The following is a 127523-nucleotide window of genomic DNA, read 5'->3' on the forward strand; positions in this document are numbered from 1 at the left end:
GGATACAAGGATGTTGCACATCGGGAATCAGATCCTACCGTCAATAGATCAGCAAACAAGTGCTGGCGAGGGTGTGGAGAAATGGGAGGCCTCGTGCACTGCTGGTGGGAATGCAGACTGGGGCGGCCGCTGTGGAAAACAGTGTGGAGGTTCCTCAGAAAATTAAAAATGGAACTGCCTTTTGACCCAGCAACCCCACTTCTGGGAGTATATCCTAAGAATCCTGAGACACCAATCAGACAGAATATATGCAGCCTTATGTTCATAGTAGCGTTATTCACAGCAGCCAAGACCTGAAAATAGCCCGAGTGAGCATCAGTGGGTGAGTGGACAAAAAAACCATGTATACAATGGAATACTATGCAGCTGTGAAAAAGAAGGAGCGCTCACCCTTTGTGACAGCGTAGATGAACCTGGAGAGTATTATATTAAGCAAAAGACAAATGCCATATGACCTCACTTACATGTGGAATCTAATGAACAAAATAAACTGATGCTGCATGGGACAGACTGACAGCTGCCAGAGGGGAAGGGGGACTGGGTGAAAGAAGGTGAAGAGAGTAGACAAAGAACATAGATGCATAGCCCATGGACCCGGACAGCAGTGGGGTGCAGGTCAGAGGGAGGGGGTGGGGGCCGGGAGGAGGTGGGCAAGGGGGGTAAAATGGGGGCATCTGTAATAATGTCAACAGTAAAAAAAATAAAAATAGCATTCAGGGGGGGAAAAAAATCCCCTTTTCTCCTCCCCCCCTTCTCTCCCTCTATCCCTCTTTCTTCCCCCCCACCCCCTCTTCCCCCTGCTGCCTCTCTGTCCCTCCCTTGCCCCCCTTTCTGCGTATCTCCCTCATCCCCCTCTCACCTGCCTGCTGGCTTCCCTGTCTCCCGCCCCAGGGGGAAACACGGGCCGACTGCTCCCCAGTCACGCTGCCTCCATGCTGGCATCTGGAGGGAGATCGCCCTGCCTCTGCCTCTGGGCGTCTCTCTCCCAACTCCCGAGGAAGGAGCCGGCAGGCCTGGCCATGGCCGTGCCCGCCTGGTGCTCACCAGCTGTGCCAGAGCGTGGGATCCCCCCCATCCTTCCCCAGGAGCTGGGGGAGCTGAGACCAATGGCCCCAGCTGGGGACCAGGGCTGGTCGGCCTGCGGGCAAGGAGGCAGCCACACCGGGGGCTCCATCAGGAACGTGGGAGATGATCAGGGGGTGGGGGTGGGAGTTTAAAAAGAGAGGGGACACTATAATGTCACCAAAGAGGAGAGAAAAATGGGTGAGGCAGAAAGAAAAAGTCGTGATAAAAACAGAGCTGCACATCTCTAGTGGGCCGGTAAACCCGGTGGGAGTCCGCAAATCCCATCCCCTCACCGTGTGAGTCACTGGACGTGTCCCTTCTCATCTCTGAGCCTCGGTTTCTCCACCTGAGACTAGATGGTTTCTGAGGGCCCTTGCACATGTAAGAATTGAGATGTCTGTCACTAAGAAATTGATTCATTCATCCAATATTTCTGAGCCCCTGGTACAGAACAGGGTTCTGCTGCTGGGGACCCAACAATGAACAAAACAGATGAAGTCCTCTGTCCTCCAGACTGTCACCCTCTGTAAAAGCTGCCAGCTCAACGCTGCTGAGGAGAGACAAATGCACCGCTATGTCTTCAGATGATATTTTTATTGGTGGCAGGAGGAAAGGCAGGACTCTCTGTTCATCAGATTCTCGCCCTGATGGGAGTACCCGAAGAAATGGAACGATCAAGACGACCATAGAAAGAAGGGGCTTAACCCAAACTTTCCGTTAAAGCCCGAGAAGGGGCAGAAATGGGGGAAGAGGCTGAGCAGGGCGCAGCCCCCTCCCTAAGGCCAGGCGCCCGGAGGTGGTCAGGATGTCCCCTCACTCGCGGGCCACGCGGTCAAGGGGAATTCAAGGCCGAGTCTCGGGTACGAAACTTGGCGAGCCCAGGGAGGAAGAGGGGACACCCAGCGTCCAGGTGTCAGTGGCGGCGAGGGGACCCAAACCTGGACTGCAGCGTTGTCGTCACCATGGAGAGGCCAGGCTCCCGCACCTTCCATGGAGGATCGATCACTTGGGGGAGGTGGGGAGCCAGGGAACGTCCAAGTGGCCCCCCCACCCCGGCTCTGTGCACCCTCGCCTGCTGCCAGGACTCCATGGGAGAGACGGCCCTGCAGGAAACTAAGAGCAAGGCCGGCTCTGCTCTGCGCGGTTTGGCTCATCCTCACGGCCGCCGCTTGCTGAGCACTAGACGGCCAGGTGAAAGGGTCCTGAGCTTTGGATCCAAGCCGAGTGTGTCAGTTCTGAGCTCACAGCCATGTGACCCAGGCTAGCTGCCTTTCCACCCCCATCCCCAGTTGGTGGTCCTCTGCCAGGTGGCACGAACACTGCCCACCATGAAGTGGGGGAGAGGCACTGTAAAGGGGGTGCCTGTTAGAACCCGGGGCTCACACCAGGCCTCTGCAAAGCCCGCGCTGTTGAAGGTTGAACTGTTGGCTAAGTGCACCTGACTGAGGTTGCCTAGCCGTTTCTCGTGGATGAGCAGGTGGTTGCCATGGCCTCAACCTCTGGATGCACACCAAGTCCCTAGACGCCACTTCTGGCTGAGCCCCTCTCCCAGCCTGAAACTGAGGGTGTCCTCACCTCCCAAGAGGAGCCCGTGCCCCAGGAGACAGGAAAATGCTGACTTTAGTCCCCATTTGCAGCATCTGGGTCTGAATTCAAATCCTGCCCCCGCCCATGCCCATCGCCTCTCTCAGCTTTCCTTTCCTCCCTCCAGCCTGGAGGAGACCTGATATCTGGTCAGCAGGGTCTTGGCAGAAATCAGAGCCCACTCGAAGCGGTGGCTGTGGAGAGCTGAATGAGGTGCAGGGGTGACTGGGGTCCAGCAAGGAATGGGGAGCACTCAGGGACTGGCTGGGTGGGAACCACTGCCATGCCCAGGCCTAAAGGAGGCACTGCTGCTCCGGGGAACAGTGAGAGACGGGGAGGGCTGCCTGACACCAGCACGGCCACAGTCACAGGGCCCAGCCACTGCAGAACCTCAGCCCAGCCTTCGCCTCCTCCACACAGACCTCCTGTGGGTGCCTCCTGTTGCCAAACCCAACTGGAGCCGGAGGGCCGGGGAGCTGAGATACATCACGTGTGGTGCCTCTCAGGGGACAGAGCTGGCCAGAGCACAGATCAGGGGACAAAGGCTGTGGTTGGCTCTGTAATGGCCCCCAAAGGTGCCACATCCCAATCTCCAGAACCTGGAAGTAGGTTACTTCATGGCAGAAGAGCCTTTGCGCATGTGATTAAGTGAAGGGCCTGAGATGGGGTGTGATCCTGGATCATCCAGTGGCTCAATGTAATCACAGGGAGGCAGGAGGGTCACAGATGCTCAGGGGGGGTATAAAGACACCGGGAGAGACTAGAAGACGCCGTACTGCTGGCTTTGAACATGGAGAAGTGGCCACAAGCCAAGGACTGCTGGTGGCCTCTAGAAGCTGGAAAGGGAAATGAAACCGATTCTCCCCTAGAGCCTCCAGAAAGGACTCAGCCCTGCTGACACATGTGAGGACTGCTGACCCCTAGAGTTGTAAGGCAATAAATCTGTGCTGTTTTAGGCCATTAGGTTTGCGTAATTTGCTAAGCAGCAACAGGAAACGAAGACACCTGCACAGTTCCCAAGGGGATCCCCCTGGCCACCCTCTATGATCTTGAGGACCATGTAAACTCCGGCTAGACAGAGGGCAGAGGGTGGCTCACACCTGAGAGCAAACGCCTTGATTACCTAGTGACAGTTCTCAAAGGCTAAGGACATGCTCTGAGTTGCTCCCTAATACCCTAATTGAAGTTTCATGTTTTGCCTCCTTTCCTATTTTTGGAATACATTATGCCCACGTATGGACTGTCTGAGGAGGGAGACATCACAATGTAGGATAAAAGCCCAGCCCAGAAGTCTGGAAACCTGGATACTAACCCTGGGTCTACCCCAGCTTTCAAGTAGGACCTAGGAAGTTGCTAACCTTGTACAGGTGAGTCCTCCCACCTGTACAAGAGGATGGGGCTGAGGCCCTAGTCTACAGGCATTCTGAGTCCGTGGCTCTAACCACCTCCTTTCCTGCCGCCCACCAGGCTAACCCTGTAGGAGCAGGGTTGTCAGGGCTCATGGAGAGCTTCTACATCTGGAGCCCAAAGCTTTTGCGGGGAGGTCCTGCTGACCCCAGCTCCTCGCCCAGGGACCACAGTCTTCTTATTCTCTGCTGCCCCCTGCTGGGCACTCAAAAAACACACACAAAGATTTCCAGCTAGATCTGTTGGAAGTGATTGAAAGGGACCCTCGGGAGACACCCCTGGCAACCTCCTGCATCCACCTGCCCAGACCTGGCCACCCAGAGACCACGAGGAAGCCAATGCAGGGACCAGAGGCCTGGATGGGAGGCTGTCTGCTGTGGGGCCCTGGGTCAGTTCTCTCCACTCCTGCATCACCTCCCCTGTACCAGTAACACCACGGCTAAGAGGCAGCATAGGCTTGAAGGCATATCAGAGGCACAGTTTTCCTCATATCCGCCCTAAAGAAAGACTGGCAATTAGAAATGCTGGGCCAGGTGAGGCTGGGGGAAATCTGAGTGAGGTCATGAACTAAAATGTGTTCTTACATGCCAATGGTGTCTAAGAAGGAATTCCTGGGGCTTTTTCAACAGAAATGGCCTTGATGACTGCTCCTGTTTGGGACAGGGAAGGGCATCTCCAGTTGTTTCAACACCTCGAGTAATAATGCCAACACACTCCACAGGCGTCCTGGCCCCTGCCCCTCTTTTGACTTGGGCTTACAAATGTCCCGGGGCACCAGGAGCAGAGACTTGTCCACAGGGTGAGTTGGACAGGACCAAGTAGGGCCCTGGGACACAGTCAGGTATCAGTCCTGCTAGGGGAACCACAGATGAAGTGAGATCCTTGCTGTCCCCAGAAAAGGGGTGGCCAGTGGAAATACTGCATACAGGAAATGGACAGGACATTAGAGGCTGGGAAGTCGGCAGGCCATAGTTCCTGGTCCCCAAATAATGCCCCTTGCCAGGCTCTTTATCTCCAACCGAGCCACGGCTGAGCCTCTGGTGGCTCAGACACCATCCACACCTCTCCCCCAGGGCAGTTAGGAACAAGGGAAGGTCCTCTGCTGCCCCCTGCTGGCCACTCAAAAGCCAAGGTCCCGGGACACTCCTCTCTTCCTGATTCTGCAGGTCACACACATAGTGTCCCCTTCCTTTGACGCCTCTAAACTCCCTTGGGTTCTCTCTCTCAATATACCCGGATGGCCCATTAGACACAGAGCCTGAATCAACCAAAGATTAACCTTCTTTCCTCCGTGGTGGGAGGGCTTAAACCTCAAATCTCTTAGCTCTGCAAAAGCTAGGAAGAAGAGGAAAATTAAAACGCTCCCCCATTAAAATACCTGCTGCTGTTTCTGATGCCAGGAGCAGCCTCGGTCTGTGGCCCGAGGGTCTTGAATTTGGAACCACAGAAAAATAAATGCGATCACAGCATCACCGGGCCCCGCAGGGAACCACCTCACGTGGCTGTTTCCTGTAAACACCGTTTATTGATTTTCAGATGTTAGAGTCAACATCTGGGCAGAGCACAGAAGGTTGAGGCCTGGTCACAGGCAGAGCACAGCTGTTCACAGCCCCAAGGGAGGAAAAGCAAAGGTACGTCAGACTCTTAGGAGGAGCAGGTGGGAAATGGGGGGAGGGAGAGGCTCCCAGGGGCTGCCACCCTCCATCTACACAGAAGAGAGTCAATGGGATTCCATAGAGAGTTCTGGAAGAAGTGGACACAATTATAAAAAGAACCAAGCAAAGAACCAAAACTATAACTATCCAAAATCAGGAGAAGGGAAGGAAGGGGTGAGAAACATCAAAGCATTAAATTCATTTTTCAGTGACATGGGGTAAAATGACATGTGCATAAATTGTGATTTAAACATATTATTTGGAGATAGAGAAAACTACCAAAAGAGTAAAAAATAGGGTCAAACCCCTGGCTCTGGGCTTAAAAATAAGAAACGCAGGACAGGAAACTTCACTTTTATTCATAATCCATTTGGGGGTTTCATTTTTACCTTGGGTACGTATTATTTTGATTTTAAAAATTAATTGAAAACAATAAAAAGTGACACCAAAACCCTGGCCAGCTGAACCAAGAACGGCCAGGCCACCTGCTGGCCGTGGCGGGTGCCCTGGAGGGGCGGGGGCAGGACAGGCCTAGCCCAGCATGTGCCGGCAGCGCAGCCGCTCCTCCTCCCGCGTCTCCGCCAGGCGGCTCTCCAGCAGCCGCAGCTCCCGCTGCACCGCTCTCCGCATGGCCGGCTCCAGCTCCAGCACCTTCTCCAGGTCTGCCTTGGCCTCCGCCTCATTCCACACCTCGGCATGGGCCCGGGCCCGCACGTAGTAGGCCTTCACGGTGCCTGCGGGGAGGGTAGAGCTGGACTGGCCTCCCAGGCCCAGAGGCAGCCCCGCCTGCTGGTCCTTACTGGCTCACAAAACCCTTCACCTTGACCATGACCCTTACCTTCTCTGCACCCCCCGAGCCTGTAAAATGGGGAAGATGATCTTTATAGCAGATGTGACCCCCCACTCCCTGTGCAGACCCTCCCAAGGCCTCGTGACTAATTTTATATCATAACTTTCTATTCTTTTTCTTACAGAGGCTCCCCAGTTGTGTACACGTCAGGCCCCATCCCTGCATCTAGCCTGTAAGGCTATTACCGATAAATGACAGGACAAATGCAGAGAATTTAGTTCCTGGCGCTCAGTGAGTGTCTGATGTTCCTGCGGGTTGGAACACCATCTTCACATACAACATGAGACACCGACATGTCTGTGCATCGCAGACACCGGTGTTTACTTAACAGCGTTCTCTATATGGATGGCCCCTTTTCTAAAAAGCCTGTTTACCTCTCCGCACAAGCACGGGGTTGGGAGCGACCTATATATTTGTCCTAATGCGCATTCAAATAAAATGTCTCTGCAGCAAGCGCTGCTCATCCATCCCCTGCGGACCGGGTGCAGGCCTGGGGAGCTGCTGGGCGGCGGCAGGTCAGGCATCTGAAGGGTGCACGGAGGTCCCTGCCGGTGACTGCAGCCTGGGCGGGCCCTGACCCCGCCAGCACCCGCCCGCCACCCACCTGGGTGGTGCCGGAGGATGTCACTGGTGTGCTCCAGCACCTCGTAGTACTCCTCCCTCTTCAGCAGGCACTGGCAGTAATTGAGGGTAAGGGTGTTGAGTATCTTCTCCAGCTTCAGCCACGGTGCCTCCCAGGGCTTCTCCTGCCCGCGGAGAAAGGGCTGCTGTGAGCTCAGGCTGCTGGGTGACACCCTTTCCCCCACGGCCCTGGCCCGGGCAGGGCTCCCCCGCCCCCCATGGCTGGCAGGCAGCCTCCCACCTTGGTCTGCAGGTTTCTCAGGCAGACGATGGCTTCCTGGTACTTGGCGGAGGCCTCCTCGTAGCGGCCCAGCTTGAAGAGCCGGTTTCCTTCCCCGTGTAGGATGGGCACCGCCTGCATCTTCTCCGCGTTGCTCAGGCTCCAGGTCTCCCTCTGGTACTCGCTCGGGGCCTCCACCTGGCCCAAGAGCTGCAGGTCAGCGAGGTGGGGCCCCAGTGCCTGCACCCGGGCAGGTAGGGACCCCAGCACGCTCCCTGAAGCCGGCTCTGCATTTTCCACAGGGAGGCCCCCCGGCGAAGTCATGCTTGCTGATCAAACACATACAAACAGGGGGAAGAAGTGACAGGCCCAGGGCCCGCCCTAAATCGGCGCTTTCCTGCAAATCAGGGAGAGGCACCTGTTGGTCAACGCACTTCACTGCCAATGTTCAGAAAGTTGCCATATTGTTCAAGGCACTAGAACAACACTCAGTATTGCCATCAGCTGGAAACTGTCGTCATAGAGGAACAACTATACTTCATAATGAGTGCCTTAGACTCGATGCCCTGTGCAGTGCACACACCGCGACTGCTCAGACGGGCCTGTGGGGAGCAGTTCCCTCATTCGCACTCACCCCTGTATCCTTGGGCCGAGCCTCAGCCCTGGTCCTAAGCCCTCGAGCCAAGTCCTGCCCCCGGCTTGACTCCCTCCCACCACCCATAGACATGGGCTGCCAGGCGCTGGGGTGGGGGTACAGCTGGCCCCACCCTGCCTCTCCCAATGCGGCAAAATCTGGTCTGAACCCACAAGCCACAGGGACTGGGATGCAGGCAGAATTCTAAATTTTGAAGACAAACATGGAAGTAAAGGACCCATAGAAGTAAAACATCCCCAAAATGAAAACAGATGACATTTTTAAAAAATTGGTCCCAATGAGCTTTTCCCTTAGAAAAGGCAAAGTACCTTTTTTGGAAAGGGGGAAGGTGTTCAATTTCCAGTTCTCCTGTGGTTTATGAACCCTTTCTGAGTGATGGCCAGTGAGCAGTGGGGTCAGGCTCCCATGGTGCCCACTGACCCCTGTCGCTCTCTGATGCTGGGACAGCCCTTCCCCCCACCTCCCACCCCCAGGCCCCACCTGCAGCAGCTCGATTATGAAGATCAGGGGCTGCGGCTCCTTCTGCAGCTCGTCCAGGTCCTCGTAGCCCAGCGTGTGGTAGGCGAACATGTTGGCCAGCCCACACGTGTGCACGTGCCACTCGGTGGGGTCCTTGCCCTGGGCCATCTGCCGCAAGCTCCGGGACAGGATGGGGTAGACCCCCGTGTGCTGTGGGAAAGACAGGCGGCTGGCATTGGGGCCCTCCGCTCAGAGCTAGCTGGGCCTCACAGAGCCCCCACTTTGAGCCCCCCAGCAGTACCCTGCTGCCCCTCTATACCTGCCCTGTGGCTATGGCCACCTATTGCCCCCAAGACCCCCCCACTAATAGCTGGGGGGAACTGTGCAGGCAAAGCACTGTACACCTGTTAGCTCCTCCAGTCTTTAAGGTAACCCAACAAGGGAGGCACCACTATTAACCACCTTTTACAGATGAAGAAACTAGAGCCCAGAAAGATTAAGCAACTTGCTTAAGGTCACACAGCTGGGAAATGACAGAGCAGTGATTCAAGCCCAGCTCCAGAGGCCATGCTGTGGCCACGATGCCCCGCTGCCTCTGGCTGGCCCCTATGGTCAACTCTAATGAGTTCCCCTCCCAAGGACACCCTGAGTCCATCAAGCCTGTGACTCACTCACAGGGAGGGAAGTGAGGAGAGCAGTGGGAGGAGCTGGGCTCTGGGGTCCAAGAGGGTTGGGTCAGCTTCCTGGCAGTGCTCTGATTAGCAGTGAGCCCAGGTCACCCCAGCCCAGAGCTCCAGTCCCCCCAGGTTGCACCTGCCCAGTAGTAGGGCGGTTGTAGGAATAAATTAGATGGTGCAGATACAGGTCCGGCTCACCACAGGCTCAGCCAGCTGGGGGAGCTGGGATTGCCACCTGGGAGGTAGAGGAAGCCTGGGAAAACCAGGCCTGTGCCATGCTGGACCTCAGCTGCCCCATCTGTGAGCTGGAAAGCTCCACATGGTCTCTGAGAGCCCTTCTCCCTGACACGGCCCATCTCAGGCTCCCATGTGGCAACCCCAGTAAAGGCATACCGTTGGGAATTTAAGGGGCAGAAAAGGTTCAACTCGGCCTCCGAGGCACCAGCATGAGGATGAAGGTCACCCCCTCCCTGCCCCCACCAGCAGGGATCAGCCCTGAATGCCCTCGGCTTTCCTGTGAGAGAGGTGGCCAGATGGCGGTTAAGCCTGTTGGGATTAGGGCTGGACTGTGGGAGGGAGAGGCCCCAGGATCAGCTTGCTGCAGGGAGGAGGCCTCTCAGCCTGGACACAGCAGCCCCAGTTTGTAGGATCCTACTGCCAGCAAGTCACCTGTGAGCTGTGGACCCCAAGGTCAGATGGCATTTCGGCCATGACCTCAAAGGCCTTGTCCCACTGGACACCTGCTGCCCAAGCACTGCCAGGGCCCGGTCAGCATACTGGGCTATGGGATGCCACCAAAAGAGTGGCATCAAATCTCAGGAAAGAAGATAAAGGTCAGAGAGGGGGCAGAGTTCCAGAATCCCACCCCCACAGGGCAGCACCACAGAGGGAGGAAGGAGGGTGGAGACCCCAACTCTGTGCCACTCTGCAGGCCAGCGGGGCAGCCAGAGTCACAAGAGACTCTGTGGAGCTAGACTCCAGGCCTGGGACTCACTCAGCCCACGGGACTGTGACAGGCAGAGAGCACCAGGACCACTGCCCCTCCCTGGGGCTCAGGGACAAAGCCTGGCTCTGTCTGAGGGGCTATATTTGCACTGAGGCCGCACACTGACATGCTATAGGCCTTATTCAGCTCCCAAACTGAATGTTTCATCCCTCATATTGTGAGGGTTTTTGCTATTTCATTGCCAACATTTAAGCATTGAGAGAGTTTACATGCTAATGAAGGCGTCTGGCTTGTTTCAAAAACTCAGAACATCCGGCTCCACTAGGCCTGCCCCTTTCACACAGTACGGGTCCAGTGGGAGCTGGGGGGTTAAGACGGCACCAGGAAAAATTCCCTCATAGAGACCAGCATCCTCCCTAAGGGGTGGGAGCCAGGGGGGAACAGTGAGGGAAGCTCCCTGAGCCCCTCTGGATGAGGGGAGGGGAGGGAGGGAGGCCCCTGCTCCTGCAAAGACCTAAACTTCAAGGTGATCCAGGGAGGACTGTCCAAGAAAAGGGTTCTGCAGGGAGTGATGACCAGGAACTGCTGTGGAAAAACCAGGCCTCTTAAGTCCTTTGTCAAACAGACATCCTTGCCCCACTGACTGCTTAGTCTTTCCAAAACTAGATTTTGAAGTGAAGAGATGCCCCATAAAAGAGAGAGGCCAACTAAATGAAACCTGCCATGCCTTTTCACACTCCCCGGCCTGGGTGCTGCCTCTCATCCCACTTTTAAACCTGGTGAACTCCTATTCATCCTTCAAGACCCAACTCCATGTAATCTTCTTGAGGAAGTCCCCCTAAGGCCCCAGAGCAGTTAGTTGCCCCTCTCCTGCAGCCCTAAAGCACTCTGCCCTTGCTGAATTATGCCTTGGCACTCGCTGCCCTGCACTGTATTTGCTCAGGTGTCTGCTCCTCCTTCAGAATTCAAGTTCCTTGAAGGCCAGGGACTTTGCCTGTTTTATTCCTAACACCCAGAACAGCACAAATCCAGTGCTCAGTGACTATTTTCTAGATAGATAGATGATAGATAGATAGATAGATAGATAGATAGATAGATAGATAGATAGACAGACAGACAGACAGACAGATAGATAGATAGATAGATAGATAGATAGATAGATAGATAGATAGATGATAGATAGATAGATAGATAGATAGATAGATAGATGATAGTTAGATAGATAGATAGATGATAGATGATAGATAGATAGATAGATAGATAGATAGATAGATAGATAGATAGATAGATGATAGATAGATAGATAGATAGATAGATAGATGATAGATAGATGATAGATAGATAGATAGATAGATGATAGATAGATAGATAGATAGATAGATAGATAGATAGATAGATAGATAGATAGATAGATAGATAGATAGATAGATAGATGATAGATGATAGATAGATAGATAGATCATACATACATACATACATAGATGATGGGTGGATGCTTAGTGATGAAAGACTAGATTATGAATAATAATGGTTGAAAGAAGGGACGGATGAATTGATACCTGGGTGGATGGATAGAAGGGTGGATAAAAGGTGGGTGTGCAAATAGGTATATGACTCAGGAAGAGGTGTGTGTCTGTCCGCCGTGTGTGCACAGTCATGGCAGCTGTGGGCTCAGAAGAGCTGGGGGAGGGGGTGCTACTATAAAAACCAAGTCAATGTGGTCTTAAAGTTCCCAGCCTGTGAGATGGGCAGTGCATTCATATGACTATCAATGTGGCCAAAAAAACACAGACACCACAGGAATTATAGAGTCACACCTACATTGCAGGAATGACAGCAGCTTGCGGTTTTGCAAACAACAAATCAATCAACCAATCACGGACCTCCTGGCAGCCTTCTGTGCCTCAGCTGCCCTGTATTAGTAAATATGCACAGGAGAGGGGGCCCTGTGGTGGCCACGCCTCTAACATCTGGCCGAGATCACAGGCACATAAATGTTGAAAAAGCGCAGGAGCTCCTCGTTGTCAGCAAAGTCAAGACGCAGCATTTAAAACTGAAACCACAAAGAAGCCAATTTTCTGAAGACTCGGCTTGTTAAAAATAAAAGATCTTTTTAAAAATTTAAAACATCAGAATGAAGACTAACAGGGGCTAGTGGTACGAGGGGAAAATATTAAACTAATATCTGAAGAAATGATCCCCTAGTTGCAGAGGACGGCACTGCGGCCTGACTCTATTAGGCGCTGTCAGGACAAAGGCACAGATAAGGAGTGAAGGGACCAGCGACCCCACCCTGATTCTGTCCCTTACTGTTCCACCCAGAGCAAGTTACTTTCCTTCTCTGAGCCTTAAGTTTCCTCATCAGTGAAATGGGGGAGTTAGTCTCTAAAAATGTTCTAGTTCAGTATAATCGCTCCTACTTTTCAATTGCCCCATTCGATGATTAGCCCTGGTATACATCGTATCTTGTAATCCCTACAACAGCCCCTTAACATAGGAATTTCTTTATTTATAAATGAATAATGAGATTTCCAGAAGGGAGAAAGGACTTCCCCAGAGTCACACAACTAATAAAGACAGAGCAGAGTTCAAATTCGGCTCTGTCTCTCTCAAATTGCTTTTTTGTTTTTGTAATCCTTGTCTGAGGATTGCTTTTTAGAGAGTGGAAGGGTGGGGAGAGAGAGAGAGGAACATCGATGTGAGAGAGACACATCGATTGGTGGCCTCCCGCATGGGCCCCGACAGGGCCGGGGCATCAAGCCTGCAACGGTGGTGCAGGCCCTTGACCAGAACTGAACCCGAGACCCTTCAGTCTGAGGGCCAATGCTCCAACCACTGAGCCAAACTGGCTAGGGCCTAAACTGATTGTTTGCAAGGTCAGTGATCCTGGTGAAATAATGAGTCTGGGCATCCACCATGCTAAATCCAGGAGGTGACAGTCAAAGGGGAGCTTTGTAATGGCTGGATCAAGCTGTCAGCAGCTGAACCCATCAATCAGTCCTACCATCACAAGAAGACAGACAGCAGACACGGAGTACCTCCCAGTGCGAAGCACACAGCACTATTTCTAGAAAATACGTGCCAGTAGAAGACCATCTTAGACAATTATTCCATGGCAAAGCAACCAACAAAATCAGAATATGAGAACTACAGGTAGAGTGACCCTGTTCCTCCAACAAATCCATGTAAAGGGGGAAAAGAGGGAAGAGTATCCATAGATTAAAAGAGACCTCAGAGCACTGGCTGGGTGGCTCAGTTGGCTGAGTGTCATCCCATGCACTAAAAGGTCGCGAGTTCAATTCCCGATCAGGGCACAAGTCCGGGTTGTGGGCTCAGTCCTCAGTAGAGGACACGCAGGAAGCAGCCTATAGATGTTTCTTTCACATCGATGTTTCTCTCTCTCTCCTTCTCCCTTCCTCTCTCTCTAAAATCAATAAAAACATATTTTTAAAAAGAGACTTGAGAGACATATCAACAAAGCTCTATGCATGGACTTTGTCTGGATCCTGATATGAACAAATCAACCGTAAAGAGCAAATGAGGCCCCAACTGGAGAATTCTGAACAGTGACTGGAGAGTAGTTGGCATTAAGGAATTATTGGGGGTTTTAGAAGATGTAATAAGAATATTGAGGCTATGTTTTTATAACCTTCTTTTTAGAGATATAAGCGCAGTATTTAAAGATGAAATGATGCGCTTTAACCATATGGGATGAGGAAGGGAAATGGGTGGGGGGAGATGAAGCGAGACTGGCCGCGGGGTGATGGCAGCTGGCACTGGATGATGGGTTCTTGGGAGTTCAGTATCCTTTTGCCAACTTTTCTATATGTTTGAAAGTTTCCATAAGAAATGTGTGTTTAAAGATCAGTGAGTTTTGCCATTTCTATCTGAGCCACAGAGCAAGGAGACTAACTTGTGTGGGTGAGTGACAAGAGTGCCATAAATGTGAAACCAATTTTGCAATGTTGATAAAAGTGGGGAGGAGGGCAGAAAAGTGACCAAGGGCCAAAAGTGTCCAGGATCTAATAACCCTGTAAAAGTGAGGACTGTGGGGTGGGCAGACTCAGCCTGGGGGGCATGGCCCTGCTCCCCCATCCCACCAGCCAGCCGCTATACTGACTGTCACTTCAGGGCCTTGTTCTTTGGAATGAAGCCATCTCCGTCTTTACAGTGGCAGGGAGTGAGTTTTGTTCTATCCCCACTTTCCTGAAACCCAGCAGCCTGCAGGGTGGGTGGCTGGGCCTTGCAGAAATCAACACAGGGAGTGGGCCAGCACGGCCTACTTACGATGGTGTCGCACCAGAACTCGGCCACCTCGCTGACCCGCATGGACGTCAGCAGGATTTCCCAGACCTCCAGCTTGAACATGTTCCCGATGACAATGTGCATGGGCTGGCCCACCCGCTTGCTGTCATCAATCACCGTCCGCTCCTCATCGCATTTCACGGTGCGGAAATGAAAGGTCACCTGGTGCCCGAGAGAGTGGACCCTGGTCTAGACACCTCCCAAGGCCCAGCAGGAGGCACCCCACCATCACCGGCTCTCAGGGCTGTCCTCAAGGGCCGGCTCACCCAACCCCAATCAGATGCCTCAGACCCCACCGCACCCCCGCCCTGCCTGCACTCCCTCCTAAACGACCCGTCCCACACTTGACAGCTCTGTGGGTCTCGATGTCCCTCCTTAAATAAGCCCTAGGTCTGAGGCCACAGACCCAGCCACTCCTTCACCTAGAGAAGCCCACCAGAGATTTGTGGCCAAACACCATGACCCCTGAGGGCCCTTCTTTCTCCCTCAATATTTGGGGCTCCAGAAAATTCCCAAAGCCCTTCCCCCATCCCATCCTGCAATATAATTTGCAAAGTATCAAAAATGCCCCGTGACTAGACACCAATTCACAGTTTCCCAGATGCCTTGGGGTTGATAACTCCAGGAAGGGCCTGGCCGGCCAGTTTTTGGCAAAGCTGAAACCCTTCTGCAGGGCCGTGTGGCCCAGTGGGAGCGCAGAGGCTGCCGTGGGGGCCCCCATCTGGTCTGGGGGGCTGAGGCCACTCACTCGTGATCCGGTGATGAAGTCTGGGAGCTCCCCAGCGCCCCCGTGCAGAATGGTTTTCTTGATCCCTTCCACATTCAGGAGCAGAGCAGCGTCCATGGCTCTGAGTGGAGGGAGCTGGGTGGAGGGAGCTGTCCAGTCCAGGAGGAGATAATCTTGGGGGGGGGGGAGGGGAGGCACCCAGGCTGAGGATTTGCCCTGCAGGGCGGGGTGTGAATTAGAGAAGTGAGGCTCAGTAGTGCCCCAAGCTGGCCCAAGGCTGCTCATCAGGGCCACTCCCAGCAACCTAGCTTTCTGCCCCATCACCCACCCATGGCTTCTCCAGGACTCGAGGCCCCTGCCTGACATTATTGCATCAGCTTTGCTTCTGCCCACCTCAGGGAGAGAGGCCTCAGGCCACCGCAGGAGAAAAGGAGGGAAGGCCAACCCGGAGCCCCTCTGTCCTGCCTGGCCCCCGGGGCTGGCCCTGGTCTCAGACTCTCAGTCTGGGAAAGGAGTCAGGGGTCCAGAAGAGAAAGGGACTCTTAGTCCCTTTGAACCCCAGGCCGGGGCTCTGTGGCCCTTGTGGTCCCTGCCTTCCCTCTCCTATTTCCTCTATCCACCCACAGGAGGGTGTGACATTGTGGAGGGAAGGAAGATGGGCAGGTTTCTAGCTCCGGAGAACACTAAAACGGGATATGAGAAGGGGGCACCTTGGAGAAAGCTGAGGAGCCCTCCCCAGCCCCAGTCCAGTCTCCCCTACAAGGCCTGGCTGGGGGCAGTGGGGCTCTCCCATCCTCTTTGGAGGGTCACTGCTCCAGACCCTGGAACCCAGGCAGAGCTTTTTCAGAGCATCCGGGATGCCCTTTCTGGTCTAAAGTGAAAAATCCTGTGAAGGCTTGGTGTTTGGCGCCACCCCGTGGCAAGTTCACATTGGTGTGCCTGGGCTTTCCAAGGTCCCAAGGGCGGTGAGGATTCTGAGCAGCACAAAACCTCTCTCTTCGGGACCTCTGACTCCTTTCCTAGAGAGGGGACACAGGACCCTGACTCCTTTCCTACAGAGGGGACACAGGACCCTGACTCCTTTCCTACAGAGGGGACACAGGACCCTGACTCCTTTCCTACAGAGGGGACACAGGACCCTGACTCCTTTCCTACAGAGGGGACACAGGACCCTGACTCCTTTCCTACAGAGGGGACACAGGACCCTGACTCCTTTCCTACAGAGGGGACACAGGACCCTGACTCCTTTCCTACAGAGGGGACACAGGACCCTGACTCCTTTCCTACAGAGGGGACACAGGACCCTGACTCCTTTCCTACAGAGGGGACACAGGACCCTGCCTCGGGGAGAGATGAGAATGCTGGAGGAGCCAGACAGGGCTGCGCTTAAAGGGCTGATCCCGCCTCTTATTTCCTGACCTTGCGGCCTTAGGCATCTCCTATCCTTAATTCCATTTTCCCAACTGAAAAGGGAAAATCAGTCTTTCCTGCCTTCCTCTCCTGGAAGCTGAGAGGCCTCCCTTGAGCAGTGAATGGGACCCCAAAACCCAGCACCCCTGAGAGTCTTCCATGAGGAGCGGTTGGCATAGAGGGGGGTCAGCCTGGGCCAACTGGTCCAGAAACCCAAACTGGGGCAGCAAGTCAGGCCCCTCCAGGACCCCTCCCTGAGTGCTCAGAGCCCCCCCTTCCTGAGGGCCCAGCTCCGGTCATGTCTGGGGGCAGGGAATCAGGGTGGTCCTCCTCTTCTGTCCCATCCTTTCTCCAACCACACAGCAACCTAACCTGTCTGTGTGCACAGGAGGTCAGACTAATATTTAGATGAAAAAGTACAAAGAAAAAATAAAATTGATTACCATAAAGCCCAGGGCTGGAGGAGGGAGAGCGGGGGACACACAGCAGAGGCAGGGCTGCTCTGGGGTCCAGGCCATGTTTCGTTTCTTCACCTGGATGACAGTCACATGGGTGTTTGCTTTATCAGAATTCATCATACAAAGCTTCACGTTTTTAGCATTTTTCTGCCCATGATATAATTCAGAGTGGAGGAAAAAGATCCAGTCCTGTCCCACTGTTTCAATTGCTTCCCTCTGTAGAAGGGTCGAAGGGCACACACCAGGGTTGCAGAGTTGCCCAAAGGAGGTGGAACTGATAGATCGGCCCCTGGGTGGCAGGGGTGGGAGGTGGGGGGCATGAGGGGAAGGGGGTGTTGAAGGTGTCGCCAGTGCTTTCCGTTCCACTGCTGAGACAAATGAAGTACTCAGGCCTCGGCCTCCAGACAGGCCCCCAAACTAGCCCCCCAGTGGACTTCATTAAAATGCAACTCCAGTGACCCTGCTCCCCTCTTCAAATTCAGCAGGGGCCCCCCACTGCCCTCAGGATAAATTCTAAGCTCCTTTCCCGCCAAGGGGCCCTGCAGCTCCTGGCTCCTGCCCTCAGACTCCTGCCCTCTGGGCCTCGCTCAGCCTTCCCTGGTCCTGGGACCTGGCCGTGCTCTGGCCGCCGGCATGGGCTCATCCCCTCGCTTTGTCCCCCTAACCCCATAGCCACAGTACCGTATGCAGGTGTGCCCCCCCCGCCCCCCCTTTACCTCCCCTCACCCATGAGGCAGCAGGAAAGAGCTTTTCATTCAGAAGAAACTGTTTCTCCCTCCTTTGCTCGTTGCCATGGAAACTGCTCTTCCTTCACTTCGCCTGCCAGTTGGGGCTGTGAGGGAAGGGGGTGAAAAACCCCAGGCAGGGAGGGTGTCCGCTTACTCCTTCCTGGTGTCCGAGGCGACCGTGTGACAATCCAGGTGTTAGAGTCAGATGCTCAGGGTCTAAGTTTCCGCTCTGACTCGTCCCATCCTGAGCAAGATACATCACCCATCTGAATCTCAGCTTTGTCATCTGTAATGGGAATAAAGGCAGTAACTACATCAGAGAGCTGCCACGAGGATTAAGAAAGAATAAAGAAACGCACTTGGCACACTCACATGCCAAGGTAAGGGCTGGACAGAGCTAAGCTGTTGTATGGATGACCATGAAGTGCCAGGCGTTGTGACAGGTGCTGACAGACAATTGTGGCAGTCACTCCAATCTGAGAGACTGGTTCCCAAGTGTTTCACTCCCACTAGTCTTTCCCACACTTTCAGCTTAGTTTTCCTAAAAATAACAATTCTTGCTCCCCTCCGCTCATATTTTATTGGTAAAAGGCATGAATTAAATTCCTTAATTACAATAAGAAATACTAGTGGCACAAACAGGCTTGGGAACAAACACTTCTGATGCTGGGGAAACAGCTCGTCTAGGGAAACAAGAGGAGCAGGCCAACTAGAGCGGTGAGTCACTGTAAAATCAATGTAATGAGCTGTCACCAGCATTTTAAAAAATAAAATAAATAAAATATCCAAGGACATCTCACATAGTCAAGTATTGTTTCAGGAAACGTGCTTCAGTTGTATGTGTGTGCTGGATACTGGTCCCGTTAACATGATATTCCCTGTGCAAGGAGACCCCCCTTGCACAAACACACACTCAAAGCACACACTCACAAAGCACATACTCAAACACACACTCTAGCCCACACTCACACACTCAAGCACACACATCCTTTGCTTGGTTAACTCATTCTCTAGGTCTCAGCTTTAAATGACATAATTTTTGTGTCATAATTTTCTTTGATTAATTGGTTATCGATAGCTTGCTTCATGAATGTCTGTCTCCCCCACACACTAGATTTGAGCTCCATTTGGGGTAAAGATGCATCCGTTTCATTGACTTCGTGGCCCTTTTCTTTTCTAATATTTTTATTGATTTTTACAGAGAGAGGAAGGGAGAGGGAAAGAGGGAGAAACATTGATATGATAGAGGAACATCGATCGGCTGTCTCCTGCATGCCACCTACTGGGGATCTAGCCCACAACCGGGGCATGTGCTCTGACCTGGAATCCAACTGGCTCCGTTTAGTGCCAGCCCACTGAGCCCCACCTGCCAGGGCAGTGGCCCATTTTTAGCACAGTATTTAATCTTTCAGACACCAGTAGGTGTTTGGAAAGACCGGAGCGAGGAGACATGAGGAAGGGGAAGGGGGGCTGGGAGAGGCGGGGGTGATATTTGTTGGGGCTTTGGTTTAAGCTGCCTGCGGTGCCCCGGAGGAGCTGGGTGTCCAGGACGTGGTTAAATACCCTGCCTGGGAGAGGTGCGGGCTGAGAAGAGGCAGTGTGGTGTGGTGGGGAGGCCCCGGGACCCTGGCCCCAGGCTAGCAGAGTGTGTATCCTTGGCCCTCTACCTACTAGCTGGAAGCTGCAAGGAGGGTCAGATGGGTTCATTATATAAAGTGCTCCGAACACAGGTACTTGGTGCGTAGTGAGTTACTTGCCCCTTATGTGTTTATGGTTCTCACCATCCCACGGTGGGGGGGGGAATAGGGGGTGTAGCTGAGGCCAGAGAAGTGGGTGTGATCAGCCAGAGATGCAGAGGAGGCTAAGGGCAGAGCTTCACGGGGCCCATGGGCGAGGAGTGGGGGAGACCAGGTGATAACTAAGAAAACTGAGGGGTGGGGTAGCCAGCGCGGCGTTGAGGTCCGGTAAAGGGGGGGAGGGGGGCTTTCTGAACGGTATAGTTTAGCTCATTTTAGCATCTTTTGGATGCTAAGGGAAGGGAGGGAAGGGGTCAGTGAGCTGGGGTGAAGGCAGTGCTTAACTGGAGGAGGGAGGGGAGGTATCTCGCACCTGTCCCCCCTTTCAGGACGGGTTTTGAGGGGCAGAATGTGGGGAACGCCGAAGCGCGGTGCTGTCTCAGGAAGGCAGAGGGTCCACAGGGAAGTTTGAAACAAAACCTCCACGGGAACTCAGGCCCCGAGTTCTTGGTGACAAATCCACTGGGACCTCCAGGCAGAATGGGCGGGGTCCCCCGCCCCGCGCCGCCCCGTAAGACCAGCCCTCTTCAGTCCGTGGAGGGACCCGGGTGGCCCGGGGCTAGGCTCCGGGAGGTGGCGCGGGGGCCCGCGGGCGTCCACGGGCGGGTTCCCGCGGCGTTGCGGGCGGGACCCGCAGATACAAAGGGTCAGGCGGCGTCAGGCGGAGCCCAGCCCCGCGGGGGTCCAGAGGGATGAATGGGGGACGACCCGGCCAATCGGAGAGCAGGATTCGCGGCCGCGAGAGCAGAGAGCCAATAAGATCCGCGGTGCGACAGCGAGGCGGAGACGGAGCCAATCAGCTGTGAGGACAGGGCCAGGGGGCGGACCCGCGCGGAGTTTCAAATCGGCTGGGGTGGGCGAGGCGCATCTCTGCTGGGCTTCTGGTCGAGGTGGGCGCTGTGGGTGAGTGCAGGCCGGGGCGTAGGGGGCTTCTGTTCGGAAGAGACCTGGGGAGAGGGGGCGAGGGGGCGACTAGTTAGGGCAGGCACGCAGGTGGGGCGTCCGGGTATCGCGGGGGGCTCTGGCCAGCCGGCCACGGTCTCGGTGGGAGCGCGCTGGGTCCGGGCGAGTTGTGCAGGAGGCGCTGGTCGCGCGGGGCCCTTTGCCCACGAGGCCGCTCCGACTCCTCCCCCCTCCCCGCCTGAGGCTGGGATGGAAAGACAGCTGCTTTAGACACTTAGGGCAAGGGACCGACCGCAGGAAATGCTGACCAGCCTGCTTCAGCCTCTGCCTTCTTCTGGGCCTCGCTGGCCCCACGCCCTACTTTCAGGGAGCATACTCCTCCCGGCACTCACAGTTGCCAAGTGCACCCCTTCCCAGGCCCCCCCCCCCCCCCATGGACCACCATCCCATCTCTTCCCTTGTACCCAGGGTCTCTGTGGAGCCTGGGAATGGGATGTAGGATCAGGTCTAATTAGCATATTAGAACTTGTTCTTTACCGACTGACTTGCCTTTTGACATCCTTCGCAGGGTCTGGTGGACAGAATAGACTCTTGGCCTGGCAGATGGCCTCTCGGTGGCCTGGCGTGAGCGCCTCCATGCGCAGGAGATCTCTCCAGGACCAGGAGCAGCTGGAGGAGAGCGAGGTGCTGCAGCCTGCAATTGGCCAACTGGAGGCCTCCAGCGGAGCCCTGGGCTCCCTCTGCAGACAGTTCCAAAGGAGGCTGCCCCTGAGAGCAGTCAGCCTCAACCTAGGGGCAGGCCCTTCCTGGAAACGCCTAGAAACCCCAGAGCCAGGGCAGCAGGGCCTCCAGGCTGCAGCTCGCTCAGCTAAGACCGCCTTGGGCGCCATGTCCCAGGTAATGCCAACCATGTCCTGGTCAGCTGCTGCCCTAAGGAGCCCCCAAGAATATAGACTCCACGAAGACAAGGGCTTTGATTTGTTCATTGCTGTGTCCCCAGCACCACCCAAACAGTTCCTGGCACATAGTAGGTGCTCAACAAATAGTTGAGTGAGTGAATGGAAAGTGTCATGGAGGAAACATCCTCACAATACAAGATGATAGAGCTGTGTTGTGATGGAAACCACAAGGTAGTAGCTAATGATGGGAGGACACCAAAAACAAGCTTAGTCAGTGAAGGCTTCCCGGAGGAGGTGATTCCATGGAATTCACCCACAAAAGAGGAAGAAAGGAGCGTATAAGACAGGTGAAACGGTATGAGTCCAGATCCTGAGCAAAAGCTGAAGAGAGCCTGCAGGAGCTTAGTCTGGGTATCGCCAGAGAGCAAGGTAGGGTAGTGAGAAGGGGGTCCAGTATGCTAAAGGTGATTAGACACTCCCCAGAGAGACTGGTAGTCTCAGGAGCCAGTGGGAAGAATTTACAATGGGGTGGGAATCAGATCTAATTAGCATATTAGACCTTGATCTTTAGCTACTTGGTGGAAAAGGGGGTAGAAGCAGATTCTCCCACGAGGGGGATCTGAGGGTCTGGCCTTGCAAACGAGTGAACAATTTCAAGAGCTGCTCAGAAGGTAGATTTGAGAGGGTTTGGTGTCAGATGAGATGTATGGGCAGGAAGATGTCACTTATGTTGGGTGTGAGGTGCCCATGGGCCTTCCAAGTAGATGTGTCTTCAGACCTGCAGTTGGAGATGTATGGAGGTGTCACCTAGGAAGGACAGAGGCCATGAGAGTGAATAGACCTCCAGGGAGAGAACTGAGGGTAGGAGGGGGTGCTCCTCGGTATCTGATTGGGAATCTGAAGATATGGGAGAAGGAAGATGTTTCTGGACCCTTTGTAGAGAGGCCTCTGAGCCAAATGTTAGTCCTTGTATAGAAGAACCCTGGTTGCTTTGTCCCCGGGGATCAGAAGTGAACCGAGATAGCCTGCCCAAGGGCACAGCACTCACCAAATGTAACTCGGGTCTCGCTCTAACGACCCTGGACTCTGGTTTGCCGAGGCAAAGGCAGCCTAGCTGAGGAAGAGCTTCCACAGCCGTCCCCCAGCGGTATGGAAAGCCCAAGAGTTAGGGCTTGGCCCTGTGGGCAATGAGCAGCCTTAGAAGGGTATTGAGCAGCTGAGTGTCATGATCAGGAGTCGCCTTGAGAAGGATTTCTGTGCGTCGGTCTGGAGTATGGAACAGAGTGACACCAGAAGCAGGAGGACACATTATGTTGCAGTATCCTGGGGGGCAGGCTTTGCTCTTGAGTCCCTGGATCAGTCTGTGTCTGAAGGAGAGTTTGGACTAAGGCGAATGGAGGCTCTATGCACCAGAGTGGTTCTGCTGCTGACCACTGCACTCATACCCTGGGGGCCCCGAGCTGGGTCCCTGCAGTGGACCCATGTCACATGGCATCAACCATATCCCTCACCCTTGAGACTGAAAGCTGTCTGTGTGTGTAGGGCAGCTGATAGGTGGAGGGGTCGGAGGTATGGCTTAGAGACCAGGGTGGCCCACCCTTGACTGCTCTGTGCTCACATTTCCATGTACCTGTCAGAGAATCCAGGAGTCCTGCCAAAGTGGCACCAAGTGGCTGGTGGAAACCCAGGTGAAAGCCAGGAGGAGGAAGAGAGAGACCCAGAAGGGCAGTAGCCCCCCAGCTCGCAGCCTGAGCCAGAGGAGCACCCGGCTGTCTGGAACCACCCCTACCCGCTCAACTCTGGGCCCCTGGGAGAGAGAGCGTCACCGCCTCTCAACCCAAAAGGGCCCACATGCCCACCCACTGCGGAGGTCCAGGAGGGAGGCTGCCTTCCGGAGCCCCTACTCCTCTACAGAGCCCCTTTGCTCCCCCAGGTAAGTGGAAGAATGCCTTATCCCCAAAACACTAACGGGCCCCAGGGGCTCCCTAGAGCCAGGGGCACCCTGAGCTGAGTCACATCCATGTTCTGGCCCAGCTCTGCGCCACACTAGCCAGGGATCTGGGGAAGTCTTTCAGCACCTTAGTTTCCTCATCTATAAAAAGAAGAGGTGAGCTTAGCTCTGCTTGTGTCACAGTCTCCCAAGCCTCCTAATGAGCCTAAAAGCCCGTTTTGAAGCCATCTGGAGGCTGAGGCTCAGTGGGGAACAGCAAGGCTTACCTTTTTGCAGGATCACCTGCCCTTGACCTTATGAGCCTTGATCCATCTGTTCTCTGCCAGCTGCTCAAAGTTGCTCTGATGTCAATTCCTAGAATGAGGGTCTGGGAGGATGACCAGCCCCCACCGACCCCAGGCTGCATTGCTGGGTTGGGAGGGGCTCTGGCCACAGGTTTCCAACTAGTCACTGGTGCCTGTGGCTTTTCTTTCTGCTCAGTGAATCTGACAGCGACCTAGAGCCTGTAGGGGCAGGAATCCAGCATCTCCAGAAGCTGTCCCGAGAGCTGGATGAGGCCATTGTGGCTGAAGAGAGGTAAGCTGGTGTCCCATGTTTCAAATCAAAGTGGCTGGGAGGGTCCCCTTTTTAGGCAGGCCTCTGTTTCTGGCTCCAGCCCACTGTATGACCCTGGCGAGCCCCCCCCCCCCCCCCCTTCTCTGAGCCTCAGTCTCTTCGTCTGCAGCATGAGAAGGATGAAAGACTAGATTGGGGCAGTGGTTAAGGGTGCACCCTGGATATATGTGGCCCTCTGGGTCTTGGGCCCCCACACTTGTCCATCACCTGGAACTTCACCAGGCTCCTGAAAGACCTGCCCTGCCTCTAACACTCCCCATGGCTCCCTTATGCCCTGCCCACCCCCCATAGAATTGGGAAATGCTGCATAGCTGCTTGGAGTTCCTGGTCTGTCTGCTCAGGACCCCATCCTGAGAGCAGGGCCTGGGTCTGGAGCTGCCCTAAGGTGGGGCCATTTGTACATGGTCGTGATGAGCTCACAGGTGGGGCCCTGCCAGCTTTGACTATGTGCCGAGTGTGCCAAGTTCCCACCTTGTTACCATGTCTGGTCCTGCCTAGTCCAAACTGGGAGGGGCCCTCAGAGCCTGCAGCACCCGATGGCATCTCTCTCCTGCTTTCCCATTTCTAGTGGTGACATGACCGTTTCTCTCCTTCGCGACTGAGGACAGTGCCCTTCGGGTAAAGCCCTCCTCCCAAGCATCCTGCTCAGCATCTTCTCCCTCCTCCTCTCCTCCTCCCCCATGAGCACAGGTGCATCTTTGGAGACATGTTAAAGAACTAAGTCTTCTGGAACAACCCATAACTGATGCCCCCCAGAGTAGGAAGCGTGCAGTCTTCCTACCAGCTCAAAGCAGAGCTGCTGACCTTACTTACCCCATCGCCTTCTAGCCTCGCATTCTGGGGGGAGGCTCTGGTGTCCTCACTCCCCTGTCAAGAGCACAGCAAGAGGCACAATGGGAGCTCCGTCTTGCAGGAATTGAATCATATCTGATGCCCACACCCCCACACCTAGGATCCATGCCTCCCCTTGAGTTTCTGGAGGAAGCCCCCAGGCGTTGGCACTGCCCCTGAGCTACTGCTAAGAAAGACCTGACTAACATAGGCCCAGATGAGGGCTGCTCGGGGGCATCGGCTCTCCTGCTCTGCTGCAACCACATCTGAGCCCAGCAGAGACCACCTGCCACAGCCCAAGAGTGACTGGGAAAGACCTGGGAGAGGGAAGGGGATTGTTCATCCTACTCCCCTTTTGGGCTTTGAAACACACCTCACACTTGAGCCTTGTGGTTGCCTCTTTTGCATCGTGAAGTGCAGGCTCCAGGAGGTATCTGAGAGCACTGAGCTGTGCACCCAGGAACAGGGGCTGCAAGGAGTCACCTGTGTCACCAGTGCCCAGGCTATTGGGAACCAGCTCCCATGCCTGCTCCAAAGAAAGGGATGGGAGAGGTTTCCAGGCTATGAGACCCAGGGCCCATGGGTACCTATTTCTATTCTCAGCTCCAGACGCTGTGGGTGGCAGGGAGGTGTAGTATTGCTCAGTAGCAATTTCTTCCCTTTGTAAATTATTTAAGAAATCTGCTTTGTCATTTTATTAGAAAGAAATCAGGGTGTAACTTCCTTTGATAACGTTGCTTTTCCATAATAAAGATTCTTTCCGTATTTGACATCGCTTCTCTGTCACTGCCACCCCTGTGCGACTCTGGTCTATGTTCTGGTACCAGGCTTTGTCCCCTCACTCACCCCCACTCCAAGCCAGCCCACCTCCGGCGCAGGGAGCACAGGAGTAACGGGAAAGGTTTCTGGGCTTCACTCAGAGCAAAGCACATTTTAAAGGCAAGTAAGGTTTTTATTTAAGTGACAACGTTGGAGAGTTAAAAACCAGCTCACATCAAAATCAAGACCAGTTGTAAAAATCTTTGAACTCCATAATACTGTTTTTGTCTTGTTAGAAATCTGATATTTTACATTTTCTTTTCTAACGGATTTTGTACAAGGCAGCCATGAGGGATAGAAACCTTTTCACCACAGAACCACCCACCACGGATAATACTGAGAGTTACACACTTAGGAACAGTCAGACCAGGGACAAGACCAGACAGGCTGCCACCACCAAGTAAACAAATAGAAAGGACGCTGGGGTCCGAGCGTGGGGGTCCCCATGAGCCAGCCGCCCTCCTGTCCTGCCCCTCTTTGGTGTCACCTGCCCCTTGTCCCCACCAGAGTGGAGTCCAACTGATATTTATCCCAACCACCCTCTTGGTTTCTCAGCAAAAAGAGCAGGACCCAGACCAGGCTCCGCTGCCTGGACTTAACCCTAAGTATAATTTTTAAGAAAGTTCCTCCAAGCCCAGGGGGAGCAGGAGGGAGGTGACTTCCTGTGTCGGAGCCAAAGAGGTTAGGTTTCCAGAGCACTTGGCACCCAAACCCCCAGGTTCAGTGGGAAAGTTGGTTGTTTAAGGCGGGGTCAGCTATGAGGCTCCTTTGCAGCCCGGCGCCCCTCCCCGGCGGGCAGCGCCTGGGCTGGGTGGGGGTGTCCAAGCAGAACCCTGGCCAGCTGCACGCTGCCACGGGCCCAGCTCTCATTGGGAAATTGGTGCCACGCTTTGTCTGCAGGACACTTCTGGGCGGGTATGGGGTCCAGAGTGGTAAAAGGAGTTAAAAAGCCATGAGACACAGCCTCCCCTCTTTCAGAGAGCCCACCCCCCCCCAGTAATCTCTGAATACTGGGGTTCAGGCATGTTTGTTTTCTCTGGCCAGTGTCCAGGCAGGAGAGCCATTCATCCAATGCATGAAAAGCCTCCTATTTTTATTTTTTAATATTTTGCGGAGCCTAAAGAAGGAGTCGTGCTCTTTAGGAAAAAACCATGATGTCAGACAAGCAGGCCCTGGCTGTGGGGTACACCCTGAACCCCCAACAGGGCAAATGGAGAGGAAGGCAGCAGGCAGGCCCTCCAGCGGGACGGCCACCGAACTGGGAGAAACAAACATGCCACGTCAGAAACAGGGAGCTTTGGTCAGGCAGGAAGATCTGTTTTCCGGCTCCCGAGGGTCAGGCACACCGGAAGCTGGAAGGATTTTCTAGAAAACAGCCGAATGGGTCACAACTACTCTGGGGGAGGCAGCAGCCCCCTCCAGAGAACAACACGACTTGGTTCTTTGTTTTTCTCCAACATTAACTGGACGAACAAAATTGAACAAACCACTAGCGGAGAAAGTGCATATTGGTTACAGTTGCTGAGAAATCAGAACTGAAACCTACATTGTCTGAGTCTGGTCACTACACAGAATCACACAGACACAGTCACACTCACTAAAGCCCCGTGAGTGCGTGTTCACAAGCTCACTGTACACCTTCAGCATCAGCTTCGGAGCCCCAATCCAGAGCTCCAGGAAGAAGAGGGGTGGCTCCCCTGCTAGGTTCCACATCCCAGCTCAGACCCCCACAGTCACAGAATCCTGCTCACATGAGAGTAATACATCAGTGGCTTCTGCAAAAAGGAGATGGAGTTTCAGAGAATCAGAGTCAGCCTGCCCAAGTTTAATTTAGGGTATATTTTGGAAAGGAAGGGAAGGACTGGGGTTGAGGTGGCTAAGCCACATGAGCTGGTGCTTTATGGGGGAGCCGAGAAAAATGCCATGTGAAGGAGGAATGTGAACTGCCAGGAGGCAGGACCAAAGAGGAAGCCCGGGTGATCGTCCCTCCCCAACAGACTTGCTGGCAGCTCCTGCTGCTGAAATGCAGGTGGGGGACTGAAAGTGAAGCAGAGAGCTGGCAGGTAGGTGAGGCAGGTGTGGCGGAGATCGGGCAGACTGGAGAAGACACGTTTCTCGTAGAGAGCAGGGTTAGGGGCTGGAAGCAGGACCCCTCCAGCCCCAGCAGGGTGCCCCATTTGCCAGTGGTGCCAGCTGCCCACCCCCCAGCAGCGGCTGTCGGGGAGTACACCGGACACATGGGAACTGCAAGAGGTAGACATTGAGCAGAAGCGACACTGGGCTGACACAGATGTCTGGGCCCCAAGGCCGCCTGGCCCATGACACGGAGCCCTGGCTGAGCAGCATGAGGACCTGGACAGGCTTTAAGGGGCCCCAGAAGAGCTAAGCCCTACCAATCTCAGGGGATGACCCAAGAGGAAGTTATGGGCACCAGACCAAGCTGAGTGGCAAAGGGAAGGACAGAGAATACAACAGTTTGAGCCAAAACTACATGAACTCCCAGAATTCCAGGCTCTCAGCTCTATGCCTTCCAGGAGCCAAAAGGGAGCAATGAGTCTGGGTAGTGCTGGGGAGGAGCCAGATCAGTGCCCTCTGGGAAGATGTCTGTTCCTGGGACACCAGGTTTGGGCATCAGGGTTTGGGCATTGTTGCAAAACAAATCTCTCCATGGAGGACGGACCCCTTCCCCCCCACCCCAGGGCCTTCCTTTGAAGTGATGGAGCAATAGCTGCTCCCTCCCAGCCCACCCAGAGCCCCGCTCTCAGGTTGTGGCCACAGTGTAGATCACTGAGCCCTCCGAGGAGCTCTTGGGCCTGAAAAGCCTCACGGAACAGAAGTGCAGGACAGCCTAGGAGTCAAAACTCGCATCCCTCTAATCTCAGCTGGGGAGATCCCTCAATTACGTAAGGAAGGCAGGGCCCAGAGAGGGCAAGCAGCTGGCTCCAGGGCTCACAGCTAGCCCAGCTAGGCCGGAGCCCAAGGCCGCAGCCTCACAGGGGAGGGCACCAGGCAGGACTCCGGAAAGAGGAACAACTGTCCTCAAGGGCCACAGGAGAGTGGTAAAGATACTGAGGACAAGAAGGCGGGACATGAACAGCTGCAGCAGAACAGGCTGTCAGCACCAGACCCCTCCCCCCAGGGCCAGGGGACAGACACCTGAACAAAGGATGAGCCCAGGGGGCATCCTCTCACTCCCAGAAAGTGGCCACTTTGCCATAGGAGAGCCAGGCCCAAGAGGGTAACTCAGAAAGTCACAGGGAGGGCAGGCGGGCACAATGCCACTCCCTCGCCTCTCCACCAGACAGACGCGAAGCCGTTCCTGCCAGTGGCTGTGGATCCCTGGTCTGGGGGCTTCTCCCTTTGGGCCTGCCTGTCGTTACCCCGGAAGCCTAGAGAACTCAGAAAGATGGTCGACTTGGTCAAACACTCCAGCTGGGGGGCAGGCCTGCACCCCGGATTACACAGACATCAACCCTGACTTGGGCTTGAAGCCGCAGGCACGGGGGAGGCCGCAGTGGCTGCACTGAGACCCGGGAGGGGGGAGTCTCATGCCCTTGCAGCCTAGGGAGCCCCCCCAAGGACGGGTAGGGTTCCTCTCCTCCCCCCTTCTGTGGTCGGACGCTGCTAGACAGACACGGGAGGGAAAAAGCAGGAAAAGGCCTCTGTTGGGGAGAAGGCAGCCCCTCCGGTCCCCGCGGGCAGCCTGTAAGGCCCCCCTGCTCGGCGCACAGCCCGGCCCTCAGGGCACCGACTCGAACTTGGGGGGCCCGCGCGCCCAGCTGAGCGCCGGCAGGGGGCGCTCGTGGTCCTTGTCGGACTCGGGCTGGCTCTGCGCGCGCTCGGGCTTGGGGTTGGCGGGCGGGTCGGGCTGCTGCACCGACATGGTCCTGCGCAGGTGGTTGCGCTTCCGAAGGAAGTCCGGCTGCGCGTGGAGGCCGAAGCTGCCCTTGCGCAGGATCATCCGCGAGTTGTTCTTCTTGGGGCGCGAGCGGTGGCTGGCCTCCAGCGCGGCCAGGTGCGCGGCGTAGCCCTCGCTCAGGAACTGCGGGGGGGGCGGAGTCAGGGCGGCGGGGCGGGGCCGGCCCCTGGGCCTGCCTCCCACCCCACCCCACCCCCACTATCACCTTCTCTGCAACACCCCACCATGGGCCTCCAGCTCCTCCGTGGAAAACTGGAAGCTCACTGTCATTCAAGGCTCCGGGCCCTTTTTTGGACAGCTGAGCACGTCTATCTGTACCTGTAGGTCATTCCGGAATTCTCTGGATTCTTGATGGGGGTGAAACTCCCATCCTGGTCACTTTCACCAAAATCCCAAACTATATGTCTCTCCCATAGTCCACCTTCTGCCCCGTGGAACTTGGTCGTTTTCTGGCCCCTGCAACTGCCCTTCTTGCGAATCCTTCCCACTGTGTTCTCAGCTCGCCGCTGGAAGTGCGGCCTGCTCACAGCAGCAGCGCCCGGGCCCTAGGCAGGCAGGACCTCAGGCCCCACACGCCTACAGAATCAGAACCCGCCTTAGAACAAGATCCCCACAGGAGCCACCAGCGCATTTAGAGTTTGAGATCAGTGCTGCTCTAGGGGTCCCCACTCCGCAGCCCCTCCAACTTCTGACCCTCCACCTGCTGGTCACTCTCAGGGTTCACACTCAACATGCCCCAAAAGATTGTCGCCTTCCCTTCCATCTGCTCCCTCAACCTGCCTCTCACCAAGCCAGAAACGAGGTGTCATCCTCGCCTTTCCCTTTCCTTCATCCCACACATCTGATCCATTCATTACCAAATCCAGCCCATCCTGCCTAAAAAGGCCTCTCAGACCCTCCGCCTTCTCTCCTCCCTCCCACTGCCCTGCCACTTCCTCCCACCCACCTCCCACCTGGAGCCCGAGGGACTTCTCTAAATCATAAACACTCCAAAGACAGAGTCCCAGCCCGCCAAGGCGCACAGGCCCTGGCACTGCCACGGCAGCCCCCTCGCCAGCTCCGCCCCACGTCACGCTCAGCCAGGCTGTCGCTGGCAGTTCCCAGAATATACATGTTCTCTGTCACCTCCTGACCTTTGCTTTTGCTGCTGCCTCCGTCACAAATGCTCCTCCAGGCTCCTAGAATTGTCCCTTCTAGGACAATTCCTCATACTCCTGAAAACCAACCTTGCCCTGAGTCCAGCTTAGCTACTCCTTTCGGGGCCCCACCATTCTCTGTGCTCCCTCATCTTTTATTATGGCTCTTGCCCCACTGTACTGGTATTGTCTGGAAATTTTTCCATCTCCCTGCTAGACTGGATGACATGACGTCCGATTCCACTGGGGACTCTCCCCTGCTCCCGACACAGGGTGTTTTGAGGCAGGTGCCTGGTAGTATTTGTTGAATGAATGAATGAATGAATGAATGAATGAATGAATGAATGAGCAGACGAAGGAAAGAACAATTAAAGGAATAACCACCTCCTCCCCCTCACTCTTTCCCTCGCCCCCTCCCCAGCCCCCAGCCCCAGCCCAGCCTCCACCCACCTGGCACTGGGTTTGGTATTTCTTGGTGGGCCTGCCCACGATGAAGATCTGGGAAGGTGGCAGGCCCAGCACGCTGTAGACGGAGATGTCCTTTGTGGAGCCGTAGGCAGCGCTGATTTTGATGAAGCACTGAAACACAGAGCAGCTCATGGGGGGAGAGAGGCCCAGCCAAGCCTCCCCCCAAGGATTCCTAGACAACCCTCCCCCACCAGGAAACTCCTGCTGGGGACCCTTTATCTGCACACTGTTGGAAGCCAAGTCATGGGCCTACCCTGCAGTGGCCTTCCCTCTCTGCCCCCCACCCTGCACCCCAGGCCCAATACAGGGTTCTGCCTGGTGAAGTGAGGACCACACCATGAGCTGCGCAGCACCAGGTTGTGTATCAATGGGGCAAAGCGCTCCTTTGTGGACAAGGACACTGAGGGCCAGGTTGACATATCAAAGGGCCGGGACTGGAGTCAGTCCTGCATGGCCTCTGTCCCTGTGCCATCCCCACCACACCGGACTGTGGCCACTGCCTTGTCTGGCTGGTCTGATGTCCTACCCAGGAGCCTCATCCCAGTTCAGAAAACAGCCCAGCTCCTCCTCATTCCAGCATCACCTCCAGATCCTCGCCTGCCCCCCGGGGATGAAACCCCACCTCTTTTCAGGCACTCACTGTCTCACTGCTCCTCACTTTGAGCCCCCCCACCAGTGTCATCTTCTTCTCTCCCACTCACCCTCCCCCCAAGTTCACCAGAGACTTTTGGTCCCAGGTCACAGCTTTTCTTCCTCCTAAGTCCGACTGTCACTGGGATGAACCCCTGTCCTCGTGGATGACCCACCCACCACCTGCGCCTCTTGGGTGAGAGCCGGGACTGGTCCTCTTTACGGTCATGGCCATCACCTCCAAGACTGAGCCCGGAATTGCCCCCTCTGGACTCTGACCTCTCGCTTTCCCACGGGACCCCGCTCCTCCCGCCTCTGCCGCCTCCAGCCTCTCTGGCCTTGTCCACCTGCATTCTCCACACAGCTCTCCTGCCTCACCCTCCCCACCTGCCCGGGCTCCCCGTGGCCTCCCCGTGGCCTCCCCGTGGCCTCGCTGGGCCTGCTCCACATCTGCCGTTTCTGTGTGCTCGCTGCTGAGAGCTTCCAGAGAGACACACAACCACCCAGCTCTAGCCCCACAGAGTCTTTCTGGTCCCCCACCCTAGAAAACACTTGCGATTTTTACTTCCCTCCCTGAGCTGCTACCCAGTCCTGGATGTTGAACCAAAGAGGGGCCCTCCTCAGCCCACTGGCCCTCTCCCCCTTCATTGGTTTATCCCCCAATCTGCCTTTAGCCCAGTGAAGGAGCAGCCTCTTTGCCCCGCCCTGTCCCACCTCCTGATGGGCCCCAGCTCACTCCTGTGACTTCAGTCCAGAGAGTCTATTCCCACCCACACCATGACCCTTCTGAGCCGAGACCCCCCTTCTCTGCTCTCACCCCACTGCTCCTGCCCCTCGGCCCCTCTGAGGCGTCCCTTCTACACCGAGGTCATCGGTGTCCAGTCTTCATCATGAGGACCTTTCTCACCAAACGCACCTCTTCCCAAGGAGAGTGTCCTTCCTGAAAACTCCTCCTCCCCGATCCCAGGAAGCTTCTCTCTCCTGGCCTCCTCCCCATCTGGCTGCCTCTGGTTCCTCGGCTGGCTCCCCTTCCTGCTCTTGGGGGCTCAGTACGACTCCTTCTCACCCCCTCCCTTGGCTTCATTGACCTGCTTCTGCTGGGACTGACACAGCTCGTGTCCAGTGGCCATACCAGCCTCCATGTGTCCACAAATGAGCTCATCTTCCTCCAGCCTGGTCCCCTTTCATTTCATTCATTCCCTCACTCACCCCACTAACACTTACTGGGTGCCTATCCTGTCATCATTGTCTCCGATGCTGGAGATATATTGGTGACAAACGGACACGAGCTCTGCCTCCGTGGAGACTACGGTCAGGTCAGATTAGCAGCCCCTGGGTTTCTCCTGGTTACTCAAGACGGATATCTGAGAGCTTCTTGCTCCCTCCATGAAACCATCACTGAGCCCTGACGATTCTACCTCCTGATCTGCCCATGCCTTTCACTCCGTCCCATGGCTACCACCTAGACTCTGATCTCCCTGTCCCTTGCTTGGGCAGCTTCCTAACTGTCCTCCCCACCTCTTGCTTCTCCCACTAATCTGTTCTCCACACAGCTGCCAGAGGGATCTTTCTATAGCCCAAATTAGACACTGCCACTTTAAGCATTTCCATAGCTCCCCATTGCCCTCAGCAGAGTTCATGGTCTGGGCCTGGTTTCTGAGGTTTTCAAGACCTACCAACCTGAAGCCCCTGATGACCTCTGGTGCCTCAGCTCCCAACTGGCCTCGGTCTGCCACTGCATCCCATCCTGCAGCTCTGAGAACATCCCAGGCTCTTCCTACCACAGTGCCTTTGCACATGCTGTTTCTTTGGCCACCTGACGACCTCATACTCATGCTTCAATACTCAGCTCAAAAGTTCCCACCTCCTAGAAGCCTTCCCTGCCCTCCCCAAGCAACACAAGGTCCTTTCTCTGTTTGCCAATAGGGCCTTTTCTACTTACATACCAGTAAATGGGGGATTTGCAGGCTCTCAGTCCTCTAGATCAGGGATTGGGAGACTTTTTATATGAAAGACCAGATAGTAAATATTTCAATCCCAGCACTCTATTGCAGCTTCTCAACTGTTCCATTATATCTCGAAGCAGCCATCAACAACACAGCTCATGAGCTTGGCTACGTTGGAATAAAACTTTATTTATGGACACTGAAATCTGAGCTTCATATATCTTTCACATGTCAGGAAATATTACTCTCCACTTGATGTCCCCCTCAACCATTTAAAAGTATAAGCTCATAGGTCAAATAAAATAGGCTGCTGGTGAGATTTAGCCCCTGAGTCACAGTTTGTCAACCACTGGTCTAGATCAGTGGGTCTCAAAATTTTGTAAGCAGCAGGATCCCATGGAGGGTTTGTTAAAACACAGATTGCTGGGCCCCTCTCCAGAGTTTTTGATCCAGTAGATCTGAGGGAAGGATAGAGAATCTGCATTTCTAATAAGCTCCCAGGATTCTGTGCCTTGGATCCTGGGAACAGAATGTGAGAACCAAACCGCAGCTCTGGGTCAAAGCTCCGAAGAGTACAGCCCACATTCTGTTTGTCTCTGGGTGGCCCCAAGGCTGAGGACAGGTAAGAAGCACAGTAGACCCTTAAGTGTCTGTTGAATGAACAACCAAGTGCAGACACCAGAGTGCAGGCTTTAGGGTGAGGAGATGAAAAGGGTGAAAGCCTGACTCTGAGATCTTGGGCAAGTCTGTGAGCCTCACCTTTCTCAGCTGTCACTGAGGATAACAACACCCACCTGGAAAGGCTATAAAAGGAACCACCGAGATCCACGCTTGTGTGCTTTGCAAACTGGCCATCCACATGCACAACAGGAGGTGGTGGGGTACATGGATGAGGGCCCACTGGGGTCGAGGGAGTATGGAGGAGGGCCCTGGAGGTCTCACCCCCTCCCAGGCCACAGCCCAGCCCGGGGCTGGCAGCTCACCTCTTGCACGAGGTTGCGGAGGAAGATGGCCTTCTGTCGCAGCGGGTCGTGCACCAGCCCGTCGGAGAAAAAGATCATGCCCTGCGGGAAGTTGTGCTGGGACAGCCAGGAAACCACGCGCTGCTTCTGCATGTCCGGCCGCCCGGTGATGTAGAGGATCATGTAGCCCAGGTCCTGCCAGTGCCTGGTGAGAGGGCATTCGTCGCAGCGTCCAGCCCACACCCAGCCGGTGCTGCCCAGCGGCCTGCCCCACCTGCTGCCTCCCTGAGAAACCAGGATTGGCTGCTCCGAGGAGTGCTCAGGAAAACCAGGGGGACCCCAAACCCACACTCCCAGTTGAGCCCCCCATGAGTCCTGAACGTCTCTCTTGAATGGTCCAAAGGCACCGCATGGTCACAGCCAACCGATCCCCCCACTTCTGCCCCCGCTGCTCATGTCCCCTTCTCTGGTGCTGGCAATGTAATTCAAGTTTCTGGAGCCAGAGACAAGCACGTTTGATTCCTCCCCTTCCTCTCCTTCCTCCTCCAATCAGTGAGCCAGCCGTTCATGCCACCAGGCAGGGTCTTTACTGCACGTTCTCCCTTCAGTCCACGTCTCATCCTTAGCTCAGGCCTCATGCCTTGCCGGGGCCACTAAGGAGCCTCCTAGCAGGCCTCTTTGCCTCCACTCCCCCCACTTCAATCTAACCTGGGCTGTGCAACCTTAGGCAGGTTACTTAACCCCCAGGGTTTCAGTTTCCACTTCTGCAAAATGGGGATAATATTAGCAACTACTGTGCAGGTCATCCTAAGGGTGAAATGAATTAATCCCAAACGTTCTGGGCCTGCTGTGCTCTACACAATTGCAGTACTATTATCCCCTGTACTGTTACCACGGTGATGTTTGTAAATCACAAATCTAACCTGATTACTTCTTTGCCTAAAGCCATTCCTGGTTCCCCCGTGCCCTGAGGTCACAGCCCTCTCTCACTAGTGTCCCTCCATGCTGTGCCCTTGAGCCTGGCCTCCCCCCAGTCACACGGAGCTGCTTGGCTGCCCTGGACCAGCCTGGCGCTCTCCTACTGCACGCCCCTCCTCTAGAGGGCCTCATGGCTCCATTTCCTTACATGCCCATCCTCCCATCTTTCCAGGCCCCCTCCTCCAGAAAGGCCTCCCTGCTTCCCAAGCTGAATCAGCATCTCTTCTCTGTGCTCTCACAGCACAGTGGGTAGTGTCCCTGCTGCCTTCACAAGGCATCCTGGCTGTAAGAAGTCAGATTAGTGCAGACTTGTCTGGGAGCTTCTGTGGCACTAGCCACCCACTGGCTACTATAGATGGGGGTTTCCAGGCCTAGAAGATGATCTAAGAAATTTGAAGAGGTTTTATAACAATGCACAGGCCCCAGTGTCACCCCCAGGGAGTCTGGTTAGTCCTGAGGTGGGGTCCAGTGGCCTGTGATGACAAAAAGCAGCTTCTGATGAGCAGCAAGGTTTGCAGAACACAACAGTGGCCCAGGAGCCCGGGGGAAGGAGGTGAGAGCACCGGAAGGACCCTCAGAGAGGAGGGACCAACCACAGCCTCCCCTTCCCAGCTGTGGGATGCTGAGTTCGGTGGGGGACAGGGGGGCAGTGGAGAAGATGTTGTTATGGGAATAAATGGCCCAGCCTTATACAGGAGAGGTTGACCCCTGAGATGACATTGAGGCTGTCCTTGACCTGTTCCCGCAGGGCCAGTGGGCATCGTGAGGTCAGCAGTCTCCTAGGAGTCCCTGAGCCAGGCCAGTATTCTTTCCCCAAAGTGATCGCTGCTCCTGGGGTGAGACAGGAAAGTCCCTACCCCAACACTAAGAGCTCCCAGGACCCAGGGTCTGTTCCACTCTTAGGGTTCTGACCACTTGGAGTCCTGGATCAGTTTCTCATGCCCCTGACTTGTTTTCCCCACAGGACTGTGAGATTCCTCCTACTAGGACCTCTCTTTGCATCGGTGCCCGCAACAGAGCCTGACTTAAGAAAGGGTAGATGGAGGCAGGGGTGGAGGGAGCCAAGGAGGGCTGGAAGAACTGAAGTGGAGCCTCTTTTGCTTTTCTATTGGCAAAACCCTCTGCCTGTGTCTCAGCAAAACAATAGCCCTGGGGGGCTGTGTTTCCAGCCACCCTCCTGCCCCTTCCTAATCTGGTCTCTAAATTCCAAGTACCCTAACCTGTCCCACCTGTTCCCCACACATGCTCTGCTCTTCTCTGTCCCTGTCACCTTGCAACCTCCTTCTTGGCCTAAATCAATCAATATTTGTACAATGGCATGGTTTGAAAATATATATACATACATCCTTCAGCGGCTATCGCAAATACTGCCTCTCTCAGGAAGCCTACTATGCTTTCTCCAACCCGCTAGAATAGCTCCCATCTCTCAACTAGCACTGTATGTTAGCTAGGTTAGAAAGATGGCCCCTCAGTGAGCCATAGGTCCCTTTATGTGGCCCTGTCCCCCTGAATCTGGACTGATCCTGCGAGTAGCTTATAACCAATAGAAAGCAGTGGAAAGGACACTGTGACTCCCAAGGCTGGGTCAGAAGAAGGCTCGCAGCTTCCACCTGGGTGTCTAGGAACCAGGGGAAGCTGAGCACCTTGTACAAGGTCTGAATAGCCTGAGACCTCCCAGGCTAGCCACGGGGAGCAGCCACATGGGGAAATAGAGCCACCCAGATGAGGAACAACATATGCATTCAGGAGCCAGCCCTCGTGAACATCCAGCCCCGGGGAGCCTTCAGATGACCCCCAGCCCAGACCACCTTCTGACCAAAATCGCTAGAGAGACCCACATGAGAACCTTTCGAAAGAACGCAGTCAATCCGCAGAACCATGAGACAATAATAAATTATGATTTTAAGCAGCTATGTTTGGAGCCATTTGTGACACAGCAAGAGATCATCAGAACACCGGAATTCATCCTGATTGGGGTGGGAATGTGAGAGGCCGGGCCTGATTCCCTGCCAAGAATGCTCAGACAGTGTTAGGATAAGCGGAGGAGGGAGGGCAGGCAGGCAGGGGGAGAGAGGGCCTGGGGTCTAGAAAGTGGCAGGGAGAGTTCAAGGACGCTGGGTGAATTAATACTGGAGGTGAAGCCAGCGCTCCCGGCTCCTGGCCCAGAGGCCAGCGGCATTCCTAGAGGAAACCGGGAAAAACACCCACCTCCCCCAGGCCTGCTGGCTCCTGCGCGGGGAGGACATGTCCCTTGCACAGGGGTGGCACTCACCGAACAACGTCCACTGCCCCCGGCCGGACCTTGGGGTCACTTCCCATGATGGACACGCTGGCCGCAAAGGACCCGTCGATGCTGAATACCACGCACTCCATGCCGCGGGGCAGCACCGTGAGGTAGCTCATCGCACAGGTCTGGTCGCCTCTGAAAAGTGCCACCTGTGGTCAGCTATGTGCTCAAGGTCAGGGGTTGTTAGCCTGAGGCCAGAGGTCAGAGCCACTGGATCAGAGCTCAGTCTGGGGCCAGGGTCAAAGAGAATCTGATGGTGACCTTGTCCATTTTTCTCTCTCCCCACAGACAGGGCTGAGGCCCGAAAGAGAGCACCGAGGGCCCCATCTTCTGGATAGACTTGGCTGGAAGGGTCGTGACAACGGGTGCACCACCGTGAGAGTGCTTCCTGGGTCTCACCTGACGACCATCTTCACGGGGTAGACGCCGACACCCAGGCGCCGGGGCCGCGGCACGCTGTACGTGATCCGGCCACTGCTGTTGGTGATCTCCGTGTCCAGGTGCACCCAGCGGCCTGAGGACGGTTCTGCCATCACCAGGATGTCCACCTGCAGGCAGCAAGGGGGCCAGGGAATTCACTGAAGGCTGGGGGGCTGCAGGCTTGGCTCAGGGGCTCGGCCAGGAGCGCTCTGCCAAGACAGCAGGCTCCGGAGCTTGGGCTCCTGCCTGACGCTTCCTGGCTCCTACCACCCTCTCCCTCCACTGCAGCCACATTAGCCTCTCAGATGCACCCAGTTCAGCCCTGGCTCCTGGCTCACCCTCCCTGACCTCCCCGGCAGGTGAGTGTCTGCCAGCTCAGCGCCCCCAGAGCCCTCACCCCACGTGCCATGAGGTACCACGAGGCCCTTGGTGCTCGTGTGGTCAGTCAAAGCAGGGATGGCCCAGCCTCCTTACCTTCTCTCCCGTCAGAGCCACCATATCCAGGGGCCCGTACATGAACCGTCCCACCAGGACCTGGGGGCCGTCCTCGGCAGCAATGACGTCATTGGCCCGGTGGTTAGCGGTGACATTCTGGAAGGACAGAAAACAGCTCAGCCTCTGCAAGTGGGGCTGGGCCTTGCGTTTTCATTGCATTGTCCTTAGGATTCGCTGGAGGGACTTGGACCTGCCACATCCTGCCTCCCCATCAACCCCCATTAGAGCTTCCGAGACGCGTTCCCATGGAACCCACAAGAAAACCAGCCCCTTAGACCCTAATGCCACCTCCCAGGAGCCCCAGGGTCCCTGGAGATGAGCATTCTCAGCTCTCGATTCTCCCCATGCCCCGAGGAACCGCCAGTCCTCGCAGCTGGTCATCCTCCTAGTCCCTAAGCTGGGAACTGCGGGGCAGCTTCTCCGCTTCCTTCCACATCTCTGCTCACAGTCGACAGCCACTTACCACCGTCCTTTCTTAATGGAAGATTTCAAACGTACAGGAGTAGAGAGAATCGGGCAACAAAGTCTCGTGTGCCTGACCCCAGCTCCTCCGCTTACCCCCTCGCAGCCACTCCGCTGTCCTTCCCTTGCTGAATCCCCACCCGACCCCACCCAGATGACTTTGGAGCCATCCCCGACATTGCATCATTTTATCTGTAATCATCCCAACATCCCCACCTTTCTGCCCTCCAGTTTCAATTCATTCCGCAGCTCATTTCCTTGGCCCAACCACCCCACCAACCCCCACCCCCCACTCTAGGCTTGGCTTCAACACCCAAGTCACTCGGTCTGGTGGCCCTTCCCTTACATGCCTGCCCATGTGGCATCTCTCCCCACACCCATGTTACCTCTCGCCTGGGCTCTGCTAATAGCTTCTTAATGAAGCTCCTTATTCAAGAATAATCCCCTGGCAGATCCATCAGCTTTATAAAGCACAAGTCTGTTAACACCATTGCCCTCTGGATGAAGTCCAAATCCTGAGCTCAGCGTTGAAGCCTGGCCTGGGCAAGCTTTTCAGTCTTCTTTCCTGCTGCTCCCCTTCCAGACCCCTACGGCCCTTCCAGGTGGGCTCTGCAGTGGTCTCCAGGCTTTTGCTCACACTGGGCCTCCCACTCTACATGCTATCACTGGCCCTCTGCCCCCATATTCCAGCCCACCCACTATGACCCGACTCAACTTTGTCCTGTCCCAGAAACACTGCTTCGACCTCCCAAATATGGTCTCTACCTCTTCTCAATTCCCATGGAATTTTAATTCAATTCAACAAACATTTGCAGTCACCTTGTCTGCACAGGTCCCTTAGGTGGGATTTGTGGACACAAAGAGGAAGCTAACCCTGGCCTGGGAACACTCTGTCAGTGCAGAACACAGGAGGGAGAAGAGTTGATTCATGGAAACAAACATATGGAAAGATGCTCGACCTCACTAGTCATCAGGGAAACGCAAGTCATACCCACTAGGATGACTAGAGGCAAAGAGACAGATAATAACAAGTGTTGGCGAGGATGTGGAGATGCCGGAACCCTCATACACTGCTGAGGGGAATGTAAAATGATGTCACTGCTTCAGACAAGTTTGGCAGTTCCTCAAATCATTAAACTAGAGTTACCGTTTGACCCAGCAATTCCACTTCCTAGGAAAAATGAAAACATCTGTTCACATAAAAACCTGCACACAAATATTTAGAGCAGCATTATTCATAGTAGACAAGAGGGAGAAACAACCCAAATGTCCAAAAACTGATAAATGGATAAACAAAAATGTGGTATATCCATATAATGAAATATTATTCAGCCATAAAAAGGAATGAAGTACTGGTACATGTTATAACATGGATGAACTTTGGAAACATTATGCTAGGTGAAAGAAACCAGACACAAAAGACAACATATTGTATTGTTCCGTTTGTGGGAAATGTCCAGAACAGGCAAATCTATAGAGACAGAAAGTAGACTACTGATCGCTTAGGGCGGGGAGATGGGAGTAGGGGGATGATAGCTAAAGGGTAAGGGGCTTCTTTTTGAGCTAATGAAAATATTCTAAAATTGACTGTAGGTGTAAGGTTGCATTCATCTGTAAACACTAAAATCTATTGAATTTTAAGTGGGCAAATTGTATGATACCTGAGTTATATCTCAATAAATATGTCTAAAAAGTCAATTCATGGAGCACTGATCACCTTCTACCTTTCAGGACAGTTTGTGGAGTCTATGTCTGATCGTCCCACCAGACTGGAAGTGCCCCCATAGCAGTGGCTGTTTCTGTAAATGCCTATTCTCCACTCACTCCCTAAAAGAGGGCACTGATGATTGTTTACTGAGTAAACAAATGAATGTTGTATACACACCAAACTCCTATTTATACTTCAATACCCTATAGAGGTGACTCTTCATGGAAGCCATGCATGGCCTGCCCTGCAATTCTTTTTTCTATCTTCCTCCTAATCTTTGTCTCCGTCTGTCACAGCAAATATCTCTCCAGACCATATTTGGTGAGTCAGACTGTGAGCCCCGTGACCATGGGCAGGAATCTTTCCAATTCACATCCGCACCTACAGAGGCCTGGCATAGAGCAGTCACTCCATAATTGGCATCTCACCAGCCCCAGTGACCAGGACCCTTATTCTTGGGGCTCCTGTGGAGTCAGGCCACCTGGAACTGGCTCTCCCACCTCACATTTACCCCACCCCCCACTGCAGCACTATGAACCTCATCTAAGCATGAAGTCCTGCATGTGTGAGTGCTCAGCCCTGAAGGGCAAATCAAAGGCCTTACCTGCCATGTGGATGCCCCAGCCCCCAGGGCAGCCCCACCTCCCTGAGGCCACATCCCAACCAGTGTGTCACTCTAACAAGCACATACCCGCAGCTTGACCTGGGTCCTCTTACGAAGCCACTTCTCCCGGGGGTTAGCGGGGCTCAGGGCAGCAGGATCCAAGCCAGTGCTCTCCTTGACGGTCACACTCTCATAGCGCATCACCTGATAGACACCAAGCAGGGCTCCAGGTCAGGCCATTGCAAGGCCTCCCCTCCTTCCCAGGTGTCAGGCAGAGGGCCCACCCCCAGGCCCCCTGCCCTCCCAGCTTGGAACCCTCCGGAGGCTGGAGACCCAGGACCCAAATGCTCTCAGGCCTGGGAGCAGTCTCTACCCTCCACACACAAACTTAACAGCTCCCTGCATCTGCACCCACTCTCTGCCTTCCCTCCTGTTTCGTAGGTGGCCCTCACCTAAGGCCGCTGAAGCCCTGATCCCAGGCCCTCCTGCCTACTCAAGGTCATTGCTCCTGCCCACTCCCTCTCAGTGCTAAGAAACTGGTTAGTCCCTCCCTGCTGAACCATCAATCTCTTTTTCACATAAATATACTGTAACTATGATCACTTTTAAAAAAGGAAAAAACACACTCCCTAGGACCCCTGTGTCTCTCCAGTGTCCATCACACGTCTCTGCTCTCCCTTACCCTATGCTCTGTCTCCCCTCCCTGCCCGCCTCTTCCCTCTGCCCAATCCAATCAGGCCTCTGTCCCATGGCTCCGTGGAAGCCATTCTCACCAAAGCCACCAGTGGTGACTTCCATTCTGCCCGACTCAAAGGTCCGCTCTCACCCATCCGCCCTCAGCTCTCCTCTGACCTCAGGGGTTGTCTCCTTCCGGGCCTCCTCTCTCCCCCATGGAGCTGCAGGACTCAGCCTGGAACTTCTCCATCTATGGAAATTCCCTCAGTTCTGTGGTGGTGTGATTTATTGTAAGAAATATATATTTGTTTTTTATCCCCATTTATGGCCTGGAACTCCTAAAACCTTTGTAATTTCCAAAATCATGAGAGAGCAACAAAGGTGTCTTTTGTTAGTGAGGTGACTTTGGGGGCTGGTTGCCAGGAAAATGAACCTTGTGAATAGAAGGTTTGAACTTTCAGTCCCAACTCCTAACCTCCAAAGGGGGGAGAGGGGCTGGAGGCTGGATCGATGGCCAGTGGCCAATGATTTAATCACTGCTGCCTATTAATAAAGCCTCCATAACAACCTCCAAATAGGTTCGCAGAGCTGCCGGCTTGGTAAGCACTCGGAGATTTGGGAAGAGCATTGCCCCTGGTGAGGGCAGGGAAGCTCCCACCACTTCCCCACACCTTGCCCTATGCGTCCCTTCCATCTGGCTGTTCCTGAGTTACATCCTTTTAACAAAATAAACCAGTAATCTAGTAAGGAAAATGTGTCTCTGAGTCCTGTGAGCCCCTCTGGCAAATTACAGTCATCAAACCGAAGGAGAGGTCACTGGAACCTTGATCAGTCCCTCAGAAGCCAAGGTGACACCCAGGACTTGTGATTGGCATCTGAGGGGGTTGAGGGTCAGACGTGTGGGACTGAACCACTACCCTGAGGGAGCTGAGCTATTTCCAGGTAAGCAGTGTCGGAGGTGAGTTGTGTAAGACACTGGCTGGTGTTGGAGATCTGCTTGGTGTGGGAAGAAACCATGGACTGGAATTGGTGTCAGAACCAAAGCATGTAGCCATCACTGGCTTTAAATGCCATCCAAGCTCTGATCGCCCACATTATTTTTAAAATATATTTTTATTGATTTCAGAGAGACAGGAAGGGAGAGGGAGAGAAGGACAGAAACATCAATGATGAGGGAGTCATTGATCAGCTGCCTCCTGCATGCCCCCTGCTGAGGATCGAGTCTGAAACCCAGGCATGTGCCCTGACCAGGAATCAAACCTCGGTCTCCTGGACCATAGGTCAATGCTCAACCACTGAGCCACACCGGCTGAGCTGATCATCCACATTTTATCTAACATCTCCCTAAACTCCAGACTTTCCACTCACCTTCCCTCTCAACATCTAGCAGGCATCTCACCCTCCCAGGCCCAGATCCAAGACTCAGTCCCCACCCCACCCCCAGTCCTGCTCTTCCCAACCCTAAGGGATGGCACTACTGGAAGTGTTCAGGTGGAGCAAGAGCTGTTGGCCTGCCCTCTCCCTCACAGCTCAGACGCCAGCAAGTCCTGTCACCACAGCTCAAACCTTCAGCACAACTCAAACTCTCAGCACATTTCAAACCCTCACCGCAACTCAGACCCTCACCACAACTCAGACCCTCAGCACATCTCAATTCCTCACCACAACTCAAATCCTCACCGCAACTCAGACCCTCACCACAACTCAGACCCTCAGCACATCTCAATCCCTCACCGCAACTCAATTGCTCCCCACAACTCAGACCCTCAGCACAACTCAAACCCTCACAACTCAGACCCTCAGCCCAGCTCAAACCCTCAGCACCTCTACTACCAGCACCTTAGCCCAAGCCGCCCTCTTGAATCCGGGCTCCTATGCTCACCTCATGAAGGGCCTCATGCTTTCTCACCCCCAAACAGCAGCAGGCCTTTCTTCTAAAAACACAAGTCAGTGGATATCTGTCCCTTGCTCAGAACTCTGCAATAGCCTCTGATTGGACCCCGCATAACATCAAACTCCTGACCTTGGCCACGGAGTCTACAGGTGACCTAACCCCCTCCCCCCACACACACACAAGGCTTTCCCTCAGTCACTGGCCTCTGCTCCGCCTGCCTGTCTACAGGTGAGGACAATGAGACCACAGGGAGCAGACATCTATAACTCCAGTCTCCAAGTTGAAACTGGGGTACATTTTCCTATGTAGTTTCTATTTGATTTTCTAGAAAGCACCCGACCATTAGCCAGAAGCCAGCTCTCTTTATGAAGCCCACTGTCTGGCTATGTCACCCCCCCACTTGGCTGGGTGCTCCAATGACTTCCCGATGGCCGACGTGGCCTGCAGGGTACACCTCTTCTCCAGACACAGAAGGATGGGACCCTCCAGAGGGCCCTGCAGGCGGAGCCCAGACAAGGGGCGCAGTACCTGTCTCAGGATGAAGGCCACCACGTCCGTGGACTCCCAGTAGCTGGCGTGGAAGAGGTGGGGCAGTGCCACAGTGGGGAAGGCTGTGAGGACCTCCGGGCAGTACAGGGCATAGTCGATGCGCTTGGCACCCCACCACTTGGCCGTGACTGTGGGGTCAAGACGGAGGTGAGGACAGAGTAGACCACCTGGGGCCTTGACCCAAGGGGCAGTGTGACACCCTGTTGCACAGACACAGTGGTGGGCGTCCCACTGGGGGCACAAGTTTGAGGCCAGCACCCAGATCAAAACTAGCTCTGGGACTTACGCTGCTTCCCTTCCCACCTCTCGCCCTCCCATCCTCTAGGACACGTGCTGCAGACTGGTCCCTAGGAATGGGGACCCATGGAGGCGTCCACAGCCCCACCCCAGGGCTGCTGGTCAGCAGGGTTCCCAGTGGAAACTGAACGTTGGATCAGGGCTCTGGCTGTGGTCAGAGCTCAGTCTATGCCTGGAGAGGTCACAGCTCAGTGCACAGACAGGGGTCAAAGTTCTCTCTGAGGTCACAGTTCAGTCTGGGTTTCCATTACCCCTCCCCTGCCCTCAGCAGCTCTGGCAGTGGACCAGCAGCCACCCAGGGGAAGGTCTCGCTCCCCTGAACCCAAGGAGGGCCCCAGAAGACCCTCACTCACTGCAGGAGATGCCAACGGGGGCCAGGCTGTCCGAGGACTCTGAGCTCTCGCTGTTCGAGCTGCCCTGGCTCACCCTCCGCCCCAGGGACTGGGACCTCCGGGCCTGGGTGGGCGAGGCGGGGGCGTCCACAAGAGGCGGGCTTCCCTGGGAGCTGCCCTCCAGGAAGAGGGCGCTGTGGGTGTGCAGGGCATCAGCTGGAGGGAGAATTTCACAGTCAGGGCCGAGCAGCATGTTTCCAATGGAGCCACCCGTGCTGTGCCAGCCATGCTGGGTGGGAGTCTGGGTGCTCAGAGCTCACCCACCCCGGCCCTGCTCTCTCGCCTGCCCGACGGGCAACCTGCATCTCTCGGCCTCCTGAACCTGGTTTTGACTCCTTTCCCACAGTGCATTGCTGGGTCTCAAGTCCTCTAAGCTGTGGGTTACGCAGCACAGGTCAGGGTCCCAACCATCACCTCTCCCTTAATAGAACCGCCGAGGAGGCCTCTGGGGAGTGCCCTCCAAGCACCAGCTGAGGTCACAGGTGACCCATAACCATGTGCTCTTGTATCCAGCTTCTCTCCTGAGCTACAAGGGACTGTGGCTGAGCCCAGAAGTAAATGGGGACCGCAGCCTGGGAGCTAGGGTGCTCCCTGGGGACCGCAGCCTGGGAGCTAGGGTGCTCCCTGGTGGTGGGGGTATGTCCTGACCAAAGAGGGAGGGGGGAGGGAGGTTTTAGAGCCTCTTTTGTCTGTGGAAGATTCTGACAAAGCAGAGCTTTGGAAATTGAGTTTTCATTGAAACAAGGTGGGGTTAGTTTTAAATCCTGAATGAGCCACATCCATAGCACTCCCCCCTCAGTCTGCCCCACACCTCTGAACAGGCTCTGGGGTATGGAGCCAAGGCTCACATCTCTAAGCCCCGACTGTCCACTACAGGCCTCCCCTTGACCTCACTCCAGTTTATGCCCAGCTCACCCCACTTGAGCCCTGGAGGCCACTGGCCCTCCCCCAAACCCACCTGCCCTTGCTTCCACTGTTCTTTCCTCCAACCCCATCCTCCAGCTCTTCTCCACCTGTCCAAATGCCTTGGTCAGAAGCCGCCTCTTTGTGAAGCCTACCAGGGTGAGATACTCCCTGCTCTGAGCCTCAGAGTCCAGGCTGGGCACTGGGCAACAGCCCTCAGCTGGGCCCCGGGACTTTCCATCAGGTCTGACAGCTCGAGTCTTATGCTGGCCCCAGACTCAGGAGCTTAGACAGGCGCTTATCAGGGAGCAGAGCTTGGGTCTCTGAGCCCCCAGATGCCTCCAACAGAGCAGGTGCTCGCCCAAGTGGGCTGTTTGGGAAGCAAGTGAGTCCACTGTTTGCCTGTTTTATTCCCCAAGAGCATACAGCCCCTGCTCAGTTGGGTCTAGTCGCTCCATCAGCTGACAGCCTGGAGAGGCTGGACTTGAGATGGCGACCCTGGAGTGCCACCTGGCTGGGACAGCTTCTGGCTCAGCACGCTCTCTCACACTCCCCAAGAGCCTACCGAGGAGGAGGGACTGTCCGTCGCCCAGTGGGAATCTCTGGTAGCGGGGCACGCTGACGGGTGGCACCAGGTGGAACTTGGGCTCCAGCAGCGGCTCAAGCCGTGAGGCAGAGGGGTCTGCGCAGTGGAAGAAGCTGTAGACCTGGCTGCAGGCAGGACGCACCTGGAACCCTGGGAGAATACACAGGGAAGCCCCTTGCTAGCACCTGCTCACTTGGCCTTAGAAGGCTTCTAAGTGCAGCTTGAGTGCAGCTTTGAGTAACCTGCTCCTCTGCTCAAGGAATGCCACAGCTCCCTGCCACCAGCAGGATCACAGCCATTACGCTCAGTTTGGCATTCAAGGTCTTGCCAGTCTGCCCTACCTGGGAGCCCTGCTATGGGCGCCCAGCAGGGCAGCCACGGTGGCCATGGGAAACTCCCAGTCAGTCCTGCTGGGTGCCTTTCTCTGAGCCTTGGCTCAAGCCGCCCCTTCCTAGCAGGCCCTTTCCCCACTATCTCCACTGGTCAAAGTCCTTTAAATTCTTCCAGTTTTCACTTAGTTGCTATCTGACCTGTGAAGCCAATCCAGGGTCTTTCAGCCAAGATCAGCTGCCCCTTCCTCTGGCCCCCACTCAATTCCTTGGCCTGGGGTAGAGTTCTTGGTTTGCCAGGGCCAGCAGTACATGTCTCCCACAGACCAGCAGGTGTTTCCACCGAGGCTCCTCCTCCTCAGTGCGTCTCCCTGTCTCTCTATGTCAGGGTGCAGGACTGTCCACATCCAGGGAGGCCTAGGGTTCCTTAGTGACATCAGGGCAGCAGTGGGACTCTGTCTCCTCTCCCCGCTTCATGCAGAGCCCCTCCCTGCTTCTCTGTCCTGTATTGTAGGTCATCAGTGAGAGTTGGGACAAAAGAAGTTTTAGAAGCCCTGGTCTGTCCATCTCCAAGGTGTCTCCAGCCTCCTGCATCTTCAGAATCATGGCTTAACCACCTGCTGGTGCAAATCATCTCGGAGTGCATTTTAGAGGAATGAGGGGGGAGGGCATTCAAGGCTGTGTGTACTGGATGAGCAAAGGCACTGAGAGGGGCCTGGCTATAAGTAGGGATCACTAAGATGGACCTGGCTGCAGTGGGTCTGCCTAGGCTCTGGGGAAGGAAGGAGTGGGTGCAACAGGGCAAATATTTATGGTTTCTCTTCCCATGGAGCATGACAACTGAACAACAGGGCCACGAATCGGCCAGGGGCATGTGACATGGAAAGTCCACCAGAGGCTACCTCACCTTTGCTCCATCTAAGGAAACTACCCCATTCTTCCTCCTCTCCCCTCCCCCCTTCTTCTCTTCTCTGTCCACCTTCCCCAACTCTATGACCTTCCCCGCCCCTGCCCCCACCCCCCACTCTCCCCAATTTGAGGACCTGACACAGTGGGCTAGTGACACAAAGGCCTCTCAGCCCCCAGACCGTGCGACACTCACCGTCCAGCCCAGGCAGCACCGTCCTCCGCATGGCCAGGACCAGGCCGAGGGGCGAGCCAAAGAGAAAGAAGTCAGACACGTCGAAGTCCAACCGGCCCAGGCTGACCTCCGGGAGCTGGGATGCCCCTGCCACAGGGAGCTCCGCCTCATCCTTCATCATGTTCGAGTGGATGCTGCCGGGGGGTGGGGGGGAAGAGAAATGAGGTTAGGGTTAGAGTGAAGCACTCACTTAGCAGGACAGTTGAAGTCTGGGTGTGGAGAGCCCAGCCCTCCATCTCTGGGGCAGGGCCCAGAACCAGAGTCCACTCATTGGATGCCATCAACACAAGTTGGCAACCATCTCAGCACTGGCCACTGAGGCCTGGCCACCACTTAGCTAAGGCAGGGGTCATCAGCCAACTTTTTCCGTAAAGGGCCAGATGGTAAGTATTTTAGACTTTGAGGACCATATGGTCTCCATCACATCTACTTCACTCCGCCGTGTAGCGTGCAAGCAGCCGTAGGTGGCACCTAAACAAATGCATGTGGCCAGTGAAACCTGATGCACTAAAACCAGCCAAGACCCTGAGAACACCTAAGCCTCCTACGCACTGGCAGGCCTGCCCCATCGTGCTGGTTTTGTGATGGCCACAAGGCGAGTTCCTGCACCATCTACTAGGGAAGCCCAGCTGGCCAATATACAGACCAGCTGGCTGATGTCAGTCCTGCCAGGACTAGGGCTTTCGCTGTAACTCATGTTCTAGGCAACCTGCAGACACAGATGCACACAGCTTGGTCTTCCCTCCCCTCCAGCCTGCAGATGAAGCAGAGCTTAGAGAGAAAATGACAAGACACAGAACTCAATCATTTGCATCCCGGGCACTCACTTCCCCCAGAGAGTTCAAGTTGATGTTTAGCCACAGGCCTTGAGCAGGCTGCCCAGGATGGGCAGGAAAACCGGGGCCCTCCCTGGCCTTCCCGCTGGCATTTGAGTACAGCTTTGAGTTTAAGACAATCTGGTGGGGTTATATGATTGATGAATCAATTAACTGAATGCAGATTCAACCAACATACTCCAGTCAGAGAAGAAAGGGGATTTTAGGGATCACGATTGAAGCAGCGTGTGAGCGAGGGTCCTGCATGCCACACGCCTCTGCTTCTCGTGGCATGAGCATCTCCCTGTGAGAACGATGACGCTGGTGTTTAACAATACATATTTCATGTACAGCATGGTCCCTAACCACACGCCAACTACTTAATTGCCAAAGAAACAGCCATCTGTCCCTGCACCAGAGGGAAAGCTGCCTGTGTTGGACCAGCTACTGAAAGCCTTCGGCTTCTTGTCACTCTCCAGATTTGGGGCTTTCTTAAAGGATTTTTCAAGGATGAACTAGAAATGTGGAGATTTTACTTTGCAACCCAGACTTGAAAAATAATCGCTTTTCTAAAGAATCATCTGTCAGAGGGGCTTTAAATAGCCAGGGATTTAACTATGCAGAGCCTTTGACCTAATAATTCCTCCTCTAGGAATCCATGCGAATAAAATAACCCTAATATGTACATAGATGTTTATGCACAAAGGTCGTCACCAGGGCGCTATTTATAATTTTGAAGAACTGGAAAAAGCCAAAGTGTCCAATGACTGTGATTAAGGAAATGTGTCCATTTACTCAATAAAATATTATTAAGAATATCTATCAAATATTTTTAATTATATGGGGGAAAAGATCACAGTATAAGGGGTGGTGTGTTTGTGTTTTTTTAAGTAAAACTCAATGCAAAGCATGTACAAAAATATGCTGAAAGAAAATCACCCCAAAGCGTTAGCAGCGGTTCCCTCTGGGTGGTGAGATGGTCTATTTTCCAAATGCTGAACTGACCTCCTGCTACTTCTCACTTGTATAAGAAACAAGGGAGGAGAGACGGAGGAAGGAATGGAGCAGAAAGGGAGGAAGGAAGAGGCACTCCCCCAGGTTTGGGTCTGTGCTCTGTACCCACTTGTATCCTGAATAAACGTGCAGATAATTCGGTTAGCCAGTGTTGAGGAACATGACTCTTCTAGAAGGTTAGAGGGTGCACAGTTCTGTGGAGAGCCCTGCACAGCCTACATGGAAAAGTGTGTTGTGTGCTGGGGATTGGGAAGCCAGAGTGCTGAGTCCAGCTCTTCAGTCACTGGCTGTGTGATCCCAGGAAAGTTCTGAAATAGGAAGAACACACACCTGAAGTCGCTCACAAAACACACTTACAATGATCTTTTCTTTCACCAGATTCTTAAAACCATCAGAAATGTAGGCTGGGCAGCATTTACCAATTTGCAGAAGATGAAACTGAGGCTCAGGCATGTGAGACTGGTTGTCCCCTCTCTCTGAAAGTTGGAGTGGAGCAGAGGCGGAGTGCAGGGTCCAGGGTCTCAGCCCAGGGTCCATGGGGAGTGGCCTTGGTCTCAGCGCTTGTCCCTGGGCCCCCATGGAAAGACCTAGGTCATATGACTGGTCCTAAGCCACCCATCTGATTCTAAGTCAAGGTGCTCTCTGCCCTGGACGCTTTGCCGGAAGGAAGGCAGGGCACAGGGAGCGGTCACCTTGATAGGAAGGCGTGATGCTGGGTGATGGCCTCGCAGTCATAGGTAGAGGAATCGCTCTGTTTCCGTGGCAACGGCCTCTTGGGCTCCTCATCTTCCAACGCGCTAGAGATGTCAATGCTGCTTTTGCTGAGCCGCTTGCTGCTGGCCAGACTGCACTCCTCCTCTGCCACTGGGGTGTCCTTTGGGACCAAGAGAGGACAGGAGGGTGCTGCAGTCACTGGAGACTCTGGGGCCCTGCCTCCTCCCCCAGGCACAAGGAACCCTTTTCTCCTAGACTTGAGAGGCAGTACGTCTTCCAAAAGGATCACGAAAGCCACCATGCAGTAGTGGTGGGACTTTAGTCACAGGGCTGTCTCCCGCATCCAAAGGGATTAGCAATTTAAGGTGACTTTGGGCAGCTACCTAGGGACCCAACCCTAAATTAGCCCACTCTGGGCCTCAGTTTCCTTGCCTATGGTAGTAATCTCTTGCTACTTTTGTAAGACTGGGATACAATACATACTTTATAACCTAGGTTTCATGGTACACACGTCAAGGGTAACACTACTGCCCTCAGAGAGGCCCCTGCTCCCCAGGACAGACCCCTCCACCATTCCCACCCTCTGGCCCGCACCTGTGTGCTGCTGGTGCTCCCCTTCCGGCTGCTGCTGCCAGGGCTGTCACCCGAGGGCCCCGCACTGTAGCAGATGGCGTCGAAGGCCAGGAGGCCCCCCACACAGTCCCCGATGAGACACACCTGCAGAAGGCACAGCTGAGACTACAGGCCTGGCCACTGCTGACCCCTTACCCCCACACCCATCCAGAGTGCAGGTCACCTGGATAACAAGGAACCTGTCCCAGGGAAGCCTGGAGAAGGGTGCTCATTCTGGTCCAAAGGTCAGCCTGAGGACAGGACCAGGTTAGGGTCAGGGGTCAGAGGCCAGGGTCAGCCTAAGGACAGGGGTCAAATTTAGGCCAGGTAGGCCTGAGAACAGGAGCCAGGCTGGAGTCAGGAGTCAAATTTAGGCAGGGTGAGCCTGAGGATAGGAATCTGGCTGGGGTCAGGGATCAGACTTGGACCAGGGATCACCACGGGCTCACAATCAGAACTCAGATGTTGACCTCATTCTGTAAAATGAGGTCAAGCCCAAAGATCTCAAAAGGCTCCTTGGACTTCAGAAACTATGGCTCCTGAACAGCCTGGTCTGGATCCTTTGGGCAGATTCAAGCTCTTTTCCAGGTGGGCCAAGGCAGGGAAGTGGGCACAGGCTGTCCTACCTGCCCACTGAAACCAATGCCATCAGGGGACTTGAGGAACTCTGCGTAGACCTGGTTGGCTTGCTCGATGACGGTGGCCACCGCATCCTGGTACTGTGGGGAGGAGATGGCCAACAGGGGCAGCACGGCCAGAGGGACGTGGTCCTGGCTGTTGCTGAGACAGCCCTCATCGTGGCTGTAGGGATTCAGGCTGCAGACAGGGGACCAAGGTAAGCCCAGTGGGGAACCAGGCACGGGGGAGGGTTTGAGGCTTTAGACTGGGCAGAAGAGAGCATGTGCTAGCCAGGAACTGGGCCCGCCACTCCCGGCTCTTCAAGAGAAAGTGCAGGCAATGGGGCAGGAGTGTGGGTGAGTGAGCCGAGCCTGTGCTGACCCCCCCATCAGCCCATGATGTGGGCCCCAGAGTCTCTTGTAACAGCAGCTCTCTCCTGCCCTATTCTGCATGGCACCGAAGAACACCCCAATCGTGGAAGAAGCCACTGGTGTCGGTCAGGGTGGGGACATATCATCACAGCAGACTTCCTAGAGAAGGCAAGGTTTGAGCTAGGCTTTAGGGAAAGTAGAAAGGAGGAGAGAAGGTACGCCAGGCATGCCGCAGCTTGGGGTGGGCACATAGCTGTATGCTCAGTAGTGTGTCCATCATTCTGGGACAAGGATCCTTCATAGGATTTGCAGGCAGATCTATGACCCGGGAAGGGAGAGGAGAGCCTGCCCTATCGCATCCCCACTGCCAGTGGGTTGTCTGACCGCTGCATGGGCCCCCTCTCACTTCCCTGCCTCCCCACTGGGTGGCTCAGACCCGTCTGGGCCCAGCTGCTAGCTGCCTGACCCTTTCCCCACCCTATCCCACCTGTACAGCCTCTGTCCCCTGGGGCACCAGCCCAGGTGACCTGGAGGGACCACAGGGGGAGAGGTTGCCCAGCCACTACCCAGAGCCTGCCCTTTCCTCATAGCCTAAGTTCAGGCTGATTGAGGTTGAAACTGGGAGCAGGTTACAGGGCTCAGAGACCCTGAGCAGGTGACAGAGACCTCATGGTATGCAAGGCGGGCCTAACAATCATTCCTCATCTCCAAAGAACACAAATTAGAGGAAACAGGCCTCAATTGCAGTCGGAGAGATTTTAATTAGCTAGAAAGAGCTCCCTCCCAGCAGTGATTAGGGCTGATGGATGGCCTGGCAAGGCGCTGCCTGGGGGAGAGGTATGCTCCCTCTCACTGTCCCCTCAAGTGGCCAGGCCATCCATCTTCCCAGTGATCAGGCCTGGGCTGGGTGACCCAGCTCTGGGGGTTAGATGTCCTGGGGGTGAGGGGGTTGGGGGGATCCTGAGATTGATTATGAATGAGCCCAATTAACTCCAACTGTTGGAGTGTGAAGGGAATGAAGCCGTGTCAGCTCAGCTCTTCAAATCCAGGCAGCAGAGCAGACACAGAACAGATGACTGATGAAAAAGCAGATTCCAGGGCCCTCTCTGCCAGATTCAGGCACCCTGGGGGTGAGGCCTGCCGCCTCGCGGTTTAACAAGAATCTCACGGCATTTGGGCCCTCGGCCAGGTTGGGGAACTATTGACCTAATCTCCTTCCTTCCCTCCAACTCTGATTGAGATCGGCCCTGCCCATGTCCTGGAGCACAGATAAATCAGACAGGTCTCTGCCCCCTACACAGAAGCCAACTTTCCTTTCTCTCATAAACCAGAAAATCGAAGCCCTGCACACATGCTCTCCCAACAGCAGGACGCTGGGCACTGGCCTCCTGCCCCTCCCAGCACTGCTGAGCCTGTTCCAGGCCACACATGATTGAGGGGCTGGGAGGCCCTGTCCACCCTCCCCAAGCCCTAGAGGGGTAAAGGGCTCCTCTCTGTGAAACCTCAGGTTCTGGTACAGTTGACGTGACAGGGGGCGAGGGGCAAGATAGAGGTGTCCCTGCCCACCGTTCCTCCCTAACTGCAGAAAGCTCCCGGCTTCCTGTCACCACAATTTGCGGGATGCTTTATTAGAAGGGTGCTCGGCAGGTGCTCAGGTCTTCTGTGCCCATGTTATCTGCGAGTAGCCAGGGCTCTGACCTGGTTCCCGGCTATTTCAACAGGGCAGGGACCTGGGAAACAGAGCCCTCTGGTCCTGGTGGGACCCCTGGTCTCCCTGTTAATCCCCCACGGGGACCCAGGCCTGGTGAGCATGCTGCCTCATCCCTGCCACCCCGGCCCTGTCCACTGATGGAGAGAGCGCGTTCTCTGCGGGAGGACTATGATGTAAGTCACGGGGCATCCCCACCATGCGCTTTCTGCGCCCCACACTACACTAGCTGCTTCGCACGTGCCAGCACACAGAATCCTCAAAAATCTCTGGAAAGTGGTTATTCTCCTGAGCCTCCCCATTTTATAGGTGAGGAAGCAGACAGTGAGAAGCTAAATAACTTCCCCCAGGCCACACAGCCGGAACTCAAATCCAGGCTGACCAAAGAGCCCACACATTTAACCATGTTATACTACTCTCAGCGCACGCCAAAGTCACCTCCTCCGGGAAGCCTCCCTGGCCCTCTTCCTGAGGGTCCTCACTGCCCTGTGCTACCTCCATTGAAGTTCACATCCCTACTGGGCTCTAATTATGTGGCCTGGGAGTGAGGCTGCCTGGGTTTGACTCCTGGCCCCTTTTGCTGGGTAACTCTGGGGAAAACTACATTGCTTAACCTCTCTGCCTCAGCTTCCTTACCTGGGCCATCAGCCCAGGGCCTGTTGAGCACAGGAAGGGGACCTGAGCTGCCACGGGGGCCCGGCACCACCTGGTCCCAGGCAGAGAAGGACAGTGCTAATTGTTTTGAACTCCGCTAACCACTTACCCCTAGTGATGCTCGTGGTTGGTCAAGACCTGACATCTCAGAGAGGCCTGGGCAGGTAGCTCCCCGCCCAGCTGGTATCCACATGGCAGGGGCAGCCCCTTTGCTTAGTCCCCCCCCCCCCCATCAGAGCCAGCTAGCCCCAACAAGCAGAAAGGGACTCACTTGGAGACCAGTGAGAAAGCCTCAGAGCAGATGGCAGGACAGGGGACAAACTTGATGAGGATGTGGCCCAGGGCTGCAGGGAAGTGGGCGCGTGTGACCTTCTCCAGCACGGAGCTGAAGGTGTGGATGTCGGCTGCCTTACAGGATGGGTCCCCTGAGCCTGTGTCCAGGACGTTCCCCCCGTGCAGCACCAGCAGGAGGACTTGGGTCTTGCAGGAGCGCTGTGAGCAGACTTCCTGAAAGGGACAGCAGTGGCAACAGAGAAACAGGCAGCAGGGAGATAGGGTGGAGGGGGGGTAACACAGTGAATCACACACACGCACACCAGCTGTAGCCAGGGAAGCAGGCACTGTGCCCAGCCTGTCTCAGCTCCAAGTCGGGGACCTCTCCAGCCCCCCATATGATGGGACCTCCTGTGCATTCAGAGTGAGGGGCACGGGTTGCCAGGAGGGCAAGCCCCTCAATGTCAGGGTAGAAAGAGTCCCAAGAGGCCCTTCTTGTCCATATGGGAGCCAGAAGCCCAGAGAAGGATAGGATGCTGCCCAGGGTCACACAGCAAGTCAGATGAGGAGCTGGATGGAAACTAGGGCAGCCTGTCTGCGCAGGGCTCTTCCTAAAATCCTGACTGCAGAGGTGGGCCCAGACCGCTCAGACACTCAGCGTACCTCATTGTCTTCGTGGATCTCAATGCTTCCCTGGGCTGGGAACTTCTGTCTTCTCAAGGAAACCCGGTACAGTTCTCCTGTGGCAGGAACAGAGGGGAGCTCAGCTGGCATGAGGCATGGGCCTATGGCCAGCGGAATGATAGGGTCAGAGCTAGGGAGTCACCCTGGCCAGCCCCTTGCCTCTGAACTCAATACAACACAAAACCCTCTCCTCCTAAACAAAGGAAGAGAGGCCATCGGGACGCTGTCCCCGTGGCCAGCAGAGTCACCTTGGAAAGGAACTACCCTGCTTTCCTTCACTAATAACAACAGCAACAGTATAAGGGTTGTTGATGGCTTCAACTTCCAGTAATTGAGAGAAATTTGGGCCAGGCATCCTTCTGAAAACAACCGCAGTTGCTGGATTTTAAAAATAATACAAAAAACATAACACAACTAAATATGTTTGAAGCTATCAGAGAGCTAGCAAGGCCTTAAGTTATGGGAACCCCACGCAGGGGAAGGTGGACCCTCAGAGAGGCAAGGCCAGCATCTGGAGCCACACTCATCACCACTCTTCACCCTTAGCTTTGGGGTGAAGCCAGCCGGCTGCCAGAAATGCTCTCCTTGCTTCTCTCAGCTGCCTGGGCTCAACGCCTCCACCTTCAGGAAGTGCTTCTTGGCATCCAACCCTCCCCGAGCTCTCCTTCCTCCAACACAGACAGTACACTCATAGACCAAATCTGGCCTACTGCCGGGTTTTGTAAATAAAGTTTTATTGGAACGCAGCCATGCCTATTCATTTACGTATTATCTGTGGCTGCTTATGTGGCACAGAGACTTTACAACCCACAAAACCTAAAATATTTACTGTCTGGCCCTTTAAAGAAAAGTTTATTGACCCTTGATCTAATCCCTGAATATCACTGCTTTGGACTTGAATGCACAGAGACCTCAAAGACATCCAACGGCCCCCTCACTGCCTACCCAATGGTGCTGCCACCACGAGACAGTGAGGAATCCTTCCTTCCATCCAGCTGACCTCGACTCTTCTATCTCCCCATGAGACGGATATTATTTCCTCTGTGTGACTGAGCCTCACAGCTAGACTGGGAACCACTTGTTTGCCTTCAATGACAGGGAACTCATCTCTTAAAGCAGCCATGTCAAGGCAAGGATGGCCCTTTCCTCCTTCTCACGTAGCCCACACCCCCTGCCACCAGCCTGCTGCACCCTCCTAGGAAGCACATTTGGAAAGGGTCCTTCTCAGGGGCTCTGCAGACCACCCTGTAGTAGGTGGGCAGGTGTGGGTGGGAGCCCTGGCCAACGTGTGTCTGTGTCAACATCTCCTTGGCCACTACTGGCCCCAGGAGAGGGCGCATCTGCAAGGAATTCCAAATGAGATGCTTTTCTCAGCAGGGAGGTACATTTCTGAAATAGTCTGTCCTCACAGACACAACCCTGGTCTAAGGGTAACTGCTTTATGAGCTCGGAGCTGCTGCCCACACAGACAGAAAATCATTTCCTAAATGATGGAGGGCTTCGGCTTGGAGGAGAAAGGAAAAACTTGTTCTGAGGCCTGGCTCTGCCCAGCACTTCCTAATGCCTCATTTCTAACATCCTATAGACTTGCCCTGGACCTGGCGAAGAGAGACCTGAGTCCTGCCCTCGGGAAAGGATTAAAATGAATGACAATAGAAGATGGCTCCGTTTCAGTGAGTACATATGTCCCAGGCATTATGTATTGTACAGGTATCATCTCATCTAGTCCCCACAAGTAATCTCTGAGTTTTGGTCCTCTTGTTATTACTCCATTTTACAGATGAGAAAACTGAGGCTTAAACAACCTAAGTCACTCACCCGTGGCCACACAATTGAGAAGACTAAGTGAGCTGGCACGTGAACCTAGCTAAGAGTGCCCCTCACTCAACCGAAGACGATGTTTGACAAAGTGCTCCCCCATCCATCTGACCTCCACAGCTTCCTGGGGAAGTGGACATTCTGCAGAAGAAACAGGAGCACAGATTGATGTGACACCCCGAAGACTGAAACCCAGATCTGCCACGGGGACCAGATCGCCAGCAGGAAAGAGAGTGTCCAGGAGGGAAGCCGAGTGCGGCTTTGCGTGTGCAGCCTCATGTGCTGCTGTAGGGCACGTGGACCGGGAGAAACCAGGAGCCGGCAGGGCAGGGCCGGGTTCGTCAGTGTGGAGCCTGGGAGGCCCCTGACTTCTGGGGCTGGGAGGGACCCAGTCAAAACTGTGGACTTTGGAGCCGGAACGCCTGAGTTCAAATCTTGGCTCTTACCACTGTGAGCTGCACCTCAGTTTTCTCACCTGGAATATGGGAATAATAGTAGCCACCTCCTAGAATGATGGTGAGGCTATAAATAAGCTCACATATAGAAAGGGCTTAGAATGGGACCTGGAACGTAGTAAATACTATGTGTTAGTTGTTGTTATTATTATTATTATTAATGCCATCCAGGGTGCATTGGGGGACACAAGACCACAGATGATAAGATGGGGCCAGCCACGGCCAGTGTGGCTCAGTTGGTTGAGCGCTGTCCCATGCACCAAGAGGTCACTGGTTCAATGCCCGGTCAGGGCACATGCCTGGGTTGTGGGCTCCATCACCAGCAGGGGGTGTACAGGGGGCAGCCGATCAACATTTCTCTCATCGATGTTTCTCTCTCTCTCTCTCACCCTGCCCTCTCCCTTTCTCTCTCTCTAAAAGCAATAAGAACACATTTAATAAATAAAAAATAGGGCCAGAGGCTGATGGGGACATTGCCGCCTCCACACTCTCCTGCCCTGTCCCCAAGTCCTCCCTGAGCCCTGGCAGGCTCCCAGGCCTCGCTGGGCTGGGTGCCTACTTGTACCGGGGAGCCTGCGAGCAGTGTGATTACAGGACTAAGCACTGTGATTGCCACAAATTGCCATAGCGAGGCTATAAATAAGTTGAAGGAAGACACGAGGGTCCTGCCATTTCCCGGGTACCGTGCCCTCTGTTAGGTGGGGGCTGCATCCTGCACCCTCATTGATTACACAGACGGAGGAGCACCCACAGCCTTAACCTGCCTGTGGGCAGCTCCACGCGATGTTCTGGGCATCAAATCAGCGGACAAGTGCTGTATCCTGGCTGCAAATACTGCTGAGGCAGTTCCTGGCTCAGTGGGGATGGAGGACCAGCAGGGTTGTCCTTGGCACCCCTTACCCCTTCCCTAGAAGAGGGAAGAGTCTGGCCTCGTGCTGTTTGGGGTGGACCCTTGCTTCCTTTCAATAAACAAAAGCCAGAGGCGCTTTGCTCTGGGACAGGGAAGAGGGGAGACCTAGCCCGCCAGATCCAGATTCTGGTCCCCAGAGAGTTGACTAGCAGGACCAGAGTTGCCCCACTGAAAGGTAGTCTCCTGTCTTAGCAGAAGCCTCTGCATACAAGCAGCAAGGCAGCCTAGAGGCCCCCAGCCTGCACTTTGCCCACAAGGGCTCTGCTCTTCCAAGAACCAGACATTCCCACCGCAACAATTGAGGCCACTGGCTCTGACTCACCCACAAGACATAACGCTTTCACTCCTCCATGCCCTTGCTCCATCCCAGCCCTCTGCCTGCTAAGCCCTTCGTCCCTTTGCAGATCGGCAAATTCTCACTTGTCCTTCGCAACCATGCTCAGCTGTTACCACCTCTGAAAAGCCCTCTCAGATCTACTTCAGCAGACAGGGGTACCCCAGAGCATGCTGAGCTGGGCCTGGCTTATTGCTGTGAGGTTACCTATTTCCCCATCAGACTGTGGGTCCCTGAGAACAGGCTGTATCAGTTGTCACGGTTAGTGTGGTATTTTTATGAAAACTCGTTGCAACTGGAGATCCAGGGTGCACACAGCCTGTGAGACAGCTCTAGGCTGCCAGTCCCTGGGGGGAGATCGAGTTCAGGGCAACACCATCCACTGGGAAGCACATTTTTTAACAGTCCCCAAGGAAACCGTATCGGAGAACCTCTGGGAATTCTAGAACAGCCCGGCCTGGGCTTTGTGGCTCTGCATCTGGAGGCTTCCCTAGAGTCTCTGGTGACAGCTCCTGGCAGGGGCCCTGGGTGGTGGGGAGCCGCACGCTGGCGGCCCACTTCCTGCTCATTCCTTTCTGCACGACCCTGTTCAGGCTGGTCCCTGCCGTGCCCAGACACGGGATGGGGGGAGCCCACAGCTGTTTTTGTGACAACGCTTTGTGACAAGCTTGAGGTAGGCCAGCTACCACAGCGCCTGCTGCCAGCACCCCTGCCAGTCTTGGCACAAGGACTGGTGGCCCACCCAGCTCACTATGGCTCCTCCTGCCAGCTAAGGAGTGGAGGTTATTTTTGCTTAATCACCGCCTTAGAAAGACACAAATCGTTATCATCCCTTCCAATTACCCATGTGCCACACTGCTCTTGAGACAAAAGCCAAGGTCGCCACCCACACACTCAGCACCCTGAGCAGAGTCACCAGGCTTGGCTAAGGAGTCCAACTGTCTCCATTCTCTCTCGCCACCTGCAGCTGAGACCCAGGAGGGGTGGATGCGTGGGTGCCCCTGGCTAACACTGGCCACTCAATTTTACCCTCCATCCTACCAGCCCCTGCAGAGGCCCCATGTCCATTAGTCACCCCTGGGGTCAACTGAGCACAGCTGGGCCCAGCTTGAGGCCATGGGGCATGTCCTGAGAATTATTGACAAAAATATCAAGTCCTCTCTGAGCACGTGGAAGCACAGGCACTGGCATAAACACACATCTTGTATTTGAGCCCAATGGCTTTGCTATCTTGCTCTGATGTGGATGCAAGAGATATGCCTGGGAAGATCTGGGAAGAGCTAGAGCCTCACTCAGCAGCAAGCAGGGGGCTCAGAGCCCTCAGGTAAACCCACACACACACTGGAGGACACGGGCCACAGAAAGAGTGGTGTGGTAGGAAATGAATGCCCTAGTCAGAGGGTGGCCTTGGACGCCCTCTCCACACCACCGCAGAATGAGGGGTTGGCCTACGTTCCCTCTTACGAGTCAGGTAGTCAGAGATTCTCTGATTCCAAGCATGAGGAGCGCCCCTCGTGAGTTCAAGCCTCCACGCCCAACAGAATTCACCCCTAAGGCCCTGACAAGACCTGCAGGTGTGATTGGCATGTGCTCTGAGGGACTATGGAGAAAGGAAGAGGAACTGCAGGTGGCAAAGGTCACTTGGATTTCAAAACGATTGATTCCAGCTAGGTAGTTTGGTGTCAATGCCCAGGCAGGTCCTGGTGCAAATTAGTAAACACGTGTTTGGGGAGCTCTTAGCAAAGGAAGGAGCGAGCTCTGACAGGTTTGCTTGCGATGCTCCTTGCCAACCTTTCATTGCCTGCTGAGTAGGGTCACTGGCCTGGGAACTTGAAGGAGCACCAGGGGCTTAGAGCATCTGGGGAGGCAGGGACACCAGGAGAAGGCCAAACTACGAAGGGAACCCTCAGCTCCTGGGACAGTGCAGGGGTGCGGGTTAATGAATGGCCAGCACTGGAAGCCTTGAGCCAGGCTTCACGCTCGGCACGCTCGGGCCCGCAGCAGGATAGGAATGGCACAGCATCAAGCTGGGGGGTGGGAGGAGAGAACGGGCCCACGAGGGATAGTTTTTAAACTTTTAAAAACAAGAAATCTTTAATCCCGTGAAATTTTCTTTAGGAGCCCAATCTGCAAAACAGATGAAAGTGGACAGGCTCTGGCTGAAGCAGGCAGGGGGCCCAGAGCCTCACTTTCCCACTCCACCCACTGCTGCCCCTAAGCTGCCCCTGGGGGCTCCAGAGCACAACTAAAAAGCCATCACCCCTTCACCAGCCAACTCCAGGCCACCCTCCTCCACAGGGCCCAGCATCCCACCTTGTGACGAACAACAAACTAAGTGGAGAGGTGGGTGGGTGGGCTGGGCCTGTGTATCTGAAGGAAACCCACCAAGTGTTCCTAAGTGGTTTTCTCTAAATGACAGGACAATGGGTGATATTTTTATACTTTCTACTTTTCTCTATTTTCCAATTTTTCTCCAGTGACCATATTTTTTTGCAGTTTAAATTATTCATGAATGTATCCGTTGAATAGACAATACAAGCACATGTCGTATTGATGATAAGAATGTTTTAAAGAAGCCACAACCCTACCTCACTAAGTGCAAACACTACGAACAAAAGAAAGCAGCAAAATGCCCTGCCCTCTGGGAGCTGACCCGTGATGAGGGAACGTAAAAAGGAAAAGCAATGCTTGTGCAAAGAACGAAAACTTTAAACACACTGAGCGAAGTACGATCTTGCGCCTGGGTTAAGAAAACACAGCTCACAACTCGAACCCTGGCTGGTGTGGCTCAGCTTGTTGGTCACCGTCCCTTGCGCTGAACGGTTGCTAGTTCAATTCCTGGTCAGGGCCTGGGTTGCAGGCTCCATCCCCGGTAGGGTGCGTGCAGGAGGCAGTCGATCAATGTTGCCCTCTCACATCTCTCTCTCCCCGCCCTTCCTCTCTCTCTAAAAATCAATAGTAATCTTTAAAAAAAAAATAATCAACATCACCTGTCAATCCCTATTCTATTGATTATTGCCCAAATTTGTGTGAGCTGAAAATACCAAGATGCATCAGGTACAGCAGTGACTTCAAGGGTCTCCCAAGTCTCCTGGTCACACGATCAAGGTCAAGTCCTGGGTCCTGTGACCACGCCCACCACTTGACCAAAGGCTGCAGCCTGAGCTGGGTAATAGGACCACCAGAGGTGCCCCTGAGCCTCTGGGGCTGCCTGCACTAGAGACTTTAGTTGACAATAAGGAGGGACATCCCTGCTCTGCCTGCACCTCAGGCCACTTTAAGGGCACGTCTGGAGACCAGTAACTGGGCAGGAAAGGGTGGAAGGGGGCACAGCCTGGACAAGTGCGGGTTCTAGGGGGCATGGTGGCTGCCTGCAAATCCCTGCAGAGACTTGCTTGGGTCCCAGGAGCAGAGGGCAGAGCCAGAGTGAATGGAGGTGCGATGGTTTCTGGGGAGTTCCAAGTTTCAACACAGCCTAGGAATGTTTACGACAGTTCAGGCATGACCCACGCTGGCTTGGAGAAAGCAGGGGCTTCTCCTTCACCAGGTTATACAAGCAAGTTATGTAAGCGGCCACTTAGCAGGGTGCTAGGGCCGGAGTTTCCAACCAGGCTGGGGGATCTAGAAGCTGAGGCCCCTCCTCCGACTCCTTAACCCTTTCAGGGTCAGAATCCAATCAGGTCAGCCTGGATTCACCTGGCTAATGAGGCCCAAACCCCAGTGGGCCAACTAGCCCCCACAGAGACACCAGCCCAGACTACGGCCTGACCCTGGCCAGGGTTTGAGCCCTAGATCCTGGCTCTTGAAAACCTGTTGGCCATCCCAGGTGAGCATGAGGACAGCTCTAGGGAGCACCTCCTGTTGGAGCCCAGTTCAGATCAGGAATGTCACTATCTTGAATCAGGCCCAGTGAAGGTTCCAGATATTCAACCACAGGAAACCCCCAGCCTCCCTACACCGTGACACTAGAAGGGCTTGGCACCCCCATCCTGGGGGCTCCCCTGTATTAATAAATGCAGCCCTCCTAAGATCTGTCCTAAGTTCTCATCGCCATCCAGTGTCTCCGGCAATCTTCCCATTCATCCTGAGAGGTCAAGGGGCACTCCCCATTTTACAGATGAGAAAACTGAGGCTCAGAGAGGTTAGGTGATTTATCTCCATAGGTATGTGAAGGTCACTAGGCCAGGGCTCCTTCATTCCCCTGCAGCCTTGCCCCTCAAAGATGAGGTATAAGAAAGGGGTGTTCTCATCACTCTTTCAAATGCCTCCACACCACAGCCTGCCCCTCAGAGTGGACCCTGGTGGGAAGAACACAGGGGAGAGAGTCTGCTCTCAGGAGTAAGAACCTGCTTGGACCCTTTGCCTACCCCCTAGGGGACCCTGCCAAGCCCACCCTGGCTCTGCTTGGAAACTGGCAAAAAAACAAAGAAATATGACAATCCATTCCAACCCGCACATTCCCTCGCACCCTGGTAATCCCCTCAAAGTGATTGTGGGTTCCAGAGAAAGGACTGGGACTGGCCCTTAAACATACACAAAGGTTTGTGTTAGAGTTCAACCTTAGAACTCTAACCTTGACTAGAGGGCTGCTCATTGACATTACTCTAAAATGCCTTCTTTTTACCCCTCAGACTAACTATTATCAACCCCATGCAGCCCTCTGTGTGGGAAAGCAACCCCTCCTCATTCATGGCTGGTGAAAGTGGGAACCAGTCCAACCTCTGTGGAGGACAATTGGATGGTGTCATTCAAAATACCAAATGCCCTTGACCCAGCAAGTCCAAGTCTAGGTGCATAATGACATATGTACAATGCTGACCATTGCCAACTATTTGGAGTACAGACAAAAGACAGAAAGCAAACCTGAGAGCCCGCCAAGAGGCGGCTAGTTAAACAGATCGTGCCACAGTGAAACACGGCACACCACTGCAAAGCCATGTGCCTCTAGGTGTACTGAGATAGGCCCTGGCCCAGGTCGCTCAGCTGGCTGGGCACCCTCCCGTGCACCGAGAGGTCACCCGTTCGATTCCCGTCAGGGCACATGCCTGGGTTGTGGGCTAGATCCCCACCCAGCAGGGGGCGTGCAGGAGGCAGACAGTTGATGTTTCTTTCCCTCTCCTTCCTCTCTCTCTCTAGAAATCAATAAAAACACATTTTTTAAAAAATATATCTTTATTGATTTAGAGAGAGGAAAGGAGAAGGAGAGAGAGAGATAGAAACATCAATGATGAGAGAGTCATTGATTGGCTGCAGCCCACAACCCGGGCATGTGCCCTGACTGGGAATCGAACCCCGCCCGATCTCCTGGATCCTAGGTCGATGCTCAACTGCTGAGCCACGCCCGGCTGGGCCACATTTTTAATAAATAAATAAATGTATTGAGATAGTAAGATAGTCCCACTACCTTATTATCTGAGGAAAGCAAGGTGCAGGAGTGGGGTATATAAAAAAATATGGATAAATGAATATTTATGGAGATGCTCATGTATGCAGAGACTATTTCTGGAATGGTCTATAAGAAACTTGCTTCCGGGAAGAGGGACTGGGTGAGCTGCAGGCCGGGAGGAGGCGGCACACTCGTCACCTTTTGTGCCTTTAGAATTTTATACCATGGCTGTGTTACCTACTCAAAAGACAGATTAAAAATCAGAATTCTTTCAGTGTGCGCCATAGCAGGGTGATTTTTTCCCTGAGCTGTTAATTTGCGTTTTCTCCCGGCTCTGGCTTCGTTGCCTCTGGGGAGGTTTGTAGCAGAGCTTCCTGGGTTGTGTTTCCAAAGCACCTTCATTTCCCAGAAGAAAAGGATTTGAGGAAACAATTCTCTTAGGCTGAAAATCCCCACCCCACCCCCAGGCTGAGGAGACGACAGAGACTAACGCAGGGTGCCCTCCCTACTTGGGGTGCCCTCGCCACTCCAGGAGGATGGACGGCAGCTTCAGGGGGCCTGGCCCTCTGCCCCAGGCGCTGCAGGCCAGGACAGAAGGGACCAGCAGGCTGGGCCCCGAGCCTCGGCGCACTGGCGCACACGCGTGCATGAGCTCACACGCGTGCATGAGCTCACACTCACCGGCACCCACCAGGGTGCTGGGGAAGGCACCTGGGGGCTCTGAGAAGCCACTGGAATCACAGAGGGGAAGTTTCACCAGCACGGCGGGTGGGGATGCAGAGTGAAAATTATAAAATAGTGGACAGAAAAATGAAAGAAAAGCTTGGTTTTTCACGTGTAAATGCAGTATGGTCTCCATTTGCCCCTGCCCCCCACCCCGAGATCCACCCTCCACCCTCCCAGCCCACGAGGGTCTGAGGTGGAGGCCCCCTTGCTTCGGGCAGGGATTGGCCAGGGGAAGGCACCCAGAGGAGATCTGGGGAAAGGGAGGCTCCCTCCCCACCAGGTCACCAGAGGCCCGTTCCTCTATTGAAGGCCACAGCTCCTGTGGTGTGACAGGGACTCTTTTGCTCTATTTTGTTCCCAGAGACTATCAAGATGCTGGCATATAAAAGATACTCAGTAAACACGTGTCAAACAAATGAATAATTGAACAAATAATGTGTCTCCATTTTGCACCTGTGTGTCAGAAGCTGTACGTGTCCCCCGCAGAGCACGCAGACACCACACGAGTAGACTCACATAGACACGTATCTTTGTGTAAATGAGTGCGCCAATGCATTACATACACGCAGTGCACACACAAATGCACGGACACACTCATACACACTCGAATGGACCACGCCGGCATAGACATACGCACACACACGCAAGAAAAGTGCTCCCAAGGCGGATGTCTGCCATCCTGAGCTCATTAAAGCCGGCTAAATATAGCCCGTCTGCAGCTGTGCTCAGCAAGCTGCCCACACGGGCCAGAAAAAGACGCCAGTTACCAGGCAGAGGACTGGGGTGCCCAGCTGTGGGCAAGGGGCTCCCTGCGCCACGCCTGCGGGGCAGCCGTGGAGGCCGCAGGGCTGAGGGCTGAGGGCCGAGGCCTGAGGGCTGAGGGAGGGGAAGCGCCTTAGTGGCTCGGTGTTCAGAGCTCTGGTCTCTGACCCCAGGCAGTGGGACACAGGCCCAACCACATCCCCACGATGGGGTAGATGATGCTAAGAGCTCCCATCTTCTCTCTGTGTCCCTTTGTGGCAACCACACAGGTTTGCCTGACAGTTAATTTGGTCAAGGAGCCAAGCTCGGTCCAGGACCGGGAGCTGGAGTCACGACACAGCCTGGGACAAATCAGGGCTCTATCGGTGGCTAGGGTAGCTCCACGGTGGGGAAGATCAAGGGTCAGTCTGAAACCACTGAGACTCAGTCTGGACTATTGTCAGGTCTTGGTCTGGGGACAAGAGGGAGGTCAGAGTCCCACTGAGCACCCACTCTAATGAGCAGGCTTGGCCATGGGCAATGCCCCACACACACCTGGGGCAGCCGCCTGTCTCTGATGCCAGGCGCTGGCCCTGGGAAAGCCATTTTACAACCACGAGAATGGGTCACAGTTGTCAGGTCACGTGCTCCACGCTGGCTAGATCCAACCAGAGGGCCCAAGAGTCAGTCCTTCTGTCCTGGAATCTCTCCCATCAGGTGGGGATGAGATAGGAGGGGCCCCTCCAATTCACACCTTCCTGTGCACATCCTGGACCCTGAGGTATTTGGGAGTGGAGCTGGCTCTTGAGGGGGCATCTGTGTGACACAGGGGACAATGGGGCACCTCCCCAGGTACCTGGGGTCACCAGGGAAAGGAGAAATTGCAGGAAAATGGGAGCTTGAACCAGACACGGGAACAAGCTCTGGAGATGGAGGCGTGAGGAGACCGGGCTTGAGCACCTTCCTCAAGGAGGCTGTTGTTTTCTCACCATGACGCGCTTGTAATGACTGTAGCCCGTCCCAGCTCCCCGGTCATTGTGGAGACCAGAGAGACCCGCCTGGACAGTGCCCTGCACACTGCAAAGCCCTGGGACGGGAAGGGGGAGAGCGAGGCCGCCACGTGTCTCCTGGGAGAGCCACCTTCTCTGGAGACGGACCTGGTGGGCAGAGGAAAGACTTCCTGCGCCACTGAGCCAGGGGCTCCACCCTCAGCCTCTTCCGAGACTAAGGCAGGAACCAGCGGGGCGGGGAGGGGGGGGGTAGCCCAGTTTCCGGCCCAGGCAGCGGTGAGTAGAGCAGAGAGGGCAGAGGCCGGCAGTGCTGGGCCCCCAGGAATAGCTCTGGGACCCTAAGTCCTTCCTACAATCTGCTGCAAAGGGGGCTGGTTGGGTCCCCTCCACAGGGATGGATGGGATGCTCGAGCTTCCCAATTGGCTTATGAGAAAACCATGCTTAGCGTCTCCACGTGCCTTCTAGAGGCCAGTGCGGACAGGAGGGCGGAGAGCTGGTGGGAGAGTGAGCGGGCAGGTCAAGCAGAGGTGAGGCTCGTCCTTTACTGGAGACGAGTCACAGGAGGGCAGCAGGGACCATGAGGACAGGTCCGCCTCCTGGCACTCTGGAGGGAGGACTGGAGTAGGGGAGACTGGAAGCGGGGAAGCCAGCATGGTAGGATGGACCGGCCTGAGAGAGAAGGTGGTGCTCTAGAGGAAGGACAGGGACAGGGAGGGGTGGAGGCCTCTGTTGGAGGTAGAAAGGACACTCTCGGGGGTCTGATCTGGCTCTGGAAGGTGGCACAGATGGAGAAGCCTAGTAGGACCCCACGTTTTTAGCTTGAATTTGTGAAAAACGGTACCATTTCGTCTGGATGGCGGAGCAGGAGTGGGGTTCGAGGAGCAGGTGATGCGTTCCTGAGTGCCCACACCCAGTGCCGCGGCGGCCGTGCTGGAAGCGCTCTGTAAACATTTGCTGGGCTTGGGGCAGCACGGACAGGGCTGAGCAGAAGGACATGCAGACCAAGGAAGCCGGGGGACAAAAAGGCAGCAACAGAACACCCAGCGGCTGAGGGACTGCAAGTACAGGCGGGATGGGAGGCAGGATGGGAGACGGGCCCCAGGCAGGAGCTGAGGCTGCGCAGCGAGTCAGTGGGGGACCCAGGCTCCTTCCCTGCACTCACAATTCCTGTGGCCAGCTCAGGGGGGCTCCCTGGGGACTCAGACTCATGAGGACACAAACACCGCTGACAGTGACAACCAAGACAGCCACAGGACCAGCAGAGTGTCGAAAAGACTGAGCTCTGTGAGGTGATGAGATTCATCCCCACACCTGTGCCAGGTATTCAGTTGCCAAGGCTCATCTGAAAGCCAATAATAAGTGAGAACCACTAAATGCTTCTGTCACCGCCGTAATTAGCTAGCTAATATTAATAATAGGGAGAAGGCGAAAGGGAAGCCACAGATTACAAGCATGGCCATCTGGGCAGTTTTACCAGGAAGCTGCCAGCTTCGCACTCCCCAGGGAACCACTGGTCCATTCCCTGCAGATCACTGGGGGAAGGGATCAAACAAAGGGGGAAATGGGCATATGTGTAGTGAAGCTGGGGTGATGTAGGGAACGCGCTAGCCTGCCAGTCTAACCCAGGAACAAAGACCATTGGCCAGGAGGGTGGACCCCAATGCAAGCCTGAGAAAATTTGGGGATACATAATCCCCAGACAAAGGAATTCTCCCTCTCTTGCTCTCTTGTTCTGCTCTGCTCCTGCTTCCTTGAACTCTTGCTCAGTGACCCTCACTCACCCATGAGCTTGCCCACCATGTGGCCTTAGCACCCGCATGGCCCATGAACCCCACACGCAATGGTCTGCAGCTGGGAGCACAAGCCAAGCTAGCCAGATGCTGGACTGGACTGTGCTTTAAAAGGGAGCGGAAACTCTGGGCAGTTGCCTTGCTGAAGACAGGGCTGGACTTTTTCCATGGTGAGACGGAGGGAGATGGGACCTTGGAAGGGGTACCCCCTTAATGTAACATCATCAATAAAGATTTCCACAATACCTATCCTCCTGTGGGGGTCTCAGGAAATTCTTTACCCCGCGGTACCCACGAGCTCCACTTCCACCGGTAACAGTTAGAGACATAAAAGGCACCCCACTGATGACACTTTCTCTGTGAGAGGTGCCAATGTTGGCACCCACATATATTATCTCTATCCCCTCAGCCAATCTAGGAAGTAGCCATTATGGTCATCTTTCCACAACTGAGTAAACTGAGGCTCAGAGACATTAGATAACTTGTCCAAAGTGGCACAACAAATAAATGAAGGAACTGGGTGGGCCTCAACTCCAAGCTCATTACCTTTAAAGCTCAGATGCTATAGGGTTTAATCCTGTCCTAGGATTTTCTCACTCCTGGTCCAGGGCAATTTGTACCACCTCCCACTTGTTTTTAGTGAGGTTTTGAAAACCAAGTGGAAATTACGATAATATACATGAATGTGACTGTAAATGGGAAATCACATTATAAACACCAGGCATTGCTGTTATTCTGTCTTTATTAGAGGTCACAAAGATTTTTATTTTGCCAATTTTGGATTAAAAATAAACAAATCACCATCAATTACCACTGTCATTTCACAAAAGAGAAACTATCTGAATACATCAATTTGTAGGCAGGGTGTACTTGTGGAACAAAATGTGGAAAAACATACAGTGTTGTGTTTTCACTGTCGAAATGGGTTTACACTGGGAGTCACTGACCTCAGTGACCATTTCAGCTCTGAATTCTTCCACGTGCCTTATTCTTCACTAAATAATACCCTTAAGTAACGTAATTCTGACTATAATCTATGATCATGGTGGGAAAAAGCCAGTTTGTCTACTTAGACACACATTTTTTCAGCCAGCTCTAGAGGACACCAAACAGCTGGTCAACTCAGTTGTGTCTGTGGCAAAAAGAGTGTGGTTTGGCACCGTGGGGACAGGTGGCTGTGCTTTCCGCTTTGAGGCTGCAGCGTGGTTTCTTCGCCTAGAGGCCCAGGGGGAATGATCTGGGCTCTTTGTCTCTCTCCCTATATTAATCATGTTTTTCTTTTATGTTGTTTTGACATCTTGGGCGCACCTGCCCCACCCAGGGCATGCCAATCCCTGGACACAATAAACATGGCGTTCACCTTTCACATGCCAACCAACCAATCCATCTCCATCTAACACACACCAAGCCCATATTTCCCCTGCCCTAAATCACCCCAGGGCCAGATATCAGACAACTAGAGACCACCCCTGGAGGCCAGAGCCTCTGACATTATTGGAACTAGCCAGTCCACAGCGGTTTCCCCTGCCCTGCCTTCCTTTCCCTCCGAAAACACAAAGAAGGTTCTGGGCCAGGCTTTCCCACACTCCTTCTGCCTCCCGATCAAACCTTGTGCTCCCCCTGTGGCCCTGCATGGCATGGCATGCCGTGTCCCCTCCACTTGGGAACTATAAATAATACATTTTTTCAATGGCATTGATCTCTCCAATTTGTCACTGAGTCACCTCTATAAATTAAAATCCCAAGGCACGTTTTAACTTTTGCTGAGCTCAGTCCCTTACATCCTATGAAAACAGTGACTCCTCTCTGTACTCCCCTCCCCAACAGTCCACCAGGGGCCTGCGCCTTGGGGATGCCCCTGACAGAGACACTGATGCCCCCCAGCCGCTGAGGGGCTCTGTCTGGCATCACCACTGGATGTTAGACACAGAGAAAGCTTCTCAGGAGGCCTGTGCACCTACTCAGAGCTGGAGCCAGGCCGTGGGGAGCTGGCATTGCAGGTGCCCCCTCCTGCATCTGAGGGACAGAGAGCTTGGAATGAGGCCTCAAGGAAGGCTTGTGCCTGCAGGGGGTGGGCAGAGTGGGTGTATCCCCCAAGGAAAAGCAGAGTTTGCCACCCTGAAATATGCCTTTGGGATATTATTTTAAGCTGGTTATTTTGAAGAAACAAAAGACTCACAAAGAGTGTTCTACCTCCCCCTTACTTGCCTAAAGGAATTTAGGTAGAAAAACCTGCCCGAAAGAAGAGAGCTATCACCTCAGCATAATGTGAACTAAGTGTAACAGACAGGGAGGAACCTGCAAAGTCCCCTCTGTCCCCCTGGCTGGGTGGCCCAGCAAGAATAAGTTCACCAGGGTTTGTTCTTCCTCACCTCCCTGCCAACTGCCTGCCTTCCCTTTGAGGTCCAGGCTTCTGCCTCCCTCTCCTTAGTCCAAAATAGCATATAAGCCTCAACTGCCCAATGTGTCCTGAGGTCCCATATTCTTAGGGAACCCCTGTGAGTACCTATGCAATAAAGGTGGTCATTTTTTCCTGTTAATCTGTTTCACGTCAGTTTCGTTAGTCCAGCTGGGAGAACTTAGAAGGGTAGAAGGGAATTATTTTTCCTCCCCCACACCCCCAAAGCTGCAACCACAGATCAAAATAGCAGGAGAGAGAAGTAAGGGAAGTTCTGAGCCTGCATTCCCCTCCCAAACACACACACAGTCTCCTCTCCCTGCCCCCAGCCTCATGTGAAACTCAGTACTGCCCAGAGCAAAGACATCTGGCAAAGACATTTGCTCACCAAGTTCACCCCAAACCTCCAGGAACTATGTCCTGAGGTTACTGTGTCAGCAAATTGACATCATTATCAAGTCTTTCCTGGGTTGAATCCTGTGCTGGTCACCCTGAGAAAACACAGGCAGAAGGAAACCTGGAGAAGTGTGTATGCTGTGAGGGATGACAAAGGCTGGGGAGGGCCCTGGGCTCTGCAGGCATGGCCTCCGAGTGATGGGATGTAAGGCTCAGAGCCTGGCTCAACCCTTGCATGAGGGGCCTCTGACCTCACTCACCACATCACCGTCTGTGGTTCCAGTAGTTGTGTTACCCAAAGGAGACTGTATCAAAGGCTCAGGAAGCCTTGCTCTCCATTCCTGTCCCCCCCTCTCTCTTTACCCACATGCAAAAAACAACACATGAGGCTCCCCATGGTCCCATCTGCTCTGCTGGGCTCAACCTCCCAGCCACTAGCCTTAGGATGTCACTCTGGCTCTGATGTCCAGCAGTCCCGTGTGTGGGAACTCAGGAACCAAGGGCCCTGCTCATGGGGCAGAGAGCGGCCCCAGGCCCTCCGATCCTTCCTGGAGGCACAGAGGTGAAGATCCTACCACCCCCTGGGCTCTGAGTGGACCAGAAGCCCCAAGCCCATGGAGGTTAGGCCCATCCAAGGGGAAGGAGAGACCCCTGGGCAGCAGGGCGGGTTGAACTCACTCTGTTTCTCCTGGAGGACACTGGATGTGCACGGCGTGCTCCCTTCTCCTGCAGAAGAAGGAAACGTGAGCGGAACCTCCCATCACTGCTGGCCGGACCCTGGGAGGCTGCTTATGGCTGCCTCTATCCCTCCATTCAATGTCCCCCCTCCCCAAGCTGGGGGCTGGGCAGGTGTCTCTCCCACCCCCTCATGCCCTGCCACCCTTAGCTCAAGGTTCTTCACGAAAGACAAAGCACACACTGTGACACCATTGCCCGGGGTGGGGACTGGCGCCTTCCTCCTCGCCTCCTCTGGCACCCCCTCTCTGCCCACTTTCACAAAGCAGCTGCTTACCTGGTGCTAACCCTACACACTTACTCTCCCCTCCAAAGTGCCCCGTTGAACACCACAGCCCTGCAGACAACTGCCAGGCCTCTGTCTCTCGTCCAGCCCTCTCCTATAGCCTTTTTTTAAAATTTATCTTTATTGTTAAAAATATTACAGGTGTCCCCTCTTTTCCCCATTGACTCCTTCCACCCCGCACCCACTTCTTGCCCCAGGCCTTCACCACACTATTGTCTGTGTCCCTGGGTTACTCCCATGACTTTTTTATCCAGTGCTGTTACCCCCTGGACGTGAGCTCTGGATGTTTCTAGGCAGCGCACACTCACCATGCCCACAGCAAGGGTCCTGGAGCTGCCCCTCTGCCCAAGTCCCCACCTCAATGAAGGCACCACTTCCCCCAGCCGGGGGGTTGGCCTCAACCCTTTCCCTCTTCTGTCCCCACATTCAATCAGTCACCAAGTGCTGTGGGGTCTGCCTCCTAATCTCCTCAACCCTCCTCCCTCTTCACAAAATAGAGACCCCACAATGGGAGGTATTTCTGGGTTGTTCAGGGCATGTCCTCAGGCCTAGAGCAGTGCTTCTCAATATTTGTTGAATGAATAAATGAATGAAACATGCCCCCCCCCAATACACGGAAGCATACTATCCCAACACAGAACTCCATCCTGTCTCCTTGTGCAATCAGGACAGCTTCCTCCTTTTAATGAGAAGCTGTTTTTCTATAATTATGAAGTAATACAAGCTCCTTATTGAAAATTTGGAAAACACTAACAAACATGAATAAGAAAAAGATTCCTTATAATCCCATCACTAACAGAAAACCACTGATCCCATTTTATGTCATTCCTTTCCGTTTTTTCCCATCGTATCAGCTCTCTGCGGACAGGAACTATGTCATTTATGTCTGTATTTCCAGTAAACAGATCAATGGCTGGCTCATGGAAGGCACTGTATATGATTTTTTTAAAAGCACAAAATACACACTCTGTACTTCAAGTTGAAGCATAAATAGTTCACCAATAGAGTTACAAAACCTTTGAAACACCATTCCAATGGCTATATAATCTGCTACTGAGACTATATATCGTGGTGGACTTTAAAATTACCCCATTGGTGGAAAGTTTCTAAATTGCACGGTGTAATTACTGCTGCAATGAACATATTTGTGGTTGGAGCTTTTTCCGCATTTTCTATGATTTCCTTAAAATACACCCACCGAAGGAGAATTCTGGGTCAAAGGATGGAAACCTTAAGGCTCCTGATGTCACTGCCTTATTTCTTTCCAGGGAGGTGTACCTTCTGATTTGTACACCCACCTGCAGCAGAAGTTATGTGCTGTTATCAACAGACACTTGCCTCCCTGGCATTTGCATTGGTCTGTTGAATTTCTCTGCCTCTGGCTTCACCAGATCTATCTTTCTACAGCTAGCACTCCAGTGGCATCCTATCAACAAATCTTGAGCCTGGCAAGCAAGCCTCTCCATAAAGTGGCCCCTGCCCATGTCCCCAGGCTCCCTCCACCCCCTCAATCCCACCCCACCCCCGCTCGCCCTTCACCAGCCAAATAAATCACTGTTCCTGGATCTGCACTCACAGCACAGCTAACACACCTTGACCTGTTCTCCCTCCCACTTTCCTCTTTCAAACTCACTGTGACCTGCAGGCTGAGCTGAGAACCAACCCTGGGGCCATCTCCTCCAGGAGGTTTCAAGTCCTCCTCAGAAACCTCACTTTTCAGGAACTCTGTCCTCACAGGTCAGCTCTGGTTCCCTGTACCCACAGTGAGGCTGGAGCTTGAGAAGTGGAGGCCCCAGACCCCAGCTCACCAGATCCCACCCACTGGGAGCTCAGTGAGTCAGCTGCTCTGTCTGAGCACCACAAGGCTCTGCAGCCAGAAGGAGCCCCTTGGCACCAGGAGTCCTAGCCCTACCTCTGCTGCATTGTGTTTGGGGCCTTGAATATTCATGTCTGTCCAGTGGAAAGTTGCACTCTGCCATGCTGACAGGTCCCCCAGCTCTGCCTTTTCTGCTTCCTAGGGCGCGATGTCCTGGGCCTGGGGGATGGCACAGAAGTGACTGGACTGGGGTCTGGCGTACGGAAAAGCAATGTAGAGGCCGTACCTCCAGCTTGAAAACTCGAGCTTTCAGACCTGGAGTCCGGCTCCTGTAGCCTGATAAGATGGTCTCTTCTGAACTTGACTATGAGTTCCCCTAAAACATGTATCTGCAGCTTCTCTAAGGACCCCAGTTCTCTAAAGGAGGAGTCAGGAGGGAGCCGTTGAGATGTTAGTGTGCAGGATTCACATGGGTATGTGCTCTATAGGAGGAAAAATTTTACAAAAGAAGGTAAGAACCAGCCCAGGAGCATGGGCTCAGTCATGTAAGCAGGAAAGCCTGTCCCTGGGCAAGCAGGGACCGTATGGCTTGCCCACTGCTCCCCGCTGTTCCATCACTGTCATTCTATCCCTGTGAGTAACGTGCCCACTTCACAGATAAGGAAGCTGAGGTTCAGAAGGATGAAGTCACTTACCCAATGTTTAAATCTAGTCCTTTTGACACCCAACTCTGCTGAGGGCTCTCTCCATGACCTCACCTCTGCCCCTATTTGGTGGGGTTGGGGGAGCTTTCTAGAGCAAGGGCTTCCTGGGACGGCTTGGGCAGCTTGGGAGTCATCAAGGCAGAGGCTGCTACAAGTCAGAGTTCTGAGGAGTGGGGAGCAGGGGCCGTGAAAAGGGGCATGTGTGCACAGGGTACTGGTGAGGACTGTCTTGAAGCCTTGACTGACCCATATCTCCTCAGGGTCACACAGAGAGGTCTGGGAACTAGGGGCAGGGCCTGGTCACCTGCCCCAGGCCCAGCCCGCTAATCCTGCCAGTCCCAAACTCCCAAAGCCCTGAGCATCTGAGCTACATCATCTCCTCCAATGGTTTCCTGAGCGATTTTCTGTTTCTTCTTCCCAGCTCCCTTCTGACAAGCCGAGCTACCCAAGAGCAAGAGGAGCAAAATGTGTAGCTAAGATCAGAAGTGCTTTCACCAAACACCTGTAACAGGAGCATCCTCCTGCCTCCAAGGGGAGGGTTGGGTGGCTGCTGGGGGAGCAGTGCCGACAGACAGGCCTGGGGATCCCCCTTCTGATACTCCAGAAAGTGCTGGCAGCCCGCATGGAGCAGGGATGGGAGTAGCTGAATCCCAACCAGGCTCTGGCCCAGCCCAGTAACTCAGTTCCTGGAATAGGGCTGACAAGGGAAGACCCACACGCTCCCTCCCCGCTCAGAGTTCCCCAAACACTGAGCCTCTTCTGAGTTACAAGGTCAAGGTCCACTCTCCTACCTCTCACCCCACCCATCACAACCCCTCACACTCAATCCCTGTGCCCCTCCTATGACCTTCCACACTGGCTTCCAGAATGATCTTTCTAAACAATGGCTTGCCACTCCCCTGCCTATTGTTCTGTGGAGTCCAGGGGTGCTCCTGAGAAGGACCATCTCAGCCTGACATTCAAGGCCTCATCTCCAGCTCTCCCACTCTACCTCTTCTCCCTAATCTCCCCACCCCTTTCACCACCCCCCAGCCCAACACCTTGTACCCCAACTTCCATCAAGATGAACTCTGCATGGTTCATCAAACTCCTTGCCTTCTCATACCTTCCTGCACATCTCTGCATCCGCTGTTCCCTCTGCCTCTTGTACCCTCGTGGGTCTGTGCAGAGCCCCAAAGGGCTCCCCTAACTCCTCACATCTCAGCTCAAGGCCCAAATCCTCTCCGACCCCTCCATCCTTTGTTTCCAATCTTATTAGAACCACTTGCTTACTGGACTGTAACTGCCCCACCCCTGAGTCTGGGAGTCAGTCAGTTGTGAGCTTATTTCTGAGTCATCGATGTGCCCTCAACATTGGCCAGCACAGGGTCTGACACAGAGTAAAGGGCAGTGTGTGTGCAACAAATGCATAAGTGGGGAGAGAATGCTCCGTGAGCCCCTCACCACTTCAGGCTCAGAAAGAGAGGCAAAGCACCACCACCCCCGAAAGACAAGATTGCAAGCAGACCGGTCAGCGCTGCACGGGGTAGCCCCCCTAAACTGGGCTGGGCACGAAGGAGCTGGTCTGGGAGAGGCTCCAGTACCAGGGAGGCTCCCTGAGGAGGTGCGTGGGATTGCAAGAGCTAGAGATGAAATCAGAAGAAAAGCAGGGTGAAGGCAGGGAATGGAATAGCTCGAGTGAGCTCGAGGGCTAGCAAGCACCCCTGAGCATTTGGCTGGAACACAGGGCGAATGGAAGAGGAGGAGAGGTGTGGCCCCAGAAGTCATGAAGACCAGAGTCAGAACACTGGATTTAGCAACGATCAGACAGACCCTTAGTAATATTCCTCATGGTAGCAGCTCCAGGGCTGTTTGATGCTTGTAGTGATGGAGAACTTACTATCCCTAGACAATTATAGTTATTAGAAGAAAGAGCCACTGTGATGGCCTTCCATGCCTGGCTGGGGGATTTATACCTCATTCTGTAGGCAATAAAGACCTAGTTGCCAACTCCATCACAGAATGACATTACCGGATTTATATTTTAGAAGTATCCCAGTAGGGTTGGATAAAAATGGTAAACTGGCAAATGATCCAGCCTTTCTTTCCTGCCCCAAATCCCTAGAAAATGACAGTACAGATTTCCTATGAATTAATCTTTAGTGACATTGTAAAATAAAAAAAGATGTCTTTAGCAGGCCAAAAATAGTAAGGCATCCCCAAAAGGCAGAAGGCAGAGAGATATGATAGAGAGAGATAGGACTGGCTACATAATTTGCAGGGTCCATAAAAAATATGTGGGGCCCTTGTTAAAAATCATTAAAAATTTTAAGATGGCAACAGCAGAGCATAAACACAAGTGTGAGACCCTGTGAAGTATGGATCCTTGTGTGACTGCCAAGGTTAAATGCCCATAAAGCCAGCTCAAGAGAGAGGAAGCCATAGCCTCAGTCCTACAAAGGAAGGTCTGTGGCCAGAAGTGTGGACAGCTCGGGAGGAACAGCAGGCTCAGAGGTTGAAAATGTAGGAGCAAAGGAAGCTTTTGCAACTGTCTGGACTTCCACGGTAGAGGAACCAGGTGCTTCGGTCCTTCCCTCAATCCTTGCTTGTGCCAGGCAGAAGTATTTGTCCCCAGGGATGAGAAGGGATGAATGTTTGAGGGACAGGATGCCCTGGAAGGCTGAACATACCCAAGAGGGATAAACCAGAAGCAAGTAGCTCACCTCACCAGCAGCGTTTTCTACCCTCCCCAACAATTGGATGACAGGAGGGTGAAGTAGACAGATCTCACATCACTCAGAGACAGACTAAGAGGGCACAGCAAATGCTAAGTGGAGCACATATCCAAACACTGCTGAGTAGGAAAGGAAAACCAACAACATGGAAGGAAAATACAAACTCAACGACTGAAAGAAGGGAGTGTGGGGAAACGGACCTCTGGATTCTTTGAATCAACGCAGTGTCATAATAACAAATGGTTGTCAAATTTTAGCAAGCACCAGAACCACTAAAGCACTGGCTGAAACACAGATTTGGGGCCCTACTAACGGAGTCTCTAATTCAGTGATGCTGGGATGAGACCCCAAAATTTACATTTGTTACCCATTTCTATGTGATGCTAACGCTGTTGGCCCAGGGACCACTCTTTGAGAACCACATATCTAGATACAAGGGCATAAACTAGAGTCAGGGGTGAATGGTAGGAAAAAATAGCTCTCTGAAGTCAGAGGAAGTGTTCAGGGACACCTAGACAGTGACTGCTTCCTTCCTCTCAGTGAGAATGTGGCTTGATGACACTGTTTTAAAAACAAGTAGAGCCCTGATTGTAAATAGTCCCATAAGCAACAGCTCATAGACTGTTAGTATCAATTATTCTGGAAGAGGTGTGTAAACCCTGAGCATAAAAGATTAGTGACATGGCAAAGACCAAGTGGAATTTATCCCAGGAATGCAAGGTTGTTCAACATGTCAAAATCAATCAATGCAATACATCATATTAAAAGAAGAACGAACAGAAACCACAAGATCATCTCAACCCACAGATGCAGAAAAAAGCATTTGGCAAAATCAAACACCCTTTCATGATAAAAGCACCCAACAGCCCTAGCCACTTTGGCTCAGTGGTTAGAGCATCGGCCCACAGACTGAAGAGTTCTGGGTTCGATTCTGGCTGAGGGCACATACCTTGTTGCAGGCTCAATCCCCGGCCCTAGGTCGAGGCATGTGTGGGAGGCAACCAATCGATGTGCCTCCCTCACATTGATGTGCCTCCCACCCCCCTTCACTCTCTCTGAAAAGCAACGGAAAAAATATCCTCAGGTGAGGATTAAAAAAAAAAATTTTAAGCACCCAACAAACTAAAAACAACCAGAGGACAACTACAAATACCCACAGCTAACAGAGTATTTAATGGCTAAAGACTGAAAACATTCCCCCTAAAATCAGGAATAAGACAAGATGTTGGATCTCCCCATTTCTATTCAATATTACACCAAAGGCTCTAGCCAGGAAAACTAGGTAAATAAAGGAAATAAAAGGCACCCAGATTGGAAGGGGAGAAGTAAAACTACTCTATTTGGAGGTGACATGATCTTATATATAGAAAATCCTAAGGAATCCCCACTAAAAAAAAAAAAACTAATAAATGAGTTTAGCAAGGTTTCAGGATACAAAATCAATATACAAAAATCAATTGTATTTTTATACACTTGTGAAATTAAAAAAAAAAAAAAATCCATAAGAAAATAATTCGAACCACAATAGCATCAAGAAGAAATAACATATTTGGGAACAAATTTAACAAAACAAGTAGAAGACTTATACATTGAAAACTATAAAACATCACTGAACGAAATTAAAGAAGACCTAAGTAAATGGAAAGACATTCCATGTTCATGGATTGTAAGACAAATAATGTTAAGATGGCAATACTCCCCACACTGATCTGCAGATTCAGCACAATCCCTGTAAAAATCCCAGGTGGCTTTTTTGCAGAAGCTGGCAGCAAGCTGATTCTAAAATTCATATGGAAATGGAAGGAATGCAAAATAGCCACAACAAACTTGCAGAAGAAGAACAAAACTGGTGGGCTCCCACTCCCTGACTTCAAACTTACTACAAGGGTAGCCAATTCAAGACTCTGTTAGTAGCGACAGGAGGATAGACACATATATCAGTAGAATAGAACTGAGAGTCCAGTTATAAACCCATATGTTTCTGATCAGTTGATTTTTGACAAGGCTGCCAAGACAATTCAATGGATGAAAGAATCGTCTTTTCAATAAATGGTGCTAGTTCAGCTGGTTACCCACATGCAAAAGAATGATTGTTTTAAAAAAACAAAAAACCCTTTGTAGAAGAGCTGACCAGAAGAATGGAAACAGCTGAAGACGAGAACATTGACGAGCAGTTAGGTTATAATGGAGGAACAGTTCCAGGACCCAGCAGGGACCGAGACGTAAAAATAGAAAGGGCACGTTGAGACATGGTGCCAGAGTCCAAGGGAAGTTTCAGAACAAGGAGACAAAAAGAAACACTTGAAGACTAAAAAGAAAACTTCGCAGTAATGAGCACAGCGAGTGCAGGCGTGACAACCTACAGAACCTCACCCCCAAGCCTTGCTTGAGACGCCAGAAAAAGAATAAATATTTTGAAACGTAAAGCTTCAAGAAGAGAAAAAAATCCATTTACCCACAAATGTACCTCAGACGTCTCGCCAACAACACTAAAAGCAAGAAGGCCGTGGAATATCTTTAAAGACAGTTGGGAACCTGATGACGAGGGCAAATTTGCATTCAGATGAGAAGGCAAAATTTAGACCTGTTTAGAAATGCAAGGACTTGGGAGCTTTCTATCCCAAGTCCTGTCTGAAGGAACCACTGGGGCGATATTCTAGTGAAGAGACTATAAATCCAAGAGGAGGTCGCGGAATTTTAGGAGCGGCGGCGAGAACTATGCACCAAAGAGGGTGAATGTTACGGGAAGTAAATCACACCTCGATGTGCTTAACTGTAGAAGGAGCAGGAGGCGGAGGGGAGGAGATGACAGGGTTACAATCGGGACCAAACAGGACAGCCTGCTGTCATTCCTGCTACTCAGCCTCTGCCCCGAGATCCTGTGCGACGTAATTTAGTAAGAAGGATACACAAGCAGTGTAACTATTGGCAAGGGTACAACAGTTAAGATCTGCGAATGATGTGATGCTCAGAAGGCTCAAGAGAGTCAACGGACACACTATGAGCCCCAATAAGAAAACTCGGACAAGTGGCACTCATTTAAGAGGCAAATATTTCAACTAGATAGCAGACGAATAATTTATATCTAGAATAAATGTAAAGAACTACTAAAAAACAGTAAAAAAGACAAATAATCCAATAGGAGATGAGCCCAAAAAAAGCATGTTTAAGAAATACAGAAAAAAGAAAATAGGTTTGGCCAACACATTGATGAAAAGATGATGGATCAAGTCAGGACAAAACATAACAACAAAAATCTTCACCCATCAATCAGGTAAAAGTTTTAGGTTGATGAGATCAAGCCGGGTAACGCTGTAGAGAAATGGTAACCGAATCCACTGCTGGTGTGAATATAAATTCGCACTCTTTTTGGAAAACGTTTGGCAGGTCTGTTACAACTGTCAATGTTTATACTTTCTACCCACGTAGCTTTTTTTTAATAATGAAAACTTTCAATGTCTATCACTACAGAACTGCTAAATAAATTATGGTCCATCTACCGTGGAGGAAACTACAGCACAGGTAAAAAGAATGCATTGAATCTATATGCATGCATTTGAAAGGCTCTCCAAGATGTACTATTAAATGAAAAATAAAAGTTAAGTGGCAGCAATAACGCATAACACGATCTGTCTCTATAGAGATACCCTCCGCATTGATAAACTCTGCAATAAGGTCTGCGATGGAAAGGAGATAAGGGAGACTTGGGTTTTCTTTGTGTTTGTTTGTTTACAATGAGAATGTATTCAAGATAAATACCACATGATTCCATTTATATAAGGTCCCTAGGGCAGTAAAATTCATAGAGACAGATTGTGGAATGGCAGGAACTAGGGGTTGGAGGAGAGTAGGGGATGGAGAATTCCTGTTTAATGGGTACAGGGTTTCAGTTTGGAAAGATGAAAAAGTTCTAGAGATGGATGATTTATAGCTGCACAATATGAATATACTTAATGCCACTAAACTAACTGTACATTGAAAAATGTTAAAATGATAAGTTTAATATTATGTATATTTTACCAAATTTTTAAAATGTTAAATAAAATAACCATACATGCAATCGTAAAAAATAAGTGAACTGAACTGATGCTGAAGGATTCCCTTCATTTAAAAACATATATACTGAGCAATATATTACCAAAAAAAAATGGAAATATATCACCAAGCTCAAAATAAAGGATGGATCATTCACAAGTGCCAGGAACAACAAGGGAGCTACCCTCTAGAGGAAGGCAGAAGCAGCCTGGAGCAGGCCTGTGGAAGTCTCCGATGGACAGAGGCTCCAGGACTAGAGGCTGAAAACCGAACTGCTACCTCCACAGACTTGGCCTCGGGCTGTGGGAGCTGGTAAGATGCTACAGTGGAGCCCCCTGCACAGCAGGGATTGTTGAAGGGCTGCTCCGTCCATAAAGGTTCTTAAAAAGACACACCTCTCCTTTGGGGAAGCAGGAAACCACTCACACACAGGGAAAAAGAAAAAAATCACATGTGAATAATCAAAACCCTAAGCTTCTGCCACATATGGGTGTGGGGTCTACATGCGCAGCCCTCATCCAGAATGGAAACACGAAATTAAACTGAGCATGTAAAATGTCCAAGATGAATGAAGCACTTGGGCCCAGCAGACATACAAAACCCGTCTCTCATAAGAACATTTTCACAGCCTAGGGCACACAAGATTCCCACAGAAAAGGATTGACCAAGAGGAGTTCACAAAAACCCAAGGCACACGGTTCGCATGCACTCACGTGCGCACCCATGCACAAACACCCAGAATCAGATCCCTCCAACACCGGAGGAAACAGCGCAGCCCGAATGTGCCCAAGCAATGCAGGCTTTAAATGGCTAAGGGGACAAAAGATGGGCTACGGCATAGTGAAGGTTTAGGAGGGAGAAGCCTGGCTCCATCTGGAACTTGTAGAGCATGAAAAGTCTTCAGGACACCCAGGAAGGGAAATCCTGAAAATCTAAGTGCAGAGCCCAGGAGAGAGGCCTTGGCCAGAGATGGACTTGGAGCTCATCACCGAAGGTAGCTGTGATGGGCCGGAGCATGAGCCTTGAAAGGGGGTCGAGCCCCACGTTTCAGGGAAGGAAGCTTGAAGGAGGCAGGAATAGAGATCTATTTATACCACCAATTTTAACTTTAGCCCTTTCCATACAGTGTTTTTCAGGCTTTCCTCTCCCAAAGAAGACCCCCGAGCCTCTCCTAAGGCCCCCTACTCAGTCTGTCTTGTTGCACAGACTTCCTCTCTGCTGTGAGCTCCTAAAAGAGTGACAGTGCCAGTCTGCTCCCGTTTATTTCCCCACTTGTAGCACTGGGCTGAGCCTCTGCTGTGGCTCCATCAATGACTGTTGAAATGAATGAAATTAATGTGTGTGTTCTGCCGTGTCGTGGGAATTCTCATTATGAAACTCCTGGGGAAGGAGACTCAGAGGGAGCTGGAAACAAGGCTGGTTCCCTCTTCCTCTCCCCCTCTTCTCTCTCTCCCTCCTGCTCCCCACTCTGTACCGGGAGGAAACAGCATCGACTCTCGACTCAGGAAAGCACTGCCCCTCGTTCAACCTCTCTTGAGTGCTACGGAGCATCTGTCAGAATTGTACTCAGGCACCATCTTCCACGCTTCTCCCCCTCTCCCAGCAATCTAATGACCTGTTATTCAATGAAGTTTGCAAGTATTCGCTTATTTGATCCTCACAGATTTTGTACTAGCCCCACTCTGCAGATGAAGAAACTGAGGCTCAGAGAGGCGATGTGAGTTTCCCTGGCAACAAAGCCACAGGATGGCAGGGCCAAGATTCAGACCCAGGCCTCTTAGTTTTCAAAGCTGCCGTTTCAGCCCTTCCCACACCTCTCCCTCTGCTGCCTTCCCCCCTGCCCTCCCAGTCACACTGCCTCTTGCTCACCCACTCCTTAGCTCTCTCTGTGTCTGAGTCATACAGCTTTTGGCAGATAAGTGAGGGGTGGTGATGGGAAATGGGTGACCAGATGGGTGGTGAATACAAGTCTGGGTTTGTCTTTTCGTGGCTATCAAGTATTGTCTTGGGGAAGCAACTGGAACCCACAGCCCCTTTGGGGTCCCTTCCATGGTTCCTGAGGTGAATGAAAGAGCAGACAAGGGTCCATCTGCAAATGTGTGCCTCTGAAGACTGGGAAATTGACCCTGGACTGGCCTTGATGACCAGACTCAGAGCCTGCTTTCCTACGAATGTGACAGTAGCCTGGGGGGAGGGGTTTCCTTTAAGACTCTGAGTTTCATGGACCCGAATTTGCTGGGGCCCAGGACTGTGCCTGGCCTCAGTCCAATTTGAGAAATGAAGCCCTGATCTGGGAATCAAGAGACTAGAGATCTGAGCATGATGCTGCCACCAACTTGGAGGACCTGGGGCAATACAGAGCTTCTCTGAGCCTTGGGTTTCTTTATTTGTCAAATGGAACAGTCATCCCAGGCCTGTTCATTTCTTAGGATGGGCACTTTGGCATGGAGAGGGCTCAAAACCAAGGAGGCAGGAGGGAGGTGAGGAAAGGAGCAGAGGCTACAGGCAAGACAGCCACCACCGAGATAGCCAGCATCGAGATGTGTCTTTCTCTTGGGCTGGGCCAGGACCATCTCACTGAACAGCTCCTGATAGGATGGCCGTACCCAGTCAAGCAGCTCTGGCCCAGACCACAACTGAGGAATTACAGGGCCAGGAGAGGAAGAAAAGAGGAGAGATGGGGAAATTGGAAGAATGATATATGGGGTGGGGAGAAGGGATAGAAAAAACAGGATAACAAACACAGAGGTTAGCACCCTAGATCTGGGATAGGTGCCAGCCCCAGCTCTGTTCTTCACTCCCGTTGCACCTTAAACATGTACAGCTCCTCTCTGAGCCTCAGCTTCCCTCAGATTCTATGACTTCCTCAGCTGCATTCTCCACTTGCCTTTTGAAGCCTGGCTCCATAGCTTCACTGTCAGGAATTCTTCCTTGAGCCCCCCTCTTCTGCCTCCCTCTAAACTTCCTGCCTCTCCCCTCTGAGCCCAACCACCCTCAGCTTAAGCCTGACCCCCTTATGTCTTGACTTACACTGTGAGACACATCACAAGTCAGAGGCCTCAGTTGAATCACCATTGGCCCCTCCTGTAAGCACTTTATACACAGTAGATGCTTAACAAACATTCTGTTAGTGATGCAATGTGGTCAAATGCACAGATGGATGGATGCCTAAAAGGATATGCCTGCTTTGTCTGCTGATTAATCTCCTGGTCAAAACTCCTTTCCATAAAAAGCCTTCTGGATTAATTCCCAGCCACATACTCCTTCAACAACTCAGCCAGAAAGTTACAACTCCCACTCCTGCCCCTCTCCCCTGTTCCCTCTCAAAGGCTCCCCCAGTTGCTACCCTACTTTAACAAACAGATTCCAACACCACAGGCCTGACAGTCCAAGGAGCTTGGACCCTTCCCCCTGTCCTTAGTTACCCATGCTCCTGGGGACAAAGGACGCTCTGTTGAAGTACTCTGGAACTTTTCTGCCACAGAAAACCCCACAGAAGTCCCCATGAGGGTTCCTGTAGGTCACGGAATTTAGGGGTCACAGGTTCATGGAGGGGAGGTACCCAGACAGATAGATGACTCTTCATAGATGATCCACGTCCTAGCCTCAAATTGTGAGCATTTCAACCTGCCCTGCGATGCACGTCTGTACACATCCTGGTCAAGAGAGAAGCAGACTCTCACCTTGATGCTCCTCCAGTTTGCCCATGGTCTCCATCTGCTCCACTAGGTCATTTGAATTCCACTGGCTCATCCCAATGAGGATGGAGTTCTTCCCTTCAGCCACCTCCTCTGTGGAAGGAGCAGAGATGGGCATGAGCAGGGAGGGCTGGGTATAGGTAGCCCTAACAGGAGCTGTGTCTAAGGGAGCGCTTATTTATTCCTTTGGGTTGGAGTGTCCATAGTTATGACAGGTATGAGACATTCAGGAATTTTTCATTGCGAGGAAGTCATGAGAGAGGCTGAAAACCCATAGAAGGCTCCGTTTCTAGTCCTAAGTGATATTTCTTTTTTTAATATATCTTTATTGATTTCAGAGAGAGGAAGGGAGAGGGAGAGATAGGAACATCAATGATGAGAGAGTCATTGATCGGTTGCCTCCTGCACGCTCCCTACTGGAAATCGAGCCCGCAACCTGGGCATATGACCTAACAGGAAATCGAACCGAGATCTCCTGGATCATAGGTCAATGCTCAGCCGCTGAGCCTCCACCAGCAGGGCAAGTGATATTTCTTGAAAGGAAGTGCGTTTGGGGGGACAGCAACCACCTTGCCGCTGCTAGCAGTTTTTCTCTGGGTAAGTTACTTGCCTTCTAAGGAAATGTCTCACTCACAGAGATGTTGTGAGGACTGAAAAAGATCATGGGTGCAAAGGTATTGGTGCATAGAGGGTGGTCGTAAATGAGAGAGGTCATGGTTATTTCTTCCCACGAGAAGTGAATCGCCATCAATATTTGCATGGCCCAGGATTTGAGTGGGGCAGGGGCAGCTCTAGAGCAACTGGAAGAGCAGGAGACTCTGGCTCCAAGCAAGCCTTGAGCTGTGTGGAACCCTTAGCCCACACTGCAACCTTACGAATTTATTAATGCCTCCATTCCCCATCCCTAATCCTCCCCCCAACCCTGTCTGTGTCCTTGCTCTTTCCCAGTCTGAGCTTAGTGATTACTCTGAGAGAAATCGACGGGGCCACATTCCCTACCCACACTGAACACAAGCCCCTGGGTCCCGCACATCGGGTGCAGTCCCTCATCCCAGAAAGGGGCATTTCCTCAAGAACGAATCCACAGGAGTGTCACCCCCTCTCTCTTGGAAGGGCTTTGTGTCCTTCCTCATAGAACAGACATTAAAGGGTGGTGGGGAGAATCCTCAAGCTCATGATAACCAAAAATTGAGGGATGAGACCCATTTCACTGCCCAAGAACTTTACAGAGCAGGTGCAACCAATATGGTGGATCCGAAGCTTGGGGAGCTGTCCAAAGTTCTGAATTCCTCTAGCCCTCAGTATCCAGGACCCATTCCTAGCTGGGGTCTGGATGATGATGATGATGATGATGATGATGATGATTCCTGCCTTATTTTATTTATTGATTTGATTTACTTAATAACACACCAATCCTTAGTATAGACTGGGGTTATTATGAGTGCTTTAAAAATATTAATTCACTTAATTCTCATAAAATGCTAAAAAGTTAGTTATTATCTCCATTTTAGGTATGAATTAGCTCATTAATTTGCCCAATGTCACTGTCTAAAGCCAGGTCTGAAACTCAGATATGCTATCTCAAGAGTCCTTAAATCTGTCCTCCAGATGGCCTGCCCTGGGCCTCTTGCATGGGCTGCCCTACACTCCAGCCAGGCACCACTCGCACCCAGACCATTTACGCAGTGGGGTGCATTCCATCCGGGCACAGTGCACATCTCTCAGCAGCACTGTGTTCTGGGTAGAGTCCTGACTGGGTTTCAGTCCAGAGTCTGCGACATGTGAGCCTGTACTTTGCACACATCCCTCAGCTATTCCTGTTTTGCTCTGTGTGCTTTTTAATCTCTTAAATGGGAATAACAACTCTGGCTCTACAACTGTGTCTAGCAAGCTGCCACGAGGGCAATGACATGCTACATCTGCAAAGGCTACAAGGGCCAACATGCTGTGAACAGTCATCAGGTAGCGTTGCTCTAGGGGAAGCAGGATCACGAAGGGGGTCTGAGCTCAGCTCAGTGTTATGTTGACTCTTTTCAATCCTGCTAGACACCGGACCTTTGACAGTAACTTGTGCTTTCTGAGCCTCAGTTTCCTCATCTATAAAATGATGTCATAGTCATGGTTGCATCATAGGATTGCTGTGAGGCTTAAATGAAGGGAAAGTGTGTACAAGCGTGACTGGCACACGGTAAGAGCCCAGCGGTGGATAGCAGCACATGAAGATGCTGGCCCATCCTCTCGGCCACCAGAGCATGTGGAATGTGCCCCGACACCCCCCACTTGCGCTGCAGTCTGCCCCTACGACCCTGCCCAGCACCAGAGTGGGGGAACCAGGGTCAGCTGGACCCACTTTGAGTGCCTGTGTCCCCTGGCTCCGTCCACCCAGGCTCCGAGGTGGGCACATGCCTACTTCCGCACCATGCTGGGCCTCTTTCCTCTTTTCCTAATTCTGTACGAGACCCTCCTCCATTTTTCCCTTTTGGTCCTTCGTCCATCTTTCTAGCAAATGTACCTTCCTCTCCATCTACTCCTGTGCTCCTCTATGCTGGATGTCTGGCCCGTCCCACTCCGATCTGACCTCACAGACCCCTTTCCACGGGTCTCTGTCCCTCTTGGCCTTTGCATTTCTCTGTGTCTCGGGCTCTTGGAGCTCTCAGCCATGTCTGCCCCACTCTGAGCGGGGCTCCATCGAGCTCCCGTACTCTATCCCAGCACCCGTCTCTCTCCTCTCTCTGGGTGGATGTCTCTTTCTTGATCTCTCTCACCCCCTTTCTTTCTCTGGGTTCTGCCCCTCAGGATCTCTCCCCCCATGCAGGTCTTTCATGCTTTCTCCGGTCTTCTCTCTCTCCTTCTGGGTCACTGTCTCCCTTTCAGCTCTCTCTGGTTCTCTGTTGGGGGGGATATCCCTCTCTCTTTAATCCTTTCTGGGTCTCTCTTGCTCTCTCTCCCTGTTTCTCAGCTTTCCCTGATTTTCTTGTGCTCCCCGCCTCTCCACCACATCCCTGCCTCTCCAGCTGCTCCCCGCCTCCCACCTCTCTGCCCCCTGCTCTCAACGCTTAGCCTTCAGGTTCTCACCATGTTCCCTGAGAGGCAATGAGAAAGCGCGCGTGCACACACGCACACACACGCACACGCACACACACACACAGGATTGCTCCTTTCAGAGTCATTCAGGCAAACCAGAGCTTTAGGTCTCTGCTCTGCTGCCTTCACTGCGGTACGTGCCTCCCATCAGGGCTGCAGAGGCCACAAAGGGCTTCTTTGGATAAATGTCCTGGTTATTGATTTTGCTTTTCGACTTCTGGTGACTGTTCCCTGCACACAGAGTCTCATCCCCAGGGACTGCTGATGTGGGCACAGATTTTGCATCTATGTCACCCCAATTGAGCTCAGCTGAAGTGTGAGGCTGAATCCCACCCAGAGGCACCACAACCCTGGCCTTGACCCCAGACCGACTCAACCTCTGACTGAAGCCTGGATACACCCTTTTAAGCACAACCTTTGGTGCCATAGGAAAGCCTTTCTTCCTGCCCGGGCCTCTGTTTCTGCCTCTGTTTCCACTGGATCCATGGCCTTCAGAGCAGGGAATCTCCTTGTCCCGTAGCAGGAAGACTTTGGAGCCGAGGGTGTGGTCACCTTCTGCAGCTGGCCAGCCCAATACCAAACATCCCCCTTTGCATCAGGCCCTTGACATCAGTTTTTCCAAGGACCTGGATGTGCACTGCTCTGGGCCTCAGGGAGACAAGATTGCTACCCCTCCCTGGTTCTCTTTAACACTGGCCCATCCCCTCCACGGCCATCACTACTATTCTTTCTTCATTGCAGTTGAAGGAACCCAAATTCTGCCACCGTGAAGCTGCTTTTTGCAATATTGATTTAAGCTGTTAAACAAAGCTCAGAAAGAACCTTTGACCCTCTCTCATTTCCTGCCCAAGAGATTCAGACAGACAAACCTGCTTCAGGAAGGAGAATTTAGGATGTCACCTTGGCCTAACTTGAATTGAGCGTAGTAAATTGGAGGGCTTCAGGCAGGGGTTTGTTAGCTAAATACCCCTGTCCCATTGTCTCTGGGTCTCTTAGCAAGGATTCACCTGCCATGTGCTGTCCACTCTCCCTCCACTACCTGCAAATGGCCCATTCTCACTTCTGGAATCTAACACCCTGTCTCCCATTTCTCCTTTGTCCAAAAATGTCTTATATGTCCAACGCTGCCTCACTGTCTTTGGAATTTTCATGGACTGATCATGTCTATGTGAATTCCCCATGCGCATGTATTAAACTTTGATTTTCTTCTGTTAATTTGGTTGTAAACCCAGCCTGGAAGAACTTAGAAGGTAGAAGGAAAAGAAATAATGTTTTTTGGCCCCCACACATTTGGGGGGTCCCCACTCAGCCCACTTCCAAAAACCTCTGGGGCTGACTCCGTGGCATCTGCTTCTACTCTCCCTCCCCAAACGAGAGGACAGGCCAGGAGCAGTAACACACTGTGGTTTGCTTCTGTGCACGCCCCTATGCCCAGCTTCCCATGGTGACATCCTCTTACACTGCCCGCAAGACAAGCAACCCTGTCCCAGGTTCTGTGGGAGGGACCTGGGGCCCAGAGACTCAAGACTTGCCTGAGGTCACACAGTGACCAGTCAGTGGCCTGACCCCAAAGAAAACCTGGGTCCTCTGACCCCCGATGACCCGCACGGCTCTCCCCTCTCTCCCCTGCCTTTGGGGCCCCAGAAGCCGTGTTATCACAGTAAAAGCCCAGACAGGAGGAGGAGACCTGAGGCGTGGCCCTCACTCTCCCTGAGGCCCGCCCCTGCCCTAGCGCCTCTGTCTGTGAAATGGGATGATTTATCCTGTGCTGCCTCCTCTCCTGGCCGCTGTGAGAAACCAGGGAGTCAGAGCAAGAAGCAAAGTCCCTGTAAGACAGAGAACAGCTCCTGGGCCCCAGCCCCCGGCAGGGTGAGGGGAGGGAGGGCCAGAGGTGCTGAGCACAGAGAGAGCAAGAGAACAAAGAACACACAAGACAGGACAACAAAAGATGTCTGCTTCCCTCTCTACCAAGGGAGGAAGCCCCATGCTTTGCTCTTGGTCAAGCTCCCCAGGGCCAGATATGCCCGGAAAACAAACCCCGGCTTCTCCCAGTCCCCTCCTCACCCCTATTCTCACCCCCAGCCCTGCGAACATGTCCCCTCAGCAACTGTCAGGGCCTGGCCTGCTTGTGCCCATTCCCTGTGGGGAGAGGGGTTATTTAGATGCTAGTGGGGAAAATCAACAGAAAACAAATATTTCCCATGAAAGCCAGGGACTGGTCCTGGGCACTGTTGCCAACAACAGGGCCTTATAAGGTCAGTAAGGAGTCTCCTGGGATGTCTAGAGCTGAAAGGAGCCACCAAGGTGAAGTCCAGCAGCCTCATTTGACAGCTTCTTGGGGGCTGGTCTTAGCCAGGAATTCAGGTCTCCTGCCTGCTAGCTCATGGCATTTCCCACTAATACCTTCTTCAACCAGAGGAGTTCATGGTAAGGAGGAGCCTTTGTTTGTACCCAGATGCTCGGTGACTTTCAAGATTCTTCTAATTAGACTATCTATTGCATCTAAGTAGAAGGTTAAAGTTAAGGGTGCACCTGATATTTCTAAATAAGACATACACTTTGCTGTAGAAATGGGCTATAAGCAACTCAGGTTGTCATACCCAATACACTCATCTGATGCCACAGTCGTCATTTTAGCCTCAACCTGTGCCCTTGTGGGGACGGTGACTCCAAAGGATATTTTCCTTTGAGAAGGGTATGGAGTGCAGCTAGAACACAGTAGGTCCACTCGTAACCCCTCTACGCTGTTTCCCTGTGATCTAACTGAGTAATTTCTGGTCAGCGAGTCCAGGTTTTAAATAATTTGTCAGTGTTCAGTTTCCACACAACTATTTCATCCACTAAGAATTTAAAAACAGAAATAAAATCCATGAGCAAAAACCCAAAACAACACTTAAAACAGGGGAAAGCTTAAAAAAGTAAATACGGATCCCAGCACGAACAGCTGAGCAGAGAATGTGGAATGTTAATAAATTTCAGTTTAGTTCTGTAATGTCAAGAATTTAAGAATTTAAAAATGGATTGGTTTAAAAATGCTTCATATTTGGAAAAGCTGGGAACTGCTATCTTTAAAAAAGGACATTTTCATTTTCTCTCTGGAACTCAGCATTTCTTGGCCAGGAACCATGTGACATCTGGGCTGCCCCTCCTTGGCCTACTGAGCTCTTCTTACCCACAGTTTCTGGCCAGACCCCTTGTCACCCAGTATCTGCGTCACCCACGGTGAGAGCACGTTACTCGGGGCTCAGGCAGGTTTCCAAGGTACGGGTCCATCCTGCACCCATGATCATGAACTCTGAGTCCTTCAGGACAGGGGCACCCAGGGCCACCCCTGAGCCTGGGCAAGAAAGCATATCCTGAGGCTACTGGGTCTGGTCTACTCTCCCGCCTCCTACTGAGGCAGTGGGCCAAGGACACTAAGTGGGCAGCCCCTCGCTCCCTCTTGGCACACCCGCCTTCCTGCTCATTCCTCTGGTAAAAGCTTCGAACTGGCTGTTCCCACCGTCTGAACACTGTTCCCCCAGATACTCACATTTCTTGTTATTCACCTCTCAGCTCAAGGCCACCTCTGGGGGCTTCCTACAGTCCCGGAGTCGAGCTATCACATGCCCTTATGTTATCCTGGAGGGAGCTCCTCCATTGTTTTAAACAGTGTTCCTGAGGTATGACCAACATTCAATTAAGTGTACACATGTAAAATCTTCAATCTGAAGGAGCGCCTCTCCATTATTTATTAGATGGGATGCTGCCCAATTCATGAATTGTTCAGTAAAGCCAATTAGATCTTCACATTTAAAAAATAAAAATAGAATGTACAATATGACAAGTTTCGGCATATGTACACACCAGTGAAACCATCACCCCAATCGAGACAGTGACTATGTATCCATTGCCCTCAGAAGTTTCCCCTGTCCCTTAAAATTAGCCCTCCTTCCTGCCCCCAGGTGACCACTGAGCTGCTCCTGTCACTACAGATTCATTTGCATTTTCTAGAGTTTTATGTAAATGTAATATGTGCTTCTTCTCCAACTGACTTCTTTTACTCAACTTGCTTGTTTTGAGATTTACCCAGAGGGTATGTGTAGCAGTGGTTCAGTCCTTCTTATTGCTGAGTAGTGTCCCATTGCATGGATGTACCACAGGCTGTTCATTCACCCACTGATGTACATCTGAGTTGTTTTCAGTTTGGGGCTATAATAACTAAAGCTGCTATCAACATTCATGGACATGTCCTAGGTGAACAGATGTGTTCATTCCTCTTGGGTGAATTACCTAGGAGTGGAAGGGCAGGCTCATTAGATAGTCAACTTTGATTGACTTTTAGAAGCTGCAGTCCACTTTCTAAAATGGTTGTGCCATTGTCCATTCCCATCAGCAGAGTTTGAAAGTTCTAGTTCCTCCATATCCTGATCAGCTGTTTTAATGAGCTGTTCTGATAGGTGTGTAGTGGTATCTCATTGTGGTTTTAATTGCATTTAATGACTAATGATGTTGAGCATATTTTAATTTTTTTGTCATTCATGGATTTTCTTTGGTGAGGGGTCTGTTCCTTTATGTTATTTTATTTTTGGTAATTGTCAATATAATTTACATGCTTGTATATTGTCTCACCACCCACCACCCAGGCTCCGTGGTGGCTGGGATAGGATCTACTTGCTCCTGTATCCCCAACACCTGGACTACTGCCTGGTGCTTGATGGGCAGAGAAACCCAGTAACTGACACTTAAAAGAGTGAATGAATGAGTCTGAATTCTAACCCCTGTTCTCTCTGACTCTGTGTGACTCTGAGAAAGTTTCCCAATTCTCTGGCCTGTTTCCCAGCCTATAATGGGATGGAGCATTGAACTCAAGAGCCTGAGGAGCCCCCAGCTCTGACATGGTCTGGATTTGAGGTACATCCCCTCACTCTGCCCTCCAACTGTGGTGGACCAGGCCATGGCTCCCCAGGTATCCTTTCAATGTATGGACAGGAGACAGGGTGGCAGCTCTTCTGGGTCTGGAGCCTGGACTCCATCGCCCACCCTGCAGCATCCAGTCAGGGACATCAGCCACCCCTGAGGCCTCAGGCCTGCTGCCTTGGCCTAAGGAGCTGGCATGCTGCCCAGGGGTTGTTATAGATGCAGACATCTCCACACTCCTGCCTGACTAACCCCAGTCCCTCCTATGCCTACATATGCAACCAGAGCCCCCAGAGCCTAAGAATCTCCCCTCTGCTACTAGGCCATGAGCCTTGGGGCTGTCTCATCCCACCAGGTAAACCGGGGCTGAGCCAATGGGCTGGAGCTTAAGGAGGAAAGAAGGGAAAAAGCCCATATTTCAGTAATAAGTCAAATAAAAAGGCCTGACCTGGCCATTCAACTCCTGGGTTCCAGCGCCTTCATCCCCACCCTGATGTGTGATCTTGGAGGTCCCTTCCACTGTCTGGTCTCAGTTTCCCCATCAGTGCACTGAGGAGGACACAGTGTCCCAGGGACCTGTTTCATGCTGACACCTGCCAGGGTAGCTCCACCACGGCTGGAGTCGGAACCACAGAGGCAGCAAGATGCAGGGCCCTGCTCAGGTGGGGACAGAGACCACCCTCCAGGTCAGGGTCAGGGCTCAGCCTGGCTGGAAAAAAGGAGGCCAGGAAGGTGGCGCTTCCAGGAATGCCCAGAAAGCTGGACACCCACAGCCTGGTCCGGATGCTGAGAGAGCAGGTTGGGCGGGGCCTGGACCAGCTCCTGGGAGCAGAGTCGGAGGATGGCTTCACCTCTTACTGCCTTGAGCCAAGGAAACATGCAAAGGCCTCATCCAGGGAGGCCACTGGAACAGACAGGAAGGAGGTCAGGAGCTGGCAACTCTGACCTAAAGAGGATTCCTGCAGCCTATGGAGCAGCTCCTGTGGCCCAGGGCTACGGATGCTTTGGAAACGGTGAGGTGGGAGGAGGGAGCAGACACAAGGCTGGTAGGGAGCGCCCAGAGGTGGAAGTCCTGGAAAGAGACAGGAGAGTCTGGAATCCTGGGACAGTGACAGGAAGAAAAGATGGGGGTGGGGAGAGGGTAAGAGATGAGATGAAGGGAAGGAAGAGATGGGATGGTGGGGCCTCCAATGAGAGAGGAGTGAGAGATGAGGCCAGTTTCGGAACCACAGGCTGAGTGGTGAGATCATGGGAGGGAGAGAGAGCTGAAGGAGGCAGCGGTCAGCGGGGAGGAGAGCAGACGTGTCCACAGCTGCCTGCAGGGAAAGCAGGTGAGCAGGGCCCCGAGGGATAGAGATGGAGCTGACCCGCCGCCCACACGCCTCCCGCAGCAAGCTCCATTGTCATCTGGGAATGCAGAGCCCCGAAGAGCTGCAAAATATTTTAAGTAAATGTGCTCGAAGCATCAAAATATTGAAGCCATTGTTGTCACTCTGTGGCTTAGTTGCTATGGAGGAACTCGGCCCTGGCAGCCATTCCAATGGGAAACAGGAAATGAGCCCCAAATGGGCTGGATTGGGGTTGGCATCAGGGAGGGGTTCCCTGCCCAGAGCCCAGAATGAGAGAGGCTGGAGCCAGACAGCATCCGACCACCCAGCTGTGCTTCCCGAAAATCACCTAAAAGGGTATTCTTCATGTCCGGAGGCACAGAGCTAATAGGGAAACTGAGGCCCAGAGAATGTAAAAGACTTGCCCAAGATCACAAACAAGTCAGTGGCACAGATAAGCCCATGTCCACCCACCCCCACCCCAGGTGTGCTGCTCTGGGTCCAGATGTCTCCCCAGCACAGTCTTTTCTCTTTTAAGACCCCATTTTGCCAGGCATTTCGAAGTTGGCTCTGTCTTAGAAGGAAGTTAGCCCCCCAAATATGGTGACTTCCCAGAGTGGGACCAACCCAGCCAAGTGAGAACTGGGGACCCTCCTGGGTCAGAGAGGAGGCCCTGTTCTTTCCGCCGGCTCCGGCACAGAGCAAGTGAGCACAGCTGGGAGGGTCCTCCCTCCTGAGCTCCAGACAGGCCCTGCCTCCCGCTGGTCCTCACGCCTGCCCTGCACGTTGTCGCCTCTGAGCCTTTGCTCAGGCCGATGGCCCTGCCTGAAGCGCCCGCCCCACTCGGTGCCCTCTTAGCCAGCGTTTACAAGGCCTCATGTTCACCCAGCCCCTTGCTGTCCTGTGAGCTGGCCGCACAGTCAGCTCCTGGCCACAGAGCTGGTGTCCCCACCATCGTCTCTCATCTGAGTGGCTGCAACAGTCTTTCTCACCGGTCCCTACCTCCATCGCAGTTCCCCTCCCATCCACGGGCTAATCTCACAAGTCACTCACTGGACCACAGGCAGCCTCCTTTCTCCCCTCCCCCCTTGCTCCCTGCCTCCCTGCCACGCGGCCCCCTTCAGCTCCTGGAAGCCCCCATCTGTCCTGCTTCAGGGTCATCACACCTACCATTCCCTGTCCAGGAGGCCCTTGGTCCAGCTCCTCACCTAGCCCCCTCCTCCCCTCAGCTCTGCAGAGAGGATGTGAATGACCTCCAGGCCCTCGCTAACTTAGGTGCCCAGCGTCACTCTTTGCATTAACAGCTGCTCCCTCTTACTCAGTGGCATTTCCCCTTGTGTAAGTGTTTAGTGTTTGTCCCTCCCACTAGACTGTAAGCTTGGTGAGGGCGGTGACCACCCCTATCAGTTTACTGCAGTATCATGAGCACCTCGCACAGCTCCTGCAATCCACGAGGGACTCAGCAAGCACCTCAAAGAGCGAGTGAGTGAATGCTGAGCCCCAGGCCCCGGGAAGCCCTGGCTGGGAAAGTATGAAGGGTGGGACTGCAGGGTCTGAGTGGGGAGAGATGCTAACCCCCAACAGAGATTCCTTCTTGGGGCTTCCAGAAAGATCAGCCAGCCAATGATGGGAGGATGGGGTTCACTCACCTCTCGCATCAAAGAATTCATCATCCGAGCTCTCCACTGAGTCACTGAGGACATTTTGAAAGTGCCAGGGGGCACCGCCGCCCGGGGTAGGGCCACCTGTAAAAGGGAACACACCTGTTAACCAAGCCAGAGACCGTGTCCCAGCATGAAGGAGGTAAACCAGGATGGCCCCTGGACCAAGGGTCAGTTGGTGTCCTGCATGTCCCTGCCCTCTCCCTCCTGGTGCCCTCAAGGAGCCCTCCCACGACTGTGGCTTCATTTCAGCCCCATGCCTTTACGAGATAGCGCAGTGGGGCTGCAACAAGTGTGCCCATTTATCATGTGCTAAGACCGAGCCCAGAGGCAGTTAGGAGACATGGCCAAGGTGACACATGTATCAGTAAGCATAAGATAAGTTTTCCTGTGTTAACAAGTGATCTCAGCTGCTTAAGACAACACCGGTTCCCTTCTCATTCACACATAGGTTGGAAGGGGACTCTGTTCATGGCAGTCACCTTATGATATCATCATCTCAGAATGAGACTTCAGTCTGCTGAAGCTGGAGAGAAGGGCCCAGAAAATAAATGCATGGCCAGGCATGAATGCTCCTTCCCACAGGTGACCACTGCTGTGCACCTTTCACTGGCTGAAGCGAGTCCCATGGCCATGCCCAACGTCACAAGGGTAGAGGAGGGAGAGGCAGGCATCCTGATGAGTACTAACTAGTACAGTCCACTACCCGCCACTTGTGCAGGCCCAGCCAGGGCCGCAGCCTCTGGTAGATAAAAACCCCGCACTAAAAGAGAGGGGCCTGAGCGTGAGCCCTGTCTCTGCTCCTCACAGGTCTTTCCCTTTCCTGGACTGAGGGGTTCTCTGGAGCAGGGAGGTGCAAGGGCACACAGAGAATGTGGCCCCTTCCCTGAGCCCTGCCCCAACCAACCTCCTGCCCTGGGCCAGGGAAGAAAGCCAGAGACAGAGCTGAAGGCGGGAGCCTCTCTCCCCTCCCCCGTTCTCTGAGCTCTCGCCACTAGGCACTTTGGGACTCGCATGGAACCAGCTGGTGCCCAGCACATCCATGAGCCTCTCTGCTTGCTCTCTTGACACATGAAATATTGGGGATTGCAGATGGATTAAGATCTAATTGTAAAAATTGAAACCCTAAACTTGTTAGATGAAAATCAGCCTGGTAATTTTCCTGAGGAAATCATCAGAGAGGGACACAAAGGTGGAAGCTGATCATCTCAGTGTTCTGGTAATACCAGAAAACTGAAAGAAATGCTGTAGAGAACTGGATGTACGTTCAAATACAGTCATGAGAGAATTCTTTGCAATTGTTAGAAAAATAAAGTAGCTCCTTAGGTATTGGCATGGAAAGATGCCCATGGAGTATGGTTAGGGGGAAAAATTGCAGGTGGATCCCAAAACAGTATGTACCTTTTGACCCCATCCAGACATACTCATATCTGCACACTGAGGACATATGCAGCATGTTAGCTAAGAGCTCAGGCTCTGAGGTTGAAGAGGCCTGGATTCAAGCTCAGGCCTTGCCTTGTAGAAACTGTGTGATGTTGAGTAAGTCCCTTCACCTCCCTGTGCCTCAGTTTCCTTAGCTGTAAAGTGAGGATAGCTCATACCTGCCTCATGAGCCTGTTGTAAAGATTAAATAAAATGCACCAAAGTGCTTAACACAAGGCCTAGCATATTGCAAGTGTTCACAACAATAATTACTGTATAAATATACTTACAGATGCATTAAAATGTCTGGAGGACATGCACCAAAATGTCAATAGAGATTATTGCTACTGAGTAGAATTTAATGAGAAGAGCCAGGGATAACTCAGTTTTTACACTGCACATGTAATTTTATATGATTATGGATTTTATAAATTCATCTCATCAGTTCTAAGATGCACATTTTTTCATACTTTAACATCTTTAAAATTGGGGTGCATCTTACATGATGGTATGTCGCAATTTAATTGGCATTGTTTGTTATTTCTTGGGGTATCTTATAATTGGTGCATCTCAAAATAGAAAACAGTAAAACCACCAGGCACATAGGGTGTATCTTCTCTGGGACTTCAGCCCTGGCCACCAAGCACATATGTCCTGTCTCCAGAGAGATCTGGGTTCCTGTATCAGCAAAGCCCTTGTCTCAGTTTCCCTGTATGTACAATGAAAACCTTAACAGAGAATGTTCCTTGAAACTTTTCAACTCTGACTGATGTTTGAGGAGCTCATCTGGCACAATAAACAAGTGAGAAGTGGGCATTCCCCCTCACCACAGTTACAGTCCACATTATTTTGAAGTCCTTGGAGAACCTACTGCAGCTTCTGCTCACCACACCCTGTCACCCTGCAGCATGCCAGCACTGTTCCCTGAGTCCAGATTTCAGAACATAAACTGTTCCTGAAGCAAGAGGCCAGCCCAGGTCAGGCCAGGGACATAGCTCTCCTGCCTGTCCCTCCTGCCCCACCCACCACAAGCTGCCCAAAACACACCCAGCATGAACTCCATGGTTTGGAGCCAGGCAAAAGCATGTTTGGAGACACAGAAAAGGCAGAAGCCACAGGTAACACTGACCAGGGGTCACCTCTGGGTGCAAAGCTGGGTCTGCCCCCCACTCCCTGTGAGGATCATCTAAGCTTTTGATTCCCAGTCACCAGTGTGGACAGCTTGACAGGCTAGTCAGCAATTTTCTACCCCTGGACCTTGGGTTTGCTGTAAGGGAGTTTGAGAATCCAGAGGCAACATAACTGAGTAGTTCTAATGTGGATATGGGACTATTTACCAAACGATTGTGGAAGAAGTTCTAGCTAGTGCAATAAGACAAGAAAAAGAAATAAAAAGTATACATATTAAAATGAAAAAACTGCCTTTATTCTCAGATGGCATGATTGTCTAAATAGAAAATAAAAACTCTACAAAATCTATTTAAAAGCCCCACTAAAGCTAATAATTGAGTATAGCAAGATCCCAAGATATAAGATGGATACACAAAAGTCAGTTGCACTCCTATATCCAAAATGAACAACTGGAATTTGAAACTTAAAAGCCAATACCATTTATAATAGCACCAAAAAAAATCAACAAAGTAAAAAGAAGTGTTAGATAGAAATCAAATGTATGTAGAGATTTCTGTGACTCAAAAAATACTATCGCTTAAATGTAAATTCTTTCTGAATTTACATTAATTTTATATGTTTTCTCAATCAACAGATACTAAAGGTATAAAAACTATCACACATTCTTTATTAATATACAAATATCCCTTGCTGTCCAAATCTATTCCATTCCTAAGAGGCAAGAATTTGGATGGTCAAGACAGTAGCATTTATCCTCGCCTATTTGGTTCCTGAGTTTTGGGTGGTGAGCAGCAAGAATTTAAGCAGTGACGAGTTCATCTGAAGATTTATCTGAGTCTATTTGGTTTCTGAGTTTGAAGAGTGAGGGTTCAGGGAGAAGTTCCTGGATATGGTGGCCCTCATGCCTGCACAGCATACACTCCACTCAAGAACAAAGACAAGGACATTCTTGCCAACGTCCCCCTCACAAATAGCATGTGCTAGATAGAGCCTGAAGAAAGGAGGAAAGCTCTAGAACCTGTCCCTCCCTCACCACCCCCACCGCATCCATCCCTTCAGGCCACCATTGTCTTAGGTCACCGCAACATGTGTGCTGTGCTGGTCATCAAAGGAGTCCCATCAGGGAGAACTGGGCAGATGGGAGGGCTGCAGGGAGGCCAGTTCAGCTCCATTTGAGGGAGATGGTTTCCCAGCTAGAGGTGGGCAGAGAGGGAAGGGTTTAGGGTGTCAAAGGGATCTGCCATCACGCAGGCACTGTGTCAGGTTTGGGGAACATTAGGGACAAAGCGGGGCCCTCACAAAGCTTACGTTCTGCAGGGGGCTGAGGGAGACAGACCTGGAGAAGCACACACCAAGGATAATTTCAGCAGCAGAAGGTGCTATGAAGAAAATAAAACCTCTCCCTTCCTATCCCCACCATGTCCTCCCGCCTCAAGCCTAAAGGGTAGGCATCCACGGGTCTGTACATCCACTTAGTGAGAAGGCTGAGGGAACCGGCCCCAGTCATCAAAAGAACTGTGTCACCTATTTGGGTTACAAATGCTGAACTAACACTGTGTCTCTCCTTTCAGATGACCCTTCACCTGACTGTTGACTCTCCTTTGTGGCCAAAATCTATAAGTGAATTTCTTTGCAAAGGCATATTTTATCTTGTTTACTATTACCCACGTTTTCAAAATGCACTGGTTTTTATTTTTTATTTTTATTTTATTTTTGTTAATCCTTACCCGAGGATATTTTTTTTCCATGGATTTTGTTTTTAAGAAAGAATAGGAGGGCAGGCAGGATGGAAGGAAGGAGAGAGAGAGAGGGAGGGAAATATCGATGTGAGAGAGACACGTCGATTGGTTGCTTCCCACATGAGCCCCAGGCCGAGAATCAAACCTGATACCTTTCCGTTCGAGGGCCAACGCTCTAAGCAAAAATGAACTGGTTTTTAAACATATACTATAAGTCTCTTTAAATGTGCTACCAGTCTCTCCTTCCTCTCAGGCAGGGACTGCCCGAAACAATCTCTGGAAAAGTGGGGGCAGGGGGGTAGCTCAGCTCTCTGCCCTTATATAAAAAAGAACCTGGACAAACAGATACTGCTGGGGAGCAGCCGTCCCCTGGCCTGAGTGGGAGACACTCCCTCCAGCTCTTCCTCCAGCTTGCAGATTTGCTAGCAAACAGCAAAGGTCACATTTCTAAAAAAGAAAAACGCGCTGGACAGAATATCTCGGGAAGGGTATGGGAAGACCTTTCCGAGGTGTCAGAGGAGCGGAGGCTTGAATGGTGAGGAGCCAGGTGTGCCGAGTGCTGGTGTGCACGTGCACGCGAGCTCCTGCACACGCACATGCGGGCTGCACAGGCAGGGGCGCGGGTGAGAGCCTCCGGGGAGGAGGGACTGCAGGGCGACTTTGCACGTGAGCTTGGCACATGCCAGGGGCAGGAAGAAAGCCATGTGGCTGGAGGCTGTGATCGAGGGGGAGACAGGCAGAAGCGGAGACGGGACGGGAAATGGAGCCAGAAGTGTGGCCTGTCCTGGATGGGAGCTTGGAACAGGTGGCTTTTAAGGTGCCAACCCCCACCCAGAGTCTATCACCCACACACTTCAGGAAGAGGGAACACAGATGCCCCCAAGAGGGTCAGGGAGTCTCCTGAGGGGTGGGGTGCGGGGCAAGGTCAGGTGTGCTAAAGGCCACACGGTCTTGAGAGTCAGAAAAGGTGGGCACCATGATCCCAAAACAACAAGGGCGAAGGCCCAGTAGCTCAGTGACCCAAGGCGGGTCCCTGCCCTACCTGTCTCTGCACTGTCTGTGTCCAGTCTGTGGTCCCAGGAGGGACAGGGCCAAGAGCGGTTTTGGCAAATAAGTGAACTAATAAAAATGGCCTGGTGAGTAAAAACACTCTGCCAGCTGCTTCTCAGGTAGGATCCATCCTAACCAAGCCCTGTGGAGTGGAGAGCATGACTCCCCATCCTACAGCTAAGGGAATCGAGCCTCAGAGATGGGACATGCTTTGCTCGGGGCCATAAAGCTAGTAGGTAAGGAGCAAGAATTTGAACCCAGGTCCACCAGGCTCCAGGGTATGTGTTCAGGACCACCATGCTGGGTGCTCAGAGCGGGGTCCCAGGTATCTTCCTCTCTCTTGACCAAAATAATCCTCCCACCTGCTACTGGACAGCTGGGCAAGGGGCTGGAGGCCTCCTCCTGGCAGTTCTTGGGGGCCCTAGCCCTGGGGGGCAGCTATCCCAGTTCTAGAACCATCTGCCCACCACCAAGCCTGCAAAGTAGTGTCTGCGTGTCCTCGCATCTGTGTGAAAATCCATCTAGATGTGGGTCCACATGCCTTGGAGAGTGTGAGCCTCCCCAACCAGCCACTCCCCTTTCAGAGCCCATCCCTGAGACACATCCATGCACACATTCCCATGCACTCTCCCCCTCATTCCCCACTCTTTTATGTGTGCGGGCACGTACACACACCCACGCGTGCACACACACCCGCACGTGTGCACACACACGCACACACACACACCAGCTCCCAGTCATGGGTGAAAATACAAACCTGGGTTCAATGCTACCACTTACTAGTCTATGACCTGAAGCAAATTCACCTCTCTGAGCCTCACTTTTCTCATCTGTAATGTGGGTATCATAATTTTCACCTCACTGTTAGGAGATTTAACTAAGAGCATCCACTAAAGTGTCCAGCAGTGCCTGGCACTCGGGAGACGGTGGCCTCATCGGCTACAAGGTCAAGGTTTAGGCAGGGCTCTGGCAGCCGCCCGTGCCCAGTGGGCTTCCCAGCAGCCTCCAGGGCCCCTCCCCAAGGCTATAGAGTCCCTCTGTATCTTCAGAGGCCCAGCCTACACCCTCCAGCAGACTGTCTTTCTGTCCCACCTTGACTACCACATTTGTTTAAAACTACATCAAGAAAAAAGAGAAAGGGGACTATCCCAATCCTGCCCCCGCAATCCAAAGAAACAAGTGACGCTTTGCCACTCACGATGCCCTAATCTCCCCACAGAGCTCCAAGCTGGAGTCAGCCTCTCTCTCTCCTGGCCCATCTCCCCAGTGCCGGCAGGTCCAGTACGGTCTCCTGCACCTTGTCACAGGCTGGATCTCCCCAGAATGGCTACAGCTAGAGGTCCTGGTTCAAGTTGTCCGCTACACATCTTCCAACCACCTTTCCCATCTCAACCCTGGTTCCCAGGGACACAGGAACAGGCAGGTGGACAGATGGACAGGAGCCTGCTGTGGGTGCTCTGCTCTATACCAGGACCCTAATCCCCAGCCAGAGGGAAGCCCCACCCTGCTCTCAGGAGTCGGGTCTGAAGGGACACTGTTCCACTGCCTGAAAAGCCCTGGCACAGGAGAGTGAGGGATGCGGGCATTGGCTGACGCTTCTTGAGCCAGACCTTGGACCAGATGGTGCCCAAGAGGAAGGAGTTGGGGACAAAGCTGAACTGGATCAGTCCCTGCCCCCGGGGTGCCAGCCTTGAGGCCCAGTCCTGTACCAACCCTGCACAGAGCACAGGACAAACAAGAAGTGCAGCCTGACCCCTGGACTAAATGTCATATTCCCCAAACCCCCTAGGTGTGGACGGCACCTCCCAGAGGCAGACACTCTGTAGGCCGGGGGGCCAGGGGCCTTCCTGGGGGGGGGGGGGGAGCTATGCCTAAAGAAAGGGTGAGCAGGGTTGGCCAGGCTGAGGCAGGGTGGGAAGGGGACAGACACAGGTCAAAGCAATCAGGCCACTTCCAGGAGAAGCTGAGTCTAGAACTTTCTCCTTCAGAGTAAGAAGTCTGGCTCATCAGAGCAAGAGAGGGGACATGGGTGTCTACTGTGACAGCCATAGTCCTGAGGTGCTCAAGTGACACCTGCCAATTCCCAGACCTCCAGGGAGCCACAGGTGCCTCTGAACGGGCCAAGGTCGGGTGCCCCACGCTGGACCTGCCTCCCATGACTGTGGCCACAGTTTCGTGCCCAGCCCTGTGAGGCTGCACCGGAAATCATGGCCTGGCCTGCCTGCGGGACTCAAGCAGCCTGTGCCTCAGGAGGGGGGCTGAGGGGAAAGTGCTTGGCGGCTTGGCTGCAGCTCATCCAGGTGGACCCATCTCTTCTGTCTCTGTCACACAGTCACACACACACAGCCTCTCTACACACACAGCTTCTCACACACAACCTTACACACACACACACACACACACACACACACAGCCTCTCACACATGACCTCACACACACACAGCCTCACACGCATACACACACAAAACCTTACCACACACATCTAGACGATACTTCATGTCTTCTCAGTCCTGGCCTGGGGTCCCAGGTGTCCACACACAGGACGTAGAGTGTGAGATGCATAGAGTCTGTGTGTGGCTCCCACAGGCTGTTGACTCTAAAGGCTCTTCCTCTCTGCCTTCCTCCAAGAGCTGGCCTTCCTCCTCTCTGTCCCACTCCTAGAACTGGTTCAAACCCAGCTCTGCCACTTATCAATTGGTGACCTTAGTAAATGTCACTATCCACCACCCTGTGCCTCAGTTCACTCCTCTGTAAAATGGGAGTTAAAATAGTACTTACATAGGGTTGCTATGAGGATTAAATGAATGCATATTTGGAAAAGGTCTAGAATAATGCCTGGCACTCAGTGCTACAAGAGCGTTTGTTAAATAACATAAATAATCATGATTATCCAAGGGCCTTTCTTTCCTATGTGAAAACTCCCAAGGGTGAGCCCCTCTCCTCCTGAGGCCTCTGGAATGAGAGCCCAGAGGGCCAAACAGGAATTGCCCCCTCTTCCTGAGGCTTGGGGCACCTGTCCTCTGATGCTCATGCGGTGCTCCTGGTACATGGCTGGTCTCCTCCCCCAGCATAGCCTCCTGGGGCTGTGTCTCATCTGCCCCCCAAATCTTGAGCTATGTCCCCAAATATCCTTTGCCTGTGCTCACGAGAGCATCTATCCCCAGACCGGGTCCAGACCTGCCTGCCCCACTAGGCTATGGGTTCCCCCAAGGCAGGCACTTGGTAAGAATCTTCTCCAGGCCCATAGCCTCTCCTCTCCCAGTCCAGAGATGGGCACAGAGAGAGCTATTGTTATACTCGGCATGGCCCAGCATGGGCTAGATCTCAGGAGGGCCCCCTCAGGGAAGTGTCCCATAAAGCAGGTCCTCAGGCCCCCTCTCTGGGTCAGTATGAGTGTGGGAATCAGGTGGATCCAGGACCAACCAACCCATGCTGAGGGGCTGTGGGGCCACCCAGGGAGGCCTGAGAGGCCCGGAGATGCTGCTTCCAGAAAAAGGCATTACTGAAGGAAACCAGTGCTGGTTGGGGGTTGGTTGCTATAGAAACACTTCCTAACTATCTCCCAAACTGCTGTGTGCGCCACTGATGAGCTTGTGTGCTAGGCTGCTTCAGGGGACATGCCAGGAGTCCCAGGAGGGCCTGTCTGCTGGGGTTCCCGGCACCTGAAGGCCATATGCTGAAGGACCCCACAGGAATCCAACTTCTGGGGCAATCAGGCAGCTCCATCAGTCCAGCAGTGGACTCAGGGATTGAGGCTGTGTCTCCAGGCTGCAGAATTATCCTGAGATTAGCCACAGTCGCAACCTTGAGCTGGCCACAGATCAAGGAACAATCATGATCACTGAACAAGCTGAGACCCAACTGCAGACCAGACCCCAATCTCAAACCAAACTATGAATCTAGTCACGGACCCTGCCGCAGATTCGGCAACCCACCAAGCAATGACTCCAGCTGCCAACTTCAGCCTGACCTGGGCCATAAACAGGACTAGGTGCCATCAAGGGACCGTATCCAATAACTTCAAGGGTGTTTTCACGGCCAGCACTAAAATCTGCACAGCCTTTCCCACCGCTGCCAGGGATCTGTGTGCAGCTTTCACTTCTTATTGTCTCCCCAACAGCCCAGCAAGGTCAGTACAGACAAGGGCCATGATCCCTGCTTGCAGATGAGAAAAGGGAACCTCCGAGGAGATAGCTGACCTGCCCGCTGTCAGCTCCTTGTTCCCGGGGGTGGGCTGATTGGGACTAGGATCCTGGTTTCCCAGCAGGACATAGTTGGCCAAATCAGTTGCTTTGGGAAAGATGTGCTTTTTGAAGACCTGCTGGTATCTCATAAATATGCCATTTAAATACCCGTTAATTACCTTATTTAGGAACTAATTAGTGATTAATAGCTTTGGCTATCTATTGTACTTTCATTTGCTCTGCCAATTCAGCTCCTAACAGTTCTGAGTTACTTGGAACAATTCTCCCAAGCCCCAGATGTCCCCCTCTGTCCCTCCAGATTCGTGCTCCATAAGGAAGAAACTTTCTCCTCCCTCTAAAGGGAGCTCCCACAGCATCTGCCACTGATGACTCTGCCACCGGCAGGCTCCTCAGGAGGGCAGTTGGGAGCAGGGAGAGCCCCAAAAAGGGAAAAGAGGGTCCCCCCAGCATCCACAGGAAGGCACTCCTTCCAATCATCCCAGGACCCCATGGGAAGTGGGGAACAGAGGCTAGGGACCCAGGCACCCAACCAGGGTATGGGAAGGCCAGGGCGGGGTCACAGATTCCAGCCGCTTTCAGGGACCCCCACCTCAATGATTGAGCCAGCTTTCTGGTAAGGGTACCAAAGGCCGCCATGAGCCTGAATCAAGCAGCTGGAGAGCAGCCCCTCCCCCAACAAGGACCTAGGTGACTCCCCAGGGGCCATTCCTACCACCTGCCACTCCAGGCTGCTATTAAGCAAAGATGGGACCTCAGGTGGCCTCTGCCCCCAAGCTCTCCATTTGGTGCCAAATCGCAGCGTGAAGAATTGAGCCCTGCCAGCCAGGACCCCAGATGCGGGGCCACATATGCTCTCATGACTGCTTCAGATTACACTGTACAGAAGGAAACAAACAGGCAGCGAGGGATAAACACCAGCCCCAGCCCCCCCACTGGGCAGTAACAGGAGAGCTGAAAATAGCTGTTTTTACCAGGAGGGATGAGTCCAAGGTTGCTCAGCTGGGACCAGCCTCACGGGAGGCAAGAGGTGGGAAGTGGGGGTGGGGAAACGAGAAGGAAGCCACTGGAGGGTAGTGATCTGAACCACTCTGGAGCGGTCCAGGAAAGGTCAGAGGTGTGTGAGTGATGGGTGGCCCAAACACTCCAAACCCGGCAAAGCAGACTCCTAGAAGAGCTGCAGCCCTGAGAGCTCCCCGTTGGGTCCCGCACACCTAGGTCTCTGCCCCTCGGAGGAGTGCGGTCAGGAGCACGGGGCGGGTGTGCTCAGCAAACACCGAGAGCCAAGCAAACAAGGCCTCCGCAGCAGACGCCCAGAAGAGGTCTCTCATCAGCTCCGCCAGAACTCGGGCCCCTCCCAGACAGAGCCCGGCGTTGCTATTTTTGCTTCCAACCCTTGTTTGGCATCCCTGGCTAACAGTCGGCTACTTCCCCTCCCTCCAGAATAACGGGTCATCTGGGAGGGAGGAACACCTCCTCGCTGGCCTCCCTGCCCCAGGTCTGCAAATAAACAGGCCAACCGGCCCAGAAGATGAGGCCCCAGGCCCTCTGGCACCTTCCCTTGGCAGAGCACCAGCTCCACGCTCTCCTGCTCACCAGCCCTGGAGGTCAACCCTACCAAGCCACCTAGGGAGACAGCTTAACACCCAAGAACTCTGGTTCCCAGATGCACAGGCACCTGCTCCCTGCCAGCCCTGGCCTCACTCCCCACGGCCACAAAACTTTCCCTCAGGGTCCTGAATTCACCCCCACAGGCAGGCCATAGCCCAAGCCCCTACATGCCACCCCCAGTCTTGAGCCAAGCCCTGATGTGGCCACACAGGCTCTTAGCCTGGCCCCAGCCTGAGGCAGGGCCCCATCCCCAAGTGAACCTCACAAATGCAGCCCTGGAGAGAGCCCCGAGGAAGCAGGGTGGGGTCCGCTGCAGGGACCCAGCTCCTACCCAGAGCCACTGACAGGCAGGAGGCTCCCCCTCTTCTCCACCCTCTCCACACCTGAACTCCAAGGGGGCTGGTAGCCACACAGCTGTGCAGGCCGCAGGCAGACGTGGGGGCCCTGGAGGTGGCATTACCTCCTCAGTGACTCACTAAGGCTCCTATTCCTTTGTGAAAGGGGGTGTAATTTAGCATTTCTTTCTCCTTAGAAAACAAGAATTTTAAAAGCAAGAGTGTAGAGAGATTTGAGGGAGTGGGTGGGGAGCTCAGATCTCATTTGATTTCCAAAATCATTGTTATGCATTCTCTCCTGCCCCTTCCTACCCCCAGCCCTTCCCCTGGGGCCTCTGGCCACCCCCCTTCCCCATGGCTCCTGGCTGGAGATCTAGTAATAGGCTGGGGCCTGGGCTCCCCAGGAGGCAGGTGCTCTCTATGTCCCAGTCCTCAGCAACCTAATTGTTCCCCCATCCCCACAACCCTTCTGGGAGGGTCTTGAGGGGTAAGAGAGGGGAGGACAGGGTCCCCTTGAGGCACAGTAAAGCCGGCAGGGAGGGAATTGGAAAAAGAAGGAGCGGTGTTAGAGCTGGAGCTGACTTAAAGCTCATTCTTACCCCCAGCTCTTCCCTTCCCCTTCCCCTTTTACAGATGAGGAAACTGGGGCCCAGAGGAGTAGTTCAAGGTTGCGACTAGTGACAGAGCCAGGTCTCTTCTCTGTTACACAATTTAACTCTTAGAAATGCTGACTCCCAGAATAGAAGAGACCCAAGTGCTGATTCCAGCTCTGCCTCTAACTTTATGTGTGATTCCAGACCCACACACTTAACATTTCTGGGCCTCAGTTTTCTTATCCATAAAGTGGGAATAATATCAGCCCTACCTCAAAGAGATCCTGTCAATCCATTAGACAGGAAAACCTGTTGAGGACCACTGCCAAAAAATGAGCCAGATTGTTCTCAGGATGCTAATTTCTGACCTGGTCCTCCCTCTCACAAGCCTGGAATCTCAGAGAATTCCTGGGAGGCAGTCGGGTCCTACCAGGAAGTCCCTCATCCTCAAAGCCTCACTGGTCTCTGGGAGTTCACACCCTCTGTCCTTGAAGACACCAGACCTCAGAGAAGAACCCGTTGCCTTTCTGGCCTAGGTCTCCCACCCTGCACAATGAACAGGTAGGACTGAAGACCTCCTGGAGGCCTCTTTCAGCAATGAGCTATCACAATATAATAAGGTATACAAGAAAACCTCACACCTTCCAACAAGTGGGACACAGACATGGTCCCAACAAGGGGAATCTAGCTATGTCCTCACTCTGCTTGCTCTACTGGCCTCCCAAACACCAGCTGGCCACAGGGGTCTCCAGCAGGGACAGGGGATTCTGGGCTCAGGGTCACAGGTTTGAGGTGGGGCTTCTGTTTGAGCTGCACTGTGTTTGACTCATGTAACCACAGAGCTAAGAGGCAGCAAAGGGTCTCAAGCTGGGGCCTGCTGGGGCCTGCCAGGTCTGCTGTGACAAGTAACTCAGCCGAAGAACAAAGACCTGCCCAAGCTCTAAGAGCTCCCCGGTTTGCAAGGACGTCCACAAAGGCTTCCTGGAGGCAGAGCTTTAGGATGGCCTTGAGTCAGGACATGGGCATCTGATTGGGCCCTAGCCTTCCCCCTGGGCACCTGAGAAGGTGAATTTGCAATCTCCTTGCAGGACATGATGCCCTTCCCAAGATGCATCCCAAAGCAACATTGATACCATGAGCCTGTGGCTTTCTCAAGAGTCCTGCCTCAATCCCCTGGCACCTATGCAGCATCTTAAGAATCCCAGTGCTGGTCCCTTCCCCTAGCTTCCAAACATCCCCTCCTCTGAGACATTGGGTTATTCGCCCCTCCCCTCTGAAAGCCAAGGAGCAGGGGGCCTGGGAGGAGGTCTGGCTTTGGGATGGTGAGAAGACAGCTGACATCTGAGCAAGATCCAAACTGAGACTCCAGAAAGTCAGGTTTTAGGCCCAGCTCTGCCACCACCTTCTTGTATGACCTTAGTGTACCCCTGTTGACAAGGGCTTTGAAAATGGGTATCCAGAAGCGTCCTCCAGCTGTGCCACTGTCGGATCAGTATTTTATTGACTGGTATTACTGGGTTCAATATACTCCAGCCCATGGCTCCTTCCCTCAGAACAGAGGCCAACAGCTGGAAGCAAATAAACTGGTTCCTCCAGCCTGGAAGGCCCAGCCCTGCAGCCCCAGCCCAGCCTCTCCTGACGGTCCTGCCCCACCCAGCCTGAGAGGTTCTAAGACCCTCTTGGCTGCTCCTTCTATTCCTGCTTGGCCAGGGACCTCCCACTTGCCCTGCCCTGGGGCTGGCAGACACCCCTGCCAGCCTGCTGGGGTGTAGAGGGAGAGCTCCAGGGGTATAGAGAGGAAGGGCGGGGCAGTGTGCTGGCAGGAAGCAGAACAAACCTTCCCCAGGCTGGCAGATCCTCTCTCCACCCTCCCAGAAGCCCTCATGTAGCAGCCAAAGAGACGTGTAGAAACACCCAAATCTCACCGTTTTGCTCCCATCTTCAATGCTCCCCAGAGTTCCTTGCAACCTTCTGTGGCCCCCTAGCAACCTGCCATCCCAGACAGACAGATATCTGCACCCTTGGGCAGCTCCTGCCCACTCACCCCTTTCCCACCCAGCAGCAGTCCCTCCTCACTTACATCTGTCCCATTCCAAGCCCCACCTGGAAGCCTACTCCTCATCACCTTTCTGTCCAAATTCTGCTAGTCTCTGAGGTCCAACTCCTAGAGAAATCGGCCTTCTCCATTTCAAGCCCCCGCTGGCCTCCTCTGTCTGTACTGCACTGAGGCCTGCCCCTGGGTAGCTCCACTTCCTAAATGGACCTCCTAGGTCCTTCCCCACCCCAGCCCCCACCTCCCTACAGCAGCCCTTCATCCCCAAGGTAGGCCTCTCTCCCCCTTTGTCCACAGAGGGAGAGCTGCCTCAGGGCAAGAACAAGGGCTCTCCTCTTGTCTTTCCTCTCAAAACTGAACTCAGGCACCATATTGATCCTGTTCTGTATGACTGAACTCTCCCCAAAGATCTGGAACTGGTAATAGCCCATTTGGGATCCACCCTCCACGATGAATCCAATCCAGCCTGGGACCTGATTGTATGTTCTCTGGGACGTGCGACCTCTTGGCATGTGGAAGAGCATTCACTGCCTCCCTTCAGCCCACATCTGGCACAGTTGACACAGCCATGGCTGGCTGCTGAGCTGTGCGCTGCACGGGTCCAAGGATGCCATGCACCGACTACACTGTGATGACCCTGGAGTCAGGCACTACGGTGGCCCTGGGGACAAACCCCTATTTCTTCCCTCAGCAGGCGGTTTTTAGAGAGAACACATCACAAATCATGAAGCCGACCCCTCACTCACAGGCCAGGTTCCCACGGCCTCCATCCCTGGCCTTCCTTGGTTCTAATGTCGTCTGTCCCCAGAGTGAATGCCTGATCATTTCTAACCACCAGTCTGTTCATGCCAGGTAGATGGCCCTGAATAGCCATCCCTCTCTGGGTTACATCTCCCTTGGGCCTCATTTTCTCTAGCTGTAAAGAGAGGGACTTGGGCTCCGGCCTCCAAGGGCTCCCTCTGTTCTAATGCTCACCAGTGACTCCCATGCACAAAACTGGTGCTGTTTTCAATTCAGTAGGTTTAGGAGCCTAAAGAAAAGGAACATTTGCAAAATGCAAAGTGGCCTGGAAGAGCTGTGAAAGGAGTAATCCGATTGTGCTGGGGTCAATCCCAACAGGCTGCGTGGGGTGGCAGCTGAGCATGGGAGGGAAGAGCCTGGACAGTTTGATCCACAGAGGGGAGTCTGCTGCCCGGAGGGAAAGGGCCAAGCGTGAAATTGCAGCACAAAAGACAAACTGCTTGATGCTCAAATCAGGGCAATTTTTTTCACCTCTCGCCGGAACAAATTCCCATGGACTCTCAACCTAGGGACCAAAGGACCCACAGGCCAAGGCAGAGACAGCACCCCCATTCCAGGAGAGCAGTGACCTATCAGGGTAGTGATGGAGAAATCCCACCACTTAGAGCCCTAAGAGTCCAACAGAGCTGCTCTTTAGTCCAGGCTCTGCCCAGGCTCTCTGGGCCACCTTGAGGGAGCTACTACTGAGTATCTGTTTCCAGATATTTTTAAAGGGGGAAGAGTAACATTTCCTGTTTCCCAGGATCACCGTGCACATTGCTTGGTGCACAGTACAAGCAGCAAGTATTAACTGCTATTGTGCTGGCACTGCCCTGGCAGGTGATGGGTGCCTGGGTGAGCATGTACACGCACACACATGCCCACATAGAGCGGGAGCGGTAGGCGGACACACACCCTGTCCTGTGCCTTTGCGAGGAGGAGAGGTGGGTAAGGACCCAGCTCAGTGGGGGAAGGAGAGAGAGAGCCTTTTCCAGCCTCAATGGTGTCATCTCACCGTGCCTCCCCCAGGAGGGGAGGAGGGAGGGAAGTGAGAAAAGGGGTGTTTAAATGTGTTCCATACTTGCTGTGTCTCACACACAACCAGCCCCACCTCAACAGGGCTCCTCAGGGACAGAATGGGAATTCATGTATTCTCAGGCGCCCAAATCATCCACCCAGGTGGTATACAGGGGGGATGTGAACCCAGTCCAGGGTTCAGGGAAGCATTTGTGGGGCGGCAGTGGATTTACACACAGCAGAGTGGTGTTCACACCGAGGGCGTGTACCTGTGAATTCACACTCATTCCATCACTTTCATCACTTATGGGTGGAGTGGTGGGGTCCATGCCAGGCCAGTGCCTAGTCCCAACGGATGTCATGGCGCCTGCCAACGTCACAGGTTGGGTAGGAGTTCATGGCAGCTTAATTTACACATGCCAGCCTCACAAGCCCTGCGGGAGGCCAGGCTTGCTGCCCCCACTGTAGGGCCAGCCCTTTGGACTGTCCTCAACCCGAGCCTCCCACGGCACCAGCGGGCCCACCGTGTGCCAACGGGGGCCGAGTCTGGTCCGCGTCCTGATCCCCAGCGCCCAGCTGGGGACCTGGCACGGAGCAGGTGCTGGTGAATGAGCGTCTGGCTGAATGAATGAACGAACGACTAACGCCCACTTCCTCACACCGCAGGCTCCACCGCCAGTCGGAGGGAGGACCCCGCCCACGGGACCCCAAAGAGGCTGCACCTTCAGACCTCCGCACCTGAGGCTCTGCCTCCCCGGGGCGGGGCGGGGCGGGGCGGGGCGGGACGGTCACCCGGGGCTGCGGCGGGAGCACCCCTCCTCGCCAAGAGGAAATCTCCGTCTCCCGGCTGAGCTGGGGGCGGGGGCGGGGGGCGCTGTCGCGTCCTGGATGGAGCCGGCGGCGGGGCTTGGGGGCGCGTCCTGCTTGGGGAGCGTGGGATGGAGCGGCGGCCGCGGGACAGACCCTTCGGTCCCCGAGCCCGGGGCTGCCCAGGTCCTCCGGAGGGCGGTGAGTGCTCCCACAGCCCGACAGGACCGGGGCGCCGCAGCCCTGGCCCTTTCCAGCGGGGCCGTGGCCAGGGGGACGCGGTGTCCCACCAGGTGACTGTGGCACAGCAAGGACGCGGGGCGCGCGGAGCCCCCTCCGGCCTCGCCGCCGCCCCCTGCGGCCCCCGCGAACCTCCGCCCACCTGCGCGAGGGGCGCACCTGGGCCGGCGGCCCCCCTCGGGCAGCGCGGGTCCCTCCCCCGAGCCGCCGGCCCTGCCCTCCCGCGCCCGCGCCCGCGCCCGCGCGCCCTCACCTGCACGGCCCGCCTTGGCCATGTCCCGGGCGGCGGGCTCCGGCCGAGCTGCCCCGCTCCTCGCGGCTCCCGGGCTCGGCCCCGGCTCCGAGCCGCCTGCGGCCCGAGTGGACTCCGAGCGCCGCGCCCCGCGCCCCCACCCCGCGCGCGCGGCAGCCGCCACCGCAGCCGCCGCCGCCTCACCGCTCCCTCCCGCTCCCTTAAAGGCGCCGAGCGGCCGCCGCGCCGCCCCCCCCCCCCCCCCCCCCGAGCCGCCAGGGAGGGACTGACGGAGGAAGGCGCCCCACCCGCCCCCGCGGGCCCGCACCCGCCCGCGCCGCGGCCGCCGCTCCCGCCCGCTCGGCCCGGCCCGCGGGGCCACCGCAGCGCGCGGGCGCGAAGGACGGCGACCGAGACCCGGCGGGCGCGGAGACGGCGCGAGAGGCGCGGGATGCTGCGGTCCGGGCGGGGGCGCGGCGGGGTCTGCGGGTCAGGGGCGCTGAGCCGCTGAGACACGGCGCCGGAGACACCACCCCGGGGCTGACCCGCCGGCGGGGGAGAAATTAAGATAAAAATTCAGAGCCTAGAAACACAGAGCCTGGCACCCGGAGTGTCACTGAGCCAGCAGAGATGAGGGGAGAGGAAGGAAGAAGGGGCCCAGGGAGGCCCCCAGGAAGCCGAGGAGGAGGTGGGTCCAGAGATCAGCAACAAGAGATGGGCCCCTGCATCGTGCTCACTCCAGAACTTGGATCATTTCTAGGGTCTGACCGAGGCTCAGAAGGGAAGGGATTCCTATGCCCTTACCTCTAAAGGAACAAGTACAACATAGGCAGATCCCCCCGGGACTCCTGGCTGGAGCAGAGTTTGGGGAGGCCAGGAACCCAGCTGTGAGCACCCCCCGCCCCCATCTCCCACACCTGGGCTTCCCACAGTTTGGTGAACAGGCCTGGTAGAGGCTGGGGGTATTTGGGTTGTGGCTTCTGCAGCCAGGAATCCACAGTCCAGCCCCAGCAAGGGGCAGAAGTTGGCCAGCTGTTCCGGTGGGGCCTGGGTGGTAGCCAGGTGCAGATCCCAGGGGAGAGCAGTCCTCTCCCTGGTCAGGGCCAGACCAGGTCTGTGGGCCCAACAGATGTCTGACCAGCCTTTGGCAGCTCCCAGCGTCCCCCAGGCCAGAAGCCTGGCTCCCTGCTGCTGGGAAGGGGTAGTGGGTAGTTGACTCCTCAAATGACTTTTCTTCCCCACTCTACTTCCTTCTGAGGAATTGGTAATGGTTAAAGCCCAGTTACAATCTGCAGCCAGTTACCCTCCCAACCCTGTCCCACCCCCAACCTTCCCAGGAAAATCAGATAATTCCATCCTTGGGCTAGCCGTGGCCCTGATTCGAGGGTTCCTTCATCCCCTCTATGGAAACTGGGCACACATGGAGCACAAAGGAGCCTCGATGGGCATTTAGTCCAGCACCCCCTCTAGGGCTCTGACCACCCACAAACTCCCCACCAAGTGGCCCTTCAGCTCTTGGCTGATTACATCCAAGGACAGGGAACTCAGTACCTCAAGCGAGAGTTCTTCCGTCTTTGGGTGGTGCCGATCGTGAGAATGTTTTCCCTCATTTGAGCTGAATTCTGTGTCTTTTATGACCCACCTAGGAGTCTTTCTGATGCCTCACCCAACAAACCCAAAGCTCCCCAAGGGCCCTGTCCAAAAGCCCTAGCATGGCTTTACCAATCATTCTGGTAGTACTGAAAGTCCCACATCCCAGGAAACCCTTCAGTCCCAAGAGCTCTGGATCCCAGAACCAGACAGCAGTGTTGACCCGAGCAGACAGAATTTCGGAAGCTCCGAGGTAGGGGGAAGGCAAAGCTGATCTCCAGTGTGTGCCTTGGTCACCAGCTGAGAGAGCAGCCTTTCCCCAGTACTGGGGTGAGGTGGGGAAGGGAATAGCAATGAATACTTACTGGACAAGCAGGGTGCCCGGGGCTAACCCTCAGGTGCTCTCTGAGGTCTATTGTATCATCCCCAGTTTACACCTAAGGAAATGGACTCTGAGAAAGCTTGGTGCTCAAGGTGAAGCGGGAGTAGATTTCAGGCCTGTGCTTTGTCCTGCCCTGGCCCTTCCCTGCAGGTGGGGCACCATCAGAGGCCTGACTGCCTGGATAGTGTCCAGGTTTGGCTGCCTGGTCTGTGGGTGTGAGTGCTCACAGAGGAACAATATTGCTACTTCACAGGGGCCACACCTGGGTCTGAGCACCTCCCCGGACCCTTGGCTGGTGCAGCAATAGTGACCACAGTCTGGCAGGGGCCCTGCTATTTCCTGGCACCTCCGTGGGGGGGGGGGGGGAGTTGTGTGTATACACACACATGCACGCATTCACACATACACACACAGGCAAACGCATTCTGCTCAGGGAAGATGCACCCTAGGTGGGCACTGAGACCCCTCCCCACCACTCAATCCCCTCACCACAAACCCTTGGGAGAGGATGGGTAGAGCAGTTAAGGGGAGGTACTGAGTTGATGGGAATTGTGGAAGTCATCTAGCCAGACCCCTTCCACACCGTCATTTCTCAGATGGGAAGGCAATGGGCTAGAGATGGAGGGGACTTGCCACATGGCCACGGACTTCCAGGCTCAATCCACGGCTCCCCCTCTGTGAACCACCACAACCCTCACCCTGTTTGAAATGCAGTCCCCTTGCGCTGATCTAGAGTCTGACAGGGAATGTGGGGCCCTGGGCCCCCAAGCAGCTCCTGAATGTGCTGGCCATTACCAGCTGCTGAGGAAGTCTGGCCCTGCCTTCAGAGGGAGCTAACACTTCAGGGCTCGAGGCCATTAGATTAAGCCGTGGGAGTTAACTTCCTATGTCAGTAGAATTGCCCTTAATTGAAGAAAAGAATACCTAGCAATTTAGAGATGCTGACCTTGGCTGCCTGCAGGAGAGAGAAGCAGGAGCCAGCAGGTGTTTCTTGGGCCTCCCAGCTCTGTGACGAGAATGACAGTGTCAGGGTTCCAGACCAAATGCTATCTCCGGGACCTGCTGCCCAGGCCCTTTCCTCTGACCACAGTCTGTTCTGGCTCTGCTTCCAGAGTGGCCAACTGCTCCCAGGCCCAGCCAAGCATTACAGCTCTGAGAACTGGAACAAAAATGTGCAGTGGCCCGTGCTCCGGTTATCTGGGATGGTGTGTGCACAGATGTGGACAGATGGGAGGGCTCCAGGCAGGTGGTAGGAGCTGGCTGGGATGACTCCTCAACACGACGGACCCGAGGCCAGGATATTGCTCCTGGACAGGTGGAATCGAAGCATTTGGAAAGGTAAGTGACAGTCTTTAGGAGCCAACATGGCCCCATGGAATGCAGTCACGCCAGGCTACACTCCCTTCCTTTCTGGACACATTACAACAGGTGGAGTCTGGCATTGTCATGCTGGCTGGGCCTGGCATGGCTGCTGCCCAGCTCTCTGATACTGACCTTCTGAGCAGCATGGGAGTCAGAAGCAGGACAATAGAGGGTCAAGGGACTTATCCACTGCTGATGGAAGGAGGCCTGGGGCAGGACTTGGGCCAGGTCAAGCACTTCAGCAAAGGTGACCACGACAGAGAAGTTCTGCTTCCTCTGCCTAGGTCACATTGTTCTCTCTCACCAGAGCCAGGGGAGACGCCTCCCTCCCTGCAGTGTCTCTACTCTTCTTGGCCCCCTCCTCACTGGTTCTCACACTTTAAAGCCCCTTGGTTGGTGTCCACTGCCGAGGGGCCCACCTCCAATCACAAAAGCAGCCCCAGAAACAGATGCTTTTCTTTGGAACCTTCCAGAATAGCTAGCTCTGAGAGGAGCTGGTGTGTTCTCACCACTGTCGTGTTGCCCCAGACTGCCCCAGGGACACTGAGTGGCATGTGCCCTTCCATTGCCACAGCTGGTTCTTCTCTTCCTTGCCACCACTGGGGCGTATCTAGTCTGTGCTTCAACCTTCGGCCCCAAGAAGGGTTAGGACCCTGCCTGTCCCAATCCCCTCTGGGAAGAGCCCCTTCTCAGCAGTTATGTGGCCTCGCTCACCCTCGCAGTAGATGCAATAAAGGAGGTACTGGGTCACCAGGAGTATCATTTGTGGTCTCCTGCAGAGGCAGGAAGATTCCCTTAAGATCAACAAATAACCCCTAAGGAGATCCCCAGACCCTGTGTAAGGACCCTCAGCCAGGACAGACGCCCACCCAGCAGACCAAGCCGAAAGCTCTCCTTTACACAGACTGCGTTCCCACTCTGCGCCACGAGGGAAGGCCAGGAAATCCAGGCGGCATTCACGGGCCAATATCCTTGGTGTTTTCAAAAGATACTTGGAGACACCTTGCAGAACCTGTTAAACGGGGCCTCCTCAGACTTACTTGACTGTAGTCTGTTCTGTCTCTCCTCCAGAGTGGGCATCTGTTACTGCATTTATTACTTGACGCGGAGATGAGCTGAGGCCGTGCCCGGATTTCATTTCATCGATTGCCGTTCAGCTGGCTTCTCTCTTACCCAGTGGGATTTTGGGGAGAGGGTCCGGAGAGGCTGTGCGGTAGGTTTTTCAAGACAAAGGGTAGTTGAGTGGAAGCAGAAAGATACAGCAGCTGCTCTAAGGAGGGGGACCGTGGGGAACAAGCTGGTTAAAGAGGGAGGTTGTCCAAATAGTTCCTGCTGGGAAACAGAGTGGGCCGGCTCCTCCACTGCCCACAGCCGTCAGCGACAACTCACCTCCCCCTCCTCCTCCAGCTTCAGCTTCTGCCTTAAGAGCTGTGTGTTGCGTTTGTTTAATGTCAAGACTGTTGAGATTGGCCCCAAGCAAGCTCCGTTGTCTTCAAGTTATACTTAGACCAAACAAGAATTAGAAAGTAGGTGAAAAATCCAAAACTGTGCTGCAAAGGTAGCCCTGGCCTGTCCGCTACGCCCAGCCAGCCAGCCAGCAGCCGGGCTCCCTGGAGGAGGGAGGAGCGGTGCGGAGGCTCTCACCTCAGCCTCGGGCTCCCCTCTCCTGCCCCCCACACAGCGCTGTTTATTTATGACAGATTCCAGAACTCAGAAAGCCAAACACAGTTGTAGATGATGAGGCGCTAAAAAAGCAACAGATCAGCAGGGAAAATGGCCTGCGGCTCCCGATTGCTAATGCAACAGCGCGGACAGGGGCAGGAAATCATAGCCAGATTACGTAAACAGGTTGCGTAATAGAGGCTGGCTTTATCTGCGCCTAGTGTACCATCTACACCTGTCATGGCTCTTGTACACCTTGCCTCGGGCACTGCCTTCCCCTCCGGCTCCTCCTGCTCAGGCACCGTCCTTGCTCCAGATGCCAGGGAGCTTCCAGCTCTGGCCGCGCTGGCCGGGTACCGCGGAAACACGGGATATAGTATGGGAAGGCCCAGAGGATCATCCAGACCTAAAGCTTCTTTGTTTACTTTGTCTTAACCAGAGATGCACAGAACAGGATATAATGGCACTGGTGTCACTGTCCTGCGCCTCAGCTAAAGGCCTCCCACCAACCTAGGCAGTTAATGTGATTACAGCTCATCTTTTTTTTTTCTTTTAATGGCCCCTTCGGTTCACAGCTCCTCACTGCTACAAATGCTGCTGAACAAACATCCCCGGTGCTTCTCAGATCCCCACGGGAGGGATTCTCTGAGGCACACTCCCAGCACCAGGTTGCAGAGCTGTCAGAACATGCACCTTCCCCTGAGCAACGCATCGCCTAGTTGCTCTCAGGGAGGTTGCTCAGTGAGTGACGGATGGCAAGGCCAAGGCCCCAGCAGGGCAGCGATTCTGCCCTAGTTTAGGACCTGAGTGTTCTGACTTCCAGCCAGGGGTGCGCTGGCTCAGAACATTCCGTCGCCTCTCCCGGGGCTCTGGCAGCCTCCCACCGAGTCAGCCCTGCAGCTGCTGCCTCGCTGAGCCGGGACCTTGGCCTGGGATACAAATTCTCTCTCTCCTCCGTGTCCCAGCACAATGGTACCCCTGCAAACCTCCACAGCGGACAGTAGAGAGCAGAGGAGGTGGGAGGTCTGAGCTGCCGTCAGGCCTCCTGTACAACCACGGGAATGACCCCTGGCGGCCCCACTGCCCACGTGTGGTGAAAGTTCTGGCTACAGCCACCCCCCCCCCCTGCACTGCTCAGCTCTGTACTTGTTGATACAGATCTCACAGTGTGTTAGCCTTGATCCCCACAGAGGACCCCACACTGCTCAGGGCTCAGGAAGCTGTGGAGTAAATGCCAAGACAGAGTCCCTGGGGGAGGGACCCCTGAGGAAGGGTCATTCTGGCCTCCTGCCTCCAGACCTTGCTAAAACCCCGAGACCTCTTATGGAGAGGCTAGCTGGGAAGCTCTTCCTCAGGTCTGCTCTAGCCTCTCCTGTGATAATAACAAGACAATAACAATGACGACGATGACAGTGACAGATATTTGCTGAGTGACTACTGTGTGCCTGGAAGTGTTTTAAGTGCTTTTCATGTTTTACTTCTAGCAACATAACGAGGGAGGCATTATTGTGACCATTCCCATTTTAGAGATAAGGAAACTGAGGATCAGAGACCCTGGGTATCTTTCTCTCGGGCACACAGCCAATAAGTGGTGAAGCAAGTAAGCTAACCCAAGCCTTCTGACGCACAGGGCCCTGCCTTAAGCACCGGAGGGAGGACAGGAAAAATTAAGACGAAAACAAGACCCAGGAGACCCAGAAGTGAGGCTCTGCCACTCACTGCGGGTGCAGCCTCGAGCAATTCACCGCTTGCCCACACTCTGCACCGCCTTGCCAGCACTACACTCTCAAGTTGCCCAAAGCGTTTGCAGCTTGGCTAGGACCTGGGTTCCCAAAGCCCCGTGCAAGGTGCCATGGCAGGTAGAAAAGCAAAGTCCACAGGATTCCCCAGGGCACAGATGCTGCGCCTTGGCCCAGGAGAGGCCTCCCCAGGCCATCAACACCTCCCTCCTCCCAGCTGCCAACGCAACACCCCTCAGGCTGCTCTCCTGCGCTGCTCCACTATCTATTCACATTGGAATCTGAATGCTTATGGTCAGAATAACTAAAAGGCTGAATTTTACAAGGGTTTTGAAAGTGAATTGACTTCACTTATTAAAGATATACTAGATTATTTGCTAAGTATAAGGACACTCTGGGGACTCCAGGCATCGCAGCCTTTCAGGAAGAAAGATCCCTTTCGGAGCAGCTCCCGGTAAACCACGGTGGGAGACATCTCACCAGGCAGATGCCAATTAAATTACCTGCTGATCGCAATCCATCAACACATCCTGGCCCAGGAGGGCTGCAGGTGAGTAGAGAGGCAGCTCTAGAAATCCCCTCTGGTCATTTTATGTGAATCCCTTTCCAAAGACAGGAAAGCAGAGGGTTTAAGGTCAGTATTCCTGGGAAGCCTGGACTTTCAGTCCTGAAATGTAGGAAGGGAGGGACAGGCACACGGGTGCAGCGCCAAGCGCGGGATGGACAGGATGCTGGGCAGGGGGCAGGCGTTGTTCTTTGTTTTCAGATTCGAAGTCCCTGGGAGCGACTCCTAAGTGGGTGAGGGCTTCCTATGCCAGTGAGGAAGTTAAATAATTAGAAGTGGACCCAGCACCTCACTGTACAGAGAAAGAAGTGGAGCCCCAGGTACTGGGATCAAAAACAGGGTGTTGGTAGCACAGAATAGGCTGACTGTGGATCTCCAGGCTCCTGGCTCAGGGCTCCCTCCTCACCCCCTCCCCTGGACACGGAGGTGTAGGGAAGGCTCACTGGCTTGTGGCACCGGGTGCCTTCAACTCTTTTCTCCTGGTCCCTCCACCCCGCGCTGCCTTGAGAAGCAGTGACGTTGCTGGGGCATGGGCATCATTTGCTTGCAGAAATAAAGCAAGTTTCAGACACTGTGAGTGCAACAAGGATGCTCCCTGTTGTAACAGGCGCAGACTTGGGCTCTCTTAAGCAAAAAGGGAATTTAGTGGCAGGTGATTGGGGTCTCAGGGACTCCAAGGAGGCTGCAAGGATGGATTTGGAGAGCAGACAGGAGCTGAGGCAGCCCGAGAAGGCCAAGGCCCATAAAGCACAGCAGCTATCTTGTAGCAGAACGCTGGCCTGATGGCCACTCCCTTCACCACGACACCCCCACCACCAAGGGGTTCTAACGGAACCTCATCTTTGCACCATTTATTCCAGCCAGGCCTGAGTGGCCAAGCCTGGGACATGTGGGTGTGCCCAGCTTCTGGGAGTGGGAGAGGGGCCTCTGAGAGTCTTGCTGTGGGAGGTGGGCCCCTACATCCACAGGACTGTATTCTCAGGGCTCTGGGAGTGTCGTACACTTCCAAGGGCTAGACAGTTTTCATGGAAGTCTGCATCGTGAAATTGCAAGTTACTTAGTGCTGAGAGCTGTTTCATCTTAGAGACCCTGCAATCCTCCCAAAGCTCACTCCTGAATCCCTGCCGAAGTTAAGGGTTCCAGAGACCTCCAGGAAAGTGCCAGTATCTGCTGTTTAGGGATGTGAGCGAGGCACTTCTTAGTGCATCTGGGACTGGCATTGCTCCCCACATGAGGGTCCTGGGGCATCCCCTGCAGGAAACTTCCGGGAAGGGGCTAGATCATGGCACCAATACCTGAAGAGGCTTTTTAGTTGGGGCTGCCGCAAGCTGTATGGTTTTTAATGTTTCAACATTATGATATTTCACATTTGGGAAATAAGAACTGCTAAAGTTTTCAGACTTCAAATTCTATTTCAAGCTATAGAAAATAAAATTTAACAAAAGCCTGCTCAGCCTACGATACAGTAAACCTCAACTTGGGGAGGTTCATTTCTGCTCTCCTCCCCACACTGAGTTATTAGAAGTTCCTGGGGAGGGGGAAATTAGATTTTTCAGGGCTTCTTCACCTGGCATCCAGGCCTGCTGGACCAAGAAATGTGAGACCCCTACCACTGGATGTGAAGCTGCAAGCGTGTGTGCATATGAATATGTGTGCATGTACACATGTGTGTGTCACGTGCATATGTCTGTATACACGTGCATGGGTGTGCACACATGTACATGTTACATGTATGTGTCCATGTGCATGTGTGTATAGGGGTGTGTGTACATGTGTATGTGTGTATGCTTTCTGAGGAAAGGAGCCAGAACTTTTTCCATATTTTTAAAGAAATCTTGACCCTTCAAAATAGCAAGAACTATTTTCATCCATCCCTTTGTGTGGATGGGAAACAGGCCCCCTAAGTGTGCATGGGGAGTCTGGGGCTTGTCAGTGTCCAAAGCTGTGAACGATTATCTGAGTTAATTAAACGCTTTGGCAGAGCCAAGCCAGCATTCACGTCCCCTCCACAGCCAGGTGGCCTTCTGTCGCACATGCCACAGGTCACAGGGCTGCAGCCGGCTCCGCGTGGGTCTCGGCACCAGCGTGGAATGGGGGACTGGTCTGCCAGGCCTGGCTTCCCTGCAGAGCCAAGGACGGCAGGACCCACCCCGACAGCAAGCCTGAGGCCCCACAGCAGGCTCAGACTGTCCTCATGAAGCCCCCGCCGCCCAGGGATGTCTTCTAGACCCTAAAGAAAGCGCTGGCTGGAGAGCCACCTCGGCGCTGACACGCTGCCGAAGGCTGCCGGCTTCTCACTGGAAGGCCGGGGGAGATTCTGCAGGTCTCTGAAGGCTGCCAAGATGCCGCCGTCACACTGAGCAGATATAAAATCCATTACCAAGGGCTGCTAAGGCGCGGGGGCCGGCCTGGGGATGGTGCCCGGCGGGCCGAGGGGACAGCTGTGGCCCAGAGCCGGCGGGCTCGGCAGCCGGCGCCCAGCCGCTGGGGCCGGGATGTGCCCCTCCCGCAAGCACCGCCGCGACTCCCATTGTTCTCAATTCAATAGTGCGGGCAGCCGTCCCGCTTCTCATTCACCGTAAACGCGAGTCCCCGCGGACCTCTCGGCACATTTACTGTGAGGCTGGAATTTTTGACGGGCTGGATTTCAGAGGCGGGATTGATTACAGATGGAGCGCTTGGCAGGGACCTGGGGCTCCCCACAGGCTCCCCTATTTAGAAACAGAATAAAGATTAGGAAGCTGGAGCAGGGCAATCTGGGGCAAATCATGCTTTCAAGGGAAGGGAGGGGAGGGCTGGGAGAGGGAAAATCGGCTCATTCCCATTCAAGGACATCTCCAGCTGGACAAAAACCCTTGGTCGGGAGGAGTAATGAGCTGCAGAGACCAGGCTCGCTGCCGCAGCCGCTCGTCCTCGGGCCCCACGCTCTCCCTTTCACCTGCTCAGGGCGGAGGCGACGGTGTTTTCTCAGCTCTGCCTACACCCCCGCAGCACCTTAGCCTAATCGCATTATGTTCACACTCTTCCCCTTTCAAGACTTCCAGCCTCTTCTGTGCTGTTCCCTCTGCCTGGAGGGTCCTTCCCCTTCTTCTTTAATTAGCAGAGTTTCAATCATCTTTCAAGGTGTAACTCAAATGCCACCTCCTCCATGAAGGCCACCAAAACTGCAGTCCTCACTCAGTAAAAATCACAACCACAGGATTATGATTGCTTTCTGCTCCATTTCATTTTGGTTTTCATTCTGCCTTAGGAGGGTCTGTTACTTAATGATCTCTGCATTTTCATAGCATGTCGTGAACCTAAAATAAATGTTGGTGCAAACTGAAGTGTGTCTTATTGTCTTATTGCCCAGTCTTAAGGAGACATGCTACTTTATACAGTGTGCTCGGGCAGCTTTGCCGCTCCAGCATTCACTCCATCTGTTTCAGGTAACAGGGCCTGATTTTCCAAGCTCAGTCTACACAATTGAGGTGCTACTGATCTAACCTTCTTATCAGGTGTGGACGTGTCTCAGGTCTGACCAGTCAGAGCACAGGGATTAGATGGGGGACTGGCTTGTTGCCTGAATTGAGCCAATAAGACCAAAGAGCAGTCACCCAGTGGCATCGGCTGGCCCTCCTGGGAGTGAGGGGCTTCTTTCTGCTGCGGTTGCTTAAATGTAACACTGTCAGGTGGGGCTGCAGGGCCCGGTGGGCCACCACGTGGGGAGGGGCTGCCAGAGAATAATACCTTTAGGAGACGGGGGGAAACTAGACTGCAGGGCTGGGGACACTGGCTTTACCACCAAGGCTGGTACAGATGGAGCAGAAGGCCATCTGCAAAATGGCACTGGGCAGGCCCAGCAGGCCCAGGTACCACCCAAACAAGGGTTGGTACGAGCATGCCCAATTCAGCACATGGCCCTGCACAGGAGGCAAGGACACAGGTGAGCCTCCTAAGGGTGTGTGGCTGTGCCATCAAGGTGGGGCTCCAGCCCCTGGCAGGAGGAAGAGCCTGGCAAGCAGCAGGCTGGATGCCAAGGCCCAGGGAGGCCACTGCGAAGATCAAAATACGTAGTCAGGCGTGGTGATACCACTTTCTAGTTGGGAAAATTCCCATCTCACTTGGCTTCAGTTTCATCAGTTTCATCTATAGAATGGGTTAATAATCTCTATTTCGGTGTTAGTGTGAAAATCAAATGAGATCACATCAATAAAGCACTCATAATGGATTATTGTCACTCCGTGGGCTAGCTTCTGGGCAGGGCTCGGCCCTAGCAGGAACGAAGGGAACGAGGGCAGCAGATGATGGGAGGGCATGGAAACTGAGGCAGCAGCTTGGCTCTGGGCTGCTGTGCCGCTGTGCCGGGCTCTGTTAGGAAGGTAGAAAGTTCATCTTAGTCAACTTTGTATGCCCAGAACAAAGCACAGTACTTGGCACAGAGCAGGACAATAGTAAATATTTTAAAATGGAGATTGGACTTATGGTTGATACCTGCTAAGATTTTCTAGACCATCTAAGAATCAGCTACTTAAGAGAAAGACAAACTTGTGTCACAGAATGGAAAAGACACTTGGTTTGAAGTCAAAAGATGCAGATTGCGTTTTGGGTCTGTCTCTGCGTGTCTGTGTGGTCCCCGAGCAAGTCTCTTAATTTCTGCAGGGCTCAATTTCTTCACCTGTGATATGGGGCTATTAATACTTTGTCTGCCCGCTCCACAGGATGTGGCCCAGCTTCGAAAGTCTTGGTGGCACCGGGTGCCCCAGAGTGAGCTTGCAGGAGCACCATCCATGATGTGGTTATCTGAGGCGGCCCCGGCAGACCAGCTGCGGTGGGGAACCAGATGCGGTTTGTTGGCAGGGCAGCCAGTGGCATGGCTAGGAAGTGTTGCCAAGTGTTTGGCTTGAAGGGCAAGGCAAGGAGAGACGGGATTATAAGCAGGAGAGAACATAACAGGGAGAAGACAAGAAAAGCACTTGAGAACTAAGGCTGTGAGAACAAGCCACAGGGTTCCCTCCGACGAGGTGCTCAGTGATAAATTCCGTAGTTAACATTTAGTGAGCGCTTACTCTCCGCCAGGTGCAATTCTAGGAGTTTGCATGGGTTATTTCCCTTACTATGCACAATAACCCTGGGAGGGCACTACTGTGACTACCCCTTTCACAGATTAGGAAACTGAAGCATAGAGGTAACTCATGGCTCATGTTCTTCTTAATCAGGCCGAGCTACTGCTAGTACACAAAGCAGGGTGGCTACAATGACCTAAAGAGAGAAGAGAATATATTCAAAGGCATTTTTTAAATTTAAAGTGCTCAGTAGATGTGGGATGGTGTTGTTTACCTAGCCTCTCTTGGTCTCTAGGTAACTCTCCAAGAACAGTGTGTTGAACAATTGGGGTCAAGGAGAATCAACTCTCCTTCTGGGCCTGGCCCTGGAGATTGGACTCATTCCCAGAAGTTCTCGAGGGGCCGTAAAGGACAGTGGCTGCACAGGTCCTGGTGCCAGCGTCATCTCCCAGCTCTCTGCACTGCAGCCTCCTGAGCGCTCTCAAGGATCCATATCTGTTGGCAGCTTCCTGAGTCAAATTCAGCCCAGGCTTAGGGAACCCTGGGGCTGTGGGGAAGATGGCAGAGCCCATACATCTGGGATCTGAATGTTCCAGCCACCTGACCACAGCATTTCAGAGCCAGAGTCTCCCTGGACTTCTCCCATTCCCAGGAGAGTTGCCAGGCATGCACAGAGCCAGACTCAGGTCCTGAGGGCCCACCCGGTGGGTGGCAGCAATGTGCACTGGCCTCTCAGCACAGGCTGAGCAACCTCCTGCAGGATCTGCAGCCCAGGAGCGGGAGGGCTTAGGCTGCCCCCACCAAGACCAAGCACAGACAGAGGAAGGATGCGTGGGACAGACTCTAGGGAGCCTCACAGAGCAGAAGGGAAACACGTGACTAGGTCCCAGGAGGCAGACAGTGAGGAACGCTGGGCTGGGCGAGGGAGTAAAGCTATCCCAAGAGAGGGAGCAGAAGAGGGCAGGGTGGAGGGATGCAATGAAATCAAAGGGCCACAGCGCCTGGGGACGCAAAGGCTGTGACAGGAGGGAGGCCCAGCAGCATCTGGGTGATGATTGGCTCCCAGGGGCACACTTACGGTTGGGTGCTGAGAGGGGGAGTTAAAGTGAGCAGCTTTGTTGTATGAATGCTGAAGAAACTGCTAGACTGTTAAAGGTTTTCTACAAAGGATTTTAAGGTAGTGGAATGGGCAGAGGGAGAGACCCAGGGGTCTCAT

General features: G+C 53.6%; 3 protein-coding genes across 5 annotated transcripts; 1 reads left to right on the top strand and 2 right to left on the bottom strand.

Annotated features, from left to right (window-relative positions):
* Positions 1–6242: 6242 nt before the first annotated feature.
* Positions 6243–15341, bottom strand: AIPL1 (AIP like 1 HSP90 co-chaperone). The gene is made up of 6 exons (XM_087826537.1): positions 15193–15341; positions 14427–14606; positions 8538–8726; positions 7424–7600; positions 7166–7307; positions 6243–6445 (listed from the first exon to the last, which is right to left on the bottom strand). Exons 1-6 carry the CDS (start codon positions 15286–15288, stop codon positions 6243–6245), a joined length of 987 nt encoding a protein of 328 aa, XP_087682663.1. The 5' UTR covers positions 15289–15341.
* A 5059-nt stretch (positions 15342–20400) lies between these two features.
* On the top strand, positions 20401–25532 carry PIMREG (PICALM interacting mitotic regulator). 3 transcript variants are annotated; one of them, XM_016200918.2, is made up of 5 exons: positions 20401–20453; positions 21035–21363; positions 23003–23298; positions 23797–23892; positions 24500–25532. In XM_016200918.2, exons 2-5 carry the CDS (start codon positions 21070–21072, stop codon positions 24531–24533), a joined length of 720 nt encoding a protein of 239 aa, XP_016056404.1. In that variant the 5' UTR covers positions 20401–20453; positions 21035–21069; the 3' UTR covers positions 24534–25532. The 3 variants fall into 3 exon arrangements, with proteins under 3 accessions (XP_016056404.1, XP_016056403.1, XP_087682664.1); XM_016200917.2 differs by having other exon boundaries at positions 20438–20466; XM_087826538.1 differs by having other exon boundaries at positions 20438–20466; positions 23012–23298.
* A 3788-nt stretch (positions 25533–29320) lies between these two features.
* On the bottom strand, positions 29321–114005 carry PITPNM3 (PITPNM family member 3). The gene is made up of 20 exons (XM_087826478.1): positions 113984–114005; positions 96739–96834; positions 85764–85871; positions 72469–72516; positions 55805–55881; positions 55140–55375; positions 52144–52333; positions 51500–51622; positions 50884–51065; positions 48324–48496; positions 46872–47042; positions 45365–45559; positions 44694–44842; positions 41684–41800; positions 38802–38918; positions 38307–38455; positions 37893–38042; positions 34664–34847; positions 31087–31215; positions 29321–29623 (listed from the first exon to the last, which is right to left on the bottom strand). Exons 1-20 carry the CDS (start codon positions 114003–114005, stop codon positions 29321–29323), a joined length of 2919 nt encoding a protein of 972 aa, XP_087682604.1.
* Between the last annotated feature and the right edge of the window lie 13518 nt (positions 114006–127523).

The sequence above is a fragment of the Miniopterus natalensis genome, chromosome 17 (genome assembly GCF_054644295.1).
Source record: "Miniopterus natalensis isolate mMinNat1 chromosome 17, mMinNat1.hap1, whole genome shotgun sequence".
In the NCBI taxonomy this organism is placed as follows: Eukaryota; Metazoa; Chordata; class Mammalia; order Chiroptera; family Miniopteridae; genus Miniopterus; species Miniopterus natalensis.

Coding starts and splice junctions, on each gene's coding strand:
- AIPL1 (XM_087826537.1), bottom strand. CDS start 15,288: ATGGACGCTGCTCTGCTCCTGAATGTGGAAGGGATCAAGAAAACCATT. Junction 8,727..14,426: donor AGTTCTGGTGCGACACCATC/GTAAGTAGGCCG, acceptor TCTTTCCCACAG/CACACGGGGGTCTACCCCAT. Junction 7,601..8,537: donor TCATAATCGAGCTGCTGCAG/GTGGGGCCTGGG, acceptor CTCTTGGGCCAG/GTGGAGGCCCCGAGCGAGTA.
- PIMREG (XM_016200918.2), top strand. CDS start 21,070: ATGGCCTCTCGGTGGCCTGGCGTGAGCGCCTCCATGCGCAGGAGATCT. Junction 21,364..23,002: donor CCTTGGGCGCCATGTCCCAG/GTAATGCCAACC, acceptor TGTACCTGTCAG/AGAATCCAGGAGTCCTGCCA. Junction 23,893..24,499: donor GCCATTGTGGCTGAAGAGAG/GTAAGCTGGTGT, acceptor TCCCATTTCTAG/TGGTGACATGACCGTTTCTC.
- PITPNM3 (XM_087826478.1), bottom strand. CDS start 114,005: ATGGCCAAGGCGGGCCGTGCAG. Junction 51,623..52,143: donor GCATTGGTTTCAGTGGGCAG/GTAGGACAGCCT, acceptor TGCCTTCTGCAG/GTGTGTCTCATCGGGGACTG. Junction 51,066..51,499: donor GGAGCACCAGCAGCACACAG/GTGCGGGCCAGA, acceptor TTGGTCCCAAAG/GACACCCCAGTGGCAGAGGA.